Source organism: Salvelinus fontinalis, chromosome 2, assembly GCF_029448725.1.
Source record: "Salvelinus fontinalis isolate EN_2023a chromosome 2, ASM2944872v1, whole genome shotgun sequence".
In the NCBI taxonomy this organism is placed as follows: domain Eukaryota; kingdom Metazoa; phylum Chordata; class Actinopteri; order Salmoniformes; family Salmonidae; genus Salvelinus; species Salvelinus fontinalis.
In genome coordinates, this window is record NC_074666.1 from 57,935,428 (window position 1) to 58,079,606 (window position 144,179).

Here is a 144,179-nt window from a genome sequence, read left to right on the forward strand (position 1 = left end):
ACAAATTCTGGAGTACTTAGAATTTAACTAGATTAACTTGACCTGGTCTATGCAAAATAATGAAACAGTTGCTTGAATAAATGTGTTGATATGATTTAAAAGTAACTATGAAACGTAAACGCACTCGTCAGGGTTGCTGTTCAAAGGGTGTGTAACCTACTACTGCAGTAGCCATTTGACTGTGCTGCTGTCAACACAGCAGGGGACTGGCTGCCAGTGTGACAGCACATTTAAACCACATTGCACTTCTGAGTTAGCAGTTGAAATGTTTAAGTTGTTTAAATTGCTACTTAATAGGGATACAAATGATTTAAAGATTTATGTTCACAGAGAGGAACATTTAAATCTGAGTGCTGAATCCAGCATTCTAACACAACTGATTTGTGAGATGTACTTCTTACTTGACTGGATGAAGTTCAAGAGTCAAATATCACAATAGAGCCATTTATTTTTGTGTATTTATATCTGATGAAAACCAAATGATGTTAAAATGTTTTCTCTTTATTTACCAGAGCTGAATAAGAACCCAGTGGAAGGATTCTCAGCAGGCTTGATAGACGATAATGACCTCTACAGATGGGAAGTCTTAATCATCGGCCCACCAGACACATGCTAGTAAGTCTGCCAGCACAGTTCCACTCTGATTTTGCTGTGTGGGTGGGTTGATAAGCCAGCTGGGGAGTATGTGGATGTGAGGAGGAATTTGCTATTTGTCATATACAGCAGTTGTCCGTCCATGCAAAGTATTGGGATCTTTTCAACTATATTACAATTAGTGTGAACGTTTAAACGAAATTGGGATCAGAAAAAAAATACATTTTTTTGCTACTTTATTAACCGGAACTGTGCGGTATGCATCTGTGAATGATGAGGGGAGCAGGGAGGGGGTGAGAGGGCAACCAAGTTGATTTGTGCTAGACTACCTTTTTGCTAGTTATTTATCATCTCATCTGATTACATAGTATTTTGTCTTGACTGCATCAAACTGAGAGAAGCTAGCTAGCTAACGTCAGCTAGACTAATTAAAACTACATAACTATAACTGTCCCCTTCCAACTCCAGCATAGATTATACCATTTTCTCTAGAACATCTGCAATGTTTTTTTATAATTTTTTATTTCACCCTTATTTAACCAGGTAGGCCAGTTGAGAACAAGTTCTCATTTACAACTGTGACCTGCCCAAGATAAAGCAAAGCAGTGAGACAAAAACAACAACAACACAGTTACACATGAGAGAAACAAACGTACAGTCAATAACACAGTAGAAAAAATCGGTATACAGTGTGTGCAAGTGAAGTAAGGCAATAAATAAATAGGCCATAGTGGCGAAGTAATTACAATTTAGCAATTAACACTGGAGTGATGGATGTGCAGATGAGGATGTGCAAGTAGAAATACTGGTGTGCAAAAGAGCAGAAAAAAAAATATGTGGATGAGTTAGGTAATTGGTTGGATGGGCTATTTACAGATGGGCTGTGTACAGCTGCAGCGATCGGTAAGCTGCTCTGACAGCCGATGCTTGAAGTTAATGAGGGATATATAAGTCTCCAAATTCAATGATTTTTGCTATTCGTTCCAGTTATTGCCAGCAGAGAACTGGAAGGAAAAGCGGCCAAAGGAGGTGTTGGCTTTGGGGATGACCAGTGAAATATACCTGCTGGAGCGCGTGCTACGGGTGGGTGTTGCTATGGTGACCAGTGAGCTGAGATAAGGCGGAGCATTACCTAGCAAAGACTTATAGAGCCAGTGGGTTTGGCGACAAATATGTAGCGAGGACCAGCCAACGAGAGTTTACAGGTCGCAATGGTGGATAGTATATGGGGCTTTGGTGACAAAACGGATGAAACTGTGATAGACTGCATCCAGTTTGCTGAGTAGAGTGTTGGAGGCTATCTTGTAAATGACATCGCTGAAGTCAAGGATCGGCAGGATAGTCAGTTTTACGAGTGAAGGAGGCTTTGTTGCGAAATAGGAAGCCAACGCTAGATTTAATTTTGGAATGGAGATGCTTAATATGAGTCTGGAAGGAGAGTTTACAGTCTAACCAGACACCTAGGTATTTATAGTTGTCCACATATTCTAAGTCGGAACCGTCCAGAGTAGTGATGCTAGGCGGGCGGGCGGGTGCGGACAGCGATCTGTTGAAGAGCATGCATTTAGTTTTACTAGCGTTTAAGAGCAGTTGGAGGCCATTGAAGCTCATTTAGAGGTTTGTTAACAAAAGAAGGGCCAGATGTATACAGAATGGTGTCGTCTGCATCGAGGTGGATCAAAGAATCACCTGCAGCAAGAGTGACATCATTGATATATGCAGAGAAAAGAGTCGGCCCGAGAATTTAACCCTGTGGCACCCCCATAGAGACTGCCAGAGGTCCGGACAAAATGTGATAATCACGTGGAATTATGAATTTTTCTTATTGTTTTAACAGAATTTTTTAATTTTTTATTGCTGTTTAAACGTTAGACTTTTTCCATTTGTCACATCCCTATATTCCAACACCTGATATTTGACCATAATTAACCATATTTCTCTCTGCCACAGTGAAGGCGGTGTGTTTAAAGCACATCTCACGTTTCCCAAAGACTACCCTCTCAGGCCACCTAAAATGAAATTTATCACAGATTTATGGCACCCTAATGGTAAGTATGAGTGTATTGCACTGTTTTCTCTTGAAATTATTAACACTTTTTTGTCTGTTTACTGTTGGGGAAATGTAGGCTATCCCTCAGGAGGATCAGTAGTGTTTGTCAGTAAAGTAATACTTTTTTGTAACCCACCAAAATCCCTTACTCTGGCAGTTATTTGCACGCACACACACACACGCATGTACACAGAAATAAGTAAATAAATCTGTTCTAATTTCATGTCTCTTATCCTGTTTGCAGTTGACAAGAACGGTGACGTATGTATATCTATTTTGCACGAGCCTGGTGAAGATAAGTACGGCTATGAGAAGCCTGAGGAGCGCTGGCTGCCCATCCACACAGTGGAAACCATTATGATTAGTGTTATTTCCATGTTGGCGGACCCTAACGGAGACTCGCCTGCCAATGTTGACGCTGCAGTAAGTCTCATTTTCACCTGAGGGGCCAAATCAGGGGTTTGAGCTCACTCTGATTACGGTTCTTTATAAATCGACAATCTGTGGATGGTTATTTAGGACAAAAGGAGTTAAAGGCCCAGTGCAGTCAAAAACATGATTTCCTGTGTTTTATATACATTTCCACACTGAGGTTATAATAATATTGTGAAAATGCTGATGATGCCCTTTTCGTGTAAGAGCTGTTTGAAAAGACCACCTGAAATTTCAGCCTGTTTTGGTGGGATGGAGTTTGGGTACTTAATTGTTACCCAGAAATGATGTGATATTGAGTTTAAAACGACTGCATTGGACCTTTTAATGGTATATTCCATCCTGTAGTGCACAGAATTCTGAATGTTCCAGGTTCCCAAGCATCATATTTGCCTTTGGAGAGCAAGAATCTGTCATCTTTCAACTAAAATGTTTTCCCCCTTCATTGTTCCCCCTGCAGAAAGAGTGGAGGGAAGACCGACATGGGGAATTCAAAAGGAAAGTGGCCCGTTGTGTAAGAAAGAGCCAAGAGACTGCCTTCGAGTGATTTATTTATCAAGCGGCTTCTTGCTTCACTTTTTCAGGGTAAGTGTAGTGGACCTTTGCCCCTTGGATCTTTTACAAACCAAATGTTGTGATTTTGAGGAGGTCCCAATGCTATTATATGGCATCGCTGAGTAACTTATTATACTGTTCACACTTCAAATTAAATATGTTGATGGTTCATTCAAACCTGTTGAAGTCTCTGAAAGACTATGCCGGAAGTTTATTACAGTATATCCAATATGTGCTAAGTTGCCTGTTCTTGTCTAACACAGGTCTCCAATTGAGAAACAACATAGCAATGTTTTCCTGCACTCTACCACCCTATTGCATGGCTGGTCTTCATTGACTGTCAGAAACCGTCTGGCAACAATAGGCTGCCATAGAACATAACAGCTGTTACCAGATCCTGACTGAAAACCGCCAAGCAAGTGCCAACTCAAAAACAACAACAAAGCAAAAGATGAATAAGTCTTTCTTTTTTAAGTCTATGAACTGCTTTTCAGGAAGATATTGTAAAGACCTGTATATAGCACAGACCTAAAACTGGATAATATATCAATTGTCCCTATCCAATCCAGCAAGACACTTAGTACCAAATAAATAGTGTTTCTGTAGGTAGAATCTGAATCCTATAGATTCGTATGTTTTTATTCCACTTCCCCCTTCTTCAACATCTGCTCTAGTGTGCATGAGTTCATTTCTGTTACAGGTTGCTTTGACGGACAGGCGGCCTTGTAGGGAGCAGAATGGTAAGAATGCAATGCTATTGTAGAATCCCTCTATTGGAGGAGAGCTGCTTTGGTTCTAGAATGACCGAAATATCAGGCCGAATTTGGATTTATGGCAGATGGACATAAGGGTGCATTACACATACTGTAGCTTGCTTGTCATGCTGGGTTCATTCACCTCAGCACTTCAGGAAAAGTTGCTGTAAGTCACTATTTAACATATGAATGAGGTTATAAATGCAAGTCTTTATTTTGGATTTTAACACCATGCAGTGCTCCCCCTACCATGATCCAATTTGTCAAGTTCAGGTGTGTTTCTCCGGAGAATGACATAACCATTACAAGTCATGCATGCACAAATTGAAGTCATAGGTAAGTTTTTAATTAGTATTTTTTTCCAAAAGTGCCTCCTATTAAATTGCTTGGCAATTGCCCCCTGTAAAAATATGAGAAATTGCTTAACACCCTGTTAGTTTGCACAACGTGTCAGTTATTCTATAACATCAGGACAATGTGTAATTCAAATATTGGTTAAAATTTGGTTTAGCAATAACTTTCCCCTCTGTGTGGTGGTGTACCATCTTATTCAAAAAAAAGAAGATATTCGGGTGATGTGGAGACCTATTTCTCCTGTATTCACCTTGATAAAGGAGATGAATTGTGTAGTGTCCTAGGTAGGATTTGTTATGCATGCTTTTAACTTTAGGTTTTCTTGCTGGTAGTATTGGGGTTTTGATTTAAAATGTGTGAAAGAGTGTGTGTGTGCCGTGCCCTTTTTTCTTTACTCTATTCCCCTGATCCTCGATTTTTATTTTTTTATTTTTTACCCTGGTTTATTATTTGATTCTGTCTCTGATGGACTATTGCAGTTTACTTGCCTAATGTACAAAGACAAAATACTGATGTATATTTTCTGTGTTATGTAGTGAGTTCTTCTAAAATAAGATTTTTTTTCCCAATATTTGCTGGTGTTTTTTCTTTTAATGAAATTCCTATCTGCAGTTTTTTGTCATACAATCAGGCATGATTGATACACACATTATCTTCTTTCCTAGCATGTCATTACCTGGTCCTGACCAAAGCTCCCTGCCTTTTATCATGTGGTGTCTGACCCCTAGGTGAAACATATCATGTACTTGTCATGCAACACATTACGCTAGATTTAACAAGTGTTAGTGATAGGATACTGTCATTTGGCACAAAGGTGAGAATATTATATGGGTCAAGTGTATTCTGTGCACAGTAGTGCCCTATATTCAGAAGAAAGCCATGTAACAACATTACACCAAGTGAGGTGTTGGTGTTTTGATTGCCACAGACTTATGCCGCGTTCAAGAATACTGTTAATTTAACTGAGTTTCCGAGTTGTCTCGCAATTATCCCTATCCCACATGAACAATTGGCCAGGCAGAGATCTTTGGAGAGCAGATTTGTCTATTTTTGGATGGGTTTCAGGGAGCTGTGCCAAGAACAGGCTCCAGTCTAGACTAGGCAAGGACAAATGTCTCACCCTCTGCAACCAACCACGTATTATTATGAAGATCATTTATAACATGTACCAGTCAAGAGTTTGGACATCTACTCATTCAATGGAACTCCTTCAAGACTGTTGGAAAAAGCATTCCTCCTGAATCTGGTTGAGAGAATGCCAAAAGTGTGCAAAGCTGTCATCAAGTCAAAGGGTGGCTACTTTGAAGAATCTAAAATCTATTTTGATTCCTAAAACACTTTTTTGGTTACAACATGATTCCATAAGTGTTATTTCATAGTTGTCTTCACTTATTCTACAATGTAGAAAATAGTACAAATAATAATCCTGGAATGAGTAGGTGTGTCCAAGTGTTTGACTTGTACTATAGCTAAACTCCTAATGCGTGCATTTCTGTAACTCTGAACAAGTGGAACTGATCTGAAACAATATTCAGGGTAAAGTATTCATATTTTAGTTTTTGAGTCTTTAAGAAAAAAATACTGTATCTTTGTCCATCCATTCAATATCAACCCCTCTATGTTGATAACCACTTGTATTCTCACACACAGTCAATGAAGATTAGGCAGCTTCTGTGTATTTCACAATGCATTGCAATCAAACAGTGCTCCAGGCCTAAGCAACATCAGCGGTCGCTTTGGGCCCCAGGCTGTCATGCCAAATAATGTCCCTCTACGTCTCAATCGGATTTGATAAACTATTCGCGTCTGTTGTTATAGCAACGGTGTGATGACATAATGATTTGAATTTTAGATGATATTACAGCCTAAAGCATGTCATTTTCATCATCGCTATGCAAACAAGGCTGATTTCCGCGACAATTTTGTTGTTGAAACAAGTTTTGTTTTGCTAATAAAATGAAAACATGAATTCTAACTACTTTTTGGTACCTTGTTAACATTACAACATGAAATCCATGTCTTAAAAGTTGCTATGTTTCGGAAATGGCAAAGAAAACGTGTAATCTGCTTGACACATTGAAGCTAATTACCTTACGGATCACGAAGTTAGCTAATTTCCACGACATTCATAGGCAAATCCATTTGATTCATACACTGGATTGTATGACTCATGTTTTTATTTGAACCTGCACTTATCTACACTGAAATAATATAATTTCAGAAGTACTCTATTATGAAGTTTTTTTTAAAATCTCGCATAGCTCATTAATACACCCTTGAAAATATATATATATATGTGTGTGTATCTATTGTAGATCCTATGATACAACAATGAATAATGTGGAACAAATAAATACCATCATAGGACACCATACCTCTTACAATACTGAACACCTTGTGAAACAGCTGTGAAAACCAACCTGGCAATATTTAAGATTTTAATACATAAATGTTTATATTTTTTAGTACAGTTGTGTCATTAATTTATTTTCACAGATTTTTTTTGTACACACATGGCAATCATAGACTAAAATACTGAATTATGGTGTGTGGAATATAGAAGGTGGTTGCTGTGTGGGTGGGAGGTTCTGCCTGTCACTTGTTCTCAACAGGCTGCCAGTCTTGGAAGGGGCACTTGAAGAGGGAGACTGAAAAGTCCAGGCACTTCTGCTCTCTTTGTTCTGAGTTAATCTGTGTATCTCACATGTTATGTGCCCAGTATGATAGTATATGCCCAGTATGATAGAGCAAAAAAATAATATTTGCAGATAATGACAACAGTAGCTATAGATGATGTAATGAAAAGTTGGAGGGTGGTTGGTAATGGAGGACATCAGGTGGATCCATTTCTGAGTGTTGGTCAGAACCCCTAGATCCTGGAGAACAGGAGCAGAGTTAAAGGGAACAGGGCAGGAGACAGAGACTTTAACAAGCAAACACACAGGTTACACTTTACTGTGAGAAAATGTGATGGATTAGTGTAGTGTTATAAATGGGAGATACGAACTTTTCAAAACTTTTGGAAGGTATAGCCTACCTCAAGATGGTCTCCCTCCGACTCGGAGCACAGACAATCAGACTGATCCGAACTCATTGGTTCTGGTGGATAGGATACCTCCTGGGGGGCTCGGACAGTCGTTGGTCCTAAAGTCATTTCGAGAGGTAAATTGAAGAGGCACATTTTTATAACTACCATTTCTCAAATGTCAACCAAAGCTTAATATCCTTTGTCTATTGTGCTTCACTAAAGTGTAGGGCGTCAGGGCTTTCAGTGGTCAACCGTCCAACTGTAAAAGATTGTTCTCTTCCACCGAGGTAACCCTAGGAAGACAATGAGAAACTAAAACTAGCTTCGGGTTATTTTGTGTGCAAATGCAAATAGGTGAGATTTTTTTATATTCACTTTAACAGATGGTGACCTAGCTAGGAGAAAAAGAGCAACCTGCCATGTTAATGATCCTAACCTGCCACGTTAGTTCTCCTAACCGGCTTAGATAAAATGCTACAAGGAAGCAGTGAGCAGCCACGCAAAACGGTCTCGAGTGGCAACCAATCTGCCCAATTACCTGTTTCCATACACCTACTTATGTTGATCCTCTTATTTTGCAACACCCACTTTCAGACATTCCACGTATGCAGTTACCTAAAATGTACACATTTTTTGACTAGTCTTGCCAGCAATCTAAACTTGTAATAATCATCGCCGAATACCGACTGGGCACACAGTACATGTGCCCAGGGGCCCTGACCTCCTGGGGGCCCCCATTGATTTTGTTAGTCACTCTCACTCAGATATAATTTTTCATGGCATAAGTCAAAAAGTGTAGAATTGCAGGATATTAGCTGTACGTTTTTTATCTCTGTCCCATGACAACCCATTTTCCGTTTACTCCATTTCGTCCGCACTACTTGCTGTCATTTCCCCCGCCTTTGGGGGGGGTGCTTATGTGAAACATGGCATTTAAACTTTGAATACCGTTCTGTCAAACTGAACGAAGCACAGGCAAATGCAATCGATCAACGCGCTATGTGGCATTGATCAACCAATGGTGTGTTAGATACCACCCACACATATTTGTTTGACACCGCCTTATCATATTGGAGGAATAAATACATAAATAAATGAAGAGATAACATAAATGAATAAAATGAAAGAAAGTGGGATTAATTATTGAAATAGTTATTTATATATTTATGTGTGCATTCATCCATCCGTTTATCTTGTAATGAAACAGGCAGGGAGCAGGTCTCGAACCCTCGACCTTCTAGCCCGAGGTCCGGCGCGCTATCGACTGTGCCGCAAAAGCATGCTCGAGCAGCAGAGTCGATTTCCGCGCTTATAAACCCAGGGTCGTTACATTCTATTTATGTGTGCATTTATTCATTTATTTCTAATTACTGCAGATTTGGTTCTCCATACATTGCAATCTTGTTTAGCATTATCTAGTCCAAATATGGCATGATTCCACTATTTGTATCCGTCTACATCACTGTCAATTAGGAACTTTTATTTTGAAGGTGAACCCACAAACGCACACGAGTATGACAGCTGCCGGTTACCATAGCAACAGAGTAAACAAAAAATCTTCTACTTGTGTGAAAAAAAGTGAATGTTATATCCCCATAAACATGCATAAAAATGATTTACAGGCAACATAAATTACTAACCCAAAAATGTATTAGAAAACAATGATTTTTATTGTTAGACGTAACTCCGTAAACCTATAATGTTAGCCAGCTAACGAGCTAGTCAGTCCCATGTACGTGCTGAATAAATCACCCCGCAGGCTACGACCCCGCCCACAGCTGACCCCACCCTGTTCTATGTGCCGCAAGAAGGGGTACTCATGGAGAATGATTGATGCCTCTACTGGCAAAAAGGCCATATTAGCATTAGCAGCGCCATTGAGGGTTTCCACCATGTTAATGTAGTCAACTGGGTGGGACTTCAAACTTCATTGGCTGATCGCTCCTGTTGATCAGGAGGGATCAGCCAAATCGTGAAAAAGAAAATTGACTTCTTCAAAATGAATCTGCCCATGCTGTCACAGACACTATAATGGCAGAGATACAAAGATGAGTCCTCTATCTCCATGTGGGTACTTTACTTTTTAGGTCATTGGAAGGCTGTTGAGAGAGGGAATTTAGCTGTGTCGATGAGGTAAATGATGAACAGAGGGGAAAAGAGACCGCATGCGATGGCAGAGCGTGGAGGTCAATGAAAGTATTTTGAGCATGGCAGGAAAACAGAAAATTAAAAGATGGAAGAAGGTAACATCTACCACTACACCTGACGAGAGTGAGGATTGGTGGGAAGAGGAAGTCGAACGAAAGGAATCCTGCATGGCAGGAAAACATAAAAGCAAAAGGTGCAAACAAGCAACATCTACCACTAAACCTGACAAGCGTAAGGATGAATTACCTGGTGGCAGGTGCGGTGAAGACCGCCGAGATTGAGTCTCATCCTGATGATGACAACGATGATTCTGGCCAAGTGGGAGTGAGACTTTTGGAGAGAATGGATCCTTGCAGTCTGGAGGATCCATATGTGGTGTCAGGTACGATGGAGAAGAGGTTGGGGACTGTTGAGTTGGTGAAAGTAACTCGAAGTGAATTCGTGATTTTTTTTGTGGTTGTACCATCCAGAGGGAGTGGGCGATTCATACCAAGTGCATAGGGACAAGTCCTGTTACTTGCTTTGCTCTCCGGAGCAGGGCGCCGTTGAAAGGAGTGATAACTGGAATGGCATTACGTGTTGAGGAGCAATTGAAATGGAAGAATCCCGGTGTCTGTGACGTCCCCAGTTTGCTGCGACGTAAACCTGGTAGAGATCGTGGTGAAAAAGAGAAGACATTGTCTGTTTTGCTGATTTTTGTATGCAGTCTTTACCCGGCAAAGTTGAGTTAGTATGTGCCAGTTAAGTTAGGATGTGCCTTGAGAGCTTTTGTCCCAAACCCATTACAGTGTTTTAGGTGCCAAGCTTATGGTCATGTTGCAGCAGTTTGTAGAAGGGAGATTCATGCATGTGAGAAGTGTGCAGGAGGGCATGGGACAAATGATTGTGTAGTACCAGTGGAAGAGGTTGTGTGTGTTAACTGTATACAGTTTAAGTCGGGAAGTTTACATACACTTAGGTTGGAGTCATTAAAACTAGTTTTTCAACCACTCCACAAATGTCTTGTTAACAAACTCTAGTTTTCGCAAGTCGGTTAGGACATCTACTTTGTGCATGATACAAGTATTTTTTCCAACAATTGTTTACAGACAGATTATTTCGCTTATAATTCACTGTATGACAATTCCAGTGGGTCAGAAGTTTACATACACTAAGTTGACTGTGCCTTTAAACAGCTTGGAAAATTCCAGAAAAAATGTCATGGCTTTAGAAGCTTCTGGTAGGCTAAGTGAAATCATTGGAGTCAATTGGAGGTGTACCTGTGGATGTATTTTAAGGCATACCTTCAAACTCTTTGCTTGACATCATTGGAAAATCAAAAGAAATCAGCCAAGACCTCAGAAAATGAATTGTAGACCTCCACAAGTCATCTGTACAAACAATAGTACGCAAGTATAAACACCATGGGACCACACAGCTGTCATACTGCTCAAGAAGGAGACGCGTTCTGTCTCCTAGAGATGAATGTACTGTTGTGCGAAAAGTGCAAATCAATCCCAGAACAACAGCAAAGGACCTTGTGAAGATGCTGGAGGAAACAGGTGCAAAAGTATCTCTATCCACAGTAAAACGAGTCCTATATCGACATAACCTCAAAGGTCGCTCAGCAAGGAAGAAGCCACTGCTACAAAACTGCCATAAAAAGCCAGACTACGGTTTGCAACTGCACATACGGACAAAGATTGTACTTTTTGGAGAAATGTCCTCTGGTCTGATGAAACAAAAATAGAGCTGTTTGGCCATAATGACCATTGTTATGTTTGGAGGAAAAAGGGGGATGCTTGTAAGCTGAAGAACACCATCCCAACTGTGAAGCATGGGGGTGCTTTGCTGCAGGAGGGACTGGTGCACTTCACAAAATAGATGGCATCATGAGGTAGGAAAATGATGTGGATATATTGAAGCAACATCTTAAGACATCAGTCAAGAAGTTAAAGCTTGGTCGCAAATGGGTCTTCCAAATAGACAATGACCCCAAGCATACTTCCAAAGTTGTTGCAAAATGGCTTAAGGACAACAAAGTCAAGGTATTGGAGTGGTCATCACAAAGCCCTGTCCTCAAGCCTATAGAACATTTGTGGGCAGAACTGAAGAAGCATGTGTGAGCAACAAAGCCTACAACCTGACTCAGTTACACCAGCTGTCAGGAGGAATGGGCCAAAATTCACCCAACTTATTGTGGGAAGCTTGTGGAAGGCTACCCGAAACGTTTGACTCAAGTTAAGCAATTTAAAGGCAATGCTACCAAATACTAATTGAGTGTATGTAAACTTCTGACTCATTGGTAATGTGCTGAAATAAATTAAAGCTGAAATAAATAATTTCTCTACTATTACTCGGACATTTCACGTTCTTAATATAAAGTGGTGATCCTAACTGACCTAAAACAGGGAATTTTTACTTGGATTAAATGTCAAGAATTGTGAAAAACAGAGTTTAAATGTATTTGGCTAACGTGTATGTAAACTTCCGACTTCAACTGTAAATGGATGAATAGGGAGGAAGTAACCGGCCTCACAGTCCACTACAGTAGGTGGCGGTGTATGCAACTCACTGTTAATTTCTCCCAATATATATTTTATGAAGAAGATATTGAGCTAGAATTTACTCTCCCCTCCAACTTTCGGATCTTTAATATCCACCCGCACAGTATAGGTGGCGGAATTCACATATTCCTGTTGCAATCGCAATTATATCAAAGAAGAAGATAACGCTAGCAAACCAAAAGCAACAGAACAAACATGGCGGAAGGTATATGTATTTTACGCCCTTCTTTATTAGATAGCTAGATGCGGATTAAATGTATTACAGGAATAGTTGAATGACTATACGATATTTGATTTAATGGGGATTTGCACTGTTTAAAAAAAATAAACGACTGTCTATTTTTCTAGTGCATTTAGCGGCTAATTTAAATTTGCAGCTAGCTAGGGGTCGTAACTAGTTACTACAGCCACAAAGTCGTACACCCCGCCCATTTCTACAATGTATCTTCTTAACATGCTCTTTGAAATGTAACATTAACCACACTGTTAACCATAACCTTGAATTAAGTCCAAAAAGTTACGTTTATTTTTCATGATTTGTTACGATATAGCCAATTTTAACTTAGTGCCTGTGCTATCTAGTGGAAACCCTAGCTAGCTGGTAAGGTGTTGATGGTGTGGTTTGGGCGGAGATAGCATCTTGCCAGCAGTACTTGTGAAGATAGTAATTCGCGGGTGTTTGAACACAATTAACTGGATTGGTATATCTAAAGAAAGCCGAATTTTCTAACGCATAAGGCGAAGGGAAGTGATTATACACTTCTTACGTTAGTTTTTTGGTCGATATTGTAGTTAAAACTAACTGTACAACTCGACCCCCACAGAGTCAATTCATGTCGAGAATAACGTTCAAATGTAGCTAACGTTAGCTAGTTGGCTACTTAACTTGAGTTGCTCAATTTGGTGTTACATTATTGAACGCTTTTCTTTTTATTGTAGTTAGTGAGCTAAAAGTATAGCTGCCTAGATTGTTTGAGTTTTTGGGATAGATGGCAATTAATCTCGACTGAAGATAAATGTAACTCGATTCGGCAACAAATTTCCCCGATTTGACACAGCGCTGTCAGTAACGTTACAGTGAAAATGTTTTGAATAATGTGACTACCGCCAGTTGATTTATTTTTTTGCTCATTCAACTGTGTGGCAGCCTCCTCGAAGAGTGCATATACAGTATGCCTATAGTACATGCTAACTAACTACTCTGTGACAATTATAACGCTACACCAGCAGGTGTTTGTGTAGCTCTAGCACGTCGTGGAGTTGAGTAAACTCAGCTAAGTTAGTGTTTGTGCTGCCTAAAACTTGCATGGATTGATTGTAAGTCTTTCCCTTTTGTCATGCTAAGCCAGCCAATCATTTTTTACAAGCAAATGTTAGATTTCATAAGCGTGTCACTCACTTGTAGTCCCAAGTGATGCGTACAGTTGGATAAGGCTGTAGTTTTATTGTCCCTATAAAGTTTATTCTAATGATGCCCGTAAATGCTGAGTTGAAGGTAACAAGCTTAAAACATGCATCCTTTCTTTTCAAAATGAAATAAATATTATGAATGCAGTGTGACAGGTATGAGTGGCACTGGGGTAAAGCATGCATTTAGATTGTGGCTCTGAACAGTTTTTTTTGTTCAACAGCTCAGCCTATCTTACTTTTACATCAGTGAACCTTTCCTGTGGTCGTTGATCAGTTGGTACCGCCTTATCCATGACTATAGCCAGCAAGCTAGTGTTAGCCTTACACTCTGACCCAAGGGAGAGCAAAGTTATGTGCCGCCTCAGCATTCTGTCTCCACTTAAATTTAGGGAGAAAGGGGAAGGAAATGGGAGAGGGAAGTTAAGTGCAATTGTGGGCTGAGTGGGCTCAGACGTGTACTAAACCCTAATGTGAAACATCCATAGCCTATATCCAGACAGGAAGCTGCCTTGCAAAATACTAGGTCTTCTTTAAACAATACAACCTCAATTAGGGATACTTTGGCAAGAGAAAATAACCACGTATCCATCCAGTTTTTATGTGAGTAATATCATACCATATCAAATAAATCACAACCGCTATGATGGAAACAGGAAGTTTTGGTACAAGTTTTATAAATGCCGACAGATAATTTGTTCGTTTGACATGGTGGGATATATTTTTGTGTCTGTAAAATGTATTATGGGAGAAATGGTGATGGAAACTCCTTTATGCACAAATATTTATATAATAACCATCACATCGAATTATTGGGCTACAGATGAAATAAGTGATGATGAACTTCACATGGTGGCGAAAGTGCACGGTATTAACTTGATGCTTTTTTCAAATAAATGTTGAGGGTCTTATCCTGGTAACTTGATGATCGACGCTTGACTGCCGTTTGACAAATACAAATATTCTCCATAATTTCATTATGTCGGCTAACCTACCTGTGGAGTCTACCCACACTGTATCTGCAAGCTGTTAGCTGGAGCGCACATGCCAGTACCAGAGTATGCACACTGCTATTTAACGCAACAGTTTGTGACAACTATCGGTAGAGTTAAAAAATGTGATGGAAACCCTTTCAACATTAGATTTTTATTCAGTACATGAACACTTAAGCGAAAAAGTACATTTTGTGTACACTATGTCATCACACACTGATTTTTATCCTCAACAAGTCAGTTTGTTGGAAACATACCACTTGTGGGAAAATGTACATATTTTCTTTATGCAGATTTAGAATATTCTCATGAAAATCTGTTGCCAATTGGATGGAAACCTAGCTAATGAGTGTTTTTTTTTAATGTGCTGTTTGGTTGTACAACAATTCATATTTGTCTTAATTTCCTTAACTGGTTATTAAACAACACAAAGCATTGTGAGACAGAATGTGTTCAATACAACCTTGCTTTTAAGTAGCTTTCTTATTCTCCTCCCCTCCTTTATCTCTTTACTCTCTCTGTGACAGAGGAGGTGGCCAAGCTGCAGAAGCACCTAGCCCTGCTGAGGCAGGAGTATGTGAAAATGCAGCAGAAGCTGGCTGACACAGAGAGGCGCTGTGCCGTGCTGGCTGCTCGGGCCTCTGTCCAGGGCTCCACCAAGGCCTCCGTAGCCGGGTCAGAAGACACCTTCATCAGCCGCCTGCTGGAGATCGTGGCCGAGCTCTACCAGCAGGACCAGTACAGGTGAGGGGAGGTGTGTCTTGGGGCATGTAGTTTGTGATGTATGCAGTGACATACTGCCATGGTAACACCCGGTAAGAGGACCTGCGTTTATCAATGCTCCTTTGTTTTCTTGAGGTGGAAAGCCAAAAACAAGAAAATAATTGCACATGATGATATCATTGTTCAAAATCTCATCGATTATACCAAGCCGGTTTTAGATTTTCTGATTCACAGCTATCTTCAGAAATCCCGAGAAATGATGCAATACTTAAGCTAGCTATGAACATATATTCTTTAGCACTTATGTTGTGGTTGTTTTCACGTTTGTAGTGATCTGAAGGTGATGGTTGGAGAGACGACGCTCAACGCTCACAAGTTTGTCCTGGCTGCTCGCAGTGATGCCTGGAGCCTGGCTAACCTGGCCTCAACCTCCAAACTGGACCTGTCTGGTGAGCTACCCTCACTGCTGTCACACTCACGTCACTATAACCCAGAATGTAATCTCAGTAAACCCAGTAGTAAAATCTCGCATTCATTTGGGTTGCTATGCCATGAACTTGCTGCGCAAAAACGAAGTCTCCACCCTCGAGTCCATTGTGTTCACAGTTTTGGGAAAATGCACCACAAACTGTTGCTTCCAACAACTGCATTAAAAGCAGTTCATTCATAGTGTAGCTTTAGTTCAGTGACGTTATCTTTCATTCCACTCTGGGTAGTTAACACCGTTTCTCCCATGCTGGGTGTTCCAGATGCCAAGCCGGAGGTTGCCATGGCGATGTTGCGCTGGGCCTACACAGACGATCTGGAGCTCAGTGAGAACGATGCCTTCCTCATCGACCTGATGAAGCTGGCCAACCGCTTCCAGCTGCAGCTGCTCCGAGAGAGGTAGGCAGGGGTTGAAAGATTGGCTGTGTTTGAGAGCATTAATTCTGCTTAGTCACTGATCTGTTACCGACTGTCATCTCATTCACACGTGCACACACTCTGGGGGTTGGAAGTTGTTCTAAAGCCAAATGGTGTTACTGGTGGTTTACTGCCTAAGGGCACATGTGCTCTTTGTGTTTTTCCTTCTAGGGCAGCTATAAATGCATTGTCCAATATTTCCAATTGACATCAGTGTTCTCAAACATTGCTTTTGTTCTCTTGGAACAGGTGTGAGAAAGGGGTGATGTCATCTGTGAATGTGAGGAACTGTATCCGGTTCTACCAGACTGCTGAGGAGCTGGACGCCATAACACTCATGAACTACTGTGGAGAGATTATCGCCAGCCACTGGGTGAGTCTCCACTGTCCAACTGACTGTTAAATGTTCAACTGACTATCCAACTGGACAAGACTGTCTCCGGGTTCATTGGAAAGTCAGTCCTGGGATTGAAGGGGCTTGAATCAATACACAATCCATTTAATCTCTCAGATGATGTCCCGAATTGCTCGGCCTGATCATGCATCACTATACTGTGATCTCAATTTACAGTGCTATTGATTATTCTCTAGCTCCCACCTGGATGATCTGTTACATACTTAACTCTCCTTAACCTCATCTAAAACTCTGTTTCAAAACACCTTTAAAGGGAAGATTGCAGGATTAGGCTGCTGTTAAACATTCTAATTTGTTTAATCCTTCAAAATAAAAGTCCCAATGTGACATATCACCTGACAATTGTATTTTGGGAAAAACTTCTATTTTATGTGAATTTGACCGAAGTCACGTCGGAAAATAGTTTGGAAAAGTGACGTAAAGAGGAGCAATACACAAGCAGGATTGACGCAAACCACTGTCCACATAAGACGGTGAAGAACGAGTCCTATTGTTTTTGCAAAAATAAATATTAATGTGTCATCTGACCATATCCTCTAATTTCATTATTCTGTATCGGGGGGAAAAAATCTTACACAGCGCGCAGGCTTTTAGCATAGACCCTTTCCCACCCCTGTTGGCTTACCCCCTACTACAGGGGTGTCAAACTCATTCCACGGAGGGCCTAGTGTCTGCAGGTTTTTGGTTTTTCCTTTCAATAAAGCCCTAGACAACCAGGTGTGGGGAGTTCCTAACTAATTAGTGATGTTAATTCATCAATCAAGTACAAGGGAGGAGCGAAAACCCGCAGACACTCGGCCCCCCGTGGAATGAGTTTGACACCTGTGCCCTACTAGCTAATAACCACTAGCAGCCTGGAAACACATCACTTATTAGCAGTTCAGCACATCAGTGTTTATTGTACTGTTACAGAAAATCAAGATAAACTTTTACCATCATAGTAGACAAATTAATTGTCTATAGCTAATTGTCTGTAGTTGGCCGATGGTAGGTATATCTAGCCACATGCCAAACTGAGTGCTACTACTAGCAGTAGTAAATCCAGGGATAATTACTGACACAAACATTGCCTTCCATGATATCCTGCATGTTATATCGGCCAATAATGACCAGGCAGTTCAGCAAAAGTTAAGACATGAACAATGACATTGATCCGATTGGTATTTGACCATTATTTTCTGCAAAACGTGCAATATTCTGATGTAGCTAGCTTTCTATCAGCAAACACCATGCTGGATCCGTGTTAGTGGGCCAGTTAATTTTGCATGATCAAATGCCAAGTCCTTTTTTATCATCTAGTAGTAACATGACAACTCTTTGGGCACTTCAGTACCTACTTAACCGATTCAGCTCCATCACTGAAGCCACCCCGTGGTGCTGTAACACCATTGGTGTCAGTGGACTTGGAGCCTACAGCTTCATGGGGAATCCACTCTTCCACTATTGGAAGCCGTCATAATCGTTTGAGGCCAAACATTTATATATATTTTTTCTCTCCACGATTTCGTGGTATCCAATTGGTAGTTAGTCTTGTCCCATCGCTGAAACTCCCGTACGGACTTGGGAAAGGCGAAGGTCGAGAGCCGGGCGTCATCCGAAACACGACCCTCGTCAAGCCGCACTGCTTCTTGACACAATATCCGCTTAACCCGGAAGCCAGCCGCATCATTGTGTCGGAGGAAAAACCATACAACTGGCGACCGTGTCAGCGTGCATGCGCCTGGCCCGCCACAGGGGTCGCAAGAGCGCAATGGGACATCCTGGCCGGCCCAACCCTCCACTAACTCGGACGACGCTGGGCCAATTGTGCGCCGCCTCATGGGTCTCCCGGTCGCGGCCGGCTGCGACACAGCCTGGAATCTAACCAGGTTCTGTAGTAACACAGGAGGCCCTGTGAGCCCCAACTATGACTAAATGGCCAGGGATTCCCATGACCCAGTCTGCCTGAAGTGGTACAACATTCTAATCGCATTTCGACCAAACATGCATGGCGGTGAACAGTGTACTGCCGCCACCACCAGGCCTTTCTTCTCTTGACGTCAAAGCTGCAATGTACAGTTGTGGCCAAAAGGTTTGAATGACACAAATATTAATTTTCACTAAGTCTGCTGCCTCAGTTTGTATGATGGCAATTTGCATCTACTCCAGAATGTTATGAAGAGTGAACAGATGAATTGCAATTAATTGCAAAGTCCCTCTTTGCCATGCAAATGAACTGAATCCCCCAAAAACATATCCACTGCATTTCAGCCCTGCCACAAAAGGACCAGCTGACATCATGTCAGTGATTCTGTCGTTAACACAGGTGTGAGTGTTGATGAGGACAAGGCTGGAGATTACTCTGTCATGCTGATTGAGTTCGAATACAGACTGGAAGCTTCAAAAGGAGGGTGGTGCTTGGAATCATTGTTCTTCCTCTGTCAATCATGGTTACCTGCAATTAAACACGTGCAGTCATCATTGCTTTGCACAAAAAGGGCTTCACAGGCAAGGATATTGCTGCCAGTAAGATTGCACCTAAATCAACCATTTATCGGCTCATCAAGAACGTCAAGGAGAGCGGTTCAATTGTTGTGAAGAAAGCTTCAGGGCGCCCAAGAAAGTCCAACAAGCGCCAGGACCGTCTCCTAAAGTTGATTCAGCTGCGGGATCGGGGCACCACCAGTACAGAGCTTGCTCAGGAATGGCAGCAGGCAGGTGTGAGTGCATCTGCACGCACAGTGAGGCGAAGACTTTTGGAGGATGGCCTGGTGTCAAGAAGGGCAGCAAAGAAGCCACTTCTCACCAGGAAAAACACAAGGGACAGACTGATATTCTGCAAAAGGTACAGGAATTGGACTGCTGAGGATTGGGGTAAAGTCATTTTCTCTGAATCCCCTTTCCGAATGTTTGGGGCATCCTGTTAAAAACATGCACATGTGTGTCCTGCTGGAGGTCATTTTGCAGGGCTCTGGCAGTGCACCTCCTTGCACAAAGGCGGAGGTAGCGGTCCTGCTGCTGGGTTGTTGCCCTCCTACGGCCTCCTCCACATCTCCTGATGTACTGGCCTGTCTCCTGGTAGCGCCTCCATGCTCTGGACACTACGCTGACATACACAGCAAACCTTTTTGCCACAGCTCGCATTGATGTGCCATCCTGGATGAACTGCACTACCTGAGCCACTTGTGTGGGTTGTAGACTCCGTCTCATGCTACCACTAGAGTGAAAGCACCGCCAGCATTCAAAAGTGACCAAAACATCAGCCAGGAAGCATAGGAACTGAGAAGTGGTCTGTGGTCACCACCTGCAGAACCATTCCTTTATTGGGGGTGTCTTGCTAATTGCATATAATTTCCACCTTTTGTCTATTCCATTTGCACAACAGCATGTGAAATTTATTGTCAATCAGTGTTGCTTCCTAAGTGGACAGTTTGATTTCACAGAAGTGTGATTGACTTGGAGTTACATTGTGTTATTTAAGTGTTCCCTTTATTTTTTTGAGCAGTGTATATATATATATTATATATATATATATATATATTTTTTTTTTACAATTTTCGGCATGTTAAATTGCTGTCAGTGTCAACTTAAATGACTGAAACCAGGATAGGCAGTATGTAGAAAAGATAATGGATCAATATGTTTGTAAATAATATCATATTTGAGCACTAATAATCACCAAAATAAACTAGACAGTCAGGGAGAATCTAAAATTCCATGGGCCATGGATTTTGTTGTTGTGTTTTTAAGTCACTCCGATAGCATAAGAACACGGCATAAGCAATGGCAAAATGTCGCATTACAGGAAATTAGCTTTGAAACTGCAATTTCTTCTCTCAGCCCCATGACAAAATGTGTAGAACTGCTTTAAAACTGTACTTTTCTCTGCCCATGGCAAAATGTGTAGAACAGAACATTTGCTTTTAAACAGCAACATTTTGTCTAAAAGGACAGATTCAAAAAAAATGTTTGTCCACACCAGCTGCTGAATAAAATTGTAGGGGAAACACTGCAACTGGTCATCTGTACTGTCTCCTTGTGTCCAGTCTGTGGGGTGTATCCCATGTATTTTAAGTCCTGAGCCCATACCTGAGTTATATCTCTGCGTGTCAAGGAGCCCACCGTCTTATCACCTCATTAATCCCGTGCTCAGCGGCCAGATCCCTGTGATTCTCAAGTTTTTGTAAATGACTAGAACAGAGGAAATTACTTTTCATCTTTCTTCAGCTGACTGACTCCTGTAAGGAGTATGGGAATGTCTGTTCTAGTAATGATATTTCTAGGACCCAGATGACAGAGCTCTTTTCATATATATTTTTTAATAAACTCCTATCTTTGTCTCAACAGGATGACCTGAGGAAAGAGGACTTCAGCACTATGAGTGCTCCGCTGCTCTTCAAGATGATCAAGTCTAAAACAAATTTCCCTCTTCACAAAGCCATCAAAGTTGAGAGGGAAGACGTGGTCTTCCTCTACCTCATTGAGATGGACTCGCAGGTGAGATAGCTTCACAGGTTTTCCTCTGAGAAGTAATTTCACTGAAGACCAATATGCTGTCATCTCAGCTGGAGCTGGAGCAGGGCCTGTATTAGGGCTGGGCGATATCGCCTAAAAATCATACCCCGCCCTGCAATTCAAAGGTCAATACACTTTATTTCAAACAGGTAGGGATATTCTAATGAATTTAGGCCTTGTAAGAAATACATCTAGGCTAAATATAAGCCTTGCGCAACCATAAGACCCACTAATAATGACATTATTTTATCAAAATAGTTTAACAGTTTAACTTTTTTTTTTCAATAGTCACTGATCTGGCTTTCAAGTCTGTCTATGAAAATGCCCTTTTTGTATTTTTTTTAACAGAACCATGCATAATGCACATTCACTAATAATGACCATAAACAATCTCTCAAGCACAAGCCCACATGCTAGTCAGTAGCCAGCTAATCTTTATATTTAAAGTTTAGCCAACTTGGATCTATTTGCTTGCTAATAAGGTAGAATAATTTAATCGTTATACACCCTCCTGTCTGTCTCCAACCTCCAACTGTTAGAACAACAGCCTGTTCACTTTGTTTACGATGTTGAAATCAAGTGCCCTATCTGGATAAGAAGATAAGCATTTCTCTAGTTGCTATGTCAATTCCTTATATAAATACATTTTATGCTGATAGCAATGTGTGACAAACTGAGCGTCATTTTCCACAATCATCAATAGTCCCGTTTTAGTAGGGTCTGCTCTGTGCTACATTTTGGAAGTTGAGACAAAAAAGGGTAAGGGAATCAACCGAATTTCTGTTGGACCAAATATCAAATGCAAATAGCGTGTTGAAACTGCTTGTTGTCAGAGAGAAATAAGTAATATTTTGTCGTTGTCGAGTGGCAGGGGGAGGAGCTTAGTGTCTGTGTAAGTGGGAAGGAGTGAAGAAGAGACAAAAATGGAAAAAAATATAAAAGCCTTGATTCTTGCGTTACAGAAATTTGGAACATGGCGCTTAAAGATGAATTGGGTATATCAGGAGTCTGTTGGAGTGCTGATAAAGGATCAGTTTACAGACAAGTGTTGAGAAGCCAACTATAACTTTTTTTCCTTCTTTATATACATCTTGTATTCTCCACATCTGCAGTTGCCTGGGAAGCTGAATGAACTGGACAACAATGGCGACTTGGCCCTGGACCTGGCTCTGTCTCGTAAACTGGAGAGTATCGCCACCACGCTGGTCAACAACAAAGCAGACGTGGACATGGTGGACCAGAGTGGCTGGAGCCTGCTTCACAAAGCCATCCAAAGAGGTAGGGGGTGCTGCACATTCTCTCTACAGTACGTACTATATGGCTTCAGGCACATTTCATTATCCACAACAACACAGCCCTCCCTATGTAAGCTCAATGCTGGGCTAGAGATGAACCGTGTTGAATATTAAGGGTTAACACACACCCCATTGTGCGTCCTAATTCTCCACACGTCTCCTGATGTGCGCACTACTACAGCACCTGCACACAGCCAGTCATGGAATGGAGAAGTGTGGAGAATGGAGAGACAGATCATGATTCCCCTGGCCCCTTCTCTCCCTCCGCCCCCGCAGGTGATGAGTTTGCCTCCACCTTCCTGATCCGCCACTTGGCCCAGGTGAACGCGGCCACGGTCGGGGCGGTAGAGACCCCCCTGCACCTGGTGTGTTCCTTTAGCCCCAAGAAGCACTCTGGGGAGGTGATGAGTGGCATGGCCCGCATCGCAGAGGCCCTGCTCAAGACAGGGGCCAACCCCAACATGCAGAACAGCAAGGGAAGGTGGGTAATACTATATGGCAATCCCTCTGATCCATCGAGCCCATCTGGTGTGATATAGCAACAGTCTATTCAAATGAGAGTTGATGTTTCGACTGATTGTTCTGACTTCAAATCAGCATCTGAACTTTATAGAGAAAATCTGCCACTGCTTCCAATACTTTAATCTGTTTGTGTTACATGACGTATTTTTGTCATGATCCCTATACTGTGACTTTATACGTTTTTTGTTTCCCAGAACTCCTCTACAAGAAGCGGTGGTGTCGGGGAATGAGCTTGTGTTCAACCAGCTCCTACAGTGTAAACAGTGAGTTAAAACAGAAAACCATTTACTAAACCAATGACCTGGGTCCTACTCCCCATTGACCTTATTGAAAACAGCCTGAGGAGTAGCCTCTATTTCCTGGTGTAATACTGTCATCTTTCCACTCGTCCCCCCCCCCCCTCTTTCCTCTGCTCTTTCCTCCTCACTTCCCTCCTGTGCCTCTCTCCCGAGGCTGGACCTGGAGCTGAAGGACCATGAGGGGAGCACAGCTCTGTGGCTGGCCCTGCAGTACATCACCGTGTCCTCTGACGCCAACGTTAACCCCTTTGAGGACGATGCTCCGGTGGTGGAGAATGGAACACTGTTTGATGAAAACAGCTTTGCTGCCCAGCTCATCCGGAGAGGCAGTAACCCAGATGCACCAGACACAGCCACAGGTAAAATGTCTGATTTGAAGGGAACATGCTAAAATGTATACATGTTTATGTATGATTTGTAACTTTGATGAATATGATGCAATAAAATTATTAAACAATGCGGAAATCAGTGCACTATTATGTTTTTGAATCTTACTTTTCCCCTTTCTCACTTATTCCCTCCCTCCATTCCTCCTCAGAGAACTGTCTCATGCAGAGGGCAACGGGTGTAGGCAGTGAGGCTGCTGCCCTCTTCCTGGCCACACATGGGGCAAAGGTCAACCATGCCAACAAATGGGTATGTAATGATGTACTGCAGGATCACATTAAACATCACACCTCTGCCAGTTCATCACACATTACTACTTCAGACACTACAGTGCAATAGTGAATCACAAGTTATACTGCACTGCATCACAAACTACTGCCTCATACAATCTAACCAACCCCCCCCCCCCCCCTTTCCATTCTGTCTGTTTGTATGTCTGACTCTGTGTGTCTCCTCTCCTCCCCCATAGGGTGAGACCCCTCTCCACACGGCGTGCCGCTGTGGTTTGGCTGGCCTGACGGCAGAGCTTCTCCATCAAGGGGCTAACCCTAACCTGCAGACGCAGAAGGCCCTCCCCGACGAGGCCCTGGCCCAGGGGGTGTCCCTGCAGAGCCCGCTCCACATGGCCATCATACACAACCACCCCGACGTGGTGTCAGTCATCCTGGAGCAGAAAGGTAGGTTAGTGGACAGTGGGCAGCATCTCCATGTCAAGCAGCCCAGGGAGATGAATGAACATGATTGACACCCAGAGGGAAAATTGGAATTGTTACCTGCATACCGACAATTTCATTTCCTGGTGTTTCCAGCCAATGCTCTTCACGCCACCAACAACCTGCAGATCATCCCAGACTTCAGCCTCAAAGACTCCATGGACCAGACGGTGTTGGGCCTAGCCCTTTGGACAGGTAGGCTTCACCAACAACAAAAACGCTACACTCATCAGATGGGTAGCTACTAGCTATGTCAGTGTGAAAGAGCCTGCCGACGCTCTATCAATTTCAAATGCTTTTAAAGGGATACTGTGAGATTATGGCCTTTGTCTACATAACCAGAGTCAGATTAACTTGTGGACATGATTTTTATCTCTCTGCGTGCAGTATGAAAGAAATTTGAGGTCATTTTGTGAGCCAATGTTTAACAAGCGTAAGCGCAATGACTCAAACTCTACAGGTACGCTAGCATATGCTAATGTACCTGTGGACTTCTAGTCATTGGAAGACTACGGGTACTCCACCAGTTCATCTGACTGAGTAAGTAGAAAGATGACTTAATTGCCAGAATTGCGCCGTATCACTTTAAAAACGGAGTAGTTTCATGTCCTTGTAGGGCTCACACCTTCACACTTCCTCCTCCTTTTCCAGTCTCGCATGCCATGGATAGCGAGACAAACAGAGGAGGTATGTGCAGCCAAACGTTTTTAGTCATGATAGTCCAACCTAAAACATAGTCCATAGACCAGTGGTTTTCAACCTGTGGGTCCGCACATTTTAAACGTAAATAAAATATAGATTTGTTTTCTTCCTAATTACTTTTAATACTTCCTATAGTATTTTAAGCAATTTTTACATTTACTTGTAAATTGTTAATAATAGGCCTTTCACTGCTAAATTAAAGTAAATTTGACCGCCAAGAGATTTTGTTAAAATGATTTTCGACTCTGCAAATGGTGGTCCTCAAGCTTTTGACTAATTTGGTGGTCCCCGGAAAGGAGAAGGTTGGGAACCGCTGCTATAGACGTAGTCCACGCTGGAGTCGAGCAGTAGTTCCCTTTACAGATTATCCCAGATTAAGTTCTGGATCCTGCCGTGTGCTCCACTGCTTTGCCTGTGCTTTGCACCTGCTCCTTTTGGACTTTCCCCCCTCTTAGATCAAGATACAGAACAAATTCACAGTGGAGATGTGCAATTGACAGGATTTTAAATAGGATTTTAAAAGGGTAGTTTGGTCTCACGGAACAATGATCTGCATCAGATCATGTGTTCTACCTCACTGCCATTCGGGATCCACAGCTTTCAGTATGTCTGTGTCCTCTCGTCTGTCTCAGGTATGCACACCATAGCAGCCCAACTCCTGGGCTCTGGGGCGTCCATCAACGACACCATGTCCAACGGTCAGACCCTACTGCACATGGCCATCCGCAGACAGGACAGCAAGAGTGCCCTGTTCCTCCTGGAGCACCAGGCTGACATCAATGTCAAGTAGGAGGACTCAGATCAGGAGCTTCATAAACCAGCAGATGCATTTCTCAGTTCTTTATTTCCCCTCGAGGGGAATTTTAAAAGTCAGATAATGTATCATAAAGAAACTGTAGAGCAGTCTCCCATTTTATACAACAATGCAAAGATGTATGGATGCACAAGCCATAGGTGATATGATCTGTAGTGTTACACATCGGCTGAGTATCCCTGTGAGGTGTTTATGTAAGTAGGTGTAACAAAAATAAAGTTTTTAAACAACGTGTCTCTCTCCCTGCAGAACCCAGGAGGGTGAGACGGCGCTGCAGCTGGCTATCAGTAACCAACTCCCCCTGGTGGTGGACGCCATCTGCACACGGGGGGCCGACATGTCCGTGGTGGACGAGAGGGGACACCCCCCTCTGTGGCTGGCCCTGGAGAACGGTCTCGAGGACATCGCATCCACACTGGTGAGATTGGAGGAAGAGGGGGTAAAGGAGAAAGCGATGGGGGGAGGAAGAGGAAGGTTGTGGAAGTGGGAGCCCACAGATTAATGTAAATAAGTGACCATGTAATCCCATGATGGTTGTATGTGAGAGCCTCAAGTATTCTAGTCAATAACGTGCATGTCATGAGTAGGGCCAGGAGTCATCCAGGTCAGGAGAGAACTTCTGGCTGGTCCTAGTTTTGAGTGGGATTGGTATGTGAATGTCTGCTTGTCTCTGCTACTGTAGGTCCGACACGGTTGTGATGCCACCAGTTGGAGCTCTGGTCCCTCAGGCTGTCAGCAGACCCTCCTCCACAGGGCTGTGGATGAGAACAACGAGGTCACCGCCTGCTTCCTCATCCGCAGGTCTGTCTGATCACACTCATCCCTCACAACGCACTCATTCCTCTTGATCAAATTAACCTATTTGTATAATGGAGTGAGTGTTGCTGACGCGTCTCACCTTCTAATGCACTCATCCCTCAATGGGTGGCTCACAGCAAATTATACTCATCCCTCTTTATAGCAAATATATCAACTGCTTTTTTTTATATCTGAAAGAGTGGCACCTCACCTTTTAATGCCCTTTTAATATCCTTCAATGTACCCATATTCCTTGCATTGCAAGTGCCGTGCTCTACCAACTGAGCTACACAGCAGGGGTTTCCAACATTACATTTTTTTGTGGCATCTTGATGGCATATAAAATTCTGCGGCACACCTAAAGTTTCCCTATGAATTAATTTAGTGGTAAAGACCTTCTGATCGATACTGCAAATCATCTATTTTCTGAAAGATGCTGTCACCCCCGTGCTTCACGGTTGGGATGGTGTTCTTCGGCTTGCAAGCCTACCCCCTTTTCCTCAAAACATAGCAATGGTCATTATGGCCAAACAGTTCCATTTTTGTTTTCAGACCAGAGGACATTTCTCCAAAAAGTACAGTCTTTGTCCCCATGTGCAGTTGCAAACCGTAGTCTGGCTTTTTTATGGCGGTTTTGGAGCAGTGGCTTCTTTTTTGCTGAGTGGCCTTTCAGGTTATTTCGATATAGGACTCGTTTTACTGTGGATAAAGGTACTTTTGTACCCGTTTCCTCCAGCATCCTTTGCTGTTGTTCTGGGATTGATTTGCACTTTTAGCACCAAAGTACGTTCATCTCTAGGAGAGAATGCTTCTCCTTCCTGAGCGGTATGATGGCTGCGTGGTCCCATGGTGTTTATACTTGCGTACTATTGTTTGTACAGATGAATGTGTTATCCTTCAGGCGTTTGGAAATTGCTCCCAAGGATGAACCAGACTTGTGGAGGTCTACAATTTGGTCTTGGCTGATTTCTTTTGATTTTCCCATGATGTCAAGCAAAGAGGAACTGAGTTTGAAGGTTGGCCTTGAAATACATCCACAGGTTTTTTATTTATTTTTATTTCACCTTTATTTAACCAGGTAGGCAAATTGAGAACACGTTCTCATTTACAATTGCGACCTGGCCAAGATAAAGCAAAGCAGTTCGACACATACAACAACACATAGTTACACATGGAGTAAAATTGGAGGTACACCTCCAATTGACTCAAATGATGTCAATTAACCTGTCTAGGACTGGGGTTCAGCGGAACCCCTCGCCAACAGCCAATGAAATTGCAGGGTGCCAAATTCAATCAACAGAAATCTCATAATTCCATTTTCTCAAACATACAAGTATTGGACACCATTTTAAAGATACAATTCTCGTTAATCCAACGACAGTGTCAAAAAAAAAATTTCAAAAAAGCTTTTCGGCCAAAGCAGAACATATCATTATGTTAGGTCAGCAACTAGTCACAGAAAGCATACAGCAATTTTCCAACCAAAGAGAGGAGTCACAAAAAGCAGAAATATTGATAAAAATTAATCACCAACCTTTGATATGCTTCATCAGATGACACTCCCGGGACAACATGTTACACAATACTTGTATGTTTTGTTCGATCAAGTTCATATTTATATCCAAAAACCTCAGTTTACATTTGGCTTTGCCTCCAAAATATCCCGTGAATTTGCACAGAGCCACGTCAAATCACAGAAATACTCATAATAAACATTGATTAAAGATTCAAGTGTTATTCACAGATTTAAAGATGTACTTCTCCTTAATGCAACCGCTGTGTCAGATTTCCAAAAAACTTTACGGAAAAAGCACACCATGCAATAATCTGAGTACAGCACTCAGAGACCAACACAACCCAAGAAGATATCCGCCATGTTGGAGTCAACATAAGTCAGAAATAGCATTATAAATATTCACTTACATTTGATGATCTTCGTCAGAATGCACTCCCAGGAATCCCAGTTCCACAATAAATGTTTGATTTGCTCCATGAAGTCCATCATTTATGTCCAAATTCCTCCTTTTTGTTCGCACGTTCAGTACACAATCTAAACTCACTACGCGCGGGCAGGTCCAGGCAAAAGTTCAGATGAAAAGTCATATTACAGTCCGTAGAAACATGTCAAACGAAGTATAGAATCAATCTTTAGGATGTTTTTAACATAAATCTTCAATAATGTTCCAACCGGAGAATTCCTTTGTCTTCAGAAGTGCGATGGAACAGAGCTCGCTCTCACGTGAACGAGCGTCACGAGCTCAAGGCATTCTGGCAGACCTCTGACTCATTCTCCTCTCATTCGGCCCCACTTCACAGTAGAAGCATCAAACAAGGTTCTAAAGACTGTTGACATCTAGTGGAAGCCTTAGGAAGTGCAACATGACCCATATCCCACTGTATCTTCAATAGGGAATGAGTTGAAAAACGACCAACCTCAGATTTCCCACTTCCTGGTTGGATTTTTTAATCAGGTTTTTGCCTGCCATATGAGTTTTGTTATACTCGCAGACATCATTCAAACAGTTTTAGAAACTTCAGAGTGTTTTCTATCCAAATCTACTAATTATATGCATATATTAGCAACTGGGACTGATTAGCAGGCAGTTTACTCTGGGCACGCTTTTCATCCAAATGTGAAAATGCTGCCCCTATCCATAAGTTAACCTATCAGAAGCTTCTAAAGCCATGACATCATTTTCTGGAATTTTCCGAGCTGTTTAAAGGCACAGTCAACTTAGTGTATGTAAAATGCTGACCCACTGGAATTGTCATACAGTGAATTATAAGTGAAATAATCTGTCTGTAAACAATTGTTGGAAAAATGACTTGTGTCATGCACTAAGTAGATGTCCTAACCAACTTGCCAAAACTATAGTTTGTTAACAAGAAATTTGTGGAGTGGTTGAAAAACAAGTTAATAACTTAAACCTAAGTGTATGTAAACTTCCGACTTCAACTGTAGATAGCGAATGAGAGAAAGAATACACAACAGTTCACCTGACACAACACTGAATCCAAACATTACACTGTTGGTTTTATGTGCCTTTTACATTTACTGTACTTTTTGCGCCATTTGTTGATAACTAAATCTGAAAATACTCTGGATATGGCTGGGCAATAAGGCCCAAATATAGTATCACAATATTTTTCATATCTTTGACGCTATTTCATGTTTTTGAATAATAGAAGTTATACATTTTGCTTTATTAGTTGTGCGTGACCCTAGGGGGGCAGCACATACATTTTAAGGGATTTTAATGGGTCTTTCTTCATTCTGATTGTTTTATACTGTTCAACATCAACCAATTCCCCCTCCTGTATTTTTATCAATTTCTTAATTTCCTGCACTGATTTGAGAGAATTGTCACACTAGCACATAAGGGCAAAAAACCGAGGCCTTATTTTTAACCTAATGTTGCAATTGCTATTTGACTTGCAATTTAGTTCAAAACACTTGGCTGAACTGTTGGAATCATGGAAATGCATTAGTTAGAATATAAGTAATTGAGGTCACTTTGAATAGAGTGTTTGCCATGACAACAAATGAAAATGCCAAGGAGGAGTTATTGTGACTGGGTAGCAACCAAAGTGTTGGTCAGTGGTTTTCTAGGGGACTCTATAATCTCTGGCTACATTAAATGTTTCTTCATGTAGCCAACATATCCATGCTTTGGCTATTCCTCTTTGATTTAGAAGAAACTGTTGCACAAAAAATATGCTGATTTAGGCCTACGCCATCACGGGTATCAGGCTGTATAGTTCTGATTCAGTAGATTTATTAGTGAGCTAGCTAACACAATTTAGATAAAACTTGCAAAGAAAATACCAACTAGCTGTTTGCAGAAGTAAGAAACACAAACTAATAGTGCAATTATATAACGCTTGTGGATTTATATTAATAAGCAAAGTGGAAACATCGTTGTCATCAACATTGTTGCATGTGCTGCATTGACCATGCAGACTGAACACAAGTCCCTCCCGGTCAAGCAACAACAAATGTGCTCTTTGAGTGACGGGGCAGGGCTAGGTCTGTGTGGAAAGTGGCATGGAGAGGGATGACTCAAGTAGTGGTGTAAACTATAAAGATGTACGTAAACACGGCATATCACATTTTAACAAACCAAACATTCAAATTCCGTAACACAAGGTAAAGTAAAAACCAAAACTGGTCCTTGCATCAATACCGGTATATAGTAAAATATGGTACACCGCTCAGCCCTTCCTCTGGATACATTCAGTAACAGGAGACTATTCCTGGAAAATGTGGGCTAGGTGCAACCATACTGTAAAACAAAACATTTACAAGGGTTTGAATGAGGACTAACTGGTGTCTCCAAGTGGCCACACACCTTTCCAAAGTGTGCACAGTTCCTAAGCCATTTCAGTGCACTTTTATGACTCAAAGAAAATTCTTCAACTATAAGGTACTTTTTGGAGCTCCCTTAGCTGTGCCGTTTAGGAACTAGAGCAAGCACACTTTAAGTTAATTTGGAACACATCCCTGCATCCCTGCCATCACATAATTACTCTTTAGGCAATCCAAAAACGGTGTATTATAAATCGCAATCTGGGTAAGGTGGGCATGTTTTGAAAGCTTGTTCTATTGCCAACATGACTAGCTAAATGATAAAATACGGTCTTAGTGCTAAGCTTTCACAAGGAAATTCAGAGAAACCGATCGTAATTTTGGTGTGCATAGAAAGTCATGAGGGGGTCTGAAAAAGTGCTCAGAAGCAGAGTGTATCTCCCATTGAGCTATAATAGAGGGCCGCGAATAGATCTGTTCCCTGTGTGATCACTACCATCTCTCAATATTAATGACTGAGCACAGAATGTATCCCTGCTCTACAAATAGAATATCAGCGTTCAGAGCGGGATGTCAGATATGTTCTATCAGAATGGGTGCTTCATCCAATATCCTGTGTGACAGCTGTGAGCAGCCAGTCGCATCCCCCTAACCAGCCATTAGCCTACTCAGCTGCTTCTCATCGTCTGTTCTTTTTGCGCATCGCCATCAGTTTTGAAATGTTATTTAGACATGATGGCAAGCTGGGGTGTGCAGACAGTGATGGGGTTTGTTATATTTGTTTAACTATTGGCGTGGCAAACCCTGTGGTGTCACTATTGTCATGACTGTCCTGTGAGGATCAGACTGGTGGGATTGTGACAGTAACCAGGCTTGTCTTTTTTCCCACAGAGGGGAGAGGGAGGGTGCTGGATGGTTGACCGTTTATACCCGGTCGTAAATTTAAGCAGGAGAGATCTCGTTCTCTTTCTCCGTTTTAGTATCAACCAAAGGAATGCCTTTGTCTAGCGAGACTTTTGCCCACCCAAAACTCTAATGTCCAAAAAGTGAATATCGGAACAATATTTCTAACAGAAGAACGTGGGGAATGGTCAGTGGGTAGATGTAGAAAACTAACTTGTTTTTTTTTTTACATTTGTGATGTCAGTAAAAACTGTAATGACCAAATACTGTAACTTAGAAAGGATACCCCTTTATCTGTCAAGTGTTCATCCAATATGTGGTGCATACAATATGACAAATTATGAAAGTCATTTTGTTAAGATAGGAATGTGAATTTAGGAGTCATAAGAGAACTTGTAATCATATCCTTTGCACATTAAGTATCCACGCCCCGAGGTGAGGTCAGATAGCTTGTCACCATGACAGAACGCCCCTTTTGACCAAGAGTGCATAAAGGAGTGGAACAGGTTTCAACCTTGAAATGTGAGGCGGGTAGCTTCATGTTGGAAATGGTTGATGCTTTGAACCTCAATACGAGGTGAAGAAATGAACTCACCTTCCTTTGGACCAGAGAGACGAAGAGATTTAGCTTATATACATCGTTGTCTGAATCCTGAATACCAACACGAGGAGGAAGAGGCGAGAAGCTCACCTCAGACAATCACTGGTACAGCTGATTAGCTGTCTTAAGTCGGATATCAAGAAAGGCGAATAAAAGTGAGACTATCGTACTACGCTCATCACCAATGGGAACCGTCGACATGGCTGGTTATCTTCCAGAGTGAACAACAGTAGAAGACGGGAACGTGGAGACCCATTTTGTACAATCAGAGCCATACAGTGGGAAGGCCAACAAATTTCAGAGAAGGCTTGGTTTCGACCGAGATAAACGACGAATGAAGGCATTTCACACGTAAATACATGAATGATTTCTTATTCCAAACGGGCTGCGGTTCGTGTGCAAGTTATATGATTAATATGAGGACAGTCCTAGAATGTATCCACGATAAGTGTCCTCTCTCTCGTTCTATCTCTCTCTCTCGTTCTATCTCTCTCTCTCGTTCTATCTCTCTCTCTCTCGTTCTATCTCTCTCTCTCTCGTTCTATCTCTCTCTCTCTCGTTCTATCTCTCTCTCTCTCGTTCTATCTCTCTCTCTCTCGTTCTATCTCTCTCTCTCGTTCTATCTCTCTCTCTCTCGTTCTATCTCTCTCTCTCTCGTTCTATCTCTCTCTCTCTCGTTCTATCTCTCTCTCTCTCGTTCTATCTCTCTCTCTCGTTCTATCTCTCTCTCTCTCGTTCTATCTCTCTCTCTCTCGTTCTATCTCTCTCTCTCTCGTTCTATCTCTCTCTCTCTCGTTCTATCTCTCTCTCTCTCGTTCTATCTCTCTCTCTCTCGTTCTATCTCTCTCTCTCTCGTTCTATCTCTCTCTCTCTCGTTCTATCTCTCTCTCTCTCGTTCTATCTCTCTCTCTCTCGTTCTATCTCTCTCTCTCTCGTTCTATCTCTCTCTCTCTCGTTCTATCTCTCTCTCTCTCGTTCTATCTCTCTCTCTCTCGTTCTATCTCTCTCTCTCTCGTTCTATCTCTCTCTCTCTCGTTCTATCTCTCTCTCTCTCGTTCTATCTCTCTCTCTCTCGTTCTATCTCTCTCTCTCTCGTTCTATCTCTCTCTCTCTCGTTCTATCTCTCTCTCTCTCGTTCTATCTCTCTCTCTCTCGTTCTATCTCTCTCTCTCTCGTTCTATCTCTCTCTCTCTCGTTCTATCTCTCTCTCTCTCGTTCTATCTCTCTCTCTCTCGTTCTATCTCTCTTGTTCTCGTTCTCTCATTCGCTATCTACAGTTGAAGTCGGAAGTTTACATACACTTAGGTTGAAGTTATTAACTTGTTTTTCAACCACTCCACAAATTTCTTGTTAACAAACTATAGTTTTGGCAAGTCGGTTAGGACATCTACTTTGTGCATGACACAAGTCATTTTTCCAACAATTGTTTACAGACAGATTATTTCACTTATAATTCACAGTATAACAATTCCAGTGGGTCAGAAGTCTACATACACTAAGTTGACTGTGCCTTTAAACAGCTTGGAAAATTTCAGAAAAGGATGCCATGGCTTTGGAAGCTTCCGGGAGGCTAATTGACATAATTTGAGTCAATTGGAGGTGTACCTGTGGATGTTTTTCAAGGCTTTCCTTGAAACTCCGTTCCTCTTTGCTTGACATCATGGGAAAATCAAACAATAGTACGCAAGTATAAACACCGTGGGACCACGCAGCCGTCATACCCCTCAGGAAGAAGATGCGCTCTGTCTCCTAGAGATGAACTTACTTTGGTGCGAAACGTGCTTATTTAATCCCAGAACAACAGCAAAGGACCTTGTGAAGATGCTGGAGGAAACGGGTACAAAAATATCTATATCCACAGTAAAACGAGTCCTATATCTACATAACCTGAAATGCCGCTCAGCAAAGAAGAAGCTACTGCTCCAAAACCGCCATTAAAAAAGCCAGACTACGGTTTGCAACTGCACATAGGGGCAAAGATCATACTTTTTGTAGAAATGTCCTCTGGTCTGATGAAACAAAAATAAAACTGTTTGGCCATAATGACCATCGTTATGTTTGGAGGAAAAAGAGGCAGGCTTGCAAGCCGAAGAACACCATCCCAACCGTGAAGCACGGGGGTGGCAGCATCATGTTGTGGGGGTGCTTTGATGCAGGAGGGACTGGTGCACTTCACAAAATAGATGGCATCATGAGGCAGGACAATTGTGGCTATATTGAAGCAACTTCTCAAGACATTAGTCAGGAAGTTAACGCGTGGTCGCAAATGGGTCTTCCAAATGGGCAATGACCCCAAGCATACTTCCAAAGTTGTGGCAAAATTGCTTAAGGACAGCAAAGTCAAGGTATTGGAGTGGCCATCACAAAGCCCTGACCTCAATCCCATAGAAAATGTGTCGGCAGAACTGAAAAAGCGTGTGCGAGCAAGGAGGCCTACAAACCTGACTCAGTTACACCAGCTCTGTCAGGAGATATGGGCCAAAATTCACCCAACTTATTGTGGGAAGCTTGTGGAAGGCTACCCGACCCGTTTGACCCAAGTTAAACCATTTAAAGGCAATGCTACCAAATACTAATTGAGTGTATGTAAACTTCTGACCCACTGGGAATGTGCTGAAATAAATAATTCTCTCTACTATTATTCTGATGTTTCACATTCTCAAAATAAAGTGGTGATCCTAACTGACCTAAGACAGTGCATTTTTACAAGGATGAAATGTCAGGAATCGTGAAACTGAGTTTAAATGTATTTTGCTAAGGTGTATGTAACTTCCGACTTTCAACTGTATCTGTTGTAACAAGCAGTCATATCTTGTTGGTGCGCTAAGGACCTTTCTCATGTAAAGGGTGTATGTTTATTGTGTTATTATTTAGTAAGTGAGGAAATATTTAATTAAACCAGTATGTGTAGTACTGAATAATGAGGTAGGCTGGGGTTTTTGCAGATCCAGGAAGTTTACGAATGGTCAGAATGATGATATGAGGTAATAATTATGAAGATGACTGTTTATCGATGAAATGGGACCTTCAAGTTTAATTTGGGAGATGGTAACTCTCTAAACAACTTCTTCCGTGGTGCCCCAAATCCTACTGAGTTAATTGTAACCTAATTAATTTAATTGGGTAACAATTAAACATATTTTGTGGATTAAAGAGGTAATTAGATTAATGAAAGTAAAGTCACGGCACTATACTACTCGGTATCGTGATACTTAGCCTGGTATCACATTAATGAAATGTTGGTATTGCGACAACCCCACTGTGAAAATAGGCAATTTTGTTTTGCGTGTTTCTGTGCTAAATGTCTTTTTGGGCCCTCACCAGTTTGCATCCCTGATTTATAATCGTCAATCTCTCATCTTTCAAAATGCATAGAGTCATCTTAATTTACAGCATTAACCTCATTTGGACAACAAAACATTTGCAAATGTTGCCCAATTACCGTGAGGGATGGGGGCACGGTGCTCGTACAAACCCATATGGTGATGTGATGCGCAGAGCCAGAGCTCTGATGTCATGTATCGCACGTTAGTGTACAGCCACTGTGTTCCAATTTGGGTGCTTATTAGTGTATTGTTGTTTGGCTGCTAATTCAAACAGTTTATTTACTTTTACACAGTCACCTATAGAGTTTGGCCAACTTTTACACTAGCTGCCATGTTTGCACCTTTGAGCATTCCCATTTATCCATTCTTTATTTGTGGAGTGATAATTCTCCAGATTCCAGTTGAGTTTAATCTACACTGAACAAAAACAGAAACGCAACAGGTAAAGTGTTGCTCCCGTGTTTCATGAGCTGAAATAAAAAATCCCAGAAATGTTCCTTATTTCTCTAAAAATGTTGTGCACAAATTTGTTTACATCCCTGTTAGTAATCATTTCTCCTTTGCCAAGATAATCCATCCACCTGACAGGTGTGGCATATCAAGAAGCTGATTAAACAGCATGATCATTACACAGGTGCACCTTGTGCTGGAGGACAATAAAAGGCCAGTCCTATATGTGCAGTTTTGTCTCACAATGCCATAGATGTCTCAAGTTTTGAGGGAGTGCGCAATTGGCATGCTGACTGCAGGAATATCCACCTGAGCTGTTGACAGATAATTGAATGTTAATTTCTCTACCATAAATTGCCTCTAACGTCGTTTTAGAGAACTTTGCAGTATGTCCAACTGGCCTCACAACTGCAGACCATGTGTAACCAAGCCAGCCCAGGACCACCACATTTGGGGGTAGTATTTCTGTCTGTAACAAAGCTCTTTTGTGGGAAAAACCTATTCTGTTTGGCTGGCCCTGGTTCCCCAGTGGCTGGGCCTATGCCCTCAAAGGCCCACCCATGGCTGCACCCCTGCCCAGTCATGTGTAGTCCATAGATTGGGGCCTAATGAATTTATTTAAATTGACTGATTTTCTTATATGAACTGTAACTCAGTAAAATATTTGAAATTGTTGCATGTTGCGTTTAAAAAAATATTTTTATTCAGCATAGTTGAGTAATCCATCTTGGTTCTGAATGAGTCAGCAAGAGGAAGTAGTTTCATGGTTAACCAGTGTGATCCGTGCCTAATGACTGTGTCTAATCTAACCCTGTCTCTCCTCTAGTGGTTGTGATGTAAACAGCCCACGGCGTCCAGGTCTTAACGGAGAGGGGGATGAGGAGGCCAGGGACGGACAGTCACCCCTCCATCTGGCAGGCAGCTGGGGGCTGGAGGAGGTGGTGCAGTGCCTTCTGGAGTTTGGGGCCCATGTCAACACACAGGTATGTCTCACTTACTTACTTACTTAGGCGTTTTATTCCTCCTGGAGCCTAGAACATCTACTGCAGTTTTTCAGCATATGCAGTCTCCCTAACTGTCAATCCACAGGTCAGTTTCACCAGGCAGTCACTCCTCTAAGCACAGGCATCTCCCACTCCTCACTTTTAATAGATTGCTCTACTTTGAGAGTCGTGGTCCAAAAGCATGCTTAATGAGTGAGTGAGGAGTATCTCGTGTCTGTCACATCAAACCCCGTTTATTGTGGCTAATATGAGCTGTGTCTACCCAGGACGCAGAGGGCCGAGCGCCTATCCACGTTGCCATTAGCAACCAGCACAATGTCATCATCCAGCAGCTCATATCCCACCCGGACATACGTCTGAACGCGCGTGATCGCCTGGGCATGACCCCCTTTGCCTGCGCCATGACACACAAAAACAACAAGGCTGCAGAGGCCATCCTCAAGAGAGAGCCCGGGGCTGCCGAACAGGTGAGAGACATACACAGGGATGGGCATTTGAAATGATTTCACTATTCAAATTATATAATTGGGGGGGGGGGGGGGTATATCCGGATAATATATATAAAATGTAACATTTAGTTAGATTTTAAACTTAAATGGAGACTTTCTCGGGATAGAGCCATCATTTGAAAGCGTTTTCTATTGCCAACATGGTACAAAATATAATCGTTATTTTAGTGCGCTAGAATAGTCCGGTGCATTCAAGTGCATGTTCCCTACCAAATGTCTTCACAATATGACAAACATAGGCTCATTCTGTTCAGAACAACCCAACATATGATGCTATGTCATCTTGTAACTTTACATCAAACATAGTGATCATAAACATTGACACTGTGTATGACATGAGTTTTATGATCTGGATATGTGAAGTGCACATTTGGACTAACGGGTGCTTGGATTGCTTGTTTGACATCAAAGCGGTAATTATTATAATCCTCAACGTCATCTCTTTCAAAATACATTGAGTCCTATTTAAAGCAGTTCCCTCACTCCGACAACAAAACATTTGCAATGTCACCCAATTAGCGGGAGTGGTGGGAGCAACTTCTTTTCTCGTGGTGTTCAAGTTCAGAACCACTGTCAGTCAAAACAATACTGTGCTGTGAAGTTGAGACCTTGAGCTCTGACATAATGTATAAAGTGTTACTGTACAGCAACTGTATTCCAATTTAGGTGCTTATCCGTTTTCAAATCTGCTATTGTGAGTCTGTATACAGGTACGAGTGTAAAGAGTTAAAATAGGTCGAATCCTAACGTCTGTTCGGATATTTAAATAACCGTGCCCATCCCTACTTTGTTACTAACGCCAAACACATTGTGTATGATGAAGTTTAACCCCCACCATCCTTCTCTTTCCTCTCAGGTGGACAACAAAGGGCGTAACTTCTTGCATGTGGCGGTGCAGAACTCTGACATCGAGAGTGTTCTGTTCCTGATCAGTGTCCAGGCCAACGTGAACTCCCGGGTGCAGGACGCTGCCAAGCAGACTCCTCTACACCTGGCTGTTCAGGCTGGCTCGGAGATCATCGTCCGCAACCTAGTAATGATGCCTACCCTACCTTCTCACCAGTAGCTAAGCGGCTTTTTCACCAGTGTGAGAAGCTGTTATTGTGTGAATAGCTGTGTCTTTGGGCTCTATTTTAACAAACCTAAGTCGATCTTGGTGCTCTTGCGTGGCGCTGTAGCACAGTCGGAATCAATGGCGCAGTAGCTGGCTGTGGAAAGAAAGGGCTGGCTTTTGATGCATTAATAACTTACAGGTGTGACGTGGGCTTGACCACTCACTGGCCAATCAACATGCTCCATGGCTTAACTTTTCTAGGGTAGGGGGCAGCATTGGGAATTTTGGATGAAAAGCGTGCCCAAATTAAACTGCCTGCTACTCAGCCATAAAAGCTAGAATATGCATATATTTATATTTGGATAGAAAACACTCTGAAGTTTCTAAAACTGTTTGAATGATGTCTGTGAGTATACAGAACTCAAATGGCAGGCAAAACCCTGAGAAATAATCCAATCAGAAAGTGGGAAATCTGAGGTTTGTAGTTTTTCAACTCTTTGCCTATCGAATACACAGTGTATATGGGGTCATATTGCACTTCCTAAGGCTTCCACTAGATGTCAACAGTCTAGAACCTTGTTTGATGCTTCTACTGTGAAGTGCGGGCGAATGAGAGGGGAATGAGTCAGAGGTCTGCCAGAGAGCTACGAGCTGGCCACGCGCGTTCACGTGATAGTTAACTTGCGTTCCATTGCATTTCTGAAGACAATGGAATTCTCCGGTTGGAACATTATTGAAGATTTATGTTAAAAACATCCTAAAGATCGATTCTATACATCGTTTGACATGTTTCTACGGACTAACGGAACTTTTTGACTTTTCGTCTGCACCTAGTGATCGCGCGTCATGAATTTTGATTACTGGGCTAAACGCGCAAACAAAAAGCAGGCATTTGGACATAAATGTTGGACATTATCGAACAAATCAAACATTTATTCTGGAACTGGGATTCCTGGGAGTGCATTCTGATGAAGATCATCAAAGGTAAGTGAATATTTATAATGCTATTTCTGACTTCTGTTGACTACACAACATGGCGGATATCTGTTTGGGTTGTGTTGGTCTCTGAGCACTGTACTCAGATTATTGCATGGTGTGCTTTTTTCCGTAAAGTTTTTTTTAAATCTGACACGGCGGTAGCATTAAGGAGAAGTGGATGTAAAATTCCATGCATTACAGTTGTATCTTTTAGCGAGGTTTATTATGAGTATTTCTGTAAATTGATGTGGCTCTGCAAAATCACCGGATGTTTTGGAACTACTGAACATAACGCGCCAATGTAAACTGAGATTTTTGGATATAAATATGAACTTTACCGAACAAAACATGCATGTATTGTGTAACATGAAGTCCTATGAGTGTCATCTGATGAAGATTATCAAAGGTTAGTGATTCATTTTATCTCTATTTCTGCTTTTTGTGACTCCTCTCTTTGGCTGGAAAATGGCTGTGTTTTTCTGTGACTTGGCTCTGACCTAACAATTGTTTGGTGTGCTTTCGTCGTAAAGCCTTTTTGAAATCGGACACTGTGGCTGGTTTTACAATAAGTGTATCTTTAAATTGGTATAAAATACTTGTATGTTTGAGGAATTTTAATTATGGGATTTCTGTTTTGAATTTGGCGCCCTGCAGTGTCACTGCCTGTTGACGAGGTGGGACGCTACCGTCCCACATACCCTAGTGAGGTTAATACTGTAACTGTGTGGTGGTTTTATCCAAACCCAGCAAAATAGAGCCCCAATTGTCTGTCTAGGGTGTTTCGTCATAATTGCGGTCATGGTGTGCAGATGATCAGATTGTGAAGTGTTTAATGTCAGGAAGCACATTTAATATGCTGTTCTGAGATATGTCTGAGATGCTTGTGTGTCTGATTTCGACTCCTATCTGACTCTTGTATGTCCATTGCAGCTGCTGGCAGGGGCCAAAGTGAATGAGCTGACCAAACACAGACAGACAGCTCTACACCTGGCAGCCCAGCAGGACCTGGCTGCTATCTGCTCTGTGCTGCTGGAGAACGGAGTGGACTTCACCGCTGTGGATGAGAATGGCAACAACGGTACTGACTGACACGTAATGTAGGCTGTAACACAAATGGCTCCCTATTCCCTATATATAGTGCACTACTTTTGACCAGGGAAGTAGAGATGATGGTGCCATTTGGGACACAACCGTAGATGAGGCTGTTTCAGCTTAGATTCAATTTCTAACTCCTGAAATGTAATTAGTTTGAAATTCTGCTATGTAATATCATCACCCTGCAATCTCGTTTAACTGTTTCTTTGTCTCTCATCTCAGTTTAGCTCGTGCTAATACTCAGGTTTTCCTCTCTTTTCTCTCCTCAGCCCTGCACCTGGCCGTAATGCAGGGTCGCCTTAATAACGTGCGTGCCCTTCTCACGGAGTCCAACATTGATGCTGAGGCCTTCAATCTCAGGTACACTCCCTCAACAGTACTTCAGTTCCGTTTTACAGTTCAAATTGATTTACTTAATGTAAAAATACATTGGAAATCTTTCCCACCGAAGCTCTTACATTAAAAACAGCAAGTAAGATCAAGATGTTGAAGGACAAAGGGAAAGGTTTAATGTGTTTGTTCACTGAGCTATTTTTTGTTTTGTAGGGGCCAGTCACCGATGCACGTTCTGGGGCAATATGGGAAAGAGAATGCGGCGGCCATCTTTGAACTGTTCTTGGAATGCATGCCTGAGTACCCTCTGGACAAACCGGACAATGAAGGGAACACAGGTAGGATTGAGTAATATATCACATTTAATTCAAATTAAATGTTTTAGGGAGATATTTCAAATACCTGTATTGCAAAAATCAAGTTTTTTGTTTTTATGAGCATTTATGTCCACATGTTGTCTTTTTGGTCTCATCTCCTTCGCTCCTTCTGCTGTGACTGTACACCTTCCCATTTACACACATACACACCAAGCCCCTTCCCCTGCCACTCACAATAAAAAGATTTGAGATCACTTCTTCCTCTCTGACAAGCGGTTTCAACTCACTATTTGAGTTTTGGTCCAACAGTATCGGTCATATGGACACCGAAAGACTTTGAGACATTATTTTACTGTAGTAGAGGAGTTAACCTTTCTAATGATACCTTTTTTATGTATCAACTACTCAAATTGCACGCAGAGCAGAAACTACTAAAACAGGAGTATTAAGAACATTGATTCTGGAAAATTCATTCAGTTTGTCGCACGCGGCATTGCGGTACCCACTGGCAGCATTTTAGCCAAGACTGTTATATTGGCTGTCTAGTCTGTTTTATAAATGTGCAATAAGCATAAAGCACAATTTATATTAGGAATTGGCAACTCGTTCTCATTCTGAGAAATAATGTAGATTTCAACATCTGAACAAAGTGCACACGGTAGCATGCTTTACGTTTTTTTTTTTCGCCTTTATTTAACCAGGTAGGCCAGTTGAGAACAAGTTCTCAATTGCAACTGCGACCTGGCCAAGATAAAGCATAGCAATTCGACACATACAACAACACAGAGTTACACATGGAATAAACAAAACATACAGTATAAAACAAAAAGTCTATATACAGTGAGTGCAAATGAGGTAAGATAAGTGAGTTAAGGCAATAAATAGGCCATGGTGGTGAAGTAATTACAACATAGCAATTAAACACTGGAGTGGTAGATGTGCAGAAGATGAATGTGCAAGTAGAGATACTGGGGTGCAAAGGAGCAAGATAAATAAATAAATACAGTATGGGGATGAGGTAGGTAGATAGATGGGCTGTTTACAGATGGGCTATGTACAGGTGCAGTGATCTGTGAGCTGTTCTGACAGCTGGTGCTTAAAGCTAGTGAGGGAGATATGAGTCTCCAGCTTCAGAGATTTTTGCAGTTCGTTCCAGTCATTGGCAGCAGAGAACTGGAAGGAAAGACGACCAAAGGAGTAATTGGCTTTGGGGGTGACCAGTGAGATATACCTGCTGGAGTGCGTGCTACGAGTGGGTGCTGCTATGGTGACCAGTGAGCTGAGATAAGGCGGGGCTTTACCTAGCAGAGACTTGTAGATAACCTGTAGCCAATGGGTTTGGCGACGAGAATGAAACGAGGGCTAACCAACGAGAGCGTACTGGCCGCAATGGTGGGTAGTGTATGGGGCTTTGGTGACAGAACGGATGGCACTGTGATAGACTGCATCCAGTTTGTTGAGTAGAGTGTTGGAGGCTATTTTATAGATGACATCACCGAAGTCGAGGATCGGTAGGATGGTCAGTTTTACGAGGGTATGTTTGGCAGCATGAGTGAAGGATGCTTTGTTGCGATATAGGAAGCCGATTCTAGATTTAATTTTGAAATGGAGATGCTTAATGTGAGTCTGGAAGGAGCGTTTACAATCTAACCAGACACCTAGGTATTTGTAGTTGTCCACGTATTCTAAGTCGGAGCCGTCCAGAGTAGTGATGCTGGACGAGCGAGCAGATGCGGGCAGTGATCGGTTGAATAGCATGCATTTAGTTGTACTTGCGTTTAAGAGCAGTTGGAGGCCAAGGAAGGAGAGTTGTATGGCATTGAAGCTCGTCTGGAGGTTTGTTAACTCAGTGTCCAAAGAGGGGCCAGAAGTATACAGAATGGTGTTGTCAAGGTAGAGGTGTATCAGATAATGACCAGCAGCAAGAGCAACATCATTGATGTATACAGAGAAGAGAGTCGGACCAAGGATTGAACCCTGTGGCACCCCCATAGAGACTGCTAGAGTTCCGGACAACAGGACCTCTGATTTGACACACTGACTGTATCAGAGAAGTAGTTGGTAAAGCAGGCGAGGCAATCATTTGAGAAAACAAGGCCAGGTCGATGAATACGGCTGCACAGTAATGTCTCTTATCGATGGCGGTTATGATGTCGTTTAGGACCTTGAGCTTGGCTGAGGTGCACCCATGACCAGCTCTGAAACCAGATTGCATAGCGGAGAAGGTACGGTGGGATTCAAAATGGTCGGTAATCTGTTTGTTAACTTGGCTTTCGAAGACCTTAGAAAGACAGGTTAGGATAGATATAGGTCTGTAGCAGTTTGGGTCACGAGTGTCTCCCCCTTTGAAGAGGGGGATGACCGTGGCAGCTTTCCAATCTTTGGGAATCTCAGATGATACGAAAGAGAGGTTGAACATTCAGTTGGAGACGGACAGAAGAGTGTTTTCATAACAATTCAACTGTTCCACCTTGTTAGCTAGCAAATGGATCCAATTTGGCTAAACTTGAATTATAAAGAGCTGGCTACTGACTAGCACGTGGGCTTGTGCTTGAGAGATTGTTTGAGACCTGTGTTTATTTTCTATAATGCCTGCTACAAGAAGTTAGTCATTATTAGTCAATGTGCATTATGCATTTTTCCGGTTGAAATGTTTAACAAAAAGGGCATAGACATATTTGAAAACCATATCAGTGATTATTACAAAAAGTAGGTTAAACTATTTTGATAAAATAATACATTATTAGTTGGTCTTTTGGTTGTGCAAGGCTTATATTTAGCTGAGGTATAATTTCACAAGCCCTGAATTTATAAAATGATTGCAGATGTTTGCAATGCATTGTATTTTACCTTTACTTGTACAGTCGTGGCCAAAGGTTTTGAGAATGACACAAATATTAATTTTCACAAAGTCTGCTGCCTCAGTTTGTATGATGGCAATTTGCATATACTCCAGAATGTTATGAAGAGTGATCAGATGAATTGCAATTAATTGCAAAGTCCTTCTTTGCCATGCAAATTAACTGAATCTCAAAAAAAAAAACATTTCCACTGCATTTCAGTCCTGCCACAAAAGGATTCTCTCGTTAACACAGGTGTGAGTGTTGACGAGGACAAGGCCGGAGATCACTGTGTCATGCTGATTGAGTTCGAATAAGAGACTGGAAGCTTCAAAAGGAGGGTGGTGCTTGGGATCATTGTTCTTCTTCTGTCCACCATTGCTACCTGCAAGGAAACACGTACAGTCATCATTACTTTGCACAAAAAGGGCTTTACAGGCAAGGATATTGCTGCCAGTAAGATTTGCACCTAAATCAACCATTTATCGGATCATCAAGAACTTCAAGGAGAGCGGTTCAATTGTTGTGAAGAATGCTTCAAGGCGCCCAAGAAAGTCCAGCAAGCGCCAGGACCGTCTCCTAAAGTTGATTCAGCTGCGGGATCGGGGCACTACCAGTACAGAGCTTGCTCAGGAATGACAGCAGGCAGGTGTGAGTGCATCTGCACGCACAGTGAGCCAAAGACTTTTGGAGGATGGCCTGGTGTCAAGAAGGGCAGCAAAGAAGCCACTTCTCTCCTGGAAAAACATCAGGGACAGACTGATATTCTGCAAAAGGTACAGGGATTGGACTGCTGAGGACTGGGGTAAAGTCATTTTCTCTGAATCCACTTTCTGATTGTTTGGGGCATCCGGTTAAAAGCTTGGAGAAGACAAGGTGAGCACTACCATCAGTCCTGTGTCATGCCAACAGTAAAGCATCCTGAGACCGTTCATGTGTGGGTTTGCTTCTCAGCCAAGGGAGTGGGCTCACTCACAATTTTGCCTAAGCCATGAATAAAGAATGGTACCAACACATCCTCCGAGAGCAACTTCTCCCAACCATCCAGGAACAGTTTGGTGACGAACAATGCCTTTTCCAGCATGATGGAGCACCTTGCCATAAAGTGATTACTAAGTTGCTCGGGGAACAAAACATCCATATTTTGGGTCCATGGCCAGGAAACTCCCCATACCATAATCCCATTGAGAACTTGTGGTCAATCCTCAAGGCGGGTGGTCAAACAGAAACCCACAAGATTTGAGAAACTCCCAGCATTGATTATGCAAGAATGGGCTGCCATCAGTCAGGATGTGGCCCAGAAGTTAATTGACAGCATGTCAGGGCTGATTGCAGAGGTCTTGAAAAAGAAGGGTAAACACTGCAAATATTGACTCTTTGCATCAACTTCATGTAATTGTCAATAAAAGCCTTTGACACTTATGAAATGCTTATAATTGTACTTCAGTATTCCATAGTAACATCTGACAAAAATATCTAAAGACACTGAAGCAGTAAACTTTCTGGAAATGAATATTTGTGTCATTCTCAAAACTTTTGGCCACGACTCTACAACAAAGCTTATTTAGAGAGAACATTTAAAATCGAGATGTATATCATGGATCATCCATAAGTCTAGATATGATTTTCAGGCCATATTTTCCCCGGCCCTGAACACCGGTAGGAAGGAGAGCAAGGTGCTGAGGTAATCTATATCTGACTGGCTGGATCAAGGCCCTTTGGGTTGAGTGTTTCTGTCATTACTAACAGCGGCCTTAGTCTTAAATGTCTTACTTGTGTAAGTAATTTTTAATGACATTTACAGTGCCTTCAGAAAGTGTTCATACCCCTTGTTGATGTTACAGACTAAATTCAAAAAATAGTGCAGGGGTGGGGCAACTCCAGTCCTCGAGGGCCTGATTTGGTGTCACACTTTTTCTCATCTAGCAAACACAGCTGATTAATCAAATTGAATTATAAACTGAATATCATGATTAGGTGATTATTGGAGTTAGCTGGGGCAAAACTTTGGTAGGGCCGATTTTCAAGTTTTTATAACAATCGGCATTTTTTGTTCATTTATCATCGAATCACAGCCGCCTTCAACTTTGCCAAAAGTAAATCCTAAGTGATTATTTAACAAAAGCGCAAAAAACGCATTTGTTGCACAAATGTACGTAACCACAAACATCAATGCCTTTCTTAAAATCAATACACAAGTATATTTTTTTAAACCTGCATATTTAGTTAAAAGAAATTCATGTTAGCAGGCAATATCAACTAGGGAAATTGTGTCACTTCTCTTGCATTCAGTGCAAGCAGAGTCAGGGTATATGCAGCAGTTTGGGCTGCCTAGCTTGTTGCGATCTGTGTAAAGAGCATGTCTTCCAACCAAAGACCGTAATTAATTTGCCGGAATTTTACATAATTATGACATAACATTGAAGGTTGTGCAATGTAACAGCAATATTTAGACTTAGGGTTGCCACCCGTTTGATAAAATACAGAACGGTTCCGTATTTCACTGAAAGAATAAACGTTTTGTTTTCGAAATGGTAGTTTCCGGATTTGACCATATTAATGACCTAAGGATCGTATTTCTGTGTGTTTATTATAATTAAGTCTGTGATTTGATATTTGATAGAGTAGTCTGACTCAGCGGTGGTAGGCAGTAGCAGGCTCGTAAGCATTCATTCAAACAGCACTTTCCTGTGTTTGCCAGCAGCTCTTCGCAATGCTTGAAGCACAGCGCTGTTTATGACTTCAAGCCTATCAACTCCCGAGATTAGGCTGGCAATACTATAGTGCCTATAAGAACATCCAATAGGCAAAGGTAAATGAAATACAAATGGTATAGAGAGAACTAGTCCTATAAATTCCTGTAATAACGACAACCTGAAACGTCTTACCTGGGAATATTGAAGACTCATGTTAAAAGGAACCACCAGCTTTCATATGTTCTGAGCAAGGAACTTAAACGTTAGCTTTTTTACATGACACATATTGCACTTTTTCTTTCTTCTCCAACACTGTGGTTTTGCATTATTTAAACCAAATTGAACATGTTTCATTATTTATTTGGGACTAAATTGATTTTATTGTTGTATTATATTAAGTTAAAAATGTTAAGTGTTCATTTAGTATTGTTGTAATTGTCATTATTATAAATGTATATATAAAAATCGTCCGATTAATCGGTATTGGCTTTATTTGGTCCTCCAATAATCGGTATCGGCGTTGAAAAATCCTAATCGGTCGACCTCCAGTTAGTATTGTGGAGTAACTACATTGTTGATCCATCCTTAGTTTTCTTATCACGACTATTAAACTCTGTAACTGTTTTAAAATCACCAATTGGTCTTATGTTAAATCCCTAAGCAGTTTCGTTACTCTCCTGCAAGATAGGAAGGACACCTTTATCATTGTAGTGACTGGGTGTGTTGATACACCATCCAAAGCCTAATTAATAACTTCAACATGCTCAGCGTCTGCTTATTTTAAAATAAAATAAAAATCACATCCACCAATTGGTGTCGTTCTTTGCAAGGCATTGAGAAACCTCCCTGGACTTTGTGCTTAAATCTGTGCTCTAAATTCACTGCTTTATTGAGGGACCATACAGATGGTTGTATGTGTGGTGTACAGAGATGAGGTAGTTGCTCAAAAATCATGTTAACCGCTATTATTGAACACAGAATGAGTCCATGCAATTTTTATTACGTGATTTGTTCCCGTGCTTGTTTCATTTTTGTGTCTTTTACTTTCGGTTTTGTACACCAGCTTCAAACAGCTGAAAATATAATATTTTTGGTTATGGAAAATATATTTCACAGCAGTTTAGATGGTACAATGATTCTCTACACGACTGCTTGTTTTGTCGCATAAATTGAAATAAGGTGAACTATTAGAATTTTAGCAACAAGGAACTTGCTTAACGATATCTGCACATTCTACCTTTAACTATTTTTAGTAGTCTTATGGCTATTTAACAGTCTTATGGGGATAGAAGCTGTCTCGCAGCCTGTTGGTCCGAGAGCTGATGCTCCGGTACTGTTTACCGGACGGTAGCAAAGTGAACAGTCTATGGCTTGGTTGTCTGGAGTCTTTGGTAATTGTTCTGATCTTACACTTGAACCGCCTGATATAGAGGTCCTGGATGGCAGGGAGCTCTGCCCCAGTGATGTAATAGGCTGTCTGCACCACCCTCTGTAGCGCTTTGCCATCGAGGGTGGTGCATTTGCCATACCAAGCGGTGATGCAGCCAAGCAAGATTCTCTCGACGGTGCAGCTGTAGAACTTCTTGAGGATCTAAGGGCCCATGCCAAATCTTTTCAGCCTCCTGTTGGGGAAGAGGTGCTGTCATGCCCTCTTAATGACTGTGCAGGTGTGTGTCTACCATGTTAACTCCTTAGTGATGTGGACGCCAAGGAACTTGAAGCTCTCCATCCGCTTCACTACAGCCCTGTTGATGTGGATGGGGGTGTGCGCTCTCCTCTTTCTTGTTCTTACTGATGTTAAGATGTTATTCTTTAGAACAGTGGTTTCAAACATAAAATGTATTATATTTCCTCACGGTCAAAATGAGCTAAAAATAGTCCTCTTTCCTTCACTTTTGGGATTTGATGTTCCCCTGACTGTCTAACTTTCGTTTCAATGACTCTTAGCAAGTGGAACAGAATGGAGACTATAAATGTAGGTAGATCCATTATCATTTATACACCGTTTCAATTTGGTTTAAGTCATTTCAATGGCAGAAAATAAATGTTTTGCTCAAACCACCCGCGGGATCTGCCCCGCTGGCCATATGTTAGAAACCCTTGTTCCAAAGAATAACATCAAACATTTTTGTTCCTCAGTTCTGTTGCTGGCCTACATGAAGGGCAATGCTAACCTCTGTCGTGCCATTGTGAGGTCTGGAGCTCGTATGGGCCTCAACAACAACCAGGGAATCAACATCTTCAACTACCAAGTAGCCACCAAGCAGCTGCTCTTCCGCCTTCTAGGTGAGACGCTTGGTCCTGGTGTACTCCTTGAATAAATATACTATTCACTGCAATTGGTTTGTTGTACAGTAGTTCAGCATAGAGTACAGTTCATAAGAATACAGTCCGTAGTTTACAGTAGTTATATATCAGTTAAGCATAGAGAAGAGTTTATTTGATCTTTTGATCCATGCATTAATCATGATCGTCACGGTCGGTACAATTTTAATAGGTATTTTTAGGAAGAAGGGGAGCAATTCTCATTGTTTTCGCTTTCAAATACTCGTTTCGATGTATCGCTAGGACTGCCTTCTCTCTTGGGAATATCTATCAAAAAGAGGCACTCTCCCACCCTCTGTTTTTTATTGCTTCTCTTCCTCACTACTCTAGCTCTCCTCATATCGGCTGGATACCTGTTTGCCTGCTTAATCTGCTTACAAGTGAACCGTGAAGGAAATCGCTGGTTGAGTACTATTCTTTAGGTTTTTTTTCATGTAGAAATTCCTTTTCTACTTCTATTGAGACTCATTTAGCCCACGCTGCAAGGCTAACATGGCTAGCTCGCTGAGAGGTAAGCTAACTTCACTAGAATACCCTACCTGCAACATGGTGGCATTGCTAGCTCCCTTCTCTTGTCTAGTTTAACCTACGTTTACCCGTTGTGTTAACTAGACCGACCGTCTCTGCCTCAAGGCTCCGTCGGTCGCGGGAGCACAATCTGAAGGCCAACTGTGCCCCAACGCGGTTTCCTTCAGCCAACACGGAGCTCGCCACAATGTAGCTGCCAGTTAGCTAACACCCCAGGAAAGCTAACCACACCAGCATTACTACCTGCAACACGGTAATATTGCTAGCTCCCTTCTCTTGTCTCGTTTAACCTAAGTTTATTTGTTTGTATTAACTAGAGCGACTGGCTAACCTCACGACACTGCAGTCGTGGGAGAATACCTACCCGAAATTGAACTGCCCCCATGCGGTTCCCTTCGGCTAGCACTATGCTAGATACAGCATTCCTTAGCCACGAGGTAGATGCTAGCGTGTGCATTACTATACTCACCCCAGCTAGCATTAGCCACGAGGCTTTTAACTAGCTATCTTACAGTGGCTAGCTCGCTGGAAAGCAAGCTAATCACACTAGCATTCCTACCTACACATATGATTGCATTAGCATTGCTAGATAACGCAGAAACGAGTTCCCTACCTGCACAGACCATAGTATTGCTAGCTCCCTTCTCTCGTTTGGTACAACCTATGTTCACTCTTTTGTGTTGACTCGACTGACTGGTTTAGTCTCACGGCATTATGGTTGTAGAGATTTTCAGCCCGATTTCGAACAATGCACCCATGCTGTTCCTTTCGGATAGCACTATACTAGCTGTAGATTACCCTTAGCCTCACGAGGTGGTTGCTAGCTAGCTAGCTAGGTAACGCCTACACTAGCCTCACGGCTATAGCATTCATACATAGTGCTCACTTCAGCTAGCCATTAGTCGCGAGGCATCTAATGAAGTAGCTCACGCCTGTCAAGGCTAATTTGCAGCAATGCTGAAAAGCTTGCTTCTCTCGTTTTAGTACACCTAACGTTCACTTGCTTTCATTGGCTAAACTGACCAGCTACACCTTACAGTCCTATGGTAAAAAGAAACTCTCAAACCCGAAGAAACAACGCTATTCACTCGGTTGTCTTTGGCTAACGTGGTGCTGGCTAGCTCGGCCATTCACCAGCTAGGTGAGTGAACACTAGCTAGCAACAGCAAAAGCCTCATGGCTAAGCGTTGACTAGCACGCATAACCCAGTTATGCAATGCTTTTACTCCAGAGTTATGGCCCCATGCAATGGGAAATTCTGCGAGTGAGATTTTACTGAGTACCGGCCTGTGCTTGGCCAGTCTACTAGTCCTCACTGCTAACACCAGCTAGCTAACCAGTCTGGATTTTGCTAGCTTGGTCTGGTATTTAGTTTGCTTAGCATTGATTGCGTTGTGCTTAATAAGACGGCCCTGCTAGGTGGTGATCCGGTCCACGAGATGGCTTGAAACCGCTAGCTAACGGGGCAAGGCTGGCTTTACCACTTGGCTGTCTGGTATAGTTCACATAACGTTCAGTTGTGCCCTCTGCACCTTTTTGAGATTCAAACCAAGGCTGAGTGAGTTCAATGTTAGTCGCCAACAAGCACTGTCTCCACTCCGTGCCTAATAGAACAGCCTCCAGAAGTACATATCAGTCATAGCCAACAACAAAAGTCGCCGCCATGTGGCAGAAGTGTGAAATGTGCAAGAAAGGTGGCGAAGACTTCAACTTCTCCTGCTCCGCAGACCTGGGCCCCTGTGGCAGCCTGTTGGTTCCTGCATCTTGCTCACAGCTGGCAGGGAACAAAGAGCTGGCCTTGGGGGAATGAGGTCCTCTGCAACACAACAGTCTGCCAAAACTCAAGCTAGGCCCCTGAACCAGTTCAAACCTGTATGGAAGCAGTTTTACACTGCAGCCGTATCAAGGATCCACCCCTCTAACCCTCCTAAGGAGGTTAAGGGTCGGCCAACCTAGGACGCAGCCCTTGTGGCTGAGGAAGCTAGTGGTACAAGGTCTACGGCTTTCTGCCCTACCCTCTTTCTCTTTGGGTTTAACGGTTGCTACTCCTTCCACTCCAAGTTTCGCAGATGTGGGAATGCAGAGCTGCGTTAAGGGAAAAAACGTATCTGTGCAGAAGCTCACTTTTATAACCGTGCTCATATGAGAGAATGGAGTAGACGCACTTTGTGTGTCCTCCCTCGAGTGCCTGCCTGCCTGCCTCCCTCGAGCTCTCACCCCAGCGCCTTCTCAGGTTAAAGCCTGTGGTAGAAGTCAGCATGTCAGCACTCCCTCCGTTCTCACCGACACATGGAGCAGTAAGGCAATCTTTTTCGCCATCCACTGTGGCTCTTTTTCCCCGTGCCTATGGCCTTTTGCCTCTGACTGCTATGGCGCTATGACTGTCAGTCTAGCCAGTTTTGGTATGCACCGCTCCAATTTTCCCGACAGAGGGCACTGCTACTCTATACAACAAGGCATGGGGAAACCTAATTGTTCTCTTTTCGACTATATCCTGCTGGGTCATGGGGAACATTTATATTAATTTATAATGGCAAGGGTGTTGGCCTTCGGAGGGGCCTTGAAGAGCGCTCTCCTGCAGACGAATTTACCTCTTGTGCACTGTTTTTGTGCGGCATGTACTGGGCTTCCCTCCCTTTGAGGTGTTTCCCTGATGGGTTGTGTCCCTGCACCTTCTCGGTGCATACTCCTATAGTTTTGGGACCTGAGGGGTGCTGATGTTGGGACTACCCTGGCTTCGGAGAGGATGCTTTGCCAAACCGGAGGAGGCCATATCCCCACGTGCATTTGAAAGAGAACTTAAGGTTACTTGCGTAACCCCGGTTCTTTGATAACGACTGAGCTGTATCCCGCATTCTCCTGTTTGCCAGAGCGTGAGAAAGAGAAGCATGCTTGAGGATAACCAGAGGGCGGGAAAGTGGCTCCTTTTATGGAAGTGAGGGTCTCCTCATTCACCGCTACCAGTCTGTCTACAACAGAGAAGCTTTTGATAGATACTTGCAATAGAGTAGGCGGTCCTAGCAAACCCCACATGATACATCTCACCCATATTCACAGATAACCAGGGTTACGCAGATAACCAGGGTTACGCAGGTAACTTTACCTTTTGTGTGTTTTAGATATGTTGTCCAAAGAGCCCCCGTGGTGTGATGGCTCAAACTGTTATGAATGTGCTGCCAAGTTTGGAGTCACCACAAGAAAACATCACTGGTAAGAACCGGAAAAACTGTTTCCTAATAAACACTGCTTCAGTCCTTTTTCAAGGGGCAATCTGCAGTTGCAACATTTTGTCATTTTGTTTGACATTTTGTTTGATTTTGTTTGACTTTTGTTTGATATTTTGTTTGACCATGAATTAATGGTATAGCCATTGATTCTTGAGTAATATAGCACTATTAATGCCTCCGTGAGCTTGGTTGAACTTCAGAAACCTAAATATCAGCTTGTTTTACTCCAATGTTTTACATTGTAAACAAATACTTTTATAGAAGGGTTCCCCAACTGGCGACTCTCGGGTGATTGTATTATTCATTTTTTTGGGACATAAGACTGTAAAAACACCAGCAAATCAGCTCCATGTGATTTTATTTTTTTGTTTTGTAAATCTCTTCCCAAGTATTCCCACACAAGGTTTGAAATATTTTTTGTCAAATATTATATCTGAATTTGAGTGGTTACATTTTATTTTACCATGACAGTGGCGGGGTGGTGCTTTTATCGTTTGAACATCTGATTGCCCCTTTTTAAGTGAAGTGAAAGTCTGTCCTGTTGACCTTTAATTACCTAACTCTCTCTGTCTCCCCCACTCTGCTCTTCTTACTCATCTCCTTCCCGCTCCACCCTCCCCTTGCTCCCTGTCTCCCTCCTCCCCTGTCTCCACCCAGCCGTCACTGCGGCCGCTTACTCTGCCACAAGTGTTCCATAAAGGAAATCCCCATCATTAAGTTTGACCTGAACAAGCCTGTGAGGGTCTGTGACATCTGCTTTGACGTGCTGACTCTGGGTGGGTTGTCCTAACAGCACCGGACAGCATGCTCCTCCATCCATCCGACCCTCCCTCCCTCATCTTCCCGTTATGGGGTGCCAGCCGTGCCTGGCTCACCACCCTGGCACTGTGGGCTGGGCAACACCAGGAAAGGTGGTGGCACAGCAGTAGCAGCCAGGTCTAACTTCCTGGAAAGTTATTGGACAGAGTTATGGATGAACCACAACCTCTGTACTAGTCATTCCAGTCTATACAAATATGTTAAAGTTCTAGCAGGACTTATGAAGTAGAATTTACCAAATTTGTTTTTGTTGATCAAAGTAATCATGATGTGAAATTGGATTAAAGGAAACGCTTGCTGGCTCAGTGACTCCAGGACTGGGCTAGTTGGGGGGGAGGGGAGATGTTATTCAGATTGTCTTACTAAGGACTGATCGTGGTTTTGACCCCAGATATAATTTATCAAGTGTTTGAAGGAATCATGAGAATCAGTGATGAACATGTAATGGTGTCAGATTGCAGGAGCGGTTAGACCCTGGTCTCTGTTGGGAGCTGAAGAACGAACAGACTGTATTTCTCCAGTAGCAGCCACTCACTGGCCCACTCATCAAATTAATCCATCCAAGAATTTCACCAGTGCCCACTGGTAGAAATGATAAATTATTGGGATGCAGGGCTGGGTTTACCCCTTCTGTTGTAGTGTTTACAGGTGTTCAACTCTGTTCTACTTCTGTCAATTTAAGATGATCACTTTGTTGTTTTGCCCTCTACTTTTTACTGTTGGCTATGTGGCTGGTTCTAATAAGAACTAGAGAACGGTGTGTTGGATTTTAAGGGGATAGAGTTGAGTTACTATGAAGCAGATCATGTTTTGTTGTTGTTGGGACGACAGCTTTTTCACACACAAAATAATAGATATTTTTTAATCAATGCTTCAACATTACATTTTTGATTCAATGATTAAAATGTTAATGAAACACTCAATTTTAACTCTGTCACTGGTTAAAGAAGTGAGCTCTCTGCTTGTTAAAAAAAAAAAAAAGTGAAAAAAGGAAGTGAAATTGTATTCACATGATTTCAATGTAACTGCATAAAACAACCTCATAAGCATTTATAGACCACCACTTAATCTGTAAATGGGACGAGATACTGGACTACTAAGTTTAATCAATATATTTTCCATGTGAACTGGAAAGGGTGATAACCTTTACCATTTAAGGTTTTGTTAGTCCCAAATGCAAAATAATCCTCACTATGAAATTATACGTTTGATAAAATGCCTGTCTATGCATGTCATTTAATTTGTAGCGTATACATTTTTTATTATAATATCATAGTCCTCCTGATTTATGTTTGTCACACAGATCACTGATGTACATTCCATTTAATCCGGGCCTATAGTAAGGTCCTCTTGGGGATTTGTTTTATGTAACAATTGGTATTGCCTCAATTCAGGTGTTGTCTTGACCTACCCGTCTGGTTTCCCCGAACCAGATTAAGCGAAGTCCTTGACTAAAAAGCAATTTCAATGAAAATGTTAAAATGTTAATGCCTTCAAGTCCAGAACTAGGTTTATTCATCTGTGTCAAGAAAACAAGCCATTTATTATTTTTTCTGATTCTTGATTTCGAAACCTAACAGGTGCACTTTATCAAGATTACATGTCATTTCTGATCATAAGGGGAGAGAATGTGAGAGGAGTTGGTGGTGACCACTGGCCTGTCAGTGGTCCGCTCTAGGTATTGTTAAATTGTACAGATAAATGTATAATATTTTTGACCACTACAACTGTTTTGTACTTGATGCAGTTAGCTTTTTTTGTAATTGTGACAACTGAAATATTTGCCTCTGTTAATCTTTTATGCACATTGTTTCAGTATGCTCAGATATCTAGCCTGTTTCTTCCTTGCGAAAGGGAGGATGACTTTACATAAAGGTCATCAAAATAAGAACAGGATATTGTTTTTTGCTCTGTACTTTAAATACAAACATGTCCAAGAGTAGCTGCTTTTATCAACGTGAGTGTATTTAGCATAGACTAGCATTTCTCTCAATTGTATTGGGTTGCACAGAAACAGTGAGCGGGAAGCCAGAAGTTAAATACAATTCCATTTCAATTTACTATGCCGGTGGGCAGGATGATGGGGTTCATTTGAGAAAATATCTAAAGGATCGTATTATCAAAAGGACTTTCCAAACGTGGGTTTCTTGTTGACCAACTTCCATTCTGCTTATGTTATGTCAAAATAAAAGTCCTGTACATGTGCCATGTGGACAATAAAGGAATACATTTTGGGGGACTTTTATTTTTGACATGAGGTTAGAGAGGAAGTAGGTCGACAATAGACCCACGTTTGGCAAGTCTGTTTAATTTTTTTAATATATTTTTTATTGCACCTTTATTTAACCAGGTAGGCCAGTTGAGAACAAGTTCTCGTTTACAACTGCGACCTGGCCAAGATAAAGCAAAGCAGTGCGACAAAAACAGCATAAAAGAAAAAACTATGTACAGTGTGTGCAAATGTAAGGTTAGGGAGGTAAGGCAATAAATACTCCATAGTGGTGAAATAATTACAATTTAGCATTAACACTGGGGTGATAGATGTGCACATGATGATGTGCAAGTAGTGATACTGGGGTGCAAAAGAGCAACAAAAAAAATAACAGTATAGGGATGAGGTAGTTGGGTATGCTATTTACAGATGGACCCTGTACAGGTAGTGATCGGTGAGTCTGTTTAATAATACGATCCTTGAGCTATTGTCTCATTCACCATTCATAATGACCAACTTTCCTGCCCACCGGTACAGTAAGTTTTTAAATGGAATTGTATTTAACTTCTAGGTTCCCAGGGACTGTTCTTGTGCCAACTATTACGATTGGGAGCAATGCTAGTGTATTTAAATACACCCGTGTTGCTAAAATCAGCTAGTCCAAGACATGTTTAAGTACAACTTCATGGCACATGTTCGCTCCTGTCCTTTGTCTTAACCACAAATGAATATCCTCTGACAATTACCAGTTAGTTGGAAGTACGAACATGTTTTATAAAACATGGTTATTTCTGTGTGTGGTGTATTGAAGAAAAATACAAACACATGACAATTTCAAATATTTTACTGAGTTACAGTTCATATAAGGAAATCAGTCAATTGAAATAAATTCATTAGGCTGTAATCTATGGATTTCACATGACTGGAAATATAGATATGTGTCTGTTGTTCAGACCCCCCCCCCCAAATAAAAATACAAGCATATCACTACACTAGCATTAACATATGCTAATCATGTGTATGTGACCAATGCATTTTTATTATCTGAATTGAAAAGAGGGGCATGGTTGATCAGGCTGTTGATTGTGGCCTGTGGCATGTTGTCCCACTCTTCAATGTATCTGCAAAGTATATTGGCGGGAACTGGAACACGCTGTTTATCCAGAGCATCCCAAACAGGCTCAATGGGTGACAAGTCTGGTGAGTATGCAGGGCATGGAAAAACTTTGACATTTTCAGCTTCCAGGAATTGTGTACAGATCCTTGCAACATGGAGCCGTGCTTTATCATGCTGAAATATGAGGTGATGGTGGCGGATGAATGGCGTGACAATGGTCCTCAGGATCTCGTCACGGTATCCATGTGCATTCAAATTGCTATCGACAAAATGCATTTGTGCTCGTTGTCCGTTGCTAATGCCTGCCCATAACAACCCCACGCCAACATGGGGCACTCTGTTCACAATGTTGACATCTGTAAACCGCTCGCCAACAAGATGCCGTACGCGTGGTCTGCGGCTGGTTGGACGTACTGCCAAATTCTCTAAAATGACTTTGGAGGCGGCTTATGCTAGAGAAATTAACATTCAATTCCTGCAGTCAGCATGCCAATTGCATGATCCCTCAAAACTTGAGACATCTGTGGCATTGTGTCGTGACAAAACTGCACATTAATGGCCTTTTATTATCTCCAGCACAAGTTGCACCTGTGTAATGATCATGCTGTTTAATCAGCTTCTTGATATGCCACACCTGTCAGGTGGATGGATTATCTTGGCAAAGGAGAAATGCTCACTAACGGATTAAATACACATTTTTGCACAAAATGTGAGAAATACACTATTTGTGCATAGAACATTTCTGGGATATTTCATTTCAGCTCATGAAACATGGGCCCAACACTTTACAAGTGGAATTTATATTTTGGTTCAGTGTAGTATTAAACATTTCCCTTCTATTGCTAATTATTGAGTGTACAGTATTTGGCCATTTGCACTTACAATTAATTGACATATTGCATATGAATTAAACTAAAATGTACATACATAAAGAACAGAAGCCATTCAACAGAGGTTATCTTCAAACTGACAATCAGATACCCAGTAATTCTAATTCAGAACTCTTGGGAATTTTTAGATAACTATATACAGTGGGGCAAAAAAGTATTTAGTCAGCCACCAATTGTGCACTTAAAAAGATGAGAGAGGCCTGTAATTTTCATCATAGGTACACTTCAACTATGACACAAAATGAGAAAAAAAAATCCAGAAAATCACATTGTAGGATTTTTTATGAATTTATTTGCAAATTATGGTGGAAAATAAGTATTTGGTCACCTACAAACAAGCAAGATTTCTGGCTCTCACAGACCTGTAACTTCTTCTTTAAGAGGCTCCTCTGTCCTCCACTCATTACCCGTATTAATGGCACCTGTTTGAACTTGTTATCAGTATAAAAGACACCTGTCCACAACCTCAAACAGTCACACTCCACTATGGCCAAGACCAAAGAGCTGTCAAAGGACACCAGAAACAAAATTGTAGACCTGCACCAGGCTGGGAAGACTGAATCTGCAATAGGTAAGCAGCTTGGTTTGAAGAAATCAACTGTGGGAGCAATTATTAGGAAATGGAAGACATACAAGACCACTGATAATCTCCCTCGATCTGGGGCTCCACGCAAGATCTCACCCCGTGGGGTCAAAATGATCACAAGAACGGTGAGCAAAAATCCCAGAACCACACGGGGGGACCTAGTGAATGACCTGCAGAGAGCTGGGACCAAAGTAACAAAGCCTACCATCAGTAACACACTACGCCGCCAGGGACTCAAATCCTGCAGTGCCAGACGTGTCCAGGCCCGTCTGAAGTTTGCTAGAGAGCATTTGGATGATCCAGAAGAAGATTGGGAGAATGTCATATGGTCAGATGAAACCAAAATATAACTTTTTGGTAAAAACTCAACTCGTCGTGTTTGGAGGACAAAGAATGCTGAGTTGCATCCAAAGAACACCATACCTACTGTGAAGCATGGGGGTGGAAACATCATGCTTTGGGGCTGTTTTTCTGCAAAGGGACCAGGACGACTGATCCGTGTAAAGGACAGAATGAATGGGGCCATTTATCGTGAGATTTTGAGTGAAAACCTCCTTCCATCAGCAAGGGCATTGAAGATGAAATGTGGCTGGGTCTTTCAGCATGACAATGATCCCAAACACACACCGCCCGGGCAACGAAGGAGTGGCTTCGTAAGAAGCATTTCAAGGTCCTGGAGTGGCCTAGCCAGTCTCCAGATCTCAACCCCATAGAAAATCTTTGGAGGGAGTTGAAAGTTTGTGTTACCCAGCAACAGCCCCAAAACATCACTGCTCTAGAGATCTGCATGGAGGAATGGGCCAAAATACCAGCAACAGTGTGTGAAAACCTTGTGAAGACTTACAGAAAACGTTTGACCTCTGTCATTGCCAACAAAGGGTATATAACATAAGGGTATATTGAGTCAATCACCACCTTCCGGAGACACCTGAAACCCCACCTCTTTAAGGAATACCTAGGATAGGATAAAGTAATCCTTCTAACCCCCCCCCCTTAAAAGAGTTAGATGCACTATTGTAAAGTGGTTGTTCCACTGGATATCATAAGGTGAATGCACCAATTTGTAAGTCGCTCTGGATAAGAGCGTCTGCTAAATGACTTAAATGTAAATGTAATAACAAAGTATTGAGAAACTTTTGTTATTGACCAAATACTTATTTTCCACCATAATTTCCAAATAAATTCATTAAAAATCCTACAATGGGATTTTCTGGATTTTTTTTCTGGATTTTGTCTGTCATAGTTGAAGTGTACCTATGATGAAAATTACAGGCCTCTCATCTTCTTAAGTGGGAGAACTTGCACAATTGGTGGCTGACTAAATACTCCCCCCCCCACTGTAGGCCCTTGTAGATAGTCCTTGTGTGAGGTGGCCCAGCCTTCACAGAGCCCCCTTTTGTCTAACCTCGCCCTCTACTCTCTGACAGGAGGGGGGGGGGACAGCCCTCATAATCCTGGATGTTAGGGGTTTTCACTGTGGAGGAGTTCTGGACACACACAGTGAGAGCTGCTCAAGCCAGGAGACAGTACCCTCGGTACGCCGGCCGAGTCTCTCTGCACTCCACCACTGAGGAGAGAAAAGGACAGTCAAATCAGAGCTACATGCTTAAAAACACACTTCCCTAGTAATGCTTCCAGAGCATAGACTGATCTCTATGATGGCTGTGAATGCTTCTATCCATACTAGCTGATAGGAGGCAACGATTCATGTTATTTAGGCTTGAGTTAGCGCCCCCTAGTGTATGATATCCTTCAGCATGTTAGGGCCCGCACACATTGCCACCATCAACCATCAATCAGCTAGTAAATACAATGGCCGTGGTCGAGAACATCAAATCAATGGTATATTGTTGATTGTTATTGACTGATCTACATATAAAAGAGTAGGTACTTATGATTCAGGGTGATTTGTAGATCAATCAGTCGGTAGTCGCCTGCACTGCCGATTGCAATGTCAAACATGCACAAAGTTTCTCTGTGCACCATGATGTCAGTACCTCTTGGTGGAGCACCAGACCCGTCCTCTCCTGGCAGCGCTCCACTCTGAGTTGCAGGCTGGGAGGTGTTACTTCTCAGCCTGGGCTTGGTCCTTGAGTGTCTGCCCCTCCTCCAGGGCTGCCTCCACCTGCAGCAGGGCCTCTGTGGGCTCTCCACCGTCACTGTAGAACTGCCCCCACCAGTCTGCCTGCAGCATATTACAGAGGGAGGACTTGAATCTCACAACTGTCAAAGGATTCTCTGTATATTCTTGTCCTTTTGGGTTACCACAGGGTTTTCCAAACTCGGTTCTCGGGTTGTCTACGAGGACCTTTGAACCTTATTTTCATGTATGTAATGAACTAGCCTGGGTACCAGTCTGTTCAATAAGTATCATTGCACTCCACTGCTTGCAAATGCATCACAATTCCATAAGGAGTTGGCAAGACTGCATTATTAACAGACTGGTACCCAGGCTAGTATTGAGTGCAATAATATGAACTGTGCTAGTTTCCATGACAAAAGTTCATTGGTCAAATGGACCATGCATGGGACCCTCGTATGAAGATACGATGGCCTACAGGCATTGATACCCACCCATAGGCTTGTAGTCCTTGTGATAGAAGGTCAGCCAGTCTTACAGGGACACCACCTGAGCAGAGGTCAGACTGGACACATCATCAGTCAGACTGGTATCTGTAAAGTCCCCAGTGACAAAGGCCGGAGATGCAGCATTACATTAATTCACAAGTCTGACAAAATCTGTGTTTATCTTTTGAAGTGTATTTGCTATATAATCTTGTACATGTTTTTATGTACATTTAATGCTTGTTCTCACTGCAGGCCTTAAAGCTCAAATCGTTTAAAAAAAATCCGTTTTGGAATACTGACTGTCCAAAACAGCAAGAGACAAGTGACAAATTGGATTTGCATGTGTTCAGACAGCAGTCAGTTGTCATAGTAACACCGGGTGTGTGCTCAGTGGTGTAGACTGATTGCTGGTGGTGCTCAGGGTTCCTATCACGCAGAAGTTATGTTGCAAGCTCAAGTGACAACAATGCACAGATGCGTCCCAGTTGCTTTGAATGTTTAAAAATCAGTGTAAGAACGCTTTTAAAGCCTTAAAGGATAAGATGATTCAACTTTCAAATGGAGTCCTTTTTGACTAGCCAAAGAAGTCAACTAAGTTAGCTAGCTAGGAAGAGAAAATCACCTGTAAAGAAATGATAGTGCTTCATCCCTTTTTCTACATCGAACACCTGTCCTAGGATCAAATTGTATTGGTCACATACACATGTTTTGCAGATGTTATTGCGGGTGGAGCGAAATGCTTGTGTTTCTAGCTCAAACAGTGCAGTAATATCTAACAAGTAAGATCTAACAATTTCACAACAATACACACACATTTAAAGTAAAGGAATGGAGTTAAGAATATATACCTATTTGGACGAGCAATGTCGGAGCGGTGTAGACTAAAATACAGTATAATATAATATATACATATGTGATGAGTTGTGCAAATTATGTAAACATTATAGGATGGACAGGTGAAGGCCCTTGCTGTTCTCTTTGGTTATGCGCGGCACAGGTGATGCATCGTCAGTGATGTGGGCCCAGTCCTGGTTAAGTAATAGTAAAGATGTTCTCATTGTTCTATCTGTGGTATTAGTATTGCCACTAATACACAAATAAATGAAATGAAATGAAAGCTCAGCTATTCCTTGTCATGTGCCGTTACATTTTGTCAATGAATTAAACATGTTAAAAACAATCGCCATTTCTGGAATTTTATTTCCGGGTGTGCGTTTAATCCACAGCGCATGCTCACATCAGTGCAGATTTACAAACCATCTGCTTATATAGCTCCCTGGTTTGGCTTGGTGTCCGCACGTTCAGCAATGCACGGTATAATAGTGAATCTGAGCGTTTTGTACTGCAGCTATATCATGAATATTTTTATGTAAGAATAGGCCTACATCAAATATTGTTTTCTATATGCATCTACGCTATTTCATGATCCGGGCCTAGAATGTACACCTCCGCCCATTGGGTCCAAAGTTTCTGATGACGTAGCGAGCGATCTAGTAGGGCACGTACTGAACGTCAATGCGGTAGTGGAACGAAACGGAAGAACACAGGTTGGAAAGGGCTGAGGATTTTTCAATCCCGTTTACAAAACTGTCTCCAACCGGACCACTACGAATTTTAGGAAAGCCAGAGGCCGCTATACAACATGGGAAACGCAGAGAGCGGCTGCGGAGGTGGTAGTGGGGACGAGGAGGATGTCGAAGCCGAGAGCCCCGGGTTCGCGGAAGGCAGTCCGGCCTCTGCGGCCACGGGCGTCGGCGTTGCAAACAGTGGAGGCTCTGGTTCTGGAAGGAGTGGAAGGGGATCGAATAACCCTCCAGTGCCGGGCTGCGGACCACCTACCCCCGGGGTGCTTTTAGAGCAAGTCAAACTGAGGGAGGCGGCAGCCCGCATTAGCGACTCGGGGGTCGCCATTCCTGAGTCGGTCCTGGCCGGGAATGAGGGCGTCCTGGTGCGGTGGCTCGAGGACCGGTTGAGCCGGGGAGAGGAGTCTGTAAATGTGGAACAATTTTGCGAAATGCTCGAGAGCCGAGACGCTCCGCGAGATGAGTGCGAAGAGGTACAGTATTTCCGCGATAACTACCATAATATAAAGCCCACAATATTTCTTATACCTAAATGTTAGCATAGAAAGAGCGAGTGTCCACCATTATGTAATTCACAGCTGAGTTGCTGAAAGTAGTTTGTTTACATTGTAGGCCTGGTTACATGTCCTCTGACTAACCCATGCCAAGCAATAAGTGTGTCACGACACCTCGAGCCATAAAGGGTCATTATGTGCTGTCAGACCCTTACGTTTGTCAGTGATCATTCATATTTTGATGCCAAACCTTCCTCGTTTCTGCTCTATCTACAACAACTGCATTGTACTTTTTGTAGACCTTTTAGCTACGTTTTCCGTCACGTGTTGATATATGAATAGGCCCTGCTCTGTAATGAATAGTTTTGCCTTTATCTCTGTCACGGTAGGACATTGTGTGCCTATGGCAAGGTAGGCATGCTTCAGAATGCTATGGAATCCTGACTCACAGTAACATCCACAATCCATAGAAACAGTATACCTGTCTGGTTTGACAGAGACACAAAAAATGATAGTGTAATCTCATAACAGATTATCAGCATAGGCAGATATCAAATAGCTCCATGTTTTGGTTCTAGGGTCTATTTCACTTTTATCCAGAGCTGACAGTTGTCGGGGCTTTCCTAGGAAGATTGTTGTAGAGGCCAGGGGGGTCAAGGCATTGGCAATGTGTCCACCTCAGGTCAGTGTGTCAAAAATATTAGCTTCTCTCCTAACCCCGTCACCCAGGTGACGTCCTAGTGTAGACTGAAGCAGAGTTGAAAAACCTACGTAGTTGAATGTCTATGTCCCTATGAATTTGAGTGTTTTTCCTCATGTTTCTCTGTCCCTGCCCTAGGCCTTTGGCCAGTTTGACGCAGAGGGCGATGGAGTGGTGGACGTTGAGAACATGCTGATGGCTCTGAAGAACTCCAACGGGGCCAATCTACAGGGAGAGCTGAGTCACGTGATCAGACAACTCCAGGCATGCACCCTAACCCCAGGTAGGAACAGACCCAGTGTGATACTGATGTATGTTAGATTGCCAAAGATGTAGGTAAAAGGGATTTCTGTGTTCACTAACAGCATGATACGTCTTACACGTTTATCTTCTCTCCTTATTTTAGGATTCGTTGACATATTCTCCAAGTCCAAAGATAGGTTGGGAGCGCATGCCTCAAAGATCCTGAAGTTCCTCCACAGGAACCGTATTCCCAGTAGTGCCATCCCTTTCCCTGTTCTAGAGGGATACAACAGCATTTGTACCATGAGGTCTACCGTGGTGCAGGACTTCCTAGAGTTCCTCCTTCAGAAGGAGAAAGGTAAACAAAAGTATTACAAAATATCGATAGAATACCCTCTGGGAACATAAATGTTGTTAAATTAGCACAAGGAGATTGCCTTGTACTAACAACCTATCATTACACATCAATTACACGATCTTCAGATCATGAATGTCATGTAATACTAGTTTACTCTTTTTTTCACAATGAAACAACACCTCAGTCTGTCTCATTGAGCCTCTCTGGTTCTCCTCTCTCCCTCCTCCCAGACTTAGACATCCAGTACAGGGCAGAGTTGAACCGGGACCCAGAGGTGGATAAAGTGAAGGTGGTCACACAGTGCTACAACTTCATAGAAGCTTCATCCAATGCTGCGGACATCCACAAGATGACCAACGGAGAGACTGTGACCTTCTGGCAGTCAGACGGCAGTGCACGCTCACACTGGATAAGGTGAGAGACAACAGCTAATAAGCATGGCTTTTTAATCAGGGTTAGATCCAAGCGTTCACATCCAGTTTGAAAGGGAGCTGTGGCTGCTTTGTAATGTACCTCTGTAGTTGAAATATATATATATTTTTAAACCGTAAACAGTAAGTAGATATGTAATGTTTTCCTTTTTTGTTCGGCTCCTTTTTTCTATCCAGCTTCTGTGCAATGTTTGATTTGCATGACGAGTACTCTATTATCTTTGAGTTCAAATGTTGTTTGATTTCCTTGTGTCCAGGCTAAAGTGTCATGTTTAGGGCAATGAGTTTGACCTGATCAAGTCACATTCTCAGGTTAAACTCAGGGCCCTACTTTTAATTTGACCTTATCGTCGTATTTTCAGGTTGAAGATGAAGCCGGACGTGGTGCTGCGTCGCCTGGCCATCGCAGTGGCATCCAACGACCACAGCTACATGCCCCAGCTGGTGTCGGTGGCCGTGGGCAAGAACCGGCGCTCGCTGCAGGAGATCAAGGATGTGCGCATCCCCTCCAACGTCACAGGTTACGTGGCCCTGCTGGAGAACGCCAACATCACTCACCCCTGTGAGTCAGTCGCTGTCTTCTCTGCCTGTCTGTCTGCTTGTCTGTCTGGACCTAACTTTTCACCTCTGTGAGTCAGTCACTAGGGCCTTTCACTCCAGAAAAGAATGATGCAGATCGATGTGGGTGCAATCCATCCGGATCATGAGTCTAATGTGAAAGCTCCTACTGTATTACACACTACTCAATTCATCTAGTTCCTCCAGTTAGTCTTTTGAGTTAGTCTTTTGGGGAGGCTAGAAATCTGCTTCTCTGGTTAAGCTTCTGTTTGAAATCGATTCTCCCTGGAATTTGAATACAGTATACATCAGGGGTCAGCAAACATTTTGTCTCAAGGGCCACATCGGGATTTTGAAATTCATTGGTGAAAAAGAGCAGTTATTTCAAAACATATATCCATGATAATTTCTGCATACTTTCTATCTAGTTTTAGATGTGTTTATTTATTTTATTACTAATTTCATCAGGCCGTAGACCACCCCTGGTGAGTTCTCACCCCTGGTGAGTTCTTAGTTTAATATGTTTTTGTTCAATGTGCCAACTAAAGACATGTACCCTCTGGGATTAGTAAAGTATTTCTGTCCGATCCTATCCTACGCCATTCAAATCATTCCTCTCTGTGGCCTCCAGACATCCAGATCAACATCAAGCGGTGCCTGAGTGATGGTTGTGACACGCGGATCCACGGGCTGAAGACCCTGGGCTACCAGATCACCAAGAGTAAAGAGGTGTCTGTGTCTGATGCCTCGGCTATCTGGTACCTGTCACTGCTCACATCCCTGGTCACAGCCTCAATGGAGACCAACCCTGTCCTGGCACAGACTGTCCTACAGAGCACACAGTGAGTTCCAACTAGAGACAGGGTTATGGAAGGGTGCTATATCATGCTTATTTAGGGGTCTGGGCCCGTAGCCACAAAGTGTCTCAGAGTAGGAGTGCTGATCTAGGATCAGGTCCCCACCTGTCCCTATATATTCTTATTCATTATGATCTAAAAGGTGAAACTCCTACTCTGAGAGGCTTTGTGGATACGGGCCCTGATGTTATGAATGGGTCTATTGCATGCATATGAAGGGATAATCATTAGGGCCAGGAGTTTTTTTCTGACCACTTGACCTAACCAGGAACAACTCCTAGTTGTCATGATTATGAAGATGTTCTACAGTATTTCATTTTTGTCAACAGTAATTGAATGCTTTGACTTGACTTTTTGTTGTGGCACTGTGTCTGTATCTTCTGTTCCCTCCTCGTAGAAAAGCCTTAAAGCACATGCCACCACTGTCCTTAACGCCGTCGTCCACTGAGTTCCCCAAGTTCTTCTCCATGAACATCCTTGAGGAGGTGGACGGGTTCCTGCTCAGAATAGCAGAGTAAGTCTATAGTAGTAATAACTATATAATGAGTATGACTGACAATAAAAACATTGAAATGAGAATAACAGAACAATGCATAGATCCTGTGATTACATCATTACACTGACCTCACTATGCTGATAATCTCGGAGCCCAGAGAGACTACTATGCTTACATGATTATGTTGGCATTTTGTATTTTTTATTTGTTTTATTATGGATCCCCATTAGCTGCTGCCGAGGCAGCAACTACTCTTCCTGGGGTCCAGCAACATCAAGGCAGTTATATACAATTACAAATATTACATGACATTACATTTCATAACACTTTCCACAACACGTTAAGTGTGTTCCCTCAGGCCTCTACTCTACTATCACATACTGTATCTACTATACAAAATCCATGTGTATGTGTGTGTTAGCATGTGTATGAGTGTGTCTGTACAGATATCAGCACATTGATTGAGTGGTGATATTCTCTGTATTACCTTAACTCTTTGTAAATACTCTCTCGCTATCAATTTCTCGCATGTAAACATGCACTCACGCACCCCCCCTCTCTCTTCTCTCTCCCTCACACACTATCTCACACTCGCATACTCTCTTTCTCTCGCACACTCTATCTTACGTATATCTCACACCCACTCACCATCTTTCTGTTTGTCTTACACTCAATCACTCTCAACCTCACACCATTTTCCCCCCTCTTTCTCTCTTCATCCCCCTGTAGTTGCTGTGTGACCCCTGATGCAGAACTGACCCTGTTGGCCTTTGCCCTGGCCCGGGGCAGTGTGGCTAAGATCCTCCAATCCCTGTCTGGTATCAGTGAGCACCTGGAGGCAGAGTACAGAGCCTCGTCCCTCATCTCCTCCATGGCCTCAGTCAGACTGCGCCTGCTCTACCGCAACGGTAACCTCAACCAACCCCACTTACAGTATCCTTCTCCCAGTCTTCAGTCAACCCCGCTTACCTTATCTACTATGTCCCTCATGCAGGTGATGAGTGGTCATTTTAAACCATACCATTAGGAATGGAAGCAGTATGGCTGTAGTTAGTTGAGGCAATGGGCTGCTGAGCAGACAATTCTGGCGCTGGTGCTGTGATTATGCTTTAGATCAGTGTTTCCAATATGGTGGGCCAGGATCAAGCCTGATTCTTTTTGAATCGCATGTAGACACTAGTTCCTGGATAGAAACGTATTTGTGGGACACAAGACAACTTTAGGGTTGCAAAGAATTTGAGGATTCTGGATTTTCTGGTTAGAGGATTCCGGATTTCCTGTATATTCACTCCTGATTCCGGGAATCTTCCAACCAGGATTTCTAGAAAGCCTGTGAATTTGGGGAAATTTACCAGAATTTTGCAACCCTAGTTGGATTACAAATGGTTTGCGACGATCGCCTTTAGATATGGCTGTTCTGAAGTGATGGTGTGTCTTGTGCCCTACTCTAGGGAAGACCCTTCAGTTGCACCTGCAGGCCTGTGATGTGAAGGGTAAAGAGGAGAAGTCGGGACCAGAGAACATGCTGACTGAATCCGCCGCCACTGGAGACGGTATAGTTACTGCAGTCTCTCTGTCTCTTTCTCTCTCTCCTTCACGCTCTCCAAGTATGTGCATGTTTGAGTTTGCATGCTTAATCAGTAGCTCTAATGTTCTGTACAGGGTTTCTTACAGAAAGTGGTAAGAAGAGAGCTAGCGTGATCCTGTCTACAGAAGACCAGAGCAACTTCCAGGTCACTCAGATGAAGATTAAAGTGAGTGTGTGTGTTGTGTTCATATCTTGCAATAGTGCGTTGGTGTTCACAGCAATGGGGTTCTCATGGAGTATTAAGCATCCTCTATCAGTGTATTTGTGGCATAGTGTGTGTTTGCACTCAAGCAAGTGTTTGCACTTTTGCTCCCTACCGTTTGCTGTTTTCTCCATGCTACCTGTGTTTTTCAACAGGTCCGTAAAGGTGCCATTGGAGCAAAGTGTGGCCTGGTGTTTGCCTACAGTGAAGGAGACACCTTTGATGCAGAAAAACACTTCAAGAGGTTTAAGAAGTATGACTCCTGGAACTACAAGGACTACAAGGAGTTTGTGCAAGACAAGTAAGGACCTCCCCGGAGTGGTACCTGTTGAACCCCGATGAACTGCCTATTTATTTTCTTCTGGATTTAACTCGGTAGTAAGTCAGTCGTACAGTAGTCTCATGCACCAGACATCCTACCCATGTTCGTAATGTCTGGTATAAAACGAGGCCTTGAACTACAGTCAGTGTAGTGACCTGTTCCATATGAATGAATGAATGTGACAGTTCCATATGAATGTCTGACCCCTGGTTTGTCATGCGACCTACCTTGCAGTCTGAGGATTCCACTGCAGGTGGAGGATGAGCCCATTGGCTGGTTTGAGCTGGAGGATGACTGGAACGATGTGGAGATCAAACTGCAGACTTGTCGCGTTGCAAAGGTACTCGACACTCTTTCGCGCTCTCTATCTCTCATTTCTTTCTAGTTTTACTATCGCTCTCTGCCCTGTCCATATTATTGTTTCTCCCTCCTCTCATTCAACCACTCTTCAATACTTTCTCTCTCTGACACTCAACACCCCTCACTCCCCTGCTCCTCCCTCTCCTCCCCATCTACCAATCAAATAAGAGTATCTATGTGCAGAAATCAGATATTACCATGTTTCCCAATATGTAATTTTAATTGTGTGAATCAATCAATTAAGTGTAAGAATAGTCCCACCATCCACATTTATGTAACACTCATACTGATAACTGAGAAGTGACTCTCCCCCCCCCCCCCCCTCCCCCAGTTCCTGATGGTGAAGTTCCTGTGTGCGCGGCAGGACAGTGCAGAGCGTCTGGGGGTCCAGTCCCTGTCCTTCAGTGGGTACCTGTGTCCCGGGGCCGAGAGGCTGGATGATTTGGACGACCTGAGCCCACAGGGAGATGGCTCAGAGGGGGACATGGTCACTGGACTCACCCTGCTCAAGAAGACCCTCTTCTTCATCCAGCAGCTCACACGAGACATGGTACCCACTGTCAGTAGTACCCTCAGTCATTATACTGTAAGATTAGATTTATTTTATTATTAAAGTGTTATGTGTATTACCGCCACACCGGCGTCACAAGTTATGACCGCAGAAAAATTACATTTGACACTTGATTCGCGATAACTAGGCTTCTCCAAAACTGTGATGCCACCGATAGTCATTAGTAGCCTACCAAACTTGCTAACAGCTAGCGCTCTATTGTCCCTCTAATCATTCTGACATCAATGCAAATACAATCGAAAATCTAATCAAAAACTTCATGAGAGCCCTGGCATTCTGAGTTTGACCGGAATAGGATTACCTGTTGCACAGCGAGAACCAGCTCCTTGTAGCTGGTTGATTCATGGAATGAAATAAGTGTTCCTATAAGCTCATGTTGCACAACATTTCTATAGGCTATGCAATTGCGTAAGAATATAGAGTTGATGGCCTCTATTAAAAAGGAGGATCCCATCAGCTTTCTATAGGCTTGCTATATTTATATATATTTAACTTCAGAGTAGCCTACCTGGCTGGCATGAAAATGAACCGCAGAAAAAGCGTCCGCCATTCAAGTGCATACGGTTTACATGTCTTTTTAAAATTTAAAATCTGCTCATTCCATGACAGGCTGACCAGGTGAATGGGCAATACAGAATATTTAAGTGGCTGTGAACGGGGTATGGTAGTAGGTGCCAGGCGAACCGGTTTGAGTGTGTTAAGGACTGCAATGCTGCTGGGTTTGTCACACTCAACAGTTTCCTGTGTGTATCAAGAATGGGCCACCACCAAAAGGACATCCAGCCAACTTGACACAACTGTGGGAAGCATTAGTCAACATGGGCCAGCATCCCTGTGCAACACTTTCAACACCTTGTATAGTCTATGCCCCGACGAATTGAGGCAACTCAATATTAGGAAGGTGTTCCTGATGTTCTGTATACACAGTGGCAAGAAAAAGTATGTGAACCCTTTGGAATTACCTGGATAAAATGTGATCTGATCTTCGTCTAAGTCACAGCAATAGACAAACAGTCTGCTTAAACTAATACACACAAACAATGATATGTTTTCATGTCTTTATTGAGCACACTGTAAACATTCACAGTGTAGGGTGGGGAAAGTATGCGAACCCTTAGATTTAATTACTGGTTGACCCTTCTTTGGCAGCAATAACCTCAACCGAATGTTTTCTGTAGTTGAGGATCCGACCTGCACAACGGTCAGGAGGAATCTTGGACCATTCCTCTTTAACAAAACAGTTTCAGTTCAGCAATATTCTTGGGATGTCTGGTGTGAACCGCTCTCTTGAGGTCATGCCACAGCATCTCAAATTGAGTTGAGGTCACTCCAGAAGGTGCATTTTCTTCTGTTGAAGCATTTCTGTTGTTGATTTACTTCTGTGTTTTGGATCGTTGTCCTGTTGCATAACCAAACTTCTGTTGCGCTTCAGTTGGAGGACAGATAGCCTTACATTCTCCTGCAAAATGTCTTGATAAACTTCCAATTTCATTTTTCTGTCGACGATAGCAAGCTGTCCAGGCCCTGAGGCAGCAAAGCAGCCCAAAACCATGAGGCTCCCTCCATCATACTTCACAGTTGGGATGAGGTTTTGATGTTGGTGTGCTGTGCCTTTTTTTCTCCACACATATTGTTGTGTGTTCCTTCCAAACATCTCAACTTTAGTTTAATCTGTCCACAGAATATTTTCCCAGTAGCGCTGTGGAACATTCAGGTGCTCTTTTGCGAACGTCAGACATGCAGCAATATTTTTTTGAACAGCAGTGGCTTCTTCCAAAATGTCCTCCCATGAACACCATTCTTGTTTAGTGCTTTACGTATAGTAGACTCGTCAGAGATTTTACCATGTTCCAGAGATTTCTGTCAGTCTTTAGCTGACACTCTAGGATTGTTCTTGACCATTGAGCATTCTGCACTGTGCTCTTGCAGTCATCTTTTCAGGACGGCCACTCTTAGGGAGAGTAGCAATACTGCTGAACTTTCTCTAATTATAGACAATTTGTCTTACCGTGGACTGATGAACGTCAAGGCTTTTAGAGATACTTTTGGCGCCCTTTCCAGCTTTTATGCAAGTCAACAATTCTTAATCTTAGGTCTTCTGAGATCTCGTTTGTTCGAGGCATGGTTCCCACCAGGCAATGCTTCTTGTGAATAGCATTTTGAGTGTTTTTTATAGGGCAGGGCAGCACTAAAAACATCACCTGTCTCATTGGCAAAGTCATTAGCCTATGGGTTCACATACTTTTTCCAACCTACACTGGAATGTTTAAAGGATGTATTCAATATAGACAAGAACAATACAATACTTTATGTGTTATTAGTTTAAGCACACTGTTTGTCAATTGTTGTGACTTAGATGAAGATCAGATCAAATTTTAGGACCACTTTATGCAGAAGTCCAGGTAATTCCAAAGGGTTCACATACTTTTTCTTGCCACTGTGTATTATTTAGTATATGTAAAGACCAGACTAAATTGAGAATAGGCTGATGGGTGAGAGTATTATCAAGTGCTTGTCGAATTGTGAATGAGAGACTGATGAAGTTTGTGCAGCCTGCAAGAGCAGAGCGCTTGCCTTTCATGCAACTTCTAAACATATAGCCTAACCTTTGTATTACAACTAAAGTTATATAAATAAGTCAATTTGGCATGCAGGAGTACCTGTTTCTTTGTTAACCGCTTAACACAGAATAGCCACTCTCCCTCAAATCGTTTGGAGAAAATATCCTTTTTCTTTTATTCAGCTATGTTTATTGTATTGTTTTTACTCTAAAATAATATAAAATAATTCCACTGGAATTATAAGCAAATCTTGCCTGCTAAATCAACTAGTATGTCCCACAGCCATATGACATAGCCAGATCAGGGCCTAACATAAGGATGACTCAGAATAGGCTATTCTGTAATGTTTATTTAGACATGCCTAAAATAAATATTGGATTTGTTGTGATGGTGTAGGCTATATTAAATTGATTTATTATACTTTTTTTTAAATGTTCCACAGGTCTGCATCAGTGGCTTGTAGGCTATGCGTGGAAGCCAGGAGATGCTGAACGTGTTTGTTATTTGTTGGCGGAAAATGACAGCGAGACCTGGAGTTAATTGCATGACAATCACCGGCTGAGAAAATGGCACGAACGCAACAGTCATAGTCATGCGTCTTTAATGATGCCCAGCCTAAATTGGCTTATAAGACACTATTTGCTGTAGCAAAATAAAATAATTATTTTATTCGCCCACTTATACACTATGCATGTCAGTGTGGTCTGTACGTGTTGATTGTCTTTTAAGTCCAAGCTCAGGATGGGAGACAAATGAATAAGGCCAATTAAGTGAACTAAACTGAACTGAATTTAGGTCCGTCAGTTCTCAATACAGCTGTTGTATTTGTTTTTAGCTCTCAGATTTTAAATGGTGTAGTCGAATAACTTTGCTTTGACAATGATGTTATTTGATGATCATGTTGATTGTCTATGCATCAAATAGCTAGATAAAGACGTGATATATCTCCTCTGTATCTAACTCTGTAGGATGTGTCCCTGTTCAAGCAGAAGTTCCTACTGGATTTCAGTGGCCTCAACCTCATCCTGTTCTGGAGCTTCTACAACAAACTCCGGGAGATGTGAGTACAGAGAGACGTTATACACTAGATATGAGTCATGATTACCTATTCTGTCCATGGCCCTTTCTGTATAGATAAAGTGAACGTTTGTGTTGGTTTAATTATGGTGTGGTCAGTGAATAGGTCACTGTTGCCTTTGACCCCTCATTGTGGTTCGGGGTGAAGACATCTAATCACACGGTCACACATGGGACTGCTGCTTTTGTGGTCCGTGATATCAGAGTATGGTCGGCGTATGACATCTGTCTAACCAACCTTCTGTCCCTCTGTTTTCCCAGTGATGGAGAGGAGGTGATGAAGAGCAGAGTGCTGGTGCTCCAGCTGCTCCAGAACTGTTTCGCCGTGCTGCCCAGCCCCAGCTCGCTGGAATTCAGGGGCCTAGAGGAGAGCAGGGGGACCGAGGATGGAGCAGTAACCCCAGCATCAGCCTCAGCATCCCCGTCCACATCCAGCAGTAGCGAGCCAGACTCTGCCAGGGCAGTGTGGGAGCTCTACACCCACCTCTGTCAAAGTAAAGGCCTTGTACATCTATTAGACACACAGTGGTAGCGGTGTATCAGTAGTTTCAGTGTTACTTTTCGTACAATGCAATGTGCTCTTGGAAGCCAAGGTAAAATATAGAAAACGATATAAAAGCTACTGGAGACTGGTATAAAGAGTATTGGAAGTGGAGAAGGTTTAAAGTTGTGATTGTGTTGTTGTTGTGTTGAGCAGTAGTAGATGGTCCAGAGGCTGAGGGGACAGTGGACAAAGCCCTGAGGAAGGAGGCAGTGAAAGCCGTCCTGAACGGAGCAGCAATCTTCTTCCCAGACAAACAAAGCAGAAGAGACAAACTCTTCCACATGATGGTGAGTGACTGGGAAATAGCTCCATCTGCTGCTGACAGACCATTGGCATTTGGGGAACTTTGTGCTGTTTCTGTTGAAGTTGCTGTTAACAACTATACACGATCTTCTCTTTTTAATTGTTTCAGAAAAACATCACAGAGGAGGATCAGCCAGAGTCTGTGAAATTGACGTTTGAATCGCTTTGTAATTACTTCAGGTAAGAATTTGTACACACACACACACACACACACACAATAGGTGAATTAGAGCTCAGTTCTCTTCCCTTCCTCTGCTACAGTGACCAGGATCCCAGTGGCCTTCTCCTGCTCCCTCCTAAAGGAGCTCCTTCAGACTTTGACATCAGCCCCATCCTCAGTGTCATGGAGACACTGCTACTGGTGGCCACTCGGGAAGTGAGTCGTCATTCCCACCCCACTTCCTTTTTTCTTTCAACTCATACAGTTGTACACAAACTGAGATGACTTTACTTACTTAACCATAATCCCTTTTAGCCCCTAGTGCAGCGAATGTTCTCAACAGTGCACCTGTTGAGGCCAGTTTCCTTGACCTCGTTCCAAACTGTAATGACAAAATGTTGTGTTAATTTAGGTAATCTCTTCTGTATGTCTCTCTCTCTCTCTGTCAGTGTGAGGTGATGATGGTGGATGTGAGTGGCGGGGCCAGCAGGAAGGTGCTACTGTCTCTGTTCTGGGCTCTGCAGGGCAGCCTGCTCTCCTGGTGTTACCTGCAACTCAAAGGAGGGGCTGCTGCAGCCCCCATCGCTGCAGACCTGGCCAGAGATATCCTCCTCAAATGTAAGTGTCTCACCAATATGTCTGACTTTCAATATCCCTTTGTACAGGCTCTCCTAGTTAGTTTGTTGAAGAGGAATAAATGAACAGCATGTCATTGATTTGTTGTTACATAGGACAATGCTGTCAATGGATGCTAGAGTGGGGTCATTGAATTAAAGGACTGATTAACTTTTTTTTACCAAATCAACGTAAATAGCTTATTACAGTAGGGTCCAAACACTTTTTTTTGCAATTTAACTTGGTTTGGGGAAACTTATCCTACCTGCAATATACTTCCTCATTGCTTGTTCTGCAGTATGGGAGCCACGAATAAACATGAGCAAAGGCTCCAAAAGCACCCAAATACGTCCTTTTAGAAACAGCAAATGCTCCCACGTGGAAATGTAACGCTGAAGTCCACCAAAACGAAATATAACTTTGCGGATAATTTCATGTGTGCAGCATCTAAAGACCTGCTAAGAGCTTTGCAGTTTCTAATTATTATTAATTTTATTATACATATTTGGTTATTTTTGGTTGTTTATCCGTAGTTCCCATACTGCAGAACAAGCAATGAGGAAGTCTATTGCGGAAAGGTGCGTTTCTCAAAACCAAGTCAATTCCCCCAAAAAGTGTCTCTAACGTGCCATTTTCTTAAACAATAGGGATTTTGGGAGGGGAAAAAAGTGAACCACTCCTTTAATTACACTTTGTGAGGTTGAAGGGCATCTGTAAATGAATTAAATTACAGAGATCCACAGCGAATAAATAGTGTGTCTCTTCTCTCTCCCTGTAGATGTGGATCAGTTCCTGGGCAGCACTAAGACAGTGCTGGGAGGCCTGCTGCGGAGATACAGCGGAGCTGAAATCACTGATAAACTCAATGGATCCATCCTGGCCATGGCCACCAGACAGATGGTACACTCTTTGTTTCTATCACTGTGGAAAAACTCCCATGCCTCTTATCACTTACTGGGTGCTATGTCACTAATTCAATAGTCAGTTCTGCGAATCTGGACATATAGTAGTTACCCAGCAGTTTGTAAAATCCACCTGTCGCATGTCTGGCCTTTATGTTCTACCTAAACTGAACGAGCTAACCGTACCATCACACTGAACCAGAGAGATGCTCACGCTAATCTTCTTGTCTGTCAGATGTTAATGCTAATACCAACCCTCTGGGTCTGTCTGTCTCTGTCAGATGATCTTCTTGTTGGAGCTGTGTTTCCTGGACATCCCTCACTGTATTCTGCTCACCAGTTTCGCCTCTCTGGTTGAGCTGCTTAAAAACCTCTCCAGTGAAACGGGAGACATCTTCTCTAAGGTCAGTCAACCTTCATACTACCGTAGAGGACTGGGACTGTTTGATGTCATGAAGAACTGCATGGTTTATGTAAAAGGAACCGAATGAACCCATATGCTGCTTTTGTCTGATTTGATTACGGTTGCAACATTCCGGCAACTGTCCGAATATGAGAGAATATGAAGAAAATCTGGGAATCCTCCAACCAGGATTTCTGGAAAACAGCATAATTTTAGGAAAATTACCACAAGTTTGCAACCCTAGATGTGATGTTAACGTGATATGTGTTGTGTCCCTGCCAGGTGGACTTGGAGAGCTGCCAGCAGCCCCAGCAGCCGGTGGTCCTGAGGACCTGGAACATGGAGTCTCCTCATAACTACGAGAACAGCAGACACGAGACCACCATCTTCGCCTGCCCCGGGGCCACTTCCTTCGAGGTGGAGTTTGACGAACGCAGTGAGACAGAGAAGAGGTGAGCATAAGAGCCACACACCATTCTGTCTCTTTATCTCTGTCCTGTCTCTTTTCTTCCTCTCTCTCTCTATTCTGTTCTTTTCATTGAAGATTATGCCTTATCAGATACACTTATTCTTAGCATATCTGACCAATTGTTTGCGTGCATGTAATTATTTGAATTCCTCTTCATGCGACATAATATCATCAAGAGATTAAGGAAATCTCTTTACATTTCCATTACCTCATGTAGCGTTCTCTTGAATCCTGGCAGATACGACTACCTAGAGTTCACAGACGCCAGAGGAGGGAAGGTCCGCTACGACATGAAGGTCGGGACTGAGAAATGGCCAAAGGTAGGTAACCACGGCTGAGATTAGGGCAGTGGGAAGGTAGGCCCCTAAATGGCAGGTAATCCAAGAAAAAGGACCAGTAGGCGGCCAGTACTTTGCAATAAACATTTAGTGAAAAATAAACAGAATTTTTTTACAAAAGAATAGATTTAGGAGCAGCTCAGCATTGTACATGAGGACGCACAACTGCAGGGCGTTTCGACTGCTAGAGTCTTCCTCACGCAGCATTGTGGGCCGAAGCCGACCTGTCTCTAGAAATAGAGGCGGGGACAAGTAACATAACACAAAACATATATGCTACATTTTCACATCACAAGATGAAAAATAACACACAGGAATATATTCGAAGGAAGAGCGTAAAGAACAGTACAGGCACTGGTGCGTAAAACACGTTCTATAAAAAAGAGACTATCGCAGTTATCAAAAACTCAGTTGAACAAGGAAAGTCCACAAGGCTATACTAGTCAGTCTAGGTATACTAGAAAAATGTTTAGTTCTAGTTGTTTGTTTAGTCCGTGGGGAGCAACCATATATTTTTGTAGTGGGAAACGGTCAAAATCAGCCCCTCTCATTCCTCTTTATTTTCTCTATTGCCCAGAACTTTAATTCATTGGCTGTGTGTTGGTGCAGGATAAAGTGGGCTACTAGAGGGTAGTTGTCATCCTTGCATCTAATAGAGCTTTTGTGTTCTGTGATCCGTGTTCTCAGCGCGCGTGTGGTCTTCCCGATGTCTAGGGCGCTGGATAGCCTTGATGACTCCTTCAGAGGAGCATGTAGTCAGGCTCTTCAGGGTGATTGGCTTGTTGGTTTTTGGATGCGGAAATTGTTTCAGTTTTTGTGATTGTGCGCACCAGGAACAGTGTGCGCAGGTAACCACAGCTACCCGAGACATTACAGAAAGTACTAGGTGCTTACTAAGAAAACACATGGTGAATTGATAATTGGACAGTTATAACCTATGAATTACTTGTCTGTTTCTTTGGCATCTTCTCCCCTGTCTGTGGTAATGACAGTTCTCCATCGTGTCGTTTGCTCCACAGAAGGTGACGTTTGAGGCTGGGCCCCAGCTGCAGTTCCTGTTCCACTCAGACAGCAGCAACAACGAGTGGGGCTATAAGTTCACAGTGACGGCCCACGGCCTGCCTGATATCACCGTGTCCTGGATGTCAGACCTCCAGCTCCTGGTGGCCCGACTCATGGGCCGCCTGGCCTCCAGGACCATGGCTCTCAAATCACCCCACGGTGAGAGGGAGGGATGGGGAGAGGGATTTAGAGGGGGTGGAGGGAAGGAGGTAGGGGGTAGGGGGTTAGAGCGCGATGGAGACAGAGATATTGAGAGAGAGAAAAATCTCCCCATTTCTGTTCTTTCTCCTAATTCACACTAAGGCCTGCACCCAAAAGTATTACCCTCCCTAGTATATGTGGTTTTTGATCATATGTGATATGTTGTCATCAGAGATCCGCAGTGTGAAGGAGCTTCCTGCTGGGAAGATGGCCCACGTCCTGTCCTCTCCTCTGTGGAAGCCTGTCTTCAGACACGGGCTCATTGAATCTCCCCACGTCCACACAGATGAGGTATGGTGTACGAGCACCGAGTCAGTGTTTCTATTTGTATATACCTCTCACTCCATAGCTGAATGCCAATGCATAAATGCAGGTCACATCATATTGTTGCAGCCACAGAATGAAATAGAAATAAGCATGTGATTGTGTATGTTTGGTTACGGCACTTTCTAATATTCTCTCTTGCTCTGTGAATCAGGTGAAGACATGCCAGCCAGGTTGTTCTGATTGTTTCATGAGATTCTGTGCCGACTTTGGTCACTGGAACCCGACAGAGGAGCCTCTAGACGGCAGGACTCAGTTGATGAAAAGCCTCATGCTGGCCTGCAAGAAGCAGCCAATTAGGAACGAGATAGTTGCGGGGTGGAAGGCTGACATGGCGGTGAATGCCATCTTTGCAGCCATGATTTACCACACGCCAGCCCTCAACCACGCTCTCAGGATCTATGGTAATTTAATCATTAGAATGAGTGATTCTTTTAATTTATTTGATCATTACAAAAATGGCTCCCGGTTCACCTCACCCTTATTCACATTTTCTAAAGCAGGACGCCTTTTCACATTTTCTTAATGTCCATATAATCTTCTCTGCATGTGCTACACAAAAATCTTACACAAAATGTGCTGTGGCGTTCGAACGTCTCAAAGTTGCGGACACACAGAAGAGTCCTGTCACATGGCTGAAAATACTTTCTTTGTGACGCTTTCAGATCACAGAAATCCCCTCAGAGCAGTTCTGTTGCTGGATAAATCTGGAACTGTTGGAATGATATCACTATTGTGGACTTTACATTTAAGTGACTTGAGGTTCCTAAACCTAATGACTAACGAGGTCTCTCAGATTACAGAGAACAGTTTCTTTGGACTGCAAAGGTTAGAGACCCTAACGTTGGAAAGTAATCCAATCATAAACGTTGAAGATTCTGCATTCGTCCATCTCCACCTCCCTGAAGAACAGCCAGGGGACAGAGTCATGTCCACGTCATCTTTTGGCTTAACAGGGAGGTGGAGATGACGTGCAAAAATGAAAATGGTGGGCCTTCCGAGTGGCACAGCGGTCTAAGGCACTGCATCGCAGCGCTTGAGGCGACACTACAGACCCTGGTTCGATCCTGGGCTGTGTCACAGACGGCTGCGACCGGGAAACCCATGAGGTGATACACAAATGGCCCAGCGTCGTCCCGGTTAGAGGAGGGTTTTTCCGGCCGGGGATGTCCTTGTCCCATCGCACTATAGCAACTCCTGTGGCGGGCCAGGCACATGCACACTGACACGGTCGCCAGTTGTATGGTCTTTCCTCCGACACGTTGTTGCGGCTGGCTTCCTGGGTTAAGCAAGCAGTGTCATTAACAAGAAGCAGTCCGCGTTAACAAGAAGCAGTGCAGTTTGGCAGGGTCATGTTTGGGAGGACGCATGGCTCTCGAGTTGCAGCGATGGGACAAGACTGTAACTACCAATTTGGATATCATAAAATTGGGAAGAATAATGGGTAAAAACAAAATAATAACCAATGAAAAGGGCATGTACTCAGAGGCCCACTGCTCCTGCTTTGCAGCCTGCCTTCTGGGACCCGCCTGTGGACAACACTGGCCCCTTCTGGACCACACCCTAGACAGTGACGCATGCTCGTCAACTGGATTATTCAATGCATGTAAATTTGAGCTTTTTTACATTTAGAGTTTTCTTTCCTCTCGACTAAGTTCCTTCCTCCTACATAACTAACTTTATTACAAGAGGATTATTCAATATTTAAAGACTTGGGGTGAAAAAACATATATTTGTAGTTTTTTTTTTCATTTTGTTCCATGCTATACTCTTATATGGATTTTTAGAAAACGGGAAAAGGCGTACTGTTGGCCAATGAGAATAGGATGCTAATCCCTATCATGGTTGTTATGTGCTCAGCGCTGTTGTTGATATCAACTGTTTTAACTAGATTCACATTTGTTTAATTTGGATAGTGAATTGACTTATGTTCCTTCACTTTTCTCCCCCTCCCCCTTTTCTGTACGAGTAGCCAGCCAGGGTGGTCAGGCGAGTCTGAGTGAAGACTTTGTGCAGGTCTTCTCACTGGCTGAGAGCATCAAAACATGGATGGTGAGTGTCTTTTGAGTGAATCCTTAAACTCAAATGATCCCTTTGATTCATTCATTTGCTATACAATTTAATACGACACAATTTAATTATCTTTCTAGGGCAAATGAACCTAGAAACTGCGCACATACACACAGCCACACAGAAGACAAAAGAAAGAATCACAAATAACACACAATCAAAGGCCCCTATCAGTGGTGTGAGTGTGTTGTGTTCTGTTGTTTTCAGTTGGAGATGAAGCAGCGGTATCTGGTAGGCAAAATGAATGTCTCTGAGGAGGAGAAGGAGGAGGGCCACTGTGAAGTAACCATGGATGGTCTCGGTGAGCACTACAACCCTTTTGATTTGTATTTTAAACATACTGATACAAATATCTTAACTAGAATCATGCATATTTATGGACAAATGCTTCAAATCTCTCCCTCCTGCCACTTCCTTCTCTAGCTGAGATGGTCCTTGGGAAGGCTGATCTTTTGTTGAGATTCCCCGCCAGTGGCGCTTCTTCTCGCTTGGACACCGACTCCTCCAGGGCAGCAGAGGGCAGCGCTGTCCTACATCCTCCACTCCTCCGCTCCACCTCCATATCAGAGGGGGACTTCCAGCCCAGCACCTCGTTGGGAGCCCAGTCCTCCCAGGCAGCAGGCTCTGAGGTGGGGGGTTGTGAGGCAAGGTCTGGAGCTGTGGGCCCAGTGCCTGGACCAGGCTGCCCTCATTCTTTCAGGGTCCATCCTCAAGGTTCGACAGCTTCTGACCCAGGGCCGGGCCCATCCAGCCAGGGCCTCCTGGGGTCCACAGAGAGCCTGTCCTACCAGCCAGGGGCAGCAGAGCCTGCCTCCCCCTCCACCTTCCCCCGGAAGGCTCCCTCCTTCAGCCGGGGCCGCCTCCGCCTCCTCTCATTGCGCTCCGTGGAAGAGCCTCGCTCTGCCCCCTCTATCAAGGAACGCTACCCTCTCCTCAAACACATCATCAACTTCATGAAGGACCAGACACTGACTGCTGTCAGGTATGTGTCACTGTGATCCACACACTGGGCACTGGAAGGGTTCATTGTTTGTCTTAGTTGATTAGGAAGCAGTGATTACCTTTAACTCATTTATAAATGTGTTATTATATTGTCATTCTTAAACTGTTAGATTGAACAGACTTGCTCTCTAGAGCCAATGTTGTGATTTATGTTTTGCTAAGCCTTTGTTTTTGTGTGTGTATTTATCTACCTGTGCAGTGTCCGGCAGACGCTGTCCTTGAACAAGGCCCAGGCTCAGAGTGTGTGTAAGGTACTGGAGACGGTGCAGCAGTGTTTACTGTCCCTGGGGAAACCACACCTCTTCCAGGCCCCCTGCATTCTGTTCCTACAGGAACTGCTGGCCTGCCAGAAAGACTTCACCAGGTCCGCCTGACCCTATAAAGACTGATTTTATCATGTGTAATGTAGCTGTCATAAAGGCTTCATGATTGCAATAATAACAGTCTGATTGAGATCCACTGATTTTGTATTGATATAATGATCTATTTCCACCTAATTTTCCTTTTAAGACACTCATTCAGGGTTTGTTTTCCCTGGGCAGTTATTTCTCACAGTTGTCTGGCAGTGGGCAGGAGCTGAGAGAGAAGGTGAGGAGGTCCTACCATCGACTAGTCCTCATGCTGGTGGAGGCAGTACAAGGCTTCAGCAGTCTCAACGAGAAGTATGTATTCATTAATCCCTGTTCAGTTGAAAATCTGCTCCATAGAGAGACATAACGTGTTATAAGCCTTGTAATAAGACATTATAAGGATGATAAAGATGTATACTGGTCGGCTGTGTTGCTGTGCCAGTTATGACACAGCATTTGTGAGTATAGAGAAAATAAGTGAAACCCATTCTGCTTTCTCCTCCCCTCTCCCATTTAAATGTGCTGATTGATAACTAATTTGTGTTCTTCCCCTCCCCAGGGTCCTGCTGCCTGCCCTTTCTTGTGTTCAGACATGCCTGCTGCATCTCCTGGACATGAGCTGGGAGGTGCAGGACCTCCCCCTGTTCCTCCAGATCAAACTACCTGACCTCCTCCTCACCATGTCCCAGGAGAACATCAGCGTGCACGACATTGCCATCAGGTACTGTCTGAGGAGGGACAGAGGAATGGTGCCAACTAGTGGTGTGGAGTGGTGGCGCTGTTTAGTAGCATTTCACCAAGGGTTCAACTAGTCTATCTTCATAATATATGCCACATAACATGCGTTAGACACACCAGCCTTCTTCATGCGCTACAAGAGTGAGTGTTTGTGGCCTGTGAAAATATCTATCAGTTTTTATTTGAATACCATGCTCCGCCTGATATGAGCCAGACAAAAAGGGTAGGATATCACCTGAAGGTAACATGTTACCTAAATGTGAGAAAATGGCCGTCTCATCTTCCACCCTGTCTGATTTTTGTCCCCAGTCAGTGGACGGAGGAGGATGAGATAGCAGACTACAAGAAGAACCGGGACTGGATGGACGAGTGCGTGGACGGGATGTTTGAGAAGTGGTATGACAAGATTGACGAGGAGGGTTCCATGGAGGACAGGAGAAAGGTAGAGTGGACTCGGGCCCTTTAATACCTAATACTCAATCTCTAGTCCCTACCCCCTCGGCACTTGTGTAGATCTGAGAGGATTGGATAAGGGGTCGTTCCATTTGATTTCAATCACTTTTTGACCGCTCCGCTTTTGATTTGAACAAACTTTATACGTATTTGGCAATGGTAGATGTGGTCAGAAAGTGACTTTCTGGAGCTGAATGCCAAAACATTTAAAAGATAAACGGTTGAATTAGATATCATTTAAAAGCCTCGGAACAGGGTTGTCAAAACAGGGTGGGTGTCATGTGGGATAAATAAGATGCATGACTAACGAAAATACAGACTGGTCAATTAAAGTCCACAGAATTATGCAAATTTACCCATACACCGATAAGCATGACTGGTCAAATTTAACTGTAAACATCCCTACTGCGTGCTCATGTGCTTAGTTCCTTATTTGAGTCAAATAAAAACCCGACAACACCTTCTGCCATAACCTCCCGTGATATTTGAGTGAGTTGGTATTTTAAGGCAGCAGCTGATCCACAAAAGCATCCGGGATCTCTGCAGTATGAATAATTCTTTGGCAAATATTTACTCATAGTTTTCTTCTGAAAACTTTTTCCTAATCTCTGATATATTATGTGGTCACTTGTAATATAGCAAGGGAAAGTTGCCATGTAAAGAATACGTAGCTGGTGTACACACTTCTTTCAGGACCCCAGAGATACAGAATGGCCATGATGAGGAATTTAGGAATTTAACAAAAATTTAAATTCTAATTACAATTTTGTCATTGAAATGCATTGAGGACAATTGGAATTAGAATTTCAGTTTACCGCTTGAATTGAAAAGGAATTGACCCCAACCATGTCCATGATATTGTCCAAAAGCTTGAGGTACTTAATTAACCCCTTCCTGTTCTCAGATGCACATGTTCATAGCTCGTTATTGTGACCTGCTCAATGTGGTGATCTCCTGTGATGGCTGTGAGAGGATGGCCCCCTGGCACCGGTACCGCTGTCTGCAGTGTATGGACATGGACCTGTGCAAGACCTGCTTCCTCAGTGAGTACACACACACTCCCATTTCGGTCGGTCGGTCGGTCGGTCGGGCGGGCGGGCGGGTGCTGGACCTGAAATGTCTTGTTTAAGCTTCAACGTGAGAACGTAAAACAGTGGCATCTTTCCGCAAAACTACCTGAACCGTCTCTGTGTGTATCTAGGTGGTGCCAAACCGGAGGGTCACGAGGACGACCATGAGATGGTGAACATGGAGTATGCGTGTGACCACTGCCAGGGCCTCATTGTGGGCAGCAGGATCAACTGTAATGTCTGTGAAGACTTTGACCTCTGCTTCGGCTGCTACAATGCCAAGAAATACCCCGACAGGTAACATACTAACACTTTTTTGTTTCAGAAACACTTTAGGTATAACGCCAAAAGCATGTACGAGGCTTTATAATGTCTTGTATTTAAGCTTATTATATGTTATGTTTCTATCTAATCTGTCTAAAACCTGCTAAAGCTGATACGTCTTCCTCAGTAGAATTGACTGGGGCGGTAATGCACAGGTACTGCAGCAGCTTACCATCTCTCACCCTGTCTCTTGTTTATCCTTCATGTCGTCCTCCAGTCACCTCCCGACCCATCGGATCACCGTCTGTCCCATGGTGACCATCAGGATCAGTGACCGCCACCGTCTCATCCAGCCCTACATCCACAACTACTCCTGGCTGCTGTTTGCTGCCTTGGCCCTGTACACCTCAGGTAAACGTGCTCAACTCTTATCCTCTGGCATAAAAATGAAAGGGAGTCTGTCACATAACAATGACAAAATGGGACCAGCACTCAACTTGATGGAGTTGTAATTGTCATCGAAAAGTATTTGTTTCTTTTCTTTACACCTCAGACCTGAGCAGCGAGAGACAGCAGGAGGGGGAGCCTCTGGGGCCAGACACCCTGACCCAGGCCTCCGCCCTGCAGACACGCTGCTCACAGCTCATTACCGAGTGCCTACTCAAGGGACAGACTGGCAAAGGTAGGCCGCACAGCACCTGCATATCTTGTAGTGATGGGGAGGGGGGGTGGGAAATTGTACAGTTACATATCGCAACTTGTTAGGGTTTCTGTTAAATCATTCCATCCCTGTGTGTGTGTGCAGGTCTGCGGTCCTCTGCCCTGCTGTCCCTGCTGGCCTCTAATGAGTCAGAGAGTGAGCTGTGTCCTGAGTCACCCTCCCAGGAGCTCAGCATCAACACCACCACAGAAGACACCTCCTCTCTGCCTGGCTCCACCACTGCTATCTGCTCACCACTCCCCTCTAGGGACAAGGTGAGTTACTAGACCCTGGCCTGGAGCCAGGCCTCTGCTTCCATATTGTGTCCCTACTCCTTGTAAAATGTCTGTTTTTACCGATATGATTCTGCTTCAGAATCAATTTCCCCCTGCAGCTGTTCACTTCTACTGCTCCAATACACCACCACACACTGACGCTCCTTCTTCTGTTTAATCCATCAGAGTAAAGCCCAGGGGAAGGAGAAAGGGAAGGATAAGGAGGTGCAGTCTCCCCCTGCTGCCCTGGAGGTGTGCTCCACGTCAGAGGGAGAAGGAGGACAGGAGAAGGGGAAGAAGAAGCTGGTGAAACAGGACACCCTAGACTCGTCCAGCCTCAGCCAGACCCCGTCTCTGTCCAGCGAGGGAACACTCTCTCCTGTGGTCAGAGGTGAGGATGGAAGGACCAGCCTTGTGCTTTTCTAATCGCCCCCCCCCCCCGCATGGAATTTAGTAGTCGCTTTGAATTCAATTCAATTGAATGTGTGTCAGACCATTGTTAGCTTTCATCACCAATTGGTGAAATGGTACAAGAATGTTGCGCATATCTTATAGCTGAATTTAATGTTGGTTAAGTCATCCTGTCCACCGACCTGTTTGAATGAGTGTGTCAGTCGGTATCACAGCATTCATCCATCCTTCTTTGTCCATGACTGTTGCGCCTAGTCTGGAGATGAAGCTAAATTAACCTTTGCCTTAACCTTTGCCTGTTTCCCTGTATCCCCCAGCTCCAGAGTCGGGCTCAGAGACCATCACCTCTCCAACGCCTGAGGACATAGAAGAGATGAGAGAGATGATGAAGGAGAGGGATGAGAAGATGGAGAAGATGGCCAAGGTGCCCATCCAGGAGCATGTGTTTGCAGAGTGCTCCAGAGAGAGGATCCTGGGACTGCTAGCTGCCATGCTGCCTCCAGCCAAACCGGTAAGATGGTTGTACTACAAGATAGCAGCAGAAGCTAGGAAGTCCATACTGAGTCTATGAAGTGCCTTCAGTTGTATTGTTCTGAATAGCCAAGGGGGCTCAGAGCCAATACACCGTTCTTTAAGTTCAAGCGGTCACTTAAGTTGCCCTATGTAACTACACAGTAATAACTAACAACGGTTACTATGCAACTACATGTTAATACAATATTGTTACTACAGTTATAGTTACCGCTGTAACTATTTATTCATTGACCTCTGACCTCTTGCATCTCCCCCCTCCTCCAGGGCTCCACCCTTGCTCTGTCCTGCCTGAGCCCCATCCTGCCCCAGCTCTTCAGGGTGGTCATCTCCAATGCCGGGTGTCTGAACGAGACCTACCACCTGACCCTTGGTCTCCTGGGGCAGCTGCTGCTGAGGATACCACCCCTGGAGGCGGACGCGGCCGTCAGAGAGGCCCTAGCCGATAAGTACGAGCTGCTCACCCCTGGAGAGGGGGCTGCCTCCGGGGCTGACACACAGGGCTGGAAGACCACCCAGCTACTTTTCAGCTTGGGGGCTGTCTGTCTGGACAGGTAAACAATGGCACCATAGACATGCATTCACTGTTTGTATATATGAGTTGTAAACCACAGTGAACCGGAGAGTGGAACACGACATCCAGTAGATCTAAATGTGAGTTCAACTAGGGAAATAGTTTGCAAACGTTAGCTAATGTTGGCTAACATATTCCATTTGTTTTTGTGTTACCCGCTAACGTTAGCAAACAGTATAGAAGGTAGTGTGTGGCGAATGTAAATGTTTGTTTCGGTCTAAACTGAAGCTGTAAATAATCAGGTGGCCATATATGCTGTCCGTTATATGTAGTAGGAATGGCAAGGTCCTAGAATATTGCCACAGTAATCCTTACATAAAGGAGTTATTTTGCAGCTCACAGTAACATTTTGGATTGTTAATTCAAATCGTTCAACCGAAGTTTTCCTACGTTTGCTGCAGATTTGACTGTGTTGCTTGACCAATTATTCTAATGCCATTGTTGTGAGACATCTCTTCTCCCGCTCTCTTCTTTGTCGTCATATGGGACATACCTAAAGAGGTTGCTTGATAGTCATTGTTATGATGAAGTCACTAGATGTATTTTCTCTCTCTCTTGAAATAAAGTCGTATAGGTCTGGACTGGGCGTGTTCGGTGGCTGATATCCTGCGGAGCCTGAACGCCTGTCCCCAGTGGAGTGTTGTCATAGCAGCCTTCACTGACCACTGTGTCCGGCAACTACCACAAACGCTCAAACGCACCAACCTCTTCACCCTGCTGGTGCTGGTCGGCTTCCCCGAGGTACTGACTAATTCAGTTACTATTTTTATGGAATAGGTTAGGTAGTTTAGACAGCACACTACAGCTCACTATCGCGTCCACATTCCATTCCCCCAGGGGGCAGCAGCAACCTTGTCCAGGTGCTGAGCCTGGTTGCCATTTAGGGTGATCGTCTGTCAGTGTCCCAGCTTGCAAGCCGTGAGGCTGCTGGGTTTGTTTGTTGGCTGTGAGGCCTTTTTATTCGATTTTATTAGCCTGTTTTGTAGTTTTCCTGTTTGCATATATTTGTTTCCGTCACCATCTGACCATAATAATCTGCTTGGGCTCGCCGACTCAAAAGAGTCAAGACAAAGCTGTCCCTGGACCTAAGGTAAGGTTGCTGTCTCCTTAGGCACATGTGCATCCAACACGGTCCTCAAATCCTGATTTCTCACATGAATTCAAAAATGTATTCAGGTTACAGACCAGTTAACTAGGCCTAAGACTCCTAGACATAGCAAGTGCAACAATATTAGCAGGCTAGTTAATCGGTTTTGTAAGACTTTTGGGATAACATAGGCAAAAACAAACTGCAAATTCATCCAATGAGTTTGTAGTCACATGCTTGATGTAGTAATTGCGTGAAAGGAATATGGTACCAATCTAGGGTGTAATCATTAGTCCAACAGTTGCAAACATGAGTTTCTATTGGACAAATTCAGGTATGTTTATCCCCGTTTCGTTCCGTGTGCTTCTGTTTAAGAAACGTTTTTCTACAGAATCGCCTGAATGTATACACCCCTGATCACATGCAAACACAGTTCACTTTCATAGCAGCCACATACAAACAGCATGATCCCTTTGACTGTTGTATAATTCCTTCTCGCATCTATGCGCTCTTCTCCTCTCACCTTTTCCCTTCACTTGTGGACTTCAGTGCACAAGACATCAGCTGTCTGTGACCAGGCGCAAAATCTTTCCAAGCCAAACCTTCATCATAATCGCTACACACAGCCTACATTGTTGTCACCCTATAACAGTCATAGTCAACATAGCTACTAGAACTAACGCGTTAGCAAACCCGCTACAATCATGTAGTACAGTGTACAGTCACCAGCAAGCAGTTTAACAGCTACAGCAGGGGCCCCCGGTGGCAATAAATTCATAAAACCAAAAGCTTACCTAAACTTGGAAGAGTTCCAGTGTTGGATAGCCATATCCCGCTAACTAACATAACATTCCTCTTTGTTTGAGTCGAGTGTTTGAGTAGGCTGAACTAGCTCGCTGCATTCGCTAGCTAAGTAAGTGAAATTGTGAAAATTACAACAAAATACAGCTAACTATTGCTTCTCCTTCATTTTTGAATAATTTAATTTGTTAACTGTTCAACTATCTTTCAACTACTCACCACATTTTTTGCACTGTAGTGCTAGCTAGCTGTAGGCTGTAGTTTATGCTTTCAGTACTAGATTAATTCTCTGATCCTTTGATTGGGTGGACAACATGTCAGTTCATGCTGCAAGAACTCTGATAGGTTGGAGGACGTCCTCCAGAAATTGTCATAGTTAGAGAATTAGAATCACGAGCCTCCTAGGTTTTGTATTTAAGTCAATGTACCCAGAGGAGGACAGAAACTAGCTGTCCTCCGGCTACACCATGATGCTACCCTACAGAGTGCTGTTGAAGCTACTGTAGACCTTCATTGCAAACAGTGTGTTTGAATCAATTATTTTGTAGCTTAAATAAAACTATATATATATCTCTAAAAAGGATAAATGTTTTAATGTTTCACTATTTTCATTTTTATGACATTCACTGGAGAGGATGGTTCTCCCCTTCCTCCTCTGAGGAGCATCCAATGCTATATACCTATATACTATTGACAATAATTTACTGGAACTCAATCTAAAATCTAATTTTATTCCTTGCATGCTTTGTAAACAAAAGGTGTAGACTAACAGTGAAATGCTTACTTACGGGCCCTTCAATGCAGAGAGAAATAAAATTGAGTAATAACACGTAATAATAAATACACAATGAGTAACGATAACTTTGCTATATACACGGGGTATCAGTACCGAGTCTATGTGCAAGGGTACAAGGTAATTGAATTAGATATGTACATATAACTAGAAATGGAGTGACTAGGCAACAGGATCGATAATAAACAGTAGCAGCCGCAAACAGTGTATTCGGGAAGTATTCAGACCACTTGCCTTTTTCCACATTTAGTTACGTTACAGTGTTATTCTAAAATTGATTAAATAAAAACAAATCCTCATCAGGGAAAACTGTTCCTAGGCCGTCATTGAAATAAGAATTTGTTCTTAACTGACTTGCCTAGTTAAATAAAGGTACAAATAAAGGTAAATAAAAATCTATACATAATACCCCATATTAACAAATTGAAAACAGATGTTAGAATTTTTTGCAAATGTCTTAAAAATAAAAAACAGAACTTATTTACACAAGTATTCAGACCCTTTGCTATGAGACTCGAAATTGAGCTCAGGTGCATCCTGTTTCCATTAAACATCCTTGAGATGTTTCTACAACTTGATTGGAGTCCACCTGTGGTAAATTCAATTGATTGGAAATTATTTGGAAAGGCACACAGCTGTCTATGTAAGGTAGCACAGTGCATGTCAGTGCAAAAACCAAGCCATGAGGTCGAAGGAATTGTCCTTAGAGCTCCGAGACAGGATTGTGTTGAGGGACAGATCTGGGGAAGGGTACCAAAACATTTCTGCAGCATTGTAGGTCCCCAAGAACACAGTGGAAGATGGAAGAAGTTTGGAACCACCAAGACTCTTCCTAGATCTGGCTGCCCAGCCAAACTGAGCAATCAGGGGTGTAGGACCTTGGTCAGGGAGTGACCAAGAACCAGATGGGCTCTCTGACAGAGCTCCAGAGGTCCTCTGTGGAGATGGGCGAACCTTCCAGAAGGACAACCATCTCTGAGCACTGCACCAATCAGGCCTTTATGGTAGAGTGGCCAGACAGAAGCCACTCCTCAGTAAAAGGCACATGACAGCTCGCTTGGAGTTTGCCAAAAGGCACATAAAGGACTTTCAGACCATGAGAACCAAGATTCTCTAGTCTGATGAAACCAAGATTGAACTCTTTGGCCTGAATGCCAGGTGTCACGTCTCGAGGAAAATTGGCCCCATCCCTACGGTGATACAGGGTGGTGGCAGCATCATTCTATGGGATGTTTTTCAACGGCAGGGACTGGGACACTAGTCAGGATCGAGGGAACGAGAGCAAAGTACAGAGCGATCCAGAGTGCTCAGGACCTCAGACTGGGACAAATGTTCACCTTCCAACAGGACAACAACCCTAAGCACACAGCCAAGACAACACAGGAGTGGCTTCGGGACAAGTCTCTAAATGTCCTTGAGTGACCAGCCAGAGCCTGGACTTGAACTCGATCTGCAGAGAAGAATGGGAAAAACTCCCCAAATACAGGTGTGCCAAGCTTGTATTGTCATACCCAAGAAGAGTCAAGGCTATAATCGCTGCCAAAGGTCTTCAACAAAGTACTGAGTAAAGGGTCTGAATACTTATGTAAATGTGATATTTCCAAAAATTTCTAAGAACATGTTTTTGCTTTGTAATTATGGGGTATTGTGTGTAGATTGGGGGGGGGGGGGGACGATTTAATCCTTTTTAGAATAAGGCTGTAACGTAACAATGTGGAAAAACTCAAGGGGTCCGAATACTTTCCAAATACACTATGTGATAAGTCAAAAGTTAGTATGGGTAAACTATTTAATTATTTAGCAGACGTATGGCTTGGGAGAGAAGCGGTTCAGGGTCCTGTTGGTTCCAGACTTAGTGCATCGGTACTGCTTGCTGTGTGGTGCCAGAGAGAACAGTCTATGACTTGGGTGGAGTCCTTGACAGTTTTTAGGGCAAAATTCTAGAGGTCCTGGATGGCAGGGAGCTTGGCCCCAGTGATATACTGGGCCGTATGCAATACCCTCTGTAGTGCCTTGCGGTCAGATACCAAGCAGTTGCCATACCGGTGAGGCAGCCAGTCAAGATGCTCTCAAATGGTGAAGCTGCAGAACTTTTTATGGATCTGAGGGTCCTTGCCAAATTTTTTCAGCCTCCTGAGGGAGAAGAAGCGTGCTCTCTTCACAACTGTGTTGGTTTGTGTGGACCATGATACGATAGATCTTTAGCGATGTTGACAATGAGGAAATTGAAGCTCCCGACCCATGCTCGGACCTCCGTTTCCTGTAGTCCACGATCATCACGATTGTCTGGCTGACATTGAGGGAGAGATTGTTGTCCTGGCACCACACTGCTAGGTCTCTGACCTCCCTATAGGCTGTCTCATCGTAGTCAGTGATCAGGCCTACCACCGTTGTGTCTTCAGCAAACTTGATGATGGTGTTGGAGTCGTCGTACTGCATCACTCAACCTGCTGCTGTCTCCTCCAGTAGTCCACCATTCAAGGGGCGTGTAAACTTTCTGCCCTGCACTGTTGTGCCCTTTGTCTGACCCTGGCTCTTTCTGCTATCCTAGGTGCTGTGTATGGGCACCCAGTCAGTGTTCATAGACAATGCCAACGAGCAGCATCATATGATCCTACTCAAGCACTTCACCGAGAAGAACCACGCTGCTGTGGTGGATGTCAAGACCCGCAAGAGAAAGACAGGTGAGAGGACGGACTGTCACAGTTAATTTCATACATTTTGCTCATGGTGCACATATTAGAGCTGTATTTTAAACCCTCACACATTTGTGTGTTTGTTTTGATGTTTTTATACTACTGCAACCAAATTGCCCAGCAACGGGGCAATAAAGAGTTTCTGAATCTGTATGCCATCCCTCTCCTGTCCTTACAGTGAAGGACTACCAGCTGATCCAGCCGCAGGACTCCAGTGCTACAGGCTCCCACAGCCCAGGGTCCCAGGTCCAGGGCGTAGGTCAGGGTCAGGGATCCCCCCAGGCCCAGCTAACCCGCTACCTCAGTAACTTCACCTCCATCATCAGCCACCTGCTGCAGAGCAGTCAGGACAGCAGCACCCCCGACGCTGTGGAGGCCTCCTGGGTCGTCTCACTGGCCCTCAAGGGCCTCTACAACACACTCAAGGTACCTCAGAAACAAAGCCACCTTTTGGTTATCATCATTCAACTTCTACACTATGTGCCTTTCTCTCTCTCTCGCTTCAATATGACATTTTATGTTAATCACCTGTGCTGTGTTTTTCTTCTAGATTTTTTGTCTTTTTATTGAATGTCCATTTCCGTCTTCTAGTGGTTGACCTTGAAGACTTTGTCTAACATTTCCTGTTGTGTTCCTTCCCTGTAGAAGCACGGCGTTGCCGAGGCCCAGGAGGCCATCCAACGATCCGGTCTGACCCAGCTTCTGGTAAGGAAGTGCAGTAAGGGGACTGGCTTCAGTAAGCTGTGGCTGCTCCGAGACCTGGAGATCCTCTCCATAATGCTCTACTCCTCCAAGAGAGAGATCCACAGCATGGCCCAGGGCCAGGACGGGGAGAGGGAGGAGAAGGAGCAAGACAAGGAGCATGACTCGGACCACTCTAGTTGTTGTGCCGACGACCCCGACCCAAACCGGCCTGACCCACTGGAGGGGCTCGACGAAGAGACTAAGATTTGCTTCCAGGTCAGCAGGGATGCCCACATCCTCATTGTACTGTTTTATTTTTTCTAAATCCTACTTCTGACACTAATGTATCGAAGGGCAACAGCCCCTTGGATCTCCGGTCTCGAACCCAGGTTTCCAGTCTGTAGGCAAACTTGTGAACCACTGCTTTAATAGCACTAAACCACTTGGACGAGAAAGTAACGATCTCTCTCTCTCTGAATTGTAACAACCTCTCTGAATTGTGTCTGTTTCAGATTACCCATGATGCCTTAAACGCGCCCCTGCACATCCTGCGGGCCATGTACGAGCTGCAGATGAAGAGAACGGACTCCTTCTTTCTGGAGGTGCAGAAGAGGTGAGAATTGGATCACATTCCTGTCATACATTCCTCCATACAAATCAAATCACAATTGAATAAAAGTGCATCTAACAGTCACAACACACTTTACAGGAAAAAAATATATATATATGCTTCATAAAGAATGTGTTTTGAATACCATTGCACCAATGTCATTTTCATGCCTGACTTGTGTAGCTGTCATCCATCCCAGACAATGTTTTGCTATGACGTTGCGTGGTGGTGGCTGACTTGGTTGACGTCCCGCAGGTTTGATGGCGACGTGATAAAGACGGACGAGACGATTAGGACGCTGGCTCAGAAGTGGCAGCCCACCAAGAGACCTCGCTCTGAGGAGAGGAGCACCAAGGCTGTGGACACTGACATGATCGTCGTGCCCTGTGTGGTGAGCACTGCATTACATATGACGTAGTTTGAAGAATTGGTGTCAGCAAGATAATAGAACAAGTTGATAAATAACCCACTCCCCTTCCCCCTTCCTCTCCCAGTCCAAGCCCAGTCACTGTGAGAAGGCTACGGAGGAGACCACGGTGGTGACTCAAAAGCTGATCACCAACACGGAGACTGACCTCCAGCTGAGCTACGCCAAGCAGCGCCGCACCAAGTCCTCCGCCCTGCTGCACAAGGAGCTGGACGCACGCAGCAACCGCTCTGTCAGACAGTACCTAGTCAAGGTAGGTGGAGGTCCTGTCTGTCTGGTTCAGTTGGTACGAGCATGGCACTAGCTAGCAATGCCAGTGTTATGGATTCGATTCCTGCAAGGATCACGTATACTAAACGGGCTTGTTTCCCGGACACATATTAAGCCATTGAACGTGCTTCTTTAGGCCAGGACTTACTCTAGATGTCTGCAGTCGCTGTACTGCAAGTGGATTTTGATAAAATGGTCTTCTTAATGATATGATGATATCATTATGTTCAGGTGAACCAGGCCATCGCCACCCTGTATGCCCGCCACGTGCTGGCGTCGTTGCTGGCTGACTGGCCCCAGGGGGCGCCACTGAGTGAGGAGGCTCTGGAGCTGAGTGGGGCATCACACATGGCCTACATCCTGGACATGCTGATGCAGCTGGAGGAGAGACCACTCTGGGAGAGGGTAAGCGTGTGGTGGTGGTGTGTGTGTGTGGGATGTTTCACACAGGGAGTTATTGGGCTTCCACTCTGGAAACGGATGAGAGGGGGTGAACAAATTTGAGTGTGAGTGAGTGGTATGGAGGTGTGTCGGGTGTCTACATGTTCATGTGGGTTAACTCATTCCTCCGGTCACCAGATTCTACAGAAAGTGCTGGTTGGCTGCAGCCAGAGCATGCTGGGTAGTTTGTCTCTGACAGCGTGTCAGTTCATGGAGGAGCCTGGCATGGCCGTGCAAGTCAGGGAGTCCAAACACCCCTACGACAACAACACTAACTTTGAGGTGGGTACCACATAGATCTAATTCCCCACTGAGAACTCTTACCACAGGCACACTAGAAAGTCTACAAGTTTCTCAATATAGGATATACAGTTGAAGTCGGAAGTCGTTTTTCAACCACTCCACAAATTTCTTGTTAAGAAACTATAACTTTGGCAAGTCGGTTAGGACATCTACTTTGCGCATGACACAAGTAATTTTTCCAACAATTGTTTACGGACAGATTATTTCACTTATAATTCACTGTATGACAATTCCAGTGGGTCAGAGGTTTACATACACTAAATGCCTTTAAACAGCTTAGAAAATTCCAGAAAAGGATGTCATGACTTTAGAAGCTTTTGATAGGCTAATTGACATAATTTGAGTCAATTGGAGGTTCACCTGTGGATGTATTTCAAGGCCTACCTTCAAACTCAGTGCCTCTTTGCTTGACATCATGGGAAAATCAAAAGAAATTGAAGCAATTTCCAAACGCCTGAAGGTACCACGTTCATCTGTAAAAACAATAATACGCAAGTATAAACACCATGAGACCACGTAGCCGTCATACCGCTCAGGAAGGAGACGCGTTCTGTCTCCTACAGATGAACGTACTTTGGTGCGAAAAGTGCAAATCAATCCCAGAACTACAGCAAAGGACCTTGGGAAGATGCTGGAGGAAACATGTACAAAAGTATCTATATCCACAGTAAAACGAGTCCTATATCGACATGGGGACAAAGATCGTACTTTTTGTAGAAATGTCCTCTGGTCTGATGAAACAAAAATAGAACTGTTTGGCCATAATGACCATCGATATGTTTGGAGGAAAAATGGGAGGGTTGCAAGCCGAAGAACACCATCCCAACCGTGAAGCACGGGGGTGGCAGCATCATGTTGTGGGGGTGCTTTGCTGCAGGAGGGACTGGTGCACTTCACAAAATAGATGGCATCATGAGGCAGGAAAATTATGTGGATATATTGAAGCAACATCTCAAGACATCAGTCAGGAAGTTAAAGCTTGGTCGCAAATGGGTCTTCCAAATGGACAATGACCCCAAGCATACTTCCAAAGTTGTGGCAAAATAGCTTAAGGACAACAAAGTCAAGGTATTGGAGTGGCCATCACAAAGCCCTGACCTCAATCATATAGATAATTTGTGGGCAGAATTTAAAAAGTGTGTGCGAGCAAGGAGGCCTACCAACCTGACTCAGTTACACCAGCTCTGTCTGGAGGAATGAGCCAAAATTCACCCAACTTATTGTGGGAAGCTTGTGGAAGGCTACTCAAAACATTTGACCCAAGTTAAACAATTTAAAGGCAATGCTACCAAATACTAATTGAGTGTATGTAAACTTCTGACCCACTGGGAATGTGATGAAAGAAATAAAAGCTGAAATAAATAATTCTCTCTTATTCTGACATTTCACATTCTTAAAATAAAGTGGTGATCCTAAATGATCTAAATAAGGGACTGAGTTTAAATGTATTTGGCTAAGGTGTATGTAAACTTCCGACTTCAACTGTATCAATGAGCATTTGCAAGAAAATGATACATAACTTCAAATATAAGCATGTGGAAGTGGTTTTCATTCTTTTGATATTAAGATAATTCCACGCCAGATATGTACTGTGGCCTTCCTGTGTGGCCTAATGGAGGAAGCTTGCGTTGGACTGACTGTTCTGCAGCCGAGCAAGGATGTTGTAGAGCTTCTCTCTCTCGTTCTCACTTATTATCTCGTTCTCATTCTCTCTCGTTCTCGTTCTCTCTCGTTCTCCCTCTCTCTGTAGGACAAGGTGCACATCCCAGGGGCCATCTACCTATCTGTGAAGTTTGACTCCCGCTGTTACACTGAGGAGGGCTGTGATGAACTTATCATGGGCAGCAGCTCTGACTTTCTCCAGGACCTGCACAACTTCAGCGGCTCCCCACAGAAATGGACTGACTTCGAGATCCCTGGTGAGGGGACAGGGGCATGGAGGGAGGGACTGTCTGGGAGAGAGGGGGCTGGGACGGGGACAAAGGGCTGGGAGAGAGGGGACGGGGAGACTAGGAGAGGGGTCTGGGCGAGGGAGAGTGGACTAGGAGTAAGTATGCCACCCAATTAAGCGAATCGCTTCGGGAGTTGGTATTAAAGATGTTTCCACAATGTGGTTTCTATCTACATAGCTTCACCACCTGTGTGTGTGTGTGTGTAGGCTCATGACGTGTTGATTACTGATGTGTGTTGTGTGTTTTCTCCACAGGGGATACTCTGCACTACAGGTTCATCTCAGACATGAGCAACACAGAGTGGGGATACAAATTCACTGTCACCGGGGGACACAGGGGCCGCTTCCAGACAGGTTGGTCTACACACACGCATGTACGCGCACTTACATACACACACTGCAGCGGCGTTGGGAGATTGAGACTGATGAACGAAGTGGGCCGGGGCTAGCATCAGCAGAGTACCTGTCTCATGTGGTTAAGCTTTTAAAATGGTATTTAATGCAGCTGAGTCTTTAATGCAGTTGACTGAACACACACATACGTGCACACGAGAAGAAGAGCTACTGAGTGCTCTGTCTGATCATAGAGGGAAATAGAAACTATCCTTTCACGTCTAAATCTCTCTTTGTCTCTTCCTCAAACAGGTTTTGAGATCCTAAAACAAATGTTGGCTGACGACCAAGTGCTCAGCCACCTCCCATTGGCTGACATCTGGGAGTGGCAGGTGGGCGTGGCCTGCCGCCAGACCGGGAACCAAAGACTGAAGGCCATCCACCTGTTGCTCCGCCTCCTGCAGTGTCAATCACAGAGGTGAGACTCTGTCCAATGTCCCTGTCCATCGTATCCATCTTGAACGTATACACACACACACACACACACACACACACACACACACACACACACACACACACACACACACACACACACACACACACACACACAAACTGTATATCCACACAGTATACACACAAGTAAATACGCACACACACACCTCATTCTGTCACCTGCTCAAGGCTTTCATGACTTCAGGCACTACCTAGCATAGTTTAGGATCAGGTACCTAAAGTAACAAGCTGGATTCACACTCCCAAACACACGACTCAACCGCACTCTTTGCCTACTAGAATCATAAAGCAAACTTGTCACAAATATTGGGGTACAATATTATACTTGAAACTTTGGTAAACCTACTGATTAGCAGCTGAAACCATTTAGGTAATAGTTTCCTAGGATGAGATTCTGGGGACCCTTTTTGTACCCAATTTCAAGGCTCAGTATGAAGATTACAAACACATCTATATCCTCCGCGTCTGTTTCCCCCTAGAGCTAGAGAAAACCGTTTTTGCTTAGAGTATTCCAGAGAAGCCTAATGTGCTGATAGTTGCCATGGAGATGAGGTCACATATCTATTGGAGGATTTGCATATTTTCCATGCCGCTGGCCCCGTCTGGCTGTAGTGACATCACCCTGACTAAATAGAATACACAATGTGTTATAATAATACATGTGATTTAGTAGACGCTTTTATCCAGAGCGACTTACAGACATGCGTGCATACATTTAACGTATGGGTAATCCCAGGAACCGAACCAACTTGCAGGTTCACATCTCACTGAAAAAACACTGAACAAGTAAATGTGTGTGTGTGTGTGTTTGAGTGTGTGCTAGTCTCTAACTCTTATATCTCTGTGTGTGTAGGGGCTGTGAGCTGACCCTGCTGAGGCCTCTATGGCAGCTGTTCATGACCATGGAGAGTGGTCTGAGTCAGGACCCCACCAGTATCACTGTACTGCTGCCCCTACACAGAGCACTCACTGAGCTCTTCTTCATCGCCGAAGCCAGGGCCATGGTGAGAAACACACACACACACAGACACACTTGCTGCTATCCAATGAGAGGACATAAAGTTCTATGGCGGGAGGGTAGTAAGTAAAAGGTTGTACAGGTTCATACGTAGTTTACTCATACCCAAGGAGCTTGTCCTTTTTATCAGGCATGTCAATGTGAAGAACCTGTTACCAGTCTATGGATAGTGCTGGCACTCTAGATGTGTTAATGCACTTCTCAATATGTGTGTGTGTGTGGTAATCTGTGTTGTCAGCTAGCCTGCCTGTTTCCACCTAGGAAGGTTAATATAGCACTGTCACATAGCCCTGACCCCTCAGTGTGTTGTTCAGCCCACCTGTTCACCTGCTGGGCCCAGTCCAGGCCCGAGGCAGAGAGCAGCAGGTCTGCCATCTGTCACACAACACAGACCCTGGCACCTGCTACCTGGCTGGCACACCACTATTTATTATCTCTCTAGCTTGATGGTGGAGAGAGGGATGGAGCCTGGGATGGGGAGAGAAAGAAAGAGAGGGGAGGGAGAGTGGATGAAGAGGGGGAGAGAGGGGGAAAGAGCGAGAGGAGAGATGGCGAGGATGAAGCGAGAGAGAGCCGCCAACCTGAAACCTTCAATTGGTGCGTGGGTGACCAGTCACTCTTTAACCTGCCTTGAATTCTGAATTAAGGAAAGGCGTGCATGTAGCTTTGCAGTCCAGCAGGAAATGATCCTTCCAGCTTGGTGTCCCTTAAATTGAGCCAGTCACGTCTACATTGTCTTCTGACAGGTGGAGACGTGAGTTCATTTTTTCTTAAAATGAGCGAGTTCAGACGGAGCCGTCACGTCTACTTATTTAAAGATAGATACCCATTCAACCTGACTGGCTATAAAGGCTCTCGACTAGACCAGTTCCCTCTCCTCTCCCCACTGAATGAATGAGGCTTAAGCTGCCAGTCCAACAGTGAAATTACTGAAATGAATGATCTGTTGACTTGTCTCAGAGATGGATCTCTGCCGCTGGCTGCTGGGGATATGAGAGGAAATGAGTATGTCTGGGTGTCTGTCTGTCTGGTTTGGGCTAATACCTATGGTGGATGTGTTGCTGTTGTTGTTGTTGATCTGTGTGTGTGTGTGTGGGCTTCAAACTAAGGTTGATGTGTTGTTTTCATGTGGGAGTGTTGTGTGGTTCTACCAGCAGGGGGCAGTAGGAGTTCTCACTAGCACTCACGCAGTCACACTGGGTACCATAGTGATGGCCTGAGATCGACACGCAGTCCACACACACTGATTCACCTAAGAGGAACATGTGTATCTATCCATCGACGTATCCATCCATCTATCTAACTATATACACTACATGACCAAAAGTATGTGCACACCTGCTCATCGAACATCGCAATCGAGAGCAGACGATTCTTACGCGCTGTGCGCGGGTCGTGAGCTTGTGTGGCCTACCATTTCGCGGCTGAGCTGTTGGTGCGCCTAAACGGTTCCACTTCATAATAACAGTACTTCCAGTTGACTGGGGCAGCTCTAGCAGGGCGGGCAGACATTTGACCAACTGACTTGTTGGAAATACTGTGTATATATACAGTACCAGTCAAAACTTTTAGAACGCCTACTCATTCAAGGGTTATTATTTTGACTATTTTCTACATTGTAGAATAATAGTGAAGACATCAAAACTATGAAATAACACATATCGAATCATGTAGTAACCAAAAAACAAATGTTAAACAAATCAAAATTTATTTGAGATTCTTCAAAGTAGCCACCCTTTGCCTTGATGACAGCTTTGCACACTCTTGGCATTCTCTCAACCAGCTTCATGAGGAAGGCTTTTCCAACACTCTTGAAAGAGTTCCCACATATGCTGAGCACTTGTTGGCTGCTCTTCCTTCACTCTGCTGTCCAACTCATCCCAAACCATCTCAATTTGGTTGAGGTCAGGGGATTGTGGAGGCCAGGTCATCTGATGCAGCACTTCATCACTGTCCTTCTTGGTCAAATAACCCTTACACAGCCTGGGGGTGTGTTTTGAGTCAATGTCCTGTTGAAAAACAAATAATATTCCCACTAAGTGCAAACCAGATTGGATGGCGTATCGCTGCAAAATGCTGTGGTAGCCATGCTGGTTAAGTGTGCCTTCAATTCTAAATGAATCACTGACAGTGTCACCAGCAAAGCACCATCACACCACCTCCTCCATGCTTCACGGTGGAACCACGTATGCAGAGATCATCCGTTCACTTACTCTGCGTCTCACAAAGACACGGTGGTTGGAACCAAAAATCTAACATTTGGACTCATCAGACCAAAGGACAGATTTCACCTGGTCTAATGTCCATTGTTTGGGTTTCTTGGCCCAAGCAAGTCTCTTCTTATTGGTGTCCTTTAGTAGTGGTTTCTTTGCAGCAATTTGACCATGAAGGCCTGATTCACGCAGTCTCCTCTGAACAGTTGATGTTGAGATGTGTGTTACTTGAACTCTGTGAAGCATTTATTTGGGCTGCAATCTGAGGTGCATTTAACTTTAATGAACGTATCCTCTGCAGCAGAGGTAACTCTGGGTCTGCCTTTCCTGTGGCGGTCCTCATGAAAGCCAGTTTCATCATTGCGCTTGATGGTTTTTGCGACTGCACTTGAAGAAACTTTCTTCAAAATGTTCTTGAAATGTTCCGTATTGACTGATCTTCATGACTTAAAGTAATGATGGACTGTCATTTCTATTTGCTTATTTGAGCTGTTCTTTCAATAATATGGACTTGGTCTTTTGCCAAATAGGGCTGTCCTCTGTATACCACCTCTACCTTCTCACAACACTACTGATTGGCTCAAACGCATAAAATAATAAAAAATCCACAAATTAACTTTTAACAGCCACACCAGTTCATTGAAATGCATTCCAGGTGACTGCCGCATAAAGCTGGTTGAGAGAATGCCAAGAGTGTGCAAAGCTGTCATCAAGGCAAAGGGTGGCGACTTTGAAGAATCTCAAATATAAAATATATTTTGATTTGTTTACCATCTTTTTGTTTACTACATGATTCCATGTGTGTTATTTCATAGTTTTGATGTCTTCACTATTATTCTACAATGTAGAAAATAGTAAAAATAATGAAAAACCCTTGAACGAGTAGGTGTTTCCAAACTTTTGACTGGTACTGTATATAATCCATCTCTCTCTGTATAATCAACCCACAGAAAAATACTTGTTCTTTTACAAACACTCTCACAAACACCTAAATGTGTTTGTTTGCTGCAAAGCCTATTTACTGCTGACTCACTCTCCATATTTGAGCTGGTGGGTAGTGAAGTGTTGTGTTCTGCGAAAGAACAGAGGAGGAGGGGCATACCAGAGGTGTGCAGGGCCTTGTCATTCATATTGCACACTATTGTGTATCCCAAATTACCCCCACTAACCTTGCCACCAACACTGAAAACATCAGAGGGGAAACACTGCCCATAGCCTCAGCATGCACTAGTCTGTGTGTTTGTGTGTGTTTGTGTGTGTGTGTCTAAACCTTAGACAAACCTTAGACTCTGTTCTACTATGACACACACACACACATTTACACAAAGAGAGAGATCGACACACACACACCCTGACAATATATTACACAGATGTCTATGCTCAGACCAGACGACAGGAGTTGCGAAGGTGTAATAGATACGCCATCACCTTTGTCCTAAAAATAATTATGAGCATTGAATCTGCTTTGTCAGTGTGTTGACGAATGGGGCAGTTCCCAGTAAGGTGATGACATACAGCGTAGTTCACACTTCCATGTTGACACTGATGCAGCGAGCGCGGCGTGCTGTTGAACATGTTGACGCGTCAGGTTTCAGAGCCTTTACTTTATTAGGTTTTCAAAAAAACAAACACGGAGGACCAAGTACGTTATGAAGCCTCCCAAATAGCACCCTACTCATAATTGAGGTTAATTTGACAGAAACAATAGACCTGAATCAACATTTCTGTTAATGTGCCAAATAAGCCAGCTTGGCTAGTTGTCAACTGTAGCCTGTCTGGTCTATCTGGTGCAGGACTTTATCATCCAGAACCAGTAGACATACTGTATGAACTGCCAAGGCTCAGTGGTTAATATACAGTCACTTCTGCTGCTTCCCCAAACAGTGTCTTATAGTGTCTCGTGACAGAGCTGGCCAGCGTGCGTGGGAGATTTGGGTCAAAAGCAGTACACTATGTAGTGAATAGGGTGCTATTTGGTACGCACACAATGTACTTCAGACAGGAAGTGACTTGTATAAAGGCGTTTCTAACATCATCAAATGGATCCTTTAGTTATATTCGCCTATATCTCCTGAAGTATACATGTCAGGGATTGTCGTGCACTGTCAGCTGTACAAATAGTCCAAGATGTTACCTTGGTATAAACAGCAGGCTGGGATAGGGAGAGTGAGGATATGTCCCAAAATACACCCTATTCCCTATATAGTGCACTACTTTTGACCAGAGCCTTATGGACCCTTGTCAAAAGTAGTGCACTAAATAGGGAATAGGGTCACATTTAGCAGCTTGCGAGACTGAGGGATGGAGGTATGAGGGTCTGGATTGTGTCTCCCTCTCCTACTAGCTACACCATAAAATCTCCATTTGGCCAGTCAGTCTTATCTATGTTCTGGAACTCTTCTCTCTCCACGGTTACATAATAACAGTAACACCAGACCTGCCTGGGTTCAAATAGAATTCGTTCTTTGTCTAATTCCAGAGTGTGGTTGAGCCTGTCTGGAGTGCCAGGTGGGTGAGGTTTGGAGTTGCACTTCTGGGGACTATTACATTCGTTCCATTGCGCCAGACATGCTCAATTAAGCGCAGCTGAAGTATCTGACAGAAAACGAATACTATTTGAACCCAGGTCTTCATGACAGAGTTATTCTTTCTCAGAATTGGCTTCTTCTGCTGGAAGCTCTATTTTATTTGTTAGTAATTTTGAAGGATTTTCCTACGCTAAATTCTACATACCACAGAAAGCTGTTCTCAGTACTCTTGAGGTAAGTGGTCAGAAACTCTCCTAGTGACAAGTGAGATTGTCTCTGGATTGTTTCACGAACTCTTTCCAGTGAATGTGTACTGTAGGTTGTATGGGCACTCTTGGCAGAAATCGAGGATTTGAAAGCCATAGCATATTCACTGTTTGTACCTCAGTTTTCTTGCTCAATGTATGTTCTGTGCGTGGAAGTCACAGTGTAGCAAGCATGTAAAGACGGAGGAGCAAGGTCTTATTGAGAAGGACTACAAACCCTTGTCTTTGTTTTCCAGGAGGAAGGCATTCTCCAGGAGTACCTATTAGCCTTGACCACCAATGAACAGCTCCTAGCCCGCACAGCACTGGTAAGAACTCAGTTAGACTTGCTTTTTACTTGGTAATGTTGAAGACAGGGATTGACCACCAGAATCATGATGCTAGCCATGTAGAAAGTGACATTATTTTTCCATCTCGTATAAAGATTTAGAGTCTGTAACGACATATTCTACTCACCCAGGAGGGTAATGCTTAGAAACTATTATTTCAAATATCTTCTAAGTACTTACACTTTGCCTATGACTACTTTGTGACCTAGATGGTTATCAATATCATGAATGATGCATTTTGAAATGTGGGCTCAAACATATAGGCTAGATAACATTCTCACTGTGCCTCCAGGCCCAGATCTCCATAATTTTCCAAAACATACTCCATCCATGCTATACAAATGACGTTGAAATACCACTTTTAAGACTGTTCTCAATACGGAAGTGGTCAGACGACGTGGATGCTACGCTACAGGACTGTTTTACTGCTTCATCAATAAGTGCATCGACGACGTCATCCCCACAGTGACTGTACATTTCCCAACCAGAAGCCATGGATTACAGGCAACATCTGCACCGGGCTAAAGGCTAGAGCTGCCGCTTTCAAGGAGAAGGACACTAATCCGGACGCTTAGAAGAAATCCCGCTATGCCCTCAGGCGAACCATCAAACAGGCAAAGCATCAATACAGGACTAAGATTGGATCCTACTACACCGGCTCTGGCGCTTGTCGGATCTGGCAGGGCTTGCAAACTATTACAGACTACAAAGGGAATCCCAGATGCGAGCTGCCCAGAGACGTGAGCCTACCAGACAGGCTAAATGCCTTTTATGCTCACTTCATTACAAGCAATATTGAAGCATGCATGAGAGCACCAGCTGTTCCGGACGACTGTGTGATCACTCTCTCCGTAGCCAATGTAAGCAAGACCTTTAAACAGGTCAACATTCACAAGGCCGCGGTGCCAGATGGATTACCATGACGTATACTCAAAGCATGTGTGGACCAACTGGCAAGTGTCTTCACTGATATTTTCAACCTCTCCCTGGCCGAGTCTGTAATACCTACATGTTTCAAGCAGACCACCATAGTCCCTGTGCCCAAGAACACCAAGGTAACCTGCCTAAATGACTACCGCCCCGTAGCACTCACGTCGGTAGCCATGTAGTGCTTTGAAAGGCTGGTCATGGCTCACATCAACACCGTCATCCCGGAAACCCTTGACCCACTCCAATTCGCATACCGCCCCAAAAGATCCACAGATGACGCAATCTCAATCGCACTCACCACTGCCCTTCCTACATGGACAAAAGGAACACATGTGAGAATGCTGTTCGTTGACTACAGCTCAGCGTTCAACACCATAGTGATGAGCTTTGTGGGCACTAAGCTAATGACCCTGGAACTAAACACCCCCCTCTGCAACTGGATCCTGGACTTCCTGACGGGCCGCCCCCAGGTGGTAAGGGTAGGCAACAAGACATCTGTACGTTGATCCTCAACACGGGGGCCCCTCAGGGGTGCAAGCCGAGTCCCCTCCTATACTCACTGTTAACCCACGACTGCTTGGCCATGCACGACTCCAACACCATAATTTAAGTTTGCTGACGACACAACAGTGGTAGGCCTGATCTCCCTCAACATGAGCAAGACTAAGGAGATGATCGTGGACTACAGGAAAAGGATGGCCAAACACGCCCCCATTCACATCAACGGGGTTGTAGTGGAGCGGGTCGAGAGTTTCAAGTTCCTTGGTGTCCACATCACCAACAAACTATCATGGTCCAAACATACCAACAAAGTCGTAAAGAGGGCACGACAACGCCTTTTCCCCCTCAAGAGACTGAAAAGATTTGGCATGGGTCCCCAGATCCTCAAAAAGTTCTACAGCTACATCATCGAGAGCATCCTGACCGGTTGCATCACCGTCTGGTATGGCAACTGCTCTGCATCCGACCGTAAGGCGCTACAGAGGGTAGCGCGTACAGCCCAGTACATCACTGGGGTTAAGCTTCCTGACATCCAGGACCTACAGTGGGGGAAAAAATATTTAGTCAGGCACCAATTGTGCAAGTTCTCCCACTTAAAAAGATGAGAGAGGCCTGTAATTTTCATTATAGGTACACTTCAACTATGACAGACAAAATGAGGGGGGAAAATCCAGAAAATCACATTGTAGGATTTTTTATGAATTTATTTGCAAATTATGGTGGAAAATAAGTATTTGGTCACCTACAAACAAGCAAGATTTCTGGCTCTCACAGACCTGTAACTTCTTTAAGAGGCTCCTCTGTCCTCCACCTGTATTAATGGCACCTGTTTGAACTTGTTATCAGTATAAAAGACACCTGTCCACAACCTCAAACAGTCACACTCCAAACTCCACTATGGCCAAGACCAAAGAGCTGTCAAAGGACACCAGAAACAAAATTGTAGACCTGCACCAGGCTGGGAAGACTGAATCTGCAATAGGTAAGCAGCTTGGTTTGAAGAAATCAACTGTGGGAGCAATTATTAGGAAATGGAAGACATACAAGACCACTGATAATCTCCCTTGATCTGGGGCTCCACGCAAGATCTCACCCCGTGGGGTCAAAATGATCACAAGAACGGTGAGCAAAAATCCCAGAACCACACGGGGCGCCTAGTGAATGACCTGCAGAGAGCTGGGACCAAAGTAACAAAGCCTACCATCAGTAACACACTACGCCGCCAGGGACTCAAATCCTGCAGTGCCAGACGTGTCCCCCTGCTTAAGCCAGTACATGTCCAGGCACGTCTGAAGTTTGCTAGAGAGCATTTGGATGATCCAGAAGAAGATTGGGAGAATGTCATATGGTCAGATGAAACCAAAATATAACTTTTTGGTAAAAACTCAACTCGTCGTGTTTGGAGGACAAAGAATGCTGAGTTGTATCCAAAGAACACCATACCTACTGTGAAGCATGGGGGTGGAAACTTTGGGGCTGTTTTTCTGCAAAGGGACCAGGACGACTGATCCGTGTAAAGGAAAGAATGAATGGGGCCATGTATCGTGAGATTTTGAGTGAAAACCTCCTTCCATCAGCAAGAGCATTGAAGATGAAACGTGGCCCAAACACACCGCCCGGGGAACGAAGGAGTGGCTTCGTAAGAAGCATTTCAAGGTCCTGGGGTGGCCTAGCCAATCTCCAGATCTCAACCCCATAGAAAATCTTTGGAGGGAGTTGAAAGTCCGTGTTGCCCAGCAACAGCCCCAAAACATCACTGCTCTAGAGGAGATCTGCATGGAGGAATGGGCCAAAATATCAGCAACAGTGTGTGAAAACCTTGTGAAGACTTACAGAAAACGTTTGACCTCTGTCATTGCCAACAAAGGGTATATAACAAAGTATTGAGAAACTTTTGTTATTGACCAAATACTTATTTTCCACCATAATTTGCAAATAAATTCATTAAAAATCCTACAATGTGATTTTCTGGATTTCTTTTCTCATTTTGTCTGTCATAGTTGAAGTGTACGTATGATGAAAATTACAGGCCTCTCTCATCTTCTTAAGTGGGAGAACTTGCACAATTGGTGGCTGACTAAATACTTTTTTGCCCCACTGTATATACTAAGCGGTTTCAGAGGAAGGCCCCCCAAAAATTAAAAAAACAGTCACGCAGGTCATAGACTGTTCTCTCTGCTACCGCACGGCAAGCGGTACCGGAGCTCCAAGTCTAGGTCAAAAAGGCTCCTTAACATCTAGCCACAAGACGACTGAACAATTAATCAAATGACCACCCAGACAATTTACATTGACACACCCCACCTCCCTTTGTTTTTATGCTGCTGCTACTTGCTGTTTATTATCTATTCGCTGTTTATTATCTATGCATAGTCACTTTACCCCTACCTACATGTACAAATTACATTTACATGTAACATTTACATTTAAGTCATTTAGCAGACGCTCTTATCCAGAGCGACTTACAAATTGATGCATTCACCTTATGATATCCAGTGGAACAACCACTTTACAATAGTGCATCTAAATCTTTTAAGGGGGGGGGGGTTAGAAGGATTACTTTATCCTATCCTAGGTATTCCTTAAAGAGGTGGGGTTTCAGGTGTCTCCGGAAGGTGGTGATTGACTCCGCTGACCTGGCGTCGTGAGGGAGTTTGTTCCACCATTGGGGTGCCAGAGCAGCGAACAGTTTTGACTGGGCTGAGCGGGAACTGTACAATTACCTTGACTAACCTGTATCCCCGCACATTGACTCTGTACCGGTACCCCTGTATATAGCCTCATTTTTTTTTTTTTACTTTAGTTTATTTAGTAAATATTTTCTTAACTCTATTTCTTGAACTGCATTGTTGATTAAGGGCTTGGTAGTAAGCATTTCACAGTAATGTCTACACCTGTTGTATTCGGCGCATGTGACAAATAATTTGAGGTGATCTGTTTTCCCATTTGTCAATCAGGGTGTGATGAGTCCCAGAGTGAGAATACCAGTGGTCTTTAGTTATGATATTCAGCTGTTCCTCATTTTCTCCTCGAATGGTGAATCATAATGCGAGTGACACAACGCAGACTGCACACACACAAACCCCTACCGGTGCTCTGTATGTGGGCTGTTGCTGCGTTCTGTACTAATGTATCTGGTAATTACCTCTCATTATCATGCGTGGCTTAGCGAACATCATCTCCGCCCCGCTATGCTGTGATCCCGAACAGAAGGGCAGAGGTGTAAGGGGGCAAGCAGTGTGGAGGGAGGGGGGATTCTGGGGTTGGGAGATGCACGATTAAAATTATGTCTGTCAGAGCTGAGAAGGGTTTACCTGTCTAAAGATGTCTAAAACCTCATTGATCTTAGTCTATTTTCGGCATTGGTTGAAGCCCAGTGTTCAATTCAAATCTCCCTACCATCATATCTATGCCAATATGACACCAATCTGGATTAAAATTCGCAAATCAACTTGATTGGAGGCACACAATACACTCCCGGTCTCTCGTCATGAACCGTCCAGTCGTTACCGAGAACCACATACCAGATTTTTTGGCAGGGTCGTTAGCAATTCCTTTTTAAGAGTTTTTCTTGCGCCTACCTAGCTCAAATTTTAGACATCGGATTAAAACAAGACTATAGCCTCCTTAAAGTGACAATTGGACTTAAATGTCAGAATGACTACATTTGTAGGTGCAACAGTTTTTATTACATTTATAATTTATTGCTCTCACGTGCTCATTTATGTTCATTAAAAACCAATTATGCGCAGCTGCTAGCACCATGAATTCAAGCTGAGGTTAATCAATAAATGCAAATATATATTTGGATTAGCTAGGTAGGTACACTGGAAGGTTATACAGTGCATTCGGAAAGTATTCAGACCCCTTGACTTTTTCAACATTTTGTTACATTACAGACATATTCTAAAATGTATTAAATTGTTTTTCCCCCTCATCAATCTACACACAATACCCCATAATGACAAAGCAAAACCGATTTTTATAAATTTTTGCAAGTTTATTAAAAATAGACAACTGAAATTACATTTACATAAGTATTCAGACCTTTTACTCAGCACTTTGTTGAAGCATCTTTGGCAGGGATTACAGCCTTGTGTCTTCTTGGGTATGAGGCTATAAGCTTGGCACACCTGTATTTGGGGAGTTTCTCCCATTCTTCTCTGCAGATCCTCTCAAGATCTGTCACGTTGGATGGCGACCGTTGCTGCACAGCTATTTTCAGGTCTCTCCAGAGATGTTCAATCGGGTTCAAGTCTGGGCTCTGGCTGGGACACTCAAGGACATTCAGAGACTTGTCCCAAAGCCACTCCTGTGTTGCCTTGGCTGTGTGCTTAGGGTCGTTGTCCTGTTGGAAGATGAACCTTTGACCCAGTCTGAGGTCCTGAGCACTCTGGAGCAGGTTTTCATCAAGGATCTCTCTGTACTTTGCTCTGTTCATCTTTCCCTCGATCCTGACTAGTCTCCCAGTCCCTGCCGATGGAAAAACATTCCCACAGCATGACACTTTCTCATGGTCTGAGAGTCTTTAAGTGCCTTTTGGCAAACTCCAAGCGGGCTGTCATGTGCCTTTTACTGAGGGGCTTCTGTCTTGCCACTCTATCATAAAGACCTGATTGGTGGAGTGCTGCAGAGATAGTTGTCCTTCTGGAAGGTTCTCCCATCTCCACAGGGGACCTCTGGAGCTCTGTCAGAGTGACCATCGGGTTCTTGGTAACCTCCCCGACCAAGGCCTTTCTCCCCCGATTGCTCAGTTTGGCTAGGCGGACAGCTCTAGGAAGAGTCTTGGTGGTTCCAAACTTCTTCCATTTTAGAATGATGGAGCCCACTGTGTTTTTGGGGACCTTCATTGCTGCAGACATATTTTGGTACCCTTCCCCAGATCTGTGCCTCGACACAATCCTGTCACAGAGCTCTATGGACAATTCCTTCGACCTCATGGCTTGGTTTTTGCTCTGACATGCACTATCAACTTTGGGACCTTGTATAGACAGGTGTGTGCCATTCCAAATCATGTCCAATCCATTTAATTTACCACAGGTGGACTCCAAGTTGTAGAAACATCTCAAGGATGATCAATGGAAACAGGATGCACCTGAGCTAAATTTTAAGTCACATAGCAAAGGGTCTGAATACTTATGTAAATAAGGTATTTTGGGTTTTTTTGCAAAAATTTCTTAAAACCTGTTTTCGCTTTGTCATTATGGGGTGACGTGTGTAAAATGATGAATCAATTTAATACATTTTAGAATAAGGATGTAACGTCACAAAAATGTGGAAAAAGTCAAGGCGTCTGAATACTTTCCGAATGCACTGTAACTCTTCTCTCATTGCTCTACATCTCCCCTCTCACACACTCCCTCATCCCCACCTCTCTCTCTCCCCCTCTCTTTCTCTCTCTCTCTCACTCCCACATCAACTCTCTCACTCACTTGCTCATTCACTCACTCTCCTCTCTTTTTTTTTATCTCGCAGGCTCTGAAGAACATCGCAGCCATCAGTCTGGCTATCAATTACCCCAATAAATCCACCAAGCTGCTCAATACATCCCCCTGAGAATGGAGAGAGAGACGGAACAGTGGAGAGAGAGGAGGAGAAAAAGAAAGCTAGCGACTTGGAGGGGTGGATATCCTCACATCCTGTCTCTGCCAGCTCTGAAAGAGGGATGAAGGGGATGGAGAGAAAGAAACACCCTCTGAATGTCTTCCTACAACAGCAGAACCTGTAAAAGGGATTCACTCCTTCCTTCCCTGCTTCTATTCTCTCTCAATCCCCATTTCTATCCTCTCTCAATCCCCCTGTTTTCCCTCTCCATCTCTTTGTACTATTTTTACTGACTGGGGAGAAGGGGGGCTAACTCGACAACAACACATCACTCTATCACAATCCTTTTGCCTTAGGTGAACACAACGTATCAGCATCGTGTGGGTTTCAGAGAAAGAAGATAGCCTAGCTGTGTCTCTTTGTTTAGGATTAAGATGCTGCAGAAGCCCCTGTGCTAAAGCAAATTAAGTGTGCCAAATTTGTCACCTTTCTGTGGAGAAATAGAAGTTTATTTTCTGTTTATTTTCTGTTTATTCTTTTTATTTTTAACAAAAGCCACCTTGGTTTTAGAAAATCGGTCGCTCATGGAGAAGCGGGTCACCTTGCCTAGCTCCCCGAATCCCTGTCTCTCTGTGGACAATGTAGAGCAGAACTAAAAATACAGCTACAGCCCAGAACAGGAGAGAACATTTCTGTTTAGGCCCCTGAGCCTCAGATTTGTCACCGTGGGGAGAGAGAACTGAGCTCCGACCTAACATCTCCACTATGTTTTCTCCACAGCTTCCTCCTTTTTGTGAACATAGAGGACAACTGTTTTTGGCCCCAGTGTCATCTGTCTATATCACAGTACTTAATTTAGAGGGTTACGGGGTTACTCTGGAAACAGTCTCATGTTGTCATACTTCCTAGTCTCATTCACTTGGGGAAACAGAATGGGAGAATTTGCAATCTAGGTTCCTCTATATATTGGATTTCATTATATTCACACCGTATATTGGATTTCAGTATTTTCACGCAGCGACATAATGGGAGAAATTGTAATCTAGGTTCCTCTATATATTGGATTTCAGTATATTCCCAAGGTATATTGGATTTCAGTATATTCACACAGACTATAGGTATATGCACCTGTTGACATGGTAAAATGACACAGTGCATGGACATGGCACCAATGGTTAACAGGAGAACTCACATTGTCGACAGTCACTGGTGTTGGCTAATTATGACACGAGTGAAATGCTCGACCACCACGCACCACTGTAGAGTTGTTTGCATGACAGTGGTCAGGGTATTGATGGGGTTATATTATATATTCGCACTCTGGCTGTATACTGTACTGTAGCTTATAAGGACACACATGAGGGGAAAGTGTGTTCCTGCCATTTCTGTTCAAAGCTAAGGGAGAACATGGTCAGACAGCTGTGTGATATGAAGCCCATTGTACAGCAAACACACACACACACACACCGTATAGTGTGGCTAGTTTATTATAGTAGCCTGGCGGTCCATGCTTAATGTGCCATAACCAACCTCTAGCTTGTGTTCCTTCATTGTCATGCTAAAACTACTTGAGAATTGGCTATAACACATACAGTATGTGGACCTCTCTATTAAATAGTGAGTATTACCTCCACATATCAGAACTATGGATATTTGACCTGAATGACATGCCAGATATTGAGATATTGATGCGGGGATGTGATTGGTTGTGGTCAGATAGGTGTGTGAGCTTTCTGGAGTGTGATTGGTTCTAATCAGAAACATATGAACTTCTTATGTTTCATGATCACATCTAGAATTAAGTTGTTTTTGTTTTAGTTCTTTGTTTTAGTTTTAGATTTTTTTGTTTGTATTTTTAGTTTTTATTCCTTTTTTTCCTTTGATAAATTCTCCTGATCAAATAGATTAAAAGACGGAAGCCCTTTTTATTTTAAAACAGCTTCCTTAAGGTGAATTGGATCGACAATTATATTGCAGTGTTATTTAGTACGGTGATGGAAATTCATTGCAATATTCAGAGTTCTATTTTTGTTTAAGTTTTATGTGTGTGGCATAATTTAATAGGGAAGACGACGGATGCCAAAGAATACCCTTTTTGTCAAATCATTAAATGTGTCTGATATGATATCTCTTCCAACCAGAGCACTTTATGGATGTGTTGTCACATAACTGCTCTGTATATTGTGGAAATAGGGGAAAGGAAGGAAAACTAAAAGAGATGTGTTCTTTTTATTTTGGAGGTCCTGTACTGTTATTGAGAACAGGTTAGCTGGGTGCTAGCTGACGATGACACAGGCTGTTGGGTCTCCAGTGTTTTTGTTTACATGAGCGTCAGCCAGTGTTGAGCATCTAAAAATGGCCGTCACACGGCCACCAAGATGACCCCCAACATGGGCGTCTCTTCCCTCCCAGAGAATCCAGTTCAACAGCGCCTCACGTATACTCCCCTACATCTTTATTTGGACAGGGAAGCTAAAAGTTTCATTTGGCTCTATATTCCCGAATTTTGGATTTGAGATCAAATGTTTTCTGAGGCGACAGTACAAAATATCACCTTCGTTTTGAGATTATTTTCATACATATCTGTTTCATTGTTTAGAAATGAAAGCACTTAAAGTATCTCACCCCCTCCCCCCCCTCCATTTGAAGGTACCATACGAATTTGGCCAAATTCACTTAGTGTATTAAAGTAGTCAGAAGTTTAGTACTTTGGTCCCATATTCCTAGCACTCAATGACTGCATCAAGCTTGTGACTCTACAAACGTGCTGGATGCGTTTACAATTTGTTTATGTTGTTTCTGTTGTGTCCAATAGAAATGAATGGTAAATAATGAATTATTATATGAGTAATTAATTCACTTTAATTGTAAATAAGAACAGAGTAGGTTTCTGAACACACTAATGTGGATGCTACCATGATTACGGATAATCATGAATGAATCATGAATAATGATGAGTGAGAAATTAGAGGCATCAATATTAAATGCCCCCAAAAATACTTACTCCCCTTTTATTGGTAATGGTGAGAGGTTAGCATGTTTTGGTGGTATGATCTTTGTTGCTCTGTAACTTTGTTGCTCATCATTATTAACGATTGCTTTATGATTATCCGTAATCATGGTCACATTCACATTAATGTAGAAGTGTTCAGAAACATTTATATTCTTATTTACAATAAAAGTGATTCTAAAATCACACAGTTTCTTAAATTACATTCATTTCTCTTGGCCACAACCTTCACCGAAACACAACCAAAACAAACTGCAAATGCATCCAAGAAGTTTGTGGTCACTAGCTTGATGTAGTCATTGCATGCTAGTAATATGGGACCAAGTACTAAGACCGGAAATGACTGATACTACTTTAACATTACTTATTTTATAAATTTCCCATCGTTTTATACACTATAAATACAAAAGTATGTGGACACCCCTTAAAATGTGTGGATTCGGCTATTTCAGCCACACCCATTGCTGACAGGTGTATAAGATTTGAGAACACAGCCATGCAATCTCCATAGACAAACATTGGCAGTAGAATGGCCTTACTGAATATCTCCGTGACATTCAACGTGGCACCGTCATAGGATGCCACCTTTAAAACAACTCAGTTCGTCAAATATCTGCCCTGCTAGAGCTGCCCCGGTCAACTGTAAGTGCTTTTATTATGAAGTGGAAACATCTAGGAGCAACAATGGCTCATCTGCGACGTGTTAGGCCACACAAACTCACAGAAGGGGGCCGCCGAGTGCTGAAGGGCATAGCGCGTAAAAATCATCTGTCCTCGGTTTTTTACACTCACTACCGAGTTCCAAACTTCCTCTGGAATCAACGTCAGCACTAGTACTGGTCGTCTCGAGCTTCATCAAATGGGTTTCCATGACTGAGCATCCAACTCAAGCATCAGCTGGAGTGGCGTAAAGCTCGCCGCCATTGGACTCGTTCTCTGGAGTGACGCGTTTTCTGGAGTGATGAATCACGCTTCACCATCTGGTAGTCTGGGTTTGGCAGATGCCAGGAGAACGCTACCTGCCCGAATGCATAGTGTCAACTGTAAAGTTTGGTGGATGAGGAATAATGGCCTGGGCTGTTTTTCATGGTTCGGGCTAGGCCCCTTAGTTCCACTGAAGGGAAATCTTAATGCTTCAGTGTACAATGACATTGTAGACAATTCTGTGCTTTGTAGGGAAGGCCCTTTCCTGTTTCAGCATGACAATGCCCCTGTGCACAAAGCGAGGTACATACAGAAATGGTTGGTCGAGATCGGTGTGGAAGAACTTGACTGGCCTGCACAAAGCCCTGACCTCAACCCCATCAAACACCTTTGGGATGAATTGGAACACCGACTGTGACCCAGGCCTAATCGCTCAACATCAGTGCCCGACCTCACTTGCTCACGACACAGACATGACATGGACACCGCTGGATTCCTATCGAGCAGATGGTTGTAAATAATATTTTGATTATGTTGAAATGGCTCGCCTGTTAAGTTGTGATGTGTGACATATGCCTAGTTTCCTGAAATTAGTCAAATATAGCTGTACGATAAAGAATGCGACCTACACACTTCCTTAAACCTAAAATGAGTTAAACACAAAGCACATAAGTAGAACCAATAAAAATGCATTTTTGCAGAGCATCTCGGATTACGCATGCCGTTTAAATGGCCAAAATGTTGGTAAGACATCACTAATGTCACAATATTTTGGGTAGATGTTCCTAAAACTGATTAATTATGTATAGACAGATTATAAGGTATGACAATTATTATTCATTGACGTGTCATGAATTTACTGTGATATCATCATATTTGTATATGGCTTATTCTACTTTTATGTACTACTAGATCATATGGGTTGAAAAGTAAAAAAAATATATAAAAAAAGCCAAAGGCCATAGCTTTCTGGGTCGTCTTGCTAGATTGATGAATACAGCCATAGTACAACAGTGCAAAGCGGCTGTCAGCTAAAAAGTACACTAAGTGATTTTGTCCAAATACTTATGTCACCTTCAAATGGGGGCACTGGATACATAAAGTGCTTTCATTTAAAAACTGTCAAACAGATATGTAGGATAATACTCTCAAAAGGGTGACGTGGCCTAGTATAACATTTAATCACAAATCCAAAATGCTGGAGTATAGAGCCAAATTAAACGTTTTTAGCTTCAATGTCCTAATACATATGAAGGAGAGTGTATCAACAATGTGCCTACAGTAAAATAAAAAATGAAGAAATCGTAATTGAACTCTCATATTATTGTAAATGTCTTCAATTATATTTTTAAAGATAAATATATTGTTTAATTTTAGCTTTTTTCTATCTTTTTACTTTTAAAGGTTATTGTTGTTTTTTTGTTGGTGAAGTTTATTTGAAACTGACTTGGGTTTGAATGTACATAGTTGTGAATATTGTTAATTGCACATAGTAATAATAATGCAGGGGGAAAAGAGGAGAGTATTTCATATCAACCCCCATACAAAGAAGAATTATAATATATTCTATTGTTCTCTAAACACTAGACACTTTGATTCTTTTGATTTTGTATGAGTGAAAAAGGGGGAGAAAAGGGGTGGGGAGTACTGCTTGGATTGAATTGTTATCCGTTTTTAATTAAAACACAATTTTGATGCGGTACGTGTTTGTCTCTGTCTTTTTTTTCTGTCTTAGATGTTCTTACTCAATAGGGACTTATTTTGAAACTAAACTTTTAAATATTTTCTGAGGAAAGTCAGACTCGGCAGCATTAAATTGGAGCTGTCATACCACATTACTACAGCCTTCGTGTCACTGGATTTTTAAAATTTGTATTTTATTTAACCTTTCTATTTAACTAGGTAAGTCAGTTAAGAACAAGTTCTTATTTACAATGATGGCCTACCAAAAGGCGTCCTGCGGGGACGGGGGATAAAACAATATATATACACTACTGTTCAAAGGTTTGGAGTCACTTACCAGGCCAAAGTACCCCTCAGAGACACCAATACTCCTTAGCCGGGCCCACGAGAATGGAATGGTCTACTGAATCAAAAGCTTTTGCCAAGTCAATAAAAATAGCACAATATTGCTTAGAATCAAGAGCAATGATGGCATCATTGAGGACCTTTTAAGGTTGCAGTGACACGTCCGTAACCTGAGCTGAAACCAGATTGTATATCAGAGAGAATACCTTAGACATCAAGAAAGCCAGTCAGTTGATTATTGACAAGGTTTAAATAAAGGGGGAGAATTGATCAAAAATGTATCACTAGCCACTTTAAACAATGCCACTTAATATAATGTATATGTATATACTGTACTCTATATCATCTACTGCATCTTGCCATCTGTATGTAATACATGTATCACTAGCCACTTTAAACTATGCCACTTTTATGTTTACATACCCTACATTACTCATCTCATATGTATGTACTGTACTCTATACCATCTACTGCATCTTGCCTATGCCGTTCTGTACCATCACTTATTCATATATCTTTATGTACATATTCTTTATCCCTTTACACTTGTGTGTATAAGGTAGTAGTTGTGGAATTGTTAGGTTAGATTACTCATTGGTTATTACTGCATTGTCAGAACTAGAAGCACAAGCATTTCGCTACACTCGCATTAACATCTGCTAACCATGTGTATGTGACAAATAAAATTTGATTTGATTTAAATTAACTGTGGCTGCCTTCCAAGCAATGGTAACCTCCCCAGAAAGGAGAGAGAGGTTGAAAAGGTTGGAGATAGGCTTGGCGATGATAGGGGAAGCAACCTTAAAGAAGAAAGGGCCTAAACCATCTGACCCAGATGTTTTTTTGGGGTCAAGTTTCAGCAACTCCTTTAGCACCTTGGACTCAGTCTGCAGGGCGAAACTTTGTAGCGGGGCAGGGGAAAAAGAGGGAGGAGCATCGGGGATAGTGCATTAGAAGAGGTGGGAGATGAGGAAATGTTGGATGATCAAGGAGGCGTCAAATAGGAATCCTTACTTAAAGAACTCAGCCATGTGCTTCTTGTCAGTAACAGCCAGATCATCAACATTAAGGGACATGGGCAGCTGTGAGGAGGGTTTGTTCTCCATATCTTTAACCATTTTCCAGGACTTCTTGGGGTTAGACCCACAGAGAGAGAACTGCTCCTTTTTTCTTTAACTAGGCAAGGTGGTTAAGAACAAATTGTTATTTACAATGACAGCCTAGGAACAGTGGGTTTAACTGCCTTGTTCAGGGGCAGAACAACATATTTTTACCTTGTCAGCTCGGGGAATCGATCTAGCAACTTTTCGGTTGCTGACCCAACACTCTAACCACTAGGCTACCTGCCACTTCCTAAAGTAACTAACTTTGGCCTTCCAGATAGCCTGAGTGCACTTATTTCTCATTTTCCTGAAGCAGAGCCAGTCAGCCTGAGTATATATGTGTCGAGCCTTTCGCCAAATGCAATTCTTGAGGTAGAGTAACTCTCTCTGCAAGATCACGGTCGAACCAGGGGCTGAATTTAATTCAAGTTTTCTTTATGTGGCCGTGTTTGTTAACAATATCACTGAAAATATAAAAAAAGGTCCAAGCGTCTTCGACAGAGGGGATCAAGCTGATTCTATACCATTTTACAGAGGCCAGTTCATGCTCATTAAAGTTTTTTAGCAAGCGTCTATGACAAATCAGGACAGGTAGTTTCACTGAGCAGCCATTATGAACACAGGCTGTAAAACAGTGATCACTAAGGTCATTACAGAAAACACCAGACTGATACCTATCAGGATTGTTTGTGAGGATGACATTGAGGAGAGTAGCCTTTTCTGGGTGTTTGGAGTCATTGGGATTGGTAATAATCTGAGAAAGATTTAGGGAGTCCCATTGCTTTAGGACTTTAGGTCATGTGGTTTAAGCATGTCCCAGTTTATGTCACCTAGCAGGACAAATTCAGACTCAGTTTAAGGCACCAGGAGAGAGCTTAGGGCAGGTAGGGTACAGGCCGGTGCTGATGGAGAACAATAGCACCCAGCAACAGTCAACAAAGAGCTATTTGAAAGTTTCATGCTTAAAACCAGCAAATCAAATTGTTTGGTGATTCAAAACACTCTTCCTTAACCACGTCGTAGTAATGACCAACACATCTGGATTGGAGCTGTGAACCCACACTTAGAATTTATCCATTTTAGGTAATAAGCTTCTTGTGTTAACGTGCAGAAAACCCAGGCTGTTTACGAGAGCAGAAATCAATAAAGCAGATATCAATAAGAGCACAAATCAGAATTGGGGCTAGCAACAGTAGATGGGCCAGCGTGTACATGCACATTTCCAGATATCATCAACAGTTATACAATGCACAGCATAAGACAGGTAGAGCTCTGCAGAGCTGATTTATGACATCTGAATGCGCATCAGATGGCAACAAGATCATATTGTACAGCAATTTCATCAGGTAACATGACTACAAAGCCGCGAGAGGTGGTTAGAATAGGATGGGAGGCCATTTTTTTTTAAATGCATACATTTTTCAATCGCAAGTAATTGTGAAAAAAGGACTAACAGGTAGACTCGATATGACGTAGATGTAAAAAGTAAACAGCATAATGGGTCAATTTCCACAATAACTAAGAGCGTTGAAGCGCAAGGCTCAACTTCTCTGCTGTTTTGGTGGCCTGGCTACCATGTTTTGAACCACGTGACGCAAACCCTTGCACATGTGCATATACTATGTGAGGCAGTGTTGCCAACTTAGCGACTTTGCCTGTATTGTAAGGCTGATTTCTGCGCCAAACTTAGTGATGTAAAAAAACACATGACAACTCAAAACATACTCAAAAGGCAAAGCCTTATTAACAGTTCCACCCAAAACAAGCTGCCATTTATGGTTAAAAAAATGTACTTTGCAAAAAACGCTGAGGCCCCCATGGCATTAGCTATTGCTGAACACTGTTCCATGCTGGCATGTGATCACATTGGAGAAGCATGTAGAGCTGCTTTCGCAGACTCCACTGCTGCTACCCACTTCAAAATGCACAGGACAAAGTGCACATAAATGATTAATGGTGTTCTAGCAGATGGTCGCAGATGGTTGGTCGCAGATGTGGGTGACCAGCGTTTCAGCCTCCTCCTCGATGAGTCCATGGATGTAAGTGTTTCTAAGTACCTGGGGGTTGTGATAAGGTACTTTAGTGACACCAAGCAGACAATTGTATCAACATTTCTGGGGCTTGTTGAGTTGGAGGGAGGAGATGCCAAATCTATAGCCCGTGCTGTTGTGGCTTCCTCGAGAAGTGTTGTCTTAAAAAAGAGAAACTCCTGGGGATAGGGACTGACAATGCCTCTGTTATGACGGGGATTAACAATGGGGTCCATAAAGTGCTGAAGGGGGAGTATGGCCTCAAATATCTGGTTCTTATTCGCTGTGTATGCCACTCTCTGCAGCTTGCTTATTTGTAGTTCTAAACATATTTAGCGTGTTTTTTACTCACTTGTTGTCTCTCCCACGACGTTATTCCTCTCTCCTACAGCTTCCATCACAATTACATGGCCAATTATGCAAATGAGGCGATGACGTCATTTAGCGACTTCTAGCGACTTTTAGGAGAGCCAATAGCTACTTTCCTTACTGAGGAGATGGCAACCCCAACACTGTTACAGAGGGCATCTATTTTAAATGATACATTATTCAAAACATATTGCAACAGTCTTCTTGAACTGGAGATGTCCTCTATAACAGCGTTTATCAAACTTTTTTTGTGCCAGGGACCGGCTGGTGAAAGAGATTTGCGTCAGTTCAAATCTGGCATCAGGACAAAATGTGATTCAGAGTCACCAAATATATTTTAAGTATTTTAATTAAACTCAAACGATAAATGGTAAATGCAATTTTTGTATATACGGGTTCGCTGTATCACCGCGCAGGGTAAACGGAACTGGCAGGAAGTACGGAAACAGCTGTTCTTATACCGTGATGACGTAGTTCCAACGTGTCTGTTGGCCTATCACAGTAGAGGCTGGGCGCGGTTTAGACTTTGCCCCGCCTTTGCTGGCCCTCGGACTTGTCCAAGCCCCTTGGCGCGTTCCTTTGTCCACATCTGGTTGCTGGGTAGATTAGCTCCGTCTTGTGTCTCCCCTTGATTCTTCACTCACACAATTCCTAATATGGTACTGAACAGTCTCCCAACCACCCTGGTTGGCCTAGAGTGATGCACCCCTCCCCTCTCCAGACTGACCACAGCTTTTATGGCCTGTGTTGGTCAGTCCTTACACACCTACCCATCTGTATTGTTTGTGTGTGTGTAACAAAACAATATTCATCTTCAAACAATATGCTAACAGGCTATAGTGCATAAACATAAATCCTAGCATTAGCTAGGCAATCGCTTTATTATTCAAAGCACTTTTCTGGGTGTTTTCTCCAACCGTTCAAAAGCTAGAGCCACATTCGTAGGAGGAAAATAGAAACTGCTCCGTTTGTCCCAACCGCTAGCAAATATTTAAGGTTACTCCGTTAACCGCAGTTCTATGAACTAAGCAGTGCATTCAGTGAATTGTGATGAATCCAGTGCAATCTGTTGGACTTTTTCATTAGGGATAGGCCGCAGGAAGAAATTGTGCAATGTCAGCAGTACATTTTCAAGATTAAGCACTTTCAGTAAAGCTAAAATGTTCCTTGATGCAGCTCCCTAGTACATAGAGTTTAGTAACCCCATTTTGGGGCGGCAGGTAGCCTAGTGGTTAGAGCGTTGGGCCAGTAACCGAAAGGTTGCTCGATCGAATCCCCGAGTTATGAATCTGTCGTTCTGCCGCTGAACAAGACAATTAACCCACTGTTCCTAGGCCATCATTGTAAATAAGAATGTGTTCTTAACAAACTTGCCAAGTTAAACAAAGGTAAAAATAAATAAAAATAACATATACAGAAGGATCGCTAGTACTTAGTGTGAGACTATGGACCATGAACTTGAATAGATTTAGTTAGTTTAGAGTCTTTTATTCATCTTTTTTTTCTTTCATTTTTTGTTGTTGACTTTTACATCCCCTGTGAAAACACAATATCTTTATAAACAAATTTGACAAATACATTCCCTTATAATTGAATTTCCTCTACTTGTCACTATCAAAAATTTGACTGAAAACATTGAGTTATTTGGATTTATTATTTTATTAAAGAACTACAGGTGTTTCTGTGGATTTGAGGAACTTCTGAACGCACTCAATTTTTATGGTTCTAGATACAATACTACTGCCTCCTAGTAGTACCAGAGATTATTTTGAGGAGATGGTAAACTCCATTGGAATCGTATTAACGCCTATTATGTACGTTGCCATGTGTCGTCAATGTGCCGCACATTGCATTCTGTGCAATTCTGTGACAAGGCGAACTCTTCTTCAAAGAGTGAATTGGAGACAATTTGGCGCTAGCTGAAAACCCCATCATTAGCATGAATTTCGTGAACAAGAGGTACAGCATTACACATCTTGTGTAATACATGTGTAATGCACGTCTTTGTTTTGCATGTTCTCGAATCCCATCCCCACTGCTCTTCCTCTGTCCCGTCTAATTCCACTTGTCAGTCTATTCAATCAAAATTACAAGAGTGGTAATTTTCAGACAGACCCGGGCCAGGTCTCTTGGTGCATCACACCACGGATCGCTTGACGTAGCCGGCCAGGTCGGTGCCCTTGAGCCGGAGCTTGGTGGTGTCAAAGATGCTTTGTGGATACGGGCCCTGATCTCGCTGTGTTTCTCCAGGCGGCTGGGATCAAAGCAGTGCTCACATGGCTTCAGCTTGGAGTTGTCAGCACTTTTACCAGACGTTTCAACCAGAAGCGGTGCCACCTCTCCAAAAGATTGGCTGCTTCATGGGCATAGGCGTGAACCTATTTAAGTAAGTAAATACATGTTCACATTTAAAAAAAATATATATATATATATATTATTGGCTAACTACAGCAGACTACTACTGTGTCTAGGCTAATATAGTGCAGTTTGTGGGATGACATTATGAAAATATTCTCCAGTTTTAGTCCCTAAAGAGGAAAACTATGACAGAGAGATAATAGTCAGGGCTGACTAATTGTAATACAATTAAGCCTGTTTCTTTGATGTCTGTCCTCAGCTATGGAGAGCTGTGAAAGCCTGTTTGCAGATGAAGTCCCAGGGAATGTCCCAAGAGACTGCTGGCACATCCTTGTATGCCATGGGTTGTACAGTATGTGTACTTATGTTAGCAAATGTTTTGTACAACAATACAGCATTAAAGTCACACACAATGTAGGTTACAAATGTATTACAACTGTAGCAGGCAAATCCTTCTTCTGGATGTATATGCTGAGTGAGCAGGATTCTATTCCAGCCCAGCACTAACACACCTGATTCAACTTATCAAACCTAATGAGTTGATGATCATGTGTATTATTGCTGGGCTGGAATAGATCTACTGCTCACCCAGTAGATCAGGTAGTTGAGCACGGTTGGCCACCTCTGGCATATACTTTTTTGTTCACCTGAAGTTATGCTTACTAAGATGTCTAACATTTTCAAACAAGTTAGATTATTTGTACATTTTGAAATTATATTTTGAGTCATTCAAGTGATTATTTGAGTGATTCTTTGAAGTGAAGTGTTTAACTTGTTTTAATTGTTCACTTAAATAAACGTTGACAGTAGTTGATCTTGAATAATGTTATCACAGATCACAATTCTGCAATAAAAAGGTGTGAAGGGGATCTGTCTCTAATTGGTCTGTTTCTTTGTTGCTTTCTCGAATGACATTACCTTTTTGTCCAGTTGTGAGCTCTCCAATTGGTTTTATTTTATTGTCATTCTGTCTCAGGATATCAGCCATGTGAACAATTTTGCAGTTTATCATAATGGCATGCATCACCAAAGATTCTAAGCAATTTTGTGCTGCTATTTTTATTGACTTGGCCAAATCTTTTGATACGGTAGACCATTCCATTCTTGTGGGCCAGCTAAGGAATATTGGTGTCTCTGAGGGGTCCTTGGCCTGGTTTGCTAACTACCTCTCTCAAAGAGTGCAGTGTATAAAGTCAGAAAATCAGCTGTCTCAGCTACTGCCTGTCACCAAGGGAGTACCCCAAGGCTTGATCCTAGGCCCCACACTCAATTTACATCAACAACATAGCTCAGGCAGTAGGAAGCTCTCTCATCCATTTAAATGCAGATGATAGTCTTATACTCAGCTGGCCCCTCCCCGGATGTTGTGTTAAATGCTCTACAACAAAGCTTTCTTAGTGTCCAACAAGCTTTCTCTACCCTTAACCTTGTTCTGAACACCTCCAAAACAAAGGTCATGTGGTTTGGTAAGAAGAATGCCCCTCTCCCCATGGGTGTGATTACTGCCTCTGAGGGTTTAGAGCTGGAGGTAGTCACCTCATACAAGTACTTGGGAGTATGGCTAGACGGTACACTGTCCTTCTCTTAGCACATATCAGATCTGCAGGCTAAAGTTAAATCTATCGTAATCGCTCCTCTTTCACCCCAGCTGCCAAACTAACCCTTATTCAGATGACCATTACGGAGACTTAATTAATAGATCGGCAGGTAAGGGTGCTCTCGAGCAGCTAGATGTTCTTTACCATTCGGCCATCAGATTTGCCACCATTGCTAGATTACGGAGACTTAATAAATAGATCGGCAGGTAAGGGTGCTCTCGAGCAGCTAGATGTTCTTTACCATTCGGCCATCAGATTTAACACCAATGCTCCTTATAGTGCACCTCAGCCACGCTCAAGGTCATAAACGATATCTTAACCGCCATCGATAAGAAACAATACTGTGCAGCCGTATTCATTGACCTGGCCAAGGCTTTTGACTCTGTCAATCACCACATCCTCATCGGCAGACTCGACAGCCTTGGTTTCTCTAATGATTGCCTCGCCTGGTTCACCAACTACTTCTCTGATCGAGTTCAGTGTGTCAAATCGGAGGGTCTGTTGTCCGGGCCTCTGGCAGTCTCTATGGGGGTGCCACAGGGTTCAATTCTTGGACCGACTCTCTTCTCTGTATACATCAATGATGTCGCTCTTGCTGCTGGTGAGTCTCTGATCCACCTCTACGCAGACGACACTATTCTGTATACTTCTGGCCCTTCTTTTGACACTGTGTTAACAACCCTCCAGGCGAGCTTCAATGCCATACAACTCTCCTTCCGTGGCCTCCAATGCTCTTAAATACAAGTAAAACTAAATGCATGCTCTTCAACCGATCGCTGCCTACACCTGCCCGCCTGTCCAACATCACTACTCTGGACGGCTCTGACTTAGAATATGTGGACAACTACAAATACCTAGGTGTCTGGTTAGACTGTAAACTCTCCTTCCAGACTCACATCAAACATCTCCAATCCAAAGTTAAATCTAGAATTGGCTTCCTATTCCGCAACAAAGCATCCTTCACTCATGCTGCCAAACATACCCTTGTAAAACTGACCATCCTACCAATCCTCGACTTCGGTGATGTCATTTACAAAATAGCCTCCAAAACCCTACTCAATAAATTGATGCAGTCACAGTGCCATCCGTTTTGTCACCAAAGCCCCATACACTACCCACCACTGTGACCTGTACACTCTCGTTGGCTGGACCTCGCTTCATACTCGTCGCCAAACCCACTGGCTCCAGGTCATCTACAAGACCCTGCTAGGTAAAGTCCCCCTTATCTCAGCTCGCTGGTCACCATAGCAGCACCTACCTGTAGCACGCGCTCCAGCAGGTATATCTCTCTGGTCACCCCCAAAACCAATTCTTCCTTTGGCTGCCTCTCCTTCCAGTTCTCTGCTGCCAATGACTGGAACGAACTACAAAAATCTCTGAAACTGGAAACACTTATCTCCCTCACTAGCTTTAAGCACCAGCTGTCAGAGCAGCTCATAGATTACTGCACCTGTACATAGCCCATCTATAATTTAGCCCAAACAACTACCTCTTTACCTACTGTATTTATTTATTTATTTTGCTCCTTTGCACCCCATTATTTATATCTCTACTTTGCACATTCTTCCACTGCAAACCAACCATTCCAGTGTTTTTACTTGCTATATTGTATTTACTTCGCCACCATGGCCTTTTTTATATTTTTATTTATTTATATATATATTTTGTTTGCCTTCACCTCCCTTATCTCACCTCACTTGCTCACATTGTATATAGACTTATTTTTCACTGTATTATTGACTGTATGTTTGTTTTACTCCATGTGTAACTATGTGTTGTTGTATGTGTCGAACTGCTTTGCTTTATCTTGGCCAGGTCGCAATTGTAAATGAGAATGTGTTCTCAACTTGCCTACCTGGTTAAATAAAGGTGAAATAAATAAAATAAAAAAATAGGACACATCACTGCACTCTATACTCCTCTGTAAACTGGTCATCTCTGTATACCCGTCACAAGACCCACTGGTTGATGCTTATTTATAAAACCCTCTTAGGCCTTACTCCCACCTATCTGAGATACCTCCTGCAGCCCTCATCCTCCACATACAACACCTGTTCTGCCAGTCACATTCTGTCAAAGGTCCCCAAAGCACACACATCCCTGGATCGCTCCTCTTTTCAGTTCGCTGCAGCTAGCGACTGGAACAAGCTGCAACAAATACTCACACTGGACAGTTTTATCTCTTCATTCAAAGACTCAATCATGGACACTATTACTGACAGTTGTGGCTGCTTTGCGTGATGTATTGTTGTCTCTACCTTCTTGCCCTTTGTGCTGTTGTCTGTGCCCAATAATGTGTGTACCATGTTTTGTACTGCTACCATGTGTTGCTACCATGCTGTGTTGTCATGTGTTGCTGCCTTGCTATGTTGTTGTCTTAGGTATCTTATTATGTAGTGTTTTGTTGTCTCTCTTGTCGTGATGTGTGTTTTGTCCTATATTTACATTTTTTTATTTTTTTAATCCCAGCCCCCATCCCCGCAGGAGGCCTTTTGCCTTTTGGTAGGCCGTCATTGTAAATAAGAATTTGTTCTTAACTGACTTGCCTAGTTAAAAAAATACATGAAAAATAAATATGCCTACAGTATGATTGCTTAACTGGCCTAATTGACCTGTGCAATCAATTTGCCCCTTGTCATTGTACATCTGAAGCAGAGAATAGCTAAACTAACACTTAATTTGCATATTGACGAGTTAGCCATACTGTATGTTCTCCATTTAAAATGATACCAATAGATAATGTATATGAGGCTAACCATAAGTCAGATTTTCAAAATTTTTCTAACATGAGATTGTTTAGTGCAAATGCAACCCTTGTATTCCAGGTACGGTACTGTACACAAAAATAAGGAGCCGGCCATTTGTCGGCTAATTAAAAATGTCAAAAAGGAAAATAATGTGGCGTGGGGAGCGTTGTGACACAAGTATAATGAAAGAGCCATTAGAAATAATATATGAGAATCATAATGTTAAGATAATTAATAATCCAATTGGTAGCGTATTACATGGAAAATTCATGCTTAGTGTATCATTTACAATGTTACAATGCGTGTTACTGGTGATTTCTATCCTTTGGTGGGTACATTTCACAATTTAATTTACTCAACACATTAACAAATGGTGGCTTTAATCACAGTTTTGAGTTTTAGGTTGCTTGATGTTCATTGCTGGCTAGCATTACAAGCAAACGTGCAAATCTCTCTTCACCCAACATCAACACCAACAATCTCTGTAATCCTCCTCCATGCCATTGACCTTATGATTTTGTCTCTGTACTCTAGCAAAACTAGATCATATAGAATTGGCTTTCCTCCATCTCTTTTGGTTTTCAAGCAAACATCTGCTCTTCACCTGACTGGTTAGTGGCAGTGGTGGCTGCGTGCAATTTGCAGAAAGTAGAGCAGAGCTGAACTTTTTCTATCCCTGACCTAGCAGCGTTTGAACCGCTCACCTTCCCACAATCCCCTGCGCATTGCTCTGTGCTCCCGTTGAAATTGAATGGGGGCGGCACTTCGTCTGGCGAATTCGGAAGTGGTGGAAACCCTTCTTTATCCCGAAACGAAGTGTCGTCTCCACCTGAATTAAGGAATTGGCGTAATTCGTTTATTTATTTGGCAAAAAAACATTAAAATGGTCAAACAGAATAATTTCCATTGTGGTCCTCATCAGATGGGCAAACAAATGCACAGCTCAGGACTTGGTTCTGTTAAAGGCACTTTAGAGTTTTTTTTAACCCCAAATAATAATTTCCTCCACAACATTTTCTTTATATATATTTTTTGCTCAAACCTCCCACAGGCCACATTGAATAACCACCCCTGCAATATACAGTATGCAATAGAAATAGGCCAACATATGATCACAACACTGAACTAGATCAGCAATAGACTCATTTTCCGTCCTCCTTTTCTCATCTTTGTCCTTCACACTCTTGTTGACTTGGACCCTCTCCTTGCTCACGTATCTCGCGGCTGCTGTCTGCTTTGGCTTGCGTCTTCTCATTTGTTTTTCATTGCCTCTTTCCTCCGGAATAGCGCCTTCATGTCACCATTGTTAGACCCAGTGACTCTGGCTCTAATTGGAGGTAGTGGCGTCTTGTTGGCGATTTTGGCTGCATTGACTGCCTTCAACAGCTTGGTGCTATGGAGGTACAGTTGAAGTCAGGAAGTTTACATACACCTTAGCCAAATACATTTTGAACTCAGTTTTTCACAATTCCTGACATTTAATCCTAGTAAAAATTCCCTGTCTTAGGTCAGTTAGGATGGCCACTTTATTTTAAGAATGTGAAATGTCAGAATAATAGTAGAGAGAATGATTTATTTCAGCTTTTAATTCTTTCATCACATTCCCAGTGGGTCAGAAGTTTACATACACTCAATTAGTATTTGGTAGCATTGCCTTTAAATTGCTTAACTTGAGTCAAACGTTTCGGGAAGCCTTCCACAAGCTTCCCACAATAAGTTGGGTGAATTTTGGCCCATTCCTCTTGACAGAGCTGGTGTAACTGAGTCAGGTTTGTAGGCCTCCTTGCTCGCACACACTTTTTCAGTTCTGCCCACACATTTTCTATAGGATTGAGGTCAGGGCTTTGTGATGGCCACTCCAATACCTAGACTTTGTTGTCCTTAAGCCATTTTGCCACAACTTTGGAGGAATGCTTGGGGTCATTGTCCATTTGGAAGAACCATTTGCGACCAAGCTTTAACTTCCTGACTGATGTCTTGAGATGTTGCTTCAATATATCCACATAATTTTCTTTCCTCATAATGCAATCTATTTTGTGAAGTGCACTAGTCCCTCCTGCAGCAAAGCACCCCCACAACATGATGCTGCCACCTCCGTGCTTCACGGTTGGGATGGTGTTCTTCGGCTTACAAGCCTCCCCCTTTTTCCTCCAAACATAACGATGGTCATTATGGCCAAACAGTTCCATTTTTGTTTCATCAGACCAGAGGGCATTTCTCCAAAAAGTACGATCTTTGTCCCCATGTGCAGTTGCAAACCGTAGTCTGGCTTTTTTTATGGCGGTTTTGGAGCAGTGACTTCTTCCTTGCTGAGCGGCCTTTCAGGTTATGTCGATATAGGACTCGTTCTACTGTGGATATATATACGTTTGTACCTGTTTCCTCCAGCATCTTCACAAGGTCCTTTGCTGTTGTTCTGGGAATGATTTACACAACAAAGTACGTTAATCTCTCGAAGACAGAACGCGTCTCCTTCCTGAGTGGTATGATGGCTGCGTGGTCCCATGGTGTTTATACTTGCGCACTATTGTTTTTACAGATGAATGTGGTACCTTCAGGTGTTTGTAAATTGCTCCCAAGGATGAACCAGACTTGGGGAGGTCTACAATTTCTTTTCTGAGGTCTTGGTTGATTCTTGAGTTTGAAGGTAGGCCTTGAAATACATCCACACGTACACCTCCAATTGACTCAAATTATGTCAATTAGCCTATCTGTAACGGCTTTCTTCCTGGGATGAAGGAGAGGACCAAAATGCAGCGCGGTTATTGTTCAACATGTTTAATAAGACGATGAACATTAACAAATAACAAAATAACAAACGTGAAAGCCGAGACAGTCCTATCTGGTGCAGAACACAAACACAGAGACAGGAAACAACCACCCACAATCCCCAACACAAAACAAGCCACCTATATATGATTCTCAATCAGGGACAACGATTGACAGCTGTCTCTGATTGAGAACCATATTAGGCTGGACACAGAAACAGACTAACTAGACACACAACATAGAATTCCCACCCAGCTCATGTCCTGACCAACACGAAACAAGCAAAGCACATAAGAACTCTGGTCAGGACGTTACACTATCAGAGGCTTCTAAAGCCATGACATCTTTTTCTAGAATTTTCCAAGCTGTTTAAAGGCATTTAGTGTATGTAAACCTCTGACCCACTGGAATTGTGATACAGTGAATTATAAGGGAAATAATCTGTCTGTAAACAATTGTTGGAAAAATGACTTGTGTCATGCACTAAGTAGATGTCCTAACCGACTTGCCAAAACGATAGTTTGTTAACAAGAAATTTGTGGAGTGGTTGAAAAATTAGTTTTAATGACTCCAACCTAAGTGTATGTAAACTTTAACTGTATATGTCTTTCAGCACGCAGGTTTGATCCCTTTTGGTGTGGATGGGTCCCAGTGGCTTCCGAATGGGAGGAACAGTAACCTTCCCTCTCTGCTGAGATGTTGGAGCTGCATGCAGTCCTTGACTCTTCTCTTTACCAAAGGCACTCCACATCTGCAGCAGTGGAATTCTGGAGGGAAGATGTGGCTTCTTTTCCTCAGTTTCAATCTTTTCCACAGCCTTCAACCTAACAAAATGTTTCAGAGCATTCGCTCTTTCTTCAGTCAAATCCTGTACTGGGATTCTGGAGGAAGGATGTGTGAAGAACCTTCTGCTTGAGCTCAGGAAGCATCTCGGTGGCCCTGTGATGAGATGGTGGGGCAGACTTAAGGGAGTTTGTACGGGCAGCACCAAGGTTTTCTATTGATGGATTATTTTCCTGTAGCAGCTACAATAATCTCCTCAACATCAAGAAGATTGAGAGCGGTATCATTCGCACCTTGTGCTGCAACTTCAAGTTATCGTCTTGTAGCACTATTTATATTTTATGGTGATCTACTATAATACACTGAGTGTACAAAACATTAGGAACACCTTCCTAGTATTGAGTTGCACTCCCTTTTGCCCTCAGAACAAGGTTTCGAAAGCGTTCCTCAGGGATGCTGGCGATGTTGACTCCAATGCTTCCCACAGTTGTGTCAAGTTGGCTGGATGTGGCTGGTGGACCATTCTTGATGCACATGGGAAACTTTTGAGCATGAAAATCCAAGCAGAGTTGTAGTTCTTGACTCAAACCGGTGTACCTGGCAGCTACTATCATACCCTGTTCAATGGCACTTACATGTTTTGTCTTGACCATTCTCCTTCTGAATGGCACACATACACAATCCATGTCCCAATTATCTCAAGGCTTAAAAATCCTTCTTTAACCTGTCTCCTCCCCTTCATCTACACTGATTGAAGTAGATTTAACTTCTTATGGCTGCAGGGGCATTATTGAGTAGCTTGGATGAAAGGTGCCCAGAGGTGCCCAGAGTAAACGGCCTGCTCCTCAGTCCCAGTTGCTATTATTATCATATTATTATTCATATTGGATAGAAAACACTCTGAAGTTTCTAAACCTGTTCGAATGATGTCTGTGAGTATAACAGAACTCATATGGCAGGCAAAAACCTGAGAAGAAATCCAAACAGGAAGTGGGAAATCTGAGGTTGGTCGATTTTCAAGTCATCGCCTATCGAATACACAATGGGATATGGATCAATTTGCACTTCCTACGGCTTCTACTAGATGTCAACAGTCTGTAGAACCTTGTCTGATGCCTCTACTGTGAAGTGGGGCCGAAGGAGACAGGAATGAGTCAGGTCTACCATGACCTGCCCATGCTCTGACCATGCGCGTTCACATGAGAGGGAGCTCTGGTCCATCGCACATCTGAAGTCAATGGAATTCTCCGGTTGGAACGTTATTGAAGATTTATGTAAAAAACATCCTAAAGATTGATTCAATACATCGTTTGTCATGTTTCTACTGACTGTTACCGAACTTTTTGACATTTCGTCTGCTTTTAGTGAATGCGCTTCCTGACTTTGGATTTGTTTACCAAACACGCTAACAAAAATAGCTATTTGGACATAAATTATGGACATTACCGAACAAAACAAACATTTCTTGTGGAAGTGGGAGTCCTGTGAGTGCATTCCGACGAAGATCAGCAAAGGTAAGTGAAGATTTATAATGCTATTTATGAGTTTTGCTAACTGCACAATTTGGCGGGTAACTGTATGGCTTCCTTTTGTTGCTGAACGCTGTTCTCAGATTATTGAATATTGTGCTTTTGCCGTAAAGCTTTTTGAAATCTGACACAGCGGTTGCATTAAGAACAAGTGTATCTTTAATTCTATGTAAAACATGTATATTTCATCAAAGTTTATGAAGAGTATTTATGGTATTTGACGTGGCTCTCTGCAATTCCTCCGGATATTTTGGAGGCATTTCTGAACATGGCGCCAATGTAAACAGAGGTTTTTGGATATAAATATGAACTTTATCGAACAAAACATATATGTATTGTGTAACATGAAGTCCTATGAGTGTCATCTGATGAAGACCATCAAAGGTTAGTGATTCATTTTATCTCTATTTCTGCTTTTTGTGACTCCTCTCTTTGGCTGGAAAACTGGCCAAATGTTTCTGTGACTTGGCGGTGACCTAACATAATCGTTTGTGGTGCTTTCGCTGTAAAGCCTATATGAAATTGGACACTTTGGTGGGATTAACAACAAGATTACCGTTAAAATGGTATAAGATACATGTATGTTTGAGGAATATTAATTATGAGATTTCTGTTGTTTGAATTTGGCGCCCTGCACTTTCACTGGCTGTTATCATATCGATCCCGTTAACGGGATTGCAGCCATAAGAATTAACAAGCTTTCACCTGGATTTACCTGGTCAGTCTGTGTCATTGAGCGTGTCATGTTTTGTGCTGTCAGTGTATATCAGAAGGAATCTGCTAGATTGTCTTCTTGATACTGGTGTTCTATGTTCAGTAGTCAGTCTCCAGAATTTTTGTTTGGAATGTATTAATTAGTTGTGACATCATCGCTAGCTCATACAGAATTAGAACATTCTAATTCTATTTGCTCACATGGTATGTAGTTTTGATGTCATAATGAACTAATACTGCCGAATATTGTGAATAATGTCACCTATCTGTTTTGAACTGTTTGCCCTCATCTGACATTTCCTTGAGGGAGGGAAAACTGTTACTGTACTCACTGAAATCTTATAACACATTGTACATCAAATTATCTTGTAATATTACAATGGACGCTTCATACATATGACAATGGACAAAGCAGTTTCCTGATCATCACTTTATCTTATTGACTCAATGTGATCATCCAAATCAAATCAAAGTTTATTTGTCACGTGCGCTGAATACAACAGGTGTAGGTAGACCTTACAGTGAAATGCTTACTTACAGGCTCTAACCAATAGTGCAAAAAAGGAATTAGGTGAACAATAGGTAGATAAAAAAATAAAACAACAGTAAAAAGTCAGGCTATATACAGTAGCGAGGCTATACGAGTAGCGAGGCTACATACAGACACCGGTTAGTCAGGCTGATTGAGGTAGTATGTACATGTAGATATGGTTAAAGTGATTATGCATATATGATGAACAGAGAGTAGCAGCAGCGTAAAAAGAGGGATTGGGGGGGGGCACACAATGCAAATAGTCCGGGTAGCCATTTGATTACCTGTTCAGGAGTCTTATGGCTTGGGGGTAAAAACTGTTGAGAAGCCTTTTTGTCCTAGACTCTTTGTCCTAGACCGGTACTGCTTGCCATGCGGTAGTAGAGAGAACAGTCCATGACTTGGCGGCTGGGGTCTTTGACAATTTTTAGGGCCTTCGTCTGACACCGCCTGGTGTAGAGGTCCTGGATGGCAGGCAGCTTAGCCCCAGTGATGTACTGGGCCATACGCACTGCCCTCTGTAGTGCCTTGCGGTCAGAGGCCGAGCAATTGCCATACCAGGCAGTGATGCAACCAGTCAGGATGCTCTCGATGTTGCAGCTGTAGAACATTTTGAGGATCTGAGGACCCATGCCAAATCTTTGTAGTTTCCTGAGGGGGAATAGGCTTTGTCGTGCCCTCTTCATGACTGTCTTGGTGTGTTTGGACCATTCTAGTTTGTTGTTGATGTGGACACCAAGGAACTTGAAGCTCTCAACCTGCTCCACTACAGCCCCGTCGATGAGAATGGGGGCGTGCCCGGTCCTCCTTTTCCTGTAGTCCACAATAATCTCCTTAGTCTTGGTTACGTTGAGGGATAGGTTGTTATTCTGGCAACACCCGGCCAGGTCTCTGACTTCCTCCCTATAGTAGGCTGTCTCGTCATTGTCGGTGATCAGGCCTACCAATGTTGTGTCGTCTGCAAACTTAATGATGGTGTTGGAGTCATGCCTGGCCATGCAGTCGTGGGTGAACAGGGAGTAGAGGAGGGGACTGAGCACGCACCCCTGGGGAGCTCCAGTGTTGAGGATCAGCGTGGCAGATGTGTTGCTACCTACCCTCACCACCTGGGGGCGGCCCGTCAGGAAGTCCAGGATCCAGTTGCAGAGGGAGGTGTTTAGTCCCAGGATCCTTAGCTTAGTGATGAGCTTTGAGGGTACTATGGTGTTGAACGCTGACTCATGACTGTATGTTTTCTGTAATCATATTTAACTCTGTAGTGGTCTGTAAAACTAGGGTGATTTGTAGTAGTACTGTAGGTAATATAATTGTATACATAATATTAGTTGATTTGAATTTAACAACAAAGAAAATCCATGGAGTCACATGGTCAATGACATTGAACTTGACTCAAACCAACATCAACGCCGATCATATTAGACCTAGCTAACATATTATCAAGTTACTCCATATGTTTCATATGTATTGCAATCGCTATGATATAGGCCTAATATACATATTAAACATTAAACAGTCAAGATCAAAACTAGATAAGATAAACGCTTTAACATGAAAACATAGTCACCTAAAATGTGCTTCACAATTGTAAATTGACGGATACATTAGGATGAACATTATTTTTGGATAAGATATGATGGAGGCTGTTTGAATAAAGGTCAGTCAGGACGGATGCTGCATTAAGCTACTGCACAGTGCTTGTGCTATTCTTGCTCAACCCCCCCCTTATTAACGGCCCAGATATGTCTGTGCTGTCTTGCCAACTCCTATGGTCATTGTCGTGCCATTTGGCATATACAGCACAAACAGATCTGGGACCAGGCTACTCAAACACCACTAAGGGAGTGAACGTTATTTAGAATAAGGGTTACATGGAGAAAATCGCACCAATCTTAAATGAAAATGGATGGCCTTCCCTTCAGCAAAATAGGCCTATCATATTTCTCCAATGTCAAATAAGTGTGTCTTGTTTGCAACAAACATTTCTGAGCATGGTACTTTCCACCCCAGACAGAGTATGCCTACTGACAAAAATGTCAACTTTATCTGCTGGCTACTCTTCTTTCGTGGCTTAACCCAACAAAATAAGGTCACAAGTGTTTCCCTAAATGTTGTCTGGGTTTAAACATGTTATATTGTACAGAATGTGAATAGCGCAATCAATTGATAGTGACATAATTCGATTACTTACCAAGCAAATCAAATGTTATTTGTCACATACTGTATACATGTTTAGCAGATGTCATTGCGGGTGTAGCGAAATGCTTGTGTTTCTAGGTCCAACAGTGCAACAATACACACAATCTAAAGTAAAGGAATGGAATTAAGAATATGTAAATATTTGGACGAGCAATGTCAGAGCGGCATAGACTAAGATACAGTAGAATAGGACAGAATACAGTATATACATATGAGATGAGTAATGCAAAATATGTAAACATTATTAAAGTGACTAGTGTTCCAAATATTAAAGTGGCCAGTGATTTCAAGTCTATGCATATAGGGCAGCAGCTTCTAATGTGCTAGTGATGGCAATGTAACAGTCTGATGGCATTGAGATAGAAGCTGTTTTTCAGTCTCTCGGTCCCAGCTTTGATGCACCTGTACTGACCTCGCCTTCTGGATGATAGCAGGGTGAAGAGGCAGTGGCTTGGGTGGTTGTTGTCCTTGATAATCTTTTTGACCTTCCTGTGACATCGGGTGCTATAGGTGTCCTGGAGGGCAGGCAGTTTGCCCCTGATGTTGTGTTGGGCAGACCACACCACCCTCTGGAGAGCCCTGCGGTTGCGGGGCGGTGCAGTTGCCATACCAGGCGGTGATACAACCTGACAGGATGCTCTCAATTGTGTATCTGTAAAAGTTTGTGAGGGTTTTAGGTGCCAAGCCACATTTCTTCAGCCTCCTGAGATTGAAGAGGAGCTGTTCTGCCTTCTTCACCATACTGTCTGTGTGGGTGGACCATTTAAGTTTGTCAGTGATGTGTACGCCGAGTAACTTGAGGCCTTCGACCTTCTCCACTGCGGTCCCGTCGATGTGGATAGGGGGGGTGCTCCCTCTACTGTTTCCTGAAGTCCACGATCAGCTCTTTTGTTTTGTTGACGTTCGGTGAGAGGTTATTTTCCTGGCACCACAGTCCCAGGGCCCTCGCCTACTCCCTGTAGGCTGTCTTGTCATTGTTGGTAATCATGCCTACTACTGTTGTGTCATCTGCAAACTTAATGACTGAGTTGGAGGGTGCGTGGCCACAAAGTCATGGGTGAACAGAGAGTACAGTAGGGGGCTGAGCACGCATCCTCGTCGAACCCCAGTGTTGAGGATCTGGGCCGGCAGCCTTGCGAGGGTTAACGCTCTTAAACGTCTTACTCACGTCGGGCACGGAGAAGGATAGCCCACAGTCCTTTGTAGCAGTCCTTTGTAGATGGCACTGTGTTGTCCTCAAAGCAGGGCAAGTAGGTGTTTTCGCTTGGCCGGGAGGCAAGATATTGGTGTCCACAACGTGGCTGGTTTTTCCTTTGTAGTCTGTGATTGTCTGTAGACCCTGCCACATACAGTTGAAGTCGGAAGTTTACATACACTTAGATTGGAGCCAATAAAACTCATTTTTCAACCACTCCACATATTACCTGTTAACAAACTATAGTTTTAGCAAGTCGGTTAGGATATCTAATTTGTGCATGACTGTCACGCCCTGGCCTTAGTATTCTTTGTTTTCTTTATCATTTTAGTTAGGTCAGGGTGTGACATGGGGAATGTATGTGGTTTTTGTAGTGTTTAGGGTGGTTGTAAGGTTTAGGGGGTTTATTAGAGTAGTTGGGTTTATGTGTAGTATAGAAGTCTAGCTGTGTCTATGGTGGAGTGTATGTTTCTAGGTATGTCTATGGTTGCCTGAGTGGGTCTCAATCAGAGACAGATGTCTTTCATTTGTCTCTGATTGGGAGCCATATTTAAGGCAGCCATAGGCATCATGCATTTGTGGGTAATTGTCTATGTTGAACGTAAGTAGGTTGTGTGTGCACTTGCGTTTGTAGCTTCACGGTCGTTTGTTGTTTTGGTTAGTTTGTGTATAGTGTTTGTTTCGTGTTTTTCCCTCTCTTACAAAATAAAGAGATGTATTTTGCATACGCTGCGCCTTGGTCCAATCTCTCATATCAAGACGATCGTGACAATGACACAAGTAATTTTTCCAACAATTTTTATTATTTCACTTATAATTCACTGTATCACAATTCCAGTGGGTCAGAAGTTTACATACACTAAGTTGACTGTGCCTTTAAACAGCTTGGGAAATTCCAGAAAATGATGTCATGTCTTTAGAAGCTTCTGATAGGCTAATTGACATCATTTGAGTCAATTGGAGGTGTACCTGTGGTTGTATTTCAAGGCCTACCTTCAAACGCAGTGCCTCTTTGCTTGACATCATTGGAAAATCAAAAGAAATCAGCTAGAAAATAAATTGTAGACCTCCACAAGTCTGGTTTATCCTTGGGAGCAATTTCCAAACGCCTGAAGGTACCACATTCATCTGTACAAACAATAGTACACAAGTATAAACACCATGGGACCACACAGCTGTCATACCGCTCAGGAAGGAAACGTGTTCTGTCTCCTAGAGATTAACGTACTTTGGTGCGAAAAGTGCAAATCAATCCCAGAACAACAGCAAAGGACCTTTTATTTATTTTTATTTTATTTAACCTTTATTTAACCAGGTAGGCAAATTGAGAACACGTTCTCATTTACAATTGCGACCTGGCCAAGATAAAGCAAAGCAGTTCGACACATACAACAACACATAGTTACACATGGAGTAAAAACAAACATATAGTCAATAATACAGTGAAAAAAATAAAAAAATAAGTCTATATACAATGTGAGCAAGTGAGGTGAGATAAGGGAGGTGAAGGCAAACATATATATGTATAAATAAATAAAAATATAAAAAGGCCATGGAGGCGAAGTGAGTACAACACAGCAAGTAAAATAAAAACTAAAAAAAAAACACTGGAATGGTTGGTTTGCATTGGAAGAAAGTGCAAAGTAGAGACAGAAATAATGGGGTGCAAAGGAGCAAAATAAATTAATAAATAAATACAATAGGTAAAGAGGTAGTTGTTTGGGCTAAATTGTAGATGGGTTATGTACAGGTGCAGTAATCTATGAGCTGCTCTGACAGCTGGTGCTTAAAGCTAGTGAGGGAGATAGGTGTTTCCAGTTTCAGAGATTTTTGTAGTTCGTTCCAGTCATTGGCAGCAGAGAACTGGAAGGAGAGGCGTCCAAAGGAAGAATTGGTTTTGGGGGTGACTAGAGAGATATACCTGCTGGAGCGCGTGCTATGGGTAGGTGCTGCTATGGTGACCAGCGAGCTGAGATAAGGGGGGACTTTACCTAGCAGGGTCTTGTAGATGACCTGGAACCAGTGGGTTTGGCGACGAGTATGAAGCGAGGGCCAGCCAACGAGAGTGTACAGGTCGCAGTGGTGGGTAGTATATGGGGCTTTGGTGACAAAACGGATGGCACTGTGATAGACTGCATCCAATTTATTGAGTAGGGTTTTGGAGGCTATTTTGTAAATGACATCACCGAAGTCGAGGATTGGTAGGATGGTCAGTTTTACAAGGGTATGTTTGGCAGCATGAGTAAAGGATGCTTTGTTGCGGAATAGGAAGCCAATTCTAGATTTGACTTTGGATTGGAGATGTTTGATGTGGGTCTGGAAGGAGAGTTTACAGTCTAACCAGACACCTAGGTATTTGTAGTTGTCCACATATTCTAAGTCAGAGCCGTCCAAAGTAGTGATGTTGGACAGGCGGGCAGGAGCAGGCAGCGATCGGTTGAAGAGCATGCATTTGGTTTTACTTGTATTTAAGAGCAGTTGGAGGCCACGGAAGGAGAGTTGTATGGCATTGAAGCTCGCCTGGAGGGTTGTTAACACAGTGTCAAAAGAAGGGCCAGAAGTATACAGAATAGTGTCGTCTGCGTAGAGGTGGATCAGAGATCACCAGCAGCAAGAGCGACATCATTGAAGTAAACAGAGAAGAGAGTCGGTCCAAGAATTGAACCCTGTGGCACCCCCATAGAGACTGCCAGAGGCCCGGACAACAGACCCTCCGATTTGACACACTGAACTCTATCAGAGAAGTAGTTGGTGAACCAGGCGAGGCAATCATTAGAGAAACCAAGGCTGTCGAGTCTGCCAATGAGGATGTGGTGATTGACAGAGTCAAAAGCCTTGGCCAGGTCAATGAATACGGCTGCACAGTATTGTTTCCTATCGATGGCGGTTACGATATCGTTTATGACCTTGAGCGTGGCTGAGGTGCACCCATGACCAGCTCTGAAACCAGATTGCATAGCGGAGAAGGTGTGGTGTAATTCGAAATGGTCGGTAATCTGTTTGTTGACTTGGCTTTCGAAGACCTTAGAAAGGCAGGGTAGGATAGATATAGGTCTGTAGCAGTTAGGGTCAAGGGTGTCCCCCCCTTTGAAGAGGGGGATAACCGCAGCTGCTTTCCAATCTTTGGGGATCTCAGACGACACGAAAGAGAGGTTGAAGAGGCTAGTAATAGGGGTGGCAACAATTTCAGCAGATAGTTTTAGAAAGAAAGGGTCCAGATTATCTAGCCCGGCTGATTTGTAAGGGTCCAGATTTTGCAGCTCATTAAGAACATCAGCTGACTGTATTTGGGAGAAAGAGAAATGGGGAAGGCTTGGGCGAGTAGCAGAGGGGAGGGCAGTGCTGTTGTCCGGGGTAGGGGTAGCCAGGTGGAAAGCATGGCCAGCCGTAGAAAAATGCTTATTGAAATTCTCAATTATAGTGGATTTGTCGGTGGTGACAGTGTTTCCTATCTTCAGGGCGGTTGGAAGCTGGGAGGAGGTGTTCTTATTCTCCATGGACTTTACGGTGTCCCAGAACTTTTTTGAATTTGTGTTGCAGGAAGCAAATTTCTGCTTGAAAAAGCTAGTCTTGGCTGTTCTAACTGCCTGTGTATATTGGTTTCTGGCTTCCCTGAAAAGTTGCATATCACGGGGGCTGTTCGATGCTAATGCAGAACGCCATAGGATGTTTTTCTGTTGGTTAAGGGCAGTCAGGTCAGGAGAGAACCAAGGGCTATATCTGTTCCTGGTTCTAAATTTCTTGAATGGGGCAAGCTTATTCAAGATGGTGAGGAAGGCATTTAAAAAAAATGACCAGGCATCCTCTACTGACGGGATGAGATCAATATCCTTCCAGGATACCCCGGCCAGGTCAATTAGGAAGGCCTGCTCGCTGAAGTGTTTCAGGGAGCGTTTGACAGTGATGAGTGGAGGTCGTTTGACCGCTGACCCATTACGGATGCAGGCAATGAGGCAGTGATCGCTGAGATCTTGGTTAAAAACAGCAGAGGTGTATTTGGAGGGCAAGTTTGTTAGGATGATATCTATGAGGGTACCCGTGTTTACGGAATTGGGGTGGTACCTGGTAGGTTCATTAATAATTTGTGTGAGATTGAGGGCATCAAGCTTAGATTGTAGGGTGGCTGGGGTGTTGAGCATGTTCAAATTTAGGTCGCCTAGCAGCACGAGCTCTGAAGATAGATGGGGGGCAATCAGTTCACATATAGTGTCCAGAGCACAGCTGGGGGCAGAGGGTGGTCTATAGCAGGCGGCAACGGTGAGAGACTTGTTTTTAGAGAGGTGGATTTTTAAAAGTAGAAGTTCAAATTGTTTGGGAACAGACCTGGATAGTATAACAGAACTCTGCAGGCAGTCTTTGCAGTAGATTGCAACACCGCCCCCTTTGGCCGTTCTATCTTGTCTGAAAATATTGTAATTGGGGATAAAAATGTCTGAATTTTTGGTGGTCTTTCTAAGCCAGGATTCAGACACGGCTAAAACATCCGGGTTGGTAGAGTGTGCTAAAGCAGTGAACAAAACAAACTTAGGGAGGAGGCTCCTAATGTTAACATGCATGAAGCCAAGGCTATTACGGTTACAGAAGTCATCAAAAGAGAGCGCCTGGGGAATAGGAGTGGAGCCAGGTACTGCAGGGCTTGGATTCACCTCTACATCACCAGAGGAACAGAGGAGAAGTAGGATAATGGTACGGCTAAAAGCTATGAGAATTGGTCGCCTAGAGCTACTAGAGCAGAGAGTAAAAGGAAGTTTCTGGGGGCGATAAAATAGTTTAAAGGAATAATGTACAGACAAAGGTATGGTAGGATGTGAATACAGTGGAGGTAAACCTAGGTATTGAGTGATGATGAGAGAGATCTTGTCTCTAGAAACATCATTGAAACCAGGTGATGTCATCGCATATGTGGGTGGTGGAACTGCAGGGTTGGATATGGTATAGAGAGCAGGGCTAGAATCTCTACAGTGAAATAAGCCAATAAACACTAACCAGAACAGCAATGGACAAGGCATATTTACATTAAGGAGAGGCAAGCTTAATCGAGTGATCAATAAGGGTCCAGTGAGTAGAGGTTGGTTGGGGTCGTGGCGATCCAGACAGCTGGCCGGGTATATGGCTATCGGTAGCAGCATAGGATGGAGGTCTGTTTGTAGATACCTCGTGCGTTTCCGTCGGTAGGTTCCGTGTAGTGGGGTTTTGTTCAGATAGCAGCCGATAAGACAGCTAACGATTAGCGGGCCTCAGATGAGCGTTCAGGTAACGCCGGGACGGAGGTGCCGGTTGGATAAATCCCTCGGGCAGATAACGTCGGCAGTCAGTCGTGAAGGCCCGGTGGGGTTCCGTATCTGCAGCAGCAACAAAGAAACGGGTCCGGATGGTGATGGAACTCCTCAGCTGGCTAGCTTCAGCATGATTTGAGTTAGCTCCGGGGTCGACGTAAGCCAATAGTCACACGGTATGCAGCTAGCTAGCTGCGAAATCAAGGTGCAAGTGTCCAGAGGCTGCGGTTGGAATCCGGGGAAACTGAGAGAAAAAAAGTCCCGGAGTGCTCCGGTCCGAGTCGCGTTGCACAAAAGTGCCGGTAGATTATCGAGCTAAAGGAATAGCTGATGACCGCAAAACGTGGGCAGCTGAAACACCAACGCTAGCCAGCAAACCGGCTAATTTCGGGGCAGCTACAGATTAGCTTCTGGCTAGCTATCGGAGTAGCTTCTGGTTAGCTTTCAGGCTAGCTTCTGAATTAGCCCCTGGCTATCTTCTGTAACAGTATAACTTTAAACCGTCCCCTCGCCCCGACACGGGCGCGAACCAGGGACCCTCTGCACACATCAACGACGGTCGCCCACGAAGCATCGTTACCCATCGCTCCACAAAGGCCACGGCCGTTGCAAAGCAAGGGGCAACACTACTTAAGTCTCAGAGCAAGTGACGTAACTGATTGAAATGCTACTAGCGCGTACCCGCTAACTAGCTAGCCATTTCACATCCGTTACACTCACCCCCCTTTCAACCTCCTCCTTTTCCGCAGCAACCAGTGATCCGGGTCACGGCACCAATGTAACAGTATAACTTTAAACCGTCCCCTCGCCCCGACACGGGCGCGAACCAGGGACCCTCTGCACACATCAACGACGGTCGCCCACGAAGCATCGTTACCCATCGCTCCACAAAGGCCACGGCCGTTGCAAAGCAAGGGGCAACACTACTTAAGTCTCAGAGCAAGTGACGTAACTGATTGAAATGCTACTAGCGCGTACCCGCTAACTAGCTAGCCATTTCACATCCGTTA

The 144,179-nt window shown here is 43.2% G+C and overlaps 3 protein-coding genes and 1 pseudogene across 8 annotated transcripts in view; 3 read left to right on the plus strand and 1 right to left on the minus strand.

Annotated features, from left to right (window-relative positions):
* The window catches only part of LOC129822062 (ubiquitin-conjugating enzyme E2 G1), an 11,712-nt gene extending 6,401 nt beyond the window's left edge, over positions 1-5,311 (plus strand). The window contains exons 2-6 of the mRNA XM_055879948.1: positions 513-615; positions 2,545-2,642; positions 2,889-3,067; positions 3,537-3,661; positions 3,895-5,311. Coding sequence (XP_055735923.1) covers positions 513-615; positions 2,545-2,642; positions 2,889-3,067; positions 3,537-3,623 — 467 coding nt within the window. The 3' untranslated portion in view covers positions 3,624-3,661; positions 3,895-5,311. The remainder of the gene's footprint in view (positions 1-512; positions 616-2,544; positions 2,643-2,888; positions 3,068-3,536; positions 3,662-3,894) is intronic.
* Positions 5,312-12,419: 7,108 nt separating this feature from the next.
* On the plus strand, positions 12,420-55,160 carry LOC129822055 (rabankyrin-5-like). Of its 2 annotated transcripts, none has more exons than XR_008754442.1 (25): positions 12,420-12,667; positions 15,389-15,605; positions 15,915-16,033; positions 16,334-16,469; positions 16,737-16,860; positions 21,229-21,378; positions 22,509-22,674; positions 22,968-23,172; positions 23,408-23,476; positions 23,666-23,871; positions 24,051-24,148; positions 24,369-24,576; positions 24,709-24,807; positions 25,947-26,100; positions 26,378-26,546; positions 26,811-26,929; positions 37,339-37,495; positions 37,783-37,983; positions 38,882-39,058; positions 40,988-41,135; positions 41,422-41,512; positions 41,699-41,823; positions 49,478-49,624; positions 49,994-50,444; positions 53,311-53,399. XR_008754442.1 is itself a non-coding variant. In XM_055879930.1 (25 exons), exons 1-25 carry the CDS (start codon positions 12,658-12,660, stop codon positions 54,206-54,208), a joined length of 3,519 nt encoding a protein of 1,172 aa, XP_055735905.1. In that variant the 5' UTR covers positions 12,425-12,657; the 3' UTR covers positions 54,209-55,160. The 2 variants fall into 2 exon arrangements, 1 of the variants encoding a protein (XP_055735905.1); XM_055879930.1 differs by lacking the exon at positions 49,994-50,444 and adding an exon at positions 54,076-55,160 and having other exon boundaries at positions 12,425-12,667; positions 53,311-53,401.
* A 2,117-nt stretch (positions 55,161-57,277) lies between these two features.
* Positions 57,278-61,755, minus strand: LOC129867148 (neuferricin-like; annotated as a pseudogene).
* Positions 61,756-63,103: 1,348 nt separating this feature from the next.
* zzef1 (zinc finger, ZZ-type with EF hand domain 1) lies at positions 63,104-117,644 on the plus strand. 5 transcript variants are annotated; one of them, XM_055879892.1, is made up of 56 exons: positions 63,104-63,666; positions 64,526-64,670; positions 64,794-64,988; positions 65,219-65,402; positions 65,782-65,981; positions 66,609-66,819; positions 67,232-67,348; positions 68,060-68,238; positions 68,782-68,883; positions 68,993-69,084; positions 69,276-69,421; positions 69,677-69,782; positions 70,134-70,361; positions 73,903-73,994; positions 74,273-74,505; positions 74,709-74,842; positions 74,968-75,038; positions 75,120-75,234; positions 75,468-75,636; positions 76,412-76,533; positions 76,817-76,939; positions 77,221-77,390; positions 77,646-77,727; positions 78,765-78,966; positions 79,181-79,299; positions 79,487-79,736; positions 81,305-81,384; positions 81,610-81,703; positions 81,826-82,384; positions 82,604-82,768; positions 82,947-83,066; positions 83,314-83,475; positions 83,802-83,934; positions 84,850-84,988; positions 85,147-85,312; positions 85,557-85,685; positions 85,828-85,961; positions 86,085-86,254; positions 86,441-86,645; positions 86,983-87,176; positions 87,464-87,750; positions 88,337-88,511; positions 93,003-93,135; positions 93,326-93,573; positions 93,793-94,107; positions 94,344-94,444; positions 94,697-94,832; positions 94,936-95,121; positions 95,370-95,543; positions 95,718-95,861; positions 97,633-97,801; positions 98,089-98,187; positions 98,479-98,644; positions 99,533-99,683; positions 104,941-105,012; positions 111,940-117,644. In XM_055879892.1, the coding sequence occupies exons 1-56, from the start codon at positions 63,253-63,255 to the stop codon at positions 112,018-112,020; spliced, it is 9,288 nt and encodes a 3,095-aa protein (XP_055735867.1). In that variant the 5' UTR covers positions 63,104-63,252; the 3' UTR covers positions 112,021-117,644. The 5 variants fall into 5 exon arrangements, with proteins under 5 accessions (XP_055735867.1, XP_055735877.1, XP_055735860.1 ...); XM_055879902.1 differs by having other exon boundaries at positions 73,924-73,994; positions 77,625-77,727; XM_055879885.1 differs by having other exon boundaries at positions 70,134-70,352; positions 77,625-77,727.
* The last annotated feature ends 26,535 nt before the right edge of the window (positions 117,645-144,179 follow it).

Bases quoted from the DNA above. Each gene is read 5' to 3' on its own strand.
- LOC129822055 (XM_055879930.1), top strand. The intron at 24,808-25,946 runs GTAGGCTTCACC...CGTCTGTCTCAG, and splicing joins GGGCCTAGCCCTTTGGACAG to GTATGCACACCATAGCAGCC. The intron at 37,984-38,881 runs GTGAGAGACATA...CTTTCCTCTCAG, and splicing joins AGCCCGGGGCTGCCGAACAG to GTGGACAACAAAGGGCGTAA.
- zzef1 (XM_055879885.1), top strand. From the start codon at position 63,253: ATGGGAAACGCAGAGAGCGGCTGCGGAGGTGGTAGTGGGGACGAGGAG. The intron at 65,403-65,781 runs GTGAGAGACAAC...TCGTATTTTCAG, and splicing joins GCACGCTCACACTGGATAAG to GTTGAAGATGAAGCCGGACG. The intron at 93,136-93,325 runs GTGAGAGGACGG...CTGTCCTTACAG, and splicing joins GACCCGCAAGAGAAAGACAG to TGAAGGACTACCAGCTGATC.